Raw genomic sequence first — 144,179 nt, forward strand, 5'->3', positions numbered from 1 at the left:
TTTCCACAGCCCTATGTTCCCTAACCCTAACCCACACCTCAGGCCTACCCCTAACCCTAGAAATGTGGGAACATAGGGCTGACCCCACTGATACAAGGAATTTGTGCTCTGCATTTTACCCATTCGGGGGTAGTGTACAACACACCCACACACACAGTGTACACCCATTCATACACACACACACCCTAGAGCAGTGAGCACACTAGGAGTACACATTCTCACCCGGAGCAGTGGGCAGCCCTTGATCACAAGCGCCCGGGGAGCAGGGCTCAAGGGCACCTCATCCGTGGATATGGATGTGGGAGAGCGCTGTTAAGTCACCCCACCCACATTTTTCCCACCAGTCGGGGATCGAACTGGCCACCCTTCAGTCACAAGTTTGATTCCCTAAGCCTTGGATGCCCAAAGTAATTGACGTAAATGCTATGGCTGCAAAATTAGGAGACAAATGTTATGATTTGGCTGTTCATGTATTGTCTGGTTGTGACAGTGTCATATCCATATGGCAAAGGGAAAACCTCAGCAATCAATTTGATGCTCAAGAGGAATCTTGATATGAAGAATTTTACAGATGTAGAAGCTGATGAGCATGAAGACAGGAATGGATTTCCTTTCTTGTCTCTACTATGGAAAGACTGTTGAAAGCCTCAGTAACTTGAGATACATGCTATTCACCAAGAAAAGAGACCCTCCTAAAATAAAGAGTCCAACAAGAGAATATGCAGCAGAACACATCAAGCATGCATGGCTGCAAGTCTTTTTGTGGAGAGCTTCTGTCAGTCAGATGGACTACTGTACCATGCACCACCTACTGCCATTGCAGTAGTGATGGTGAAGTTGGTGCAAATAAAAATTTGAAGATGGCTACACTTTCAGTGGAGGATACTGATGACAGCGAGGGAGAAAGGTCTGATTGAGTGAATGTTTTTTTGGGGAGACATTTGATGTTTGTGATGTGTACAAGGCCAGCCTGGCAACATGTTCTGTATGCAGAATCTGTGAGAAAGTATTACTTTGTTCCTTGTAACTTTGTCTATTGGATTAATTGTTGAGGGTTGAGACAATTTGTTGCTCAGCCTACCATTTCAGTGGTGTGACCTTACATTACACGGAGAACATTACACATGTCTCATGTCTCATTACCAGAGTGGTAAAACATTCAGAGAGAGCCCATGAGTAACAGGGGCGAGGAAAAACTCCCTAGAATTGGAGATAGGAAGAATATAGGAAGAAACCTCGAGCAGATCCACGACTCAAGGGCTTGACTGAATCTGCCTAGGGTCAGTTACAGGGCAGTAAGGGCTGTATACATGATAAATGAAAAGTTTGCCAGGTGTACAGAATAGAACATGGTGCTTAAAGCCACTTGAGGTATATGTTACAAAGAGGTAGGATGGTTACATATCCAGTATGATGATGCATGAATCCTATTTAGTGTCAGAAAGTTCAAAAAGATTTACACTCTTTAGACAGGTATTATTGCAGCTAGCGTATAGAGCATTGCAATACTCTATCCTTGAAGTGACAAAAGTGTGGATTAATTTTTCAGCCTCTGGTAAGGATAAGCACTTCCTTATATTTGAAATGTTCCTTAAGTGGTAAAATTTAAGTTTTGGTGATCTTCAGGCTACATGAACACTCGTAGTGGGAAAAACAACCCACTCCTACTTCAACTCCCTTTATTACTGTCTCCCTGTGCTTAATTACCCCTTTTATCCTTGCACTACTGCAACTGTGGCATAAGAATTTCGCTGAATTGCAATAGGCTATGCAACAATATGACTTGAAAGTGCAAAGCTCTTTGGAACCAATACTCAAGTATGAAGCTTCCAACCCATCGAGCGAGCAACATACAGTATAGTAGAATCCCTCCATCCTATTCTTGACCTTGTTGGCTTTCTCTTCGGCGGCTACCGAACAGTCTGTTTTAAGACTTACTAAAAACCTTTCCAATGGTGGCGGACTACCACGCACGTACGGTAGATGCCTGCCCCCATGTTCCATAGCCATCCCAGACATGACCTGTGCATAATATGCCTCATGCTAAGGCAGCTCTCTGCTCGCCAGATCACTGCCAACACTGCACAGCGATTGAAACTCGGACTCTGTCCCTTTGCGTTATGGTCTATCGGTCCGCATCCAATTTGCAACAATTTCTGCTGAGACCCTCTCACTCTCCGGCTGGCCTTCCACCCCCTCTTCAATACACGTTCTTGTCTGCCACTGGACGGGTCCCCTTTACAGCCAGCCACACAACCCACAGTGAGTACAATGCTGAGAACTCACCCATGCCAATGTTCAACCCACAGGAGTGAATCCACGCCAGCCCCTCTTCACTCCCAGTCATGACAATGGTTGACAATGGAAGAACAGTGTTGGACAGAGATGTCATTTTGACGCTCCCTAAACTCATTGAGCACTGCTGTGCCCATGGGATAGGTGACCTGCCGGAGAGTGGTTTACACAGACACCTTCCTGCATAAGGGTGGTGCCCAAGTGTACAGCCAGATCTTGCAGCATTGCACAGATCTGGCTGAACATGATGCATGTTTGTATTGTAATCAGGCATTACATTCAGCCAGATCTGTGCATCGCTTCAAAAAATCAAATTATGTTGTTGTGTGTAGCCTGTTCTTTTTTTTTGTTGTGTTAATGAGGGAAAAAGTTCTGTCAAAGTCAAAGTCAGCTTTATTGTCAATTTCTTCACATGCTCCAGACATGCAAAGAGATCGAAATTACGTTTCTCACTATCCCACGGTGAAGACAAGACATATTTTACCAATTTAAGTACACAGACAAACATAACATTCAAGTAAACAAAAAATAAGTAAATAAGAGGGCACATACAATGAAGAAATAAGAGCAGCAAAAAATGGTTGAAATTGTGCATAGACAGTCAATAAAAAAGTAGTGCAAAGTCAGGCCAATAAAAGGCTGAGGTAGTTCTGTTTGACCTAAGTAAGAAAGTGGCATAGTGGTGCAAGTTATGTAAGAGCAGCAGAAGTGTTGTGTTTCCAGGACAACAACAACAAGTTGCAAAGTGTACAAGTGTGCAAGTGGAGTAGTGCGAGGCGGCCATTGTAGGTCCAATGTCCAGGATGTTATGTAGCTGAGGGTGGAGGGGGGAGAGGGGGGAGAGAGTTCAGCATCCTAACAGCTTGGTGTATGAAGCTGTTGGTGAGTCTGGTGGTGCGGGAGCGCAGGCTTCTGTACCTCTTCCCAGAGGGCAGTAGATCAAACAGATTGTGAGCGGGGTGACTTGCATCACTCACAATTTTGGTCGCCTTGCGGGTGAGGTGGGTGGTGTAAATGTCCTTCAGGGAGGGGAGTGAAGCACCAATAATCCTTCCAGCTGTGTTCACTATGCGCTGCAGGGCTTTCCTGTTGTATTCAGTGCAGCTTCCACTCCACACAGCTGGAGAGGATGCTCTCAATGGTGCCTCGGTAGAACGTGGTCATGATGGCTGGTGGAGCACTTGCTCGCCTGAGTTTCCGCAGGAAGTACAGGCGGCGCTGGGCTCTCTTCGCCAGTGATGCAGTGTTGGTGGTCCAGGAGAGGTCTTCACTGATGTGCACCCCCAGGAATTTGGTGCTGCTCGCTCTCTCCACCACAGCACCGTCGATGGTCAGTGGCAGGTGTTGGGTGTGACCTCTCCGGAAGTCAACAACAATCTCTTTGGTCTTGCTGACGTTCAGCAGGAGGTTGTTGTCCCTGCACCACGTGGTCAGATGGTCGACCTCCAACCTGTATTGAGTCTCGTCGCCCTTGGTGATGAGACCCACCAGAGTTGTGTCGTCAGCAAATTTCACTATGTGATTGTTGCTGTAGGTTGCAGTGCAGTCATGCGTCAGCAGGGTGAAGAGCAGAGGACTGAGCACGCAGCCTTGGGGGGCCCCTGTGCTCAGTGTGATGCTGCTTGAGGTATTGTTGCCAACACGTACTACTTGAGGCCTCTGACAGAGGAAGTCCAGTAGCCAGTTGCAGAGGTAGGTACTGAGTCCCAGTTTGTCAAGTTTGCAGATGAGTTGTTGTGGTATTATGGTGTTGAATGCAGAACTGAAGTCTATAAACAGCAATCTCACATATGAGTCTCTTTTTTCCAGGTGGGTGAGGGCTGGGTGGAGGGCTGAGCAGATTGCATCCTCTGTAGACCGTTTGGCTCGGTATGCAAACTGGAAGGGGTCCAGGGTGGGGGGGAGAATGGATTTGATATGTGACATGACAAGCCGCTCAAAGCACTTCATGATGATGGGTGTCAGTGCCACAGGGCGGTAGTCATTGAAGCAGGATGGAGCAGTTTTCTTCGGCACAGGTATGATGGTGGCAGCTTTGAAACATGATGGGACGATGGCTTGCTTCAGGGAAGTGTTAAAGATGTCTGTGAAGACATCCTTAAGCTCCCCTGCGCAGTCTTTCAGCGCACGACCTGGGATGTTGTCTGGACCTGTTGCCTTACGGGTGTTGATAGCAGCAAGTGTCCTCTTCACGCTGTCGGCAGAGAGGCACAGGGGCTGCTCGTGTAGAGGGGGATGGGTCTTCTGTGGGCAGGTGCTGTTTTGTGCTTCAAAGCGAGCGAAGAAGCGGTTCAGTTTGTTGAGCAGAGGGATGTTGCTCTCACAGCTCTGTGGCGCGGGCTTGTAGTCCGTGAGGGCCTGAATACCCTGCCATAGGCTTTGTGCATTCCTGCTGTCTTTGAAGTGGGTGGTTATCTTGTGAGTGTATTCCTTTTTTGCTTCCTTGATGCCACGGGACAGGTTGGCTCTGTGTGAGTCCTGTAGCGATTGTTTGTGTGTAGTTAGTCACTAACTACGAGATATGTCCAAATCAAATATTTCTATAAAATGCTGCCCTCTAAGATACATTTGTTTTGACAAATTTTGAAGGCAGCCTTCAACCAAAGATTCTGTAGAATATGTCTCTGCTACAACTCCCATTGATTAAAGTCAGCTGTTGGTATCCTGGCCACAGCCTGTGTTGCGATCTTGCAAAGCTGTCCAAAACAATGTTCATAGCTGCTACCTAGATGCATGCTACGGCAAGTGACTTGTTAGGGCTCCTGCAGACTGCCTTAATCGCTGAATTTCAATAGTTAATAGTTGCATGTTTTATTACATGATTATTGTTTTGCATTTCACACACACACACACACACACACACACACACACACACACACACACACACACACACACACACACACACACACACACAGAAACTATATATTGTTGTCTAGCATTGTTAAACAATCATTGAGTAACCATGGGGGGGGGGGGGGGTGTAACACTTGAGATTTACAAAGAGTTGCAGGAGTATGGGATGGAGAAGATTTAGGAACTGTGTTTTTATTTTCTTTACCACCATGGTGGTTATAGCATGTACTGCTATATATATATATATATATATATAATATACTCCTCTAGTTGTAATATACCAACCACTATAGCTAACACACACACAGCATTACCATCTGCCAGGAATGGTATTTCCTTTAAATGGTATTTCCTGTAAGGTCTGGATGAGAAACAGAATTTGGTGTGCAGTATCAGGGCCCAAGATATTGGCCTCAGTTCAGAAATGTAATGACTTCAGCATGTCTTCATGCACACACGCACATGCACACGCAAACGCGCACGCACGCACGCACGCACGCACGCACGCACCCACCCACACACACATACTGTTAAACTAAAACATCTATCCAGATACTTTAAGGCAGTGGTTTTCAAAGTGGGGGCCGCGAGGGGGTGCCAGGGGGGCCTCAGCAAGTTGGAAGGAAAAATAAAAGCAACAAATAAATACATTTGAAAAATGTAAAATATACCTATTACTATGAGGGCTGTTATACAATGCCATTATAATAATTTGTTGCATATCTGAACATTATATTTTCCATGATAATGACTGGGAATAATAGTAGCGTGATGGCTCTCATATACTGTAGCAGAAAACCCCAAATGCTATTTTTACACACTGTATGCTCCATCGCGAAGTGCTTGTAGCTAAAATAATCATTAGGATTAGCTTAATGTATTTTTACATTTGCCGTAGTATTGTCGATGGGTTTAATAACACATCAAGGGGGTCCTTGGCCAGAACCTAGTGGTATTTGGGGGGCCTTGCCGTGGAAAAGTTTGGGAACCCCTGCTTTAAGGAACAAGAAACAGTCTCTTCCCTTCTTTGAACTGGGAAAAGAAATAATCAATTTTCAGTGTTTGCACTGAAAAAAAAAACCCTGCTTATCTAACAAAATCTAACCAAGTGTTATTAATCTGATATCAAGATCAAAACATGTAGTTGGTATTATTTTCAAAAGAAAAGTACCTAGCACTTTCTCATAAAATCATTTGACTTAGTTTAATAAGAGTTTGACTTATTTTAAGACATCTCATCATGTAAACATGTTTAGATTAATTTTATTTGCAGTGCTGCAGTTTGTGCACTGCAAAAAGTGATATTTTACTAAGTGTTATCTCATATTAAGATAAAAAATCTAGTTAGGGCCTGAGCACCGAAGGGCGCAAGGCCCTATTGTTTTTGTAAGGATTATTATTATTTGTTCACTTTTTTGCTATTTTTGATGTGGTTCACATGGTCAAAAAGTCTTGGAATATGGCACACACATCTGGAATCACAATGGCTACACAGGCACAAAGGCTTGGCCCCAGGCGTGGCCCAGGGACTCGGTAGCGCCCCCCTTAGGTGATTGATCCAGTGGTTGGCATATACTTTCAGCTAGACACACCAAATTTGGTAGGTGCGTGTATCTCCTTAAGATGAACAACTTTTGTATGTACAATGCATTAGCCAACAGGAAGTGAGGTATTTGGGATTTTGTGCGGACAAAAATGTGATGAATTGTGATGCCAAAAGAGATGATTCCTAGAGGTGCTTCCCTTGGGTGAAAACGCATGAAATTTGGCACACACATCAAGCAGTACTGTGAATACACAGGGGAAGAGCCTTGGCACTGGGCTTGGCCTAGGAAGTCCATAGCGCCCCCTTATGTCACTGTGACTTGTGGTTGCCATATAGTTTTAAATACACACACCAAATTTGGTGGGTGTATGTAACTCCCAAACACAAACAACTTTTGTATTAACCCTTTCGTGCCTGTGCCGAACATTCCATTTTTGGTGCTGAATGACCTCACACAAAAAACCTTATTTCTTGAGTATATACCATCAATGGGATATACATATCATTGTAATCAGAAGGATTAGTTCTATAAAATGATGTTGATATAGTAATTAACAGATATAGTAATGAAATCCTCTCCAAATGTATGTCCAAAATTTGTCAATTTTATTTAATTCACATAAAAATGGATGTTTATCATATTTCTCTACAGGATAGAGAAAAATATAGAGTGTATGACTTGTTCAGCAAGTTGTGGGCTATTTAACAAAACAAACTGAAATGGAATATCCTTAACCTTTCAAAAGTTATGATAAATTTAGTGATCAGTGTAAAAAAACGGCCAACGTCATCTGATTGGACAGCCACGTCAGTGTTAAAGAATAATACAAAAAAAGAACGGCTACATGTATTTCTGAAAATGCAATGGGTTTTTTTTAAATACTACACAAAACTGCAAACAGAAAGTGCAAGTCTTTTTATCTCTTTCCTGTGCTAGCAACCTTATCTTATAAATAAAATAATGATAAAATAAATATTAATACAAATTATAAAAACAAATAAAAAGCATAAAAACAGGTATGTGTGTGTTTCACACCAAATAAAAATATTTTCCTCTCATAACTTATTTAAACCTGTATGGCAAACTTTAGTTAGGGGTTAGGGTTAAGAAAACAACACCATTGGATTTTGACATAAAAATTTCAAAAGGTTTGAAAGTGGTCAGAGATAAAGTCCTGGAAATATAAAAATCTTTGAGTATAAACAAAAGTTTATGAAGGGGGTAAATGTAACCATCTAATTTGCCACTGGATGGTAAGCGCCTCAAATTATGCACCTTTCAGTAAATACTGAAATGTTGAACATATTTGAGCAGCTTTACTTTCTTTTTTGTCATATTACCCATATAACAAATTAACAGGAAAACAGTAGGCCTAAGATGTAAACCAACAATAGTAAACTATTACTAGCCTATAACCACAAACCGTTATTAGGCCTACAATAAAGTAGCCTGGTCAAATCAGTTCCTATCGTGGGTGACTTTGTAGTTCTTCAGAGCCCTATTTTTATTACCCTTGCTATCTGTACCACATCCTTCAGAATCAGAATAGGTGAATAACATACATAGCCTACCCAAGACTTCATCACACGTGAACGTTTTTCCAACATTTGATGTCGGCCTATTTCTGCTTCAATTTGTGCAAAAGTATGGCCTGCATTGCTTCCGCGTTATTACAAACAAATGCACGTCTTCGTGTTTCTCGCCTGTAATACGAGTAGGCTATTTCCTGAAAACTTTGTGCAGCGAATTTGGGCTTGAATCGAAGCTCTGGATGTCTAGCAACTAGTGGAGGAGAGTACAAATTTGTCACTGTACTTGGATCTATTGGTCTATTTTAACCAGTGTTGTTGTTTGTCGCAATTAAAAATACCCTCAAGGGCTGAATTACATTAATATTTTGACATTAGGTCGTGGGCTGGAATTGGGCCGGGTGCGGGCCGAGAGTTTGAGACCCCTGCTCTACACCTTACTAACCAATTAATTTATCATGTATACAGACCTTACTGCCCTGTAACTGACCCTAGGCAGATGGGTCAGGCCCTTGAGTCGTGGATCTGCTCGAGGTTTCTTCCTATATGTATCTCCAATTCTAGGGAGTTTGTTTTTGTAAGGATTATTATTATTTGTTCACTTTTTTGCTATTTTTGATGTGGTTCACATGGTCAAAAAGTCTTGGAATATGGCACACACATCTGGAATCACAATGGCTACACAGGCACAAAGGCTTGGCCCCAGGCGTGGCCCAGGGACTCGGTAGCGCCCCCCTTAGGTGATTGATCCAGTGGTTGGCATATACTTTCAGCTAGACACACCAAATTTGGTAGGTGCGTGTATCTCCTTAAGATGAACAACTTTTGTATGTACAATGCATTAGCCAACAGGAAGTGAGGTATTTGGGATTTTGTGCGGACAAAAATGTGATGAATTGTGATGCCAAAAGAGATGATTCCTAGAGGTGCTTCCCTTGGGTGAAAACGCATGAAATTTGGCACACACATCAAGCAGTACTGTGAATACACAGGGGAAGAGCCTTGGCACTGGGCTTGGCCTAGGAAGTCCATAGTGCCCCCTTATGTCACTGTGACTTGTGGTTGCCATATAGTTTTAAATACACACACCAAATTTGGTGGGTGTATGTAACTCCCAAACACACAGTCTTGGTCGAGCCCTGGTCGAGTAGCGCCGTCAGAAACGAATGACGTTCTGCAGTCATGATGGAACCAACTTTTATCTCGTAAATTACCCCACTAATAATGCCCTGAATGGTACAAAACTTCTGCAGTAGTACAACTACGACATTTAGTCCAATAACGAGGCATTAGAAAGTTTGTAAGTGCACCAGGAGTTTATTTAAATAAGACTTGCCTGATTATCTGCTACATCACGACTGCAGAACGTCATTCGTTTTTGATAGCGCTACTCGACCAGGGTTCGACCAAGGGAAAAAAGGTTCTGGGAGGGTGTTTGGCTCGGGGTCATGGTGCAAAGGACCCTAGGGTGAAATTACTCCGAACCATCGCTTTAAGTTAACCAAAAATATAAGCAAAGCAGGGCTCTCAACTCATACCGTGAAACACATCACATGACGTAAACCACACATGCCTTTTTTATCACGTTAACTTTTAGTCCTTGTTTGCTTCCTCCGATAGCCTATACTGTAATAAGAGTTGAGCTAACGACGGGATCTGTGAATTTTATTCATTTAGGCTATTTTATAAGCTACATGTGCAACCTACAATGCATATGCGTTTCAAGACACAGCCTACTCAAAACGAGTGAACAATAATGAAAATGTAGCCTACACGTCAGTGTTTTTACATATCAACGAATGACTAAACCAGGGGTGTCCAAACTGCGGCCAGCCATGCACTTTAATCCGGACCCGCCGAGCATTTATTAGTTTATCATAGGCCGCTCGCTATTTTTTTTCAGCGATAGACGACGTTGTGGTTAACTTTAGGCTACTGTAAACTGCTTTACACTCTTCTTAGAGAACGTTTACAATGTCAATGTCAAAACAGCTTGTCACATCGAGATACATAGTGTATCTCCATTGCAGCAGATCTAACTAAGTTATGCTAGTCCATTTAATTGGGGACGCATTTGAGCGTGGGAGAGAGGGCGATGGCAACAGTAGTTCCCACTACTGACCATTTATAAACTGAGAGGGCACAGCCATAGGCACAGCACTAGCCATAGGCTATATTTGAGTGGAGCTGGCAAAGAGTCTTAAAGTGACAGTGCACCATTTATAAATGAATTAAACAGCATCAAATTAACAGTATTTCTTAAGAAATTAATTTTCTACAACAAAATTATTTTGTCATTTAAATAATACAAAACATTATTATTATTATTATTATTATTATTATTTGTGTGTGGCCCGCTGGCCAATTTTCAAAACCCAATGTGGCCCTTCAGTCAAAAAGTTTGGACACCCCTGGACTAACAATTACAGTAAACTCATGAACACGAAGCAGAGCTTAAGTGGCTAATGGGGAGCGTTGGGAGGATTCCCGGTGGGCGTTTTCCCAAATATTAACAAAGTAGCACGCACAAAACATTTGTTTGGAAGTTGTTTGGAAGTTTGGAAGTCGCAGTCAAATCTATATTTGCAGTAATTTAGGGGAGTAAATGTGAGGGGAAGAATTTGGGTGAGCCAGATAGCAAGTCCAATATGTTTAGGGAAAAAATATTTTTGCCACTAAAATTAATTCATAATCGTGATCTCAATATTGATCAAAATAATTGTGATTATCATTTTGGTCACAATTGTGCAGCCCTACTCTTAATCTTCTGAGGAATCACACTGAGCCAGTCGTATCAGTTTCTATTGTACCTGTACAATTATGCAACACATAAATCTTGTAAGATTTTAAAGATCGATATAGTCTAATTTATATAAATCTAACTGTTTCCCCAACATAGTTTGTTCAGGTAACTTAGCCACTGTTCTCAAAGGATTCCATTCAAACAAAACTGCCTCTGGTCTCTCTTTGTAGACCCCACAGCTATTATGTGTTTTCAATCGAAGATTGGAATATCCTGTTAGAACATCTCTGGAGGAAAATGTCAAAATCTATCCATGTTTTGACGACGAAATAATACCAAGCAAGACTTTAGCTATGGTGTCAACATTGGTGGGTGGGAGGTCTGGGGTGCATTGGGGGTGTGAATCAAACATGTGAAAAAAAGCTGCCATTCTATGTGTGCGTGTGTATGTGTGTCCTACTCTTGCAAGAATCACAAGCAGACAGGATGGCTGGTTTCACAATGCATGTTAGCACGTATTATTTATAAATAGCCTGGCAATAGACAGCATCAAGTTGTCAGTGCAGTATCTTCTAACTCTTCTGCTCCTGTGTATACTGTAAAACTGATCACTATCTGATTGTCTATCGTGTGATGGCTGTCAAAATTGACTCAACCCTATGGACCCAACGGACGCAGAGTGTGTTCAAATTTACCATTTCTTTGCTGAACTGCTCACAATGTACTTATCACACAAATATCACAGATGCATCATGTGAATGTTCACAATCAGCTTTCAAATGATGCTAGTTGCTGTGATGAACAGTTCGCGAGACAATTAACTTTGAATTTACATGAAATGTAATCATATTTACATTCTGCATACAGCTCTGCACCCAACTCCACACCCATTCTTCTCAGTGGAATATATCACAAACTCTTCACTCATCAAAATAAACAGTAGACCTTACAGAATACAAGGCTATAGGCTAAAGCAGGGGTCTCCAACATGGTGCTCGCCAACACGGTGACCTAAAAATAGCCAACTAGTCGCCTGCAGATCTTACTCCAAAATCAGTAGTAATATATGTTCTTACCTTAACTTTCACGAGTTGAGTCATACCTCTCCTGCGTCGGTATGTGCACTCAAACGCTCTGGCGCGCGGCGCGAATGTGTTAGCATGTTGCTATGCTAGCGGGCTCTGCCATAGCCGTAGAGGGAGTAAGATGGCATTAATCAAACACATCCACGTTTTCCCTACTTAAATACAGTTGCACAAGTAGTAGATAAAAATGTGTAAGGTCACACAACATGAAACGTGACGATTTTCCAAGCGAATAAACAGGAGAACTACAATGTCTGGCGCAATAGCACTTGGGAGTACTTCGACCTAATATTAATTAACACCTAATTGTAGATCCTATCCACCACAAAGTTTAGAATCCATGCTTGATCGACCCCTCAGCCTCCCCCTCCCCTCTGAGCGAGAGAGAGGCGCACACACACTAGAGATGCGCTGATGGGCTATTATTTCAACCATAACTGCATAGCAAAACTTAATCCATCCATCAGCAAAGTTTTTTGACCAATTTTCAAAACCGCACCCGCCCGCCATCCGCTGTGTTTTAATGTATATGGGATGCGGCGCTGCTGACGTGAGGCTAGAAAGCTCTTGCCTGTTCTTTCTAGAAAGACTGATCCAATGCAGCAAATATATTAAAAGGCTAAAGTCCTACATTGGCTATGTTGTAGCCTATCCCCAGAATATCAGCAGCAAACTCAGTCTCTGTCTCGCAAAACAGTCTCCAAATAAAACGCACATCGGCCTGTTGCCTAGCCTATTCTGTGTGCCCGCACGTCAGTCCCTCAACAACGAGAGAAAACTTCCCTTGTGTGTGTGTAATGTGTATCACACCAAATTGGCTCACCATACCTTCCCAACTATGCACAGTATCCCATTAGCTGCATGCCATCAGGCTATTTACAATTTTCTATCGCGTAAAGTTAGTGAACACGTTATAAAAATTAACGAGAACACATTTTGTTTGAGCAGGAGACAGAATACGCACGCAGGCACAACTAGGCTAATTGTTGTTTTCTTTTACTCGGCTATCTATATATGGTTATCAGCACACAATGTTGGGCTAATTCACTAGTTATGGATATCACAAGTTTAAACAACGAAAACAGAAAGGATGGAGGCAGCAAAGCTAGAGGAGTTATTCCAGATGGGCAAGAACAAGGTAGGCAATTGGTGTGCTTGTCAGAACGTTAGATTACAGCTGTTTAAAGCCAGACGTCAGGGTACGCTAGAACAAAACTAAAGGTAACTTTAGCTATAGGGCTGTATCAATTTGTCCAAATGAATAGGTCATCGTAGACGTTGTTGTTGTATTATTGCATGTGGATATTGTTATGCTATGTAGCCTACTTTTTTTGCAATGCACAGACCTAAAACCGGGAAACGGACAAATATTGTACACGCGTGAATTTGTTTTTGCGGGGGTGGGGGTGGGTGGGTGTACGTACCATAGCGCTCTCTCTCTCTCTCACTCACTCACTCACTCACTCACTCACTCACTCACTCACTCACTCACACACACACACAGTACCTTTCTTAGCCACAGTTAATTTTAGTGGTGATATGTGTTATGGACATTGTTATGCACATTATTGACTGCAGTTTATTCTCATCAATGTCAGTCCATGAATGCATATTGATCAGTTGTTAACTAATACTGTAAGCCTAGAAGTTGCATTTGAAAATATTACTGTTGTAGGCTTTTTGTTTTTTATTTCAGACACTGTTTTAAAGTGGTTAGGACCATTATTTCACACCAATTTTGAATAAGCCATACTGCAATACCGATTTCATGGTTGCACCATGCACATGTTCGCCGATTATGTGGCCCTCAGTAACCTATAAATTCAATGATGTGGCCCTCTATGAAAATGAGTTTGACACCCCTGCTCTAAAATATCTGTCCTGGCCTGGTAGCACCGGTTTGTGGCCAACCGACAGAAGCGCGGAGAACCCTCCTTTGTCTACCAAAAAGTGTTACTTTGTGCCCCGCGCTCCCCCACTGCTTGTGAAAGAAGGGGGTGGGGGAGAGGGGGTTAACGTGAAAAAGCTTAATGTCCCAAAACGACAACAAGTCATAATGGTAGGCTATAGGAAGTGGGGGGAGGGTATGGGAGGACCAGAGCCGTCTTCGCTGTGCTATTCAGAAAGCATCTTCTATTGTCTTTCCAGGCGCACACAGCTCGTTATAGCCTATCGAGTGCCTTAACAGATAGGCTCTGCTCTTGGGTTTGGCCTCACAGCGAACTCAACCCTCTTGTTGCTTGCAGTTTGTTAAATAAAGCGATGCAGATTACATTATTTATTTCTGATTAATTGCGTCTTTTGATGTCTTTTGCAACATCTGCTTGTTAGGCTGGGCTACTGTCAATGTCCTGTACAGGTAAATGTTCAACAATTGCTGGTGTAGGCCTACAGGCTATAATCAATTAGGGACTGTTCAGGTGCTACTGGAGGAGTTTTGGGAGCGTTAGTCAAAAAGACCCTCCCTCGCCAGCAAGACATTTTTGACCCTCCAAAGTGATTGAGAAAAAACGCATGACCCTCCCCAGTCCCAACAATTTAGGCTATTGATGCCTTTTGTAGGCTACTGGGTCAATTTGGGAGCTTGCATGCTACGACTCCTTGCTTGAAATGCCTTGAAAAGGCTGTCGTTTGCACAATTTCACAAATAATCACCGGGACCGAAACAAACCTGTCAACTTTTTCCGGGTTTATCGCGTATTTTAACTTTTTCCTCGCTGTCTTAGGAGGAGCTGCAGGGCCGTCGCAAGGGGGTGCGAGGCCCTATGCGAACTTGACAGATGTATGAACTTACGTGCATGAAATCATGCGATAGCTTACTTTACACATAGCCAAGGCTACCGTCGGTGCATTTTAGTAGTAGCCTAGTCTAATAAGCTACACCAGCTTGTCTTTAAGAGGGGAAATTGTATAGCCTATAACATGCTGAGTCACATATTTGGCCATATGGTGTTTATCATAGGCTACATCACGAAACCAAATAGTGTAGGCCTAACAAAGGCGAACACTTTAACAGGGGAAATTAATTGGGCATGAATCATTGTGCTGAACGGTATTTGTCAATGAGCAGAAACACACACGACATTCAAACTGTTGATAAGATGTGCACTATGGAAACTGGTCTGTAGGTCACAGCCAGTCACTGATCGCAATTTCAAATTTCGGGAAGCTTGGAATTTGGAATTATATCTCGAGCCTATTATAAGGTCCAGTGCGTTATGTCCTGGGATTCGGACGTGCTCAAAAAGAAAAGAAAAAACACTTTTTTATAAACGGTTATGAGGAGCAAGAGTCGTGTCATTCAGACTCGACGTTTGAACGAGTCGTTTGAATGTCGGCAAGCAGGCATGTTGCGGTTGCAATTTAAGTGAAATTTCTACAGTAGGCCTACAACATGCAACATGCTTGTTAGGCTGGGCTACTGTCAATGTACTTGTACAGGTAAATGTTCAACAATTGCTGGTGTACAGGCTATAATCAATTAAATCATTTGTCTAGCTGTTTAAAAAAAAATCGTGCTACATTCAAACGCAAAAGGTGCTTTGATATCTTTTTTGTTTGAACGTCGGCAAGCAGGCATGCTGCGGTTGCAATGAATGAGGATAATTGGTTTTATCTGCGGATTTATTTTTTGCATTATTTTGAATATGACTCGCTCCAGTCTCAACAGCACGTCTACTTTTTCAAGTTCTAACACACCCTCTCGCTTTCTCTCTCTCCATCCCTGCGCACGATGCTTTCTTAAAGGAGCTGCACCATATTACAACAATTGCATCTACATTTTCATATTAGAATGTTTTGTCAAGTGTAAGCTTAAACTACCGTGATCAATTTAAGTTCCCGTGCCCCTGAAATTCTCATGTGCTTATCGTTACACTACGAAATCTATCTTTGTCAAGTAACCGTGACAAATAGGGTATAAGATATATAAACTCACGCTATTGTATTATCATATATGTTTGGTAATGGCTCAGCTTTCTCTGATTGTTCTACTGACTTGGAAACTGCATCATGGAAGCAGTAAGTCAAGTCGCATCAAAAATAGTAGTGGCAGAACTCCAAAGTGACACCTTGTGGTTGTTTGTGTCAACTGCAGTTTGTGCCATTTCTGCTGAGAAAATGGGGTGCCAGACATTGTAGTTCTCCTGTTTATTCGCTTGGAAAATCGTCACGTTTCATGTTGTGTGACCTTACACATTTTTATCAACTACTTGTGCAACTGTATTTAAGTAGGGAAAACGTGGATGTGTTTGATTAATGCCATCTTACTCCCTCTACGGCTACGGCAGAGCCTGCTAGCATAGCAACATGCTAACACATTCGTGCCGCGCGCAGGGCGTTTGAGTGCACATACCGACGCGGGAGAGGTATGACTCAACTCGTGAAAGTTAAGGTAAGAACATATATTACTACTGATTTTGGGTGCCGTGTTCCTTTAAACCTCTAAGCGGCAAAGTCGCAAAATTGCGACAAACAAATGCGTCACTGATTAAAACAGACGATAGATCCCTGTACGGTGACAAATCTTATTTGTACTCTCCACCACTAGTTGGCTGACATCCAGAGCTGCGATTTAAGCCCATATTCGATGCACAAAGTTTTCAGGAAATTATTGTATTACACGCGAGAAACACAAAGAAGATGTGCATTTCTTTGTAATGACGCAGAACAATGCGCAGTGGCGCCGCCAGCCGTAATCCTGTACGCACTGTGCATACATTTATTTTTCTTCACCGCTTTGTCTGTCTGTCTGTCCACCACCCCCTGCTGACTCAAACACTGCTCTTGCTTGCCCAACCCACACCTCCCCCCTCACTCTCAGTGCAACACTAACCCCCATCATCACAGGCTATCGCACCCCTCCCCCACATGGTGACAATGGCTTCACCATTGCCATTGTCTCACCCCCGTCCCTAAGAAGCCACACCCAAGTGAGCTTAATGACTACAGGCCTGTCACTCTAACACATACATGGGCAACATACGGCCCGCGGGCCACATCCGGCCCGTGGGCTTTCCCTGACCGGCCCGCGTAAGGTCCGTGAAAGAACAATAGTCAAGAGCCTAGCATAGAGATAATGCATGCAAATCAATATCGTTGTTTTTATTTTGAAAGCGACTGCTATTTGTACGCCCATACATTTGTGCGTGGATGCATACGACGTAAACACCCTCACTGATGTGCTGGTGAATAGAATTTATGCTTCTGCGTCGACACAATGCAGTTGCCTTTACGTCGGCGTAAACCTTTCAAAGTTGTGTGTCTCTTATGTCTGCGTCGCTCACCATCGCAAAGGTTGTTAGAACGAACTCCTACTGCTGCTCGTTGGCGATACGAAGTGTTCATTTGAAAACGTTACTGGCAGATAGACAGTTTACAATCGGATAACCCCGTAATTGTAACCAAAATATGTCTGAGTTTATTTGCAAAGCTTATGTTAGCGAACTAGTATGATGCTACTGCCCACAGTGCTTGAAGCAGCCGACTCAACACACAGAGCGAGTTGACCAATCACAGTTATGTGCATGAAGTTAAAGCAAAAACATAGCCTACATTTTTAAAATAGTTTTCTTTGTGCATGTTGATTAACTAATGACAGCCTACTATTGTCTGCTCCACATTTTCGTAGTCTAATTCTGCATAGAGTTAATTTAATGATGTTAATGATTTAATGATGAAATATTGCTGAGTGTTGATGAAATGGTGGCACAGGCCTATTGGTTGTACTGACTCCTTCACATTTTCATGACCTAGCCTAATTATATAGATATTGTAGTACTTTTTTATATCAGTCTTTGAAAACTGAAAAAAAAAATGTCAATTTTAAAAAAATCATTTTCGAGAATGAGGATTAAATACTGGACATAGATTAAATATTGCCGTTTTTCCTTTGTCTCCCTCACATTTTCATCTGTTCTTACGACTAGTAAACAAAACCATCTGATTTTCTTAATGTTATACAAGAACAGAATAGAATTGAACAGAATTGAGTTCAGACTTGAGTTCGGTATTTTGGGTCCGGCCCTCCTCAACAGTCCCAGTTTGTCATGTGGCCCCTTGGGGAAATTAGTTGCCCACCCCTGCTCTAACATCACATGTGATGAAGACAATGGAGCGACTGGTCTTGTGCATACTCAGACCCCAGGTACGCCATGCCCGCTACCGTTTGCATACCAGGAGAAAGTGGGCGTAGACGATGCCATCACTTATCTCCTACACAGGACACATTCTCACCTAGACAAGGGGAAAAGTGCTGTGAGAATCATGTTGTTTGATTTCTCAAGTGCTTTTCAAGTGCCATCCAACCCCTTAGACTGAGAGACAAGCTCTTGCAGATGGGTGTGGACGCTCACCTGCTATCCTGGATTACAGATTACCTAACCGAGCGGCCACAGTTAGTCAGACTGAAGAACTGTCTCTCTGACACTGTGATCAGCAGCACCGGAGCTCCAGAGTGAACTGTGCTCTCACCAGTCCTGTTCACCCTGTACACATTTGACTTGTGCTACAACACTGAGTCATGCCACATGCAGAAGATCTCTGATGATCCTGCAATTGTGGGGTGTATCAGGGACGAGCAAGAGGAGGAGTACAGGAGCCTGGTGGAGGACTTTGTGTAATGTTACAAACTCAACCACCTTCAACTCAACACTTCAAAGATCAAGGAGATGGTGGTGGATTTCTGCAGGACAAAGCCCACTCTGCTACCAGTCTCCATTGATGGGGTCAATGGGGAGGTCGTAAAAACACCTATCTGGGCTTACACCTGGACAATACAGTGGGTATCAGTTAAGTTTGGACGGGTTCCTGCATGAATTACGCACCCCATTTTTGCGGCAGAAATGGCACAAACTGCAGTTGACCCAAACAACCACCAGGTGGCTCTTGGAAGTTCTGCCACTACTATTTTTGATGCGACTTGACTTACTGCTTCCATGACTCATCCAGTTTCCAAGTCAGTAGAACAATCAGAGACAGCTGAGCCATTACCAAACATATATGATAATACATTAGCATGAGTTTATATATCTTATCAGGGGCGTCGCCTGCCGACTTTGCCAGGGCTTCAGCCCCGAATGTTTCGAGTGTAGCCCCGAATGTATTTTGCAAAGTTCAACAAATATGAAACCATTATTCGGATCATGCATTGGAACTGTGAGAAAGAGATTGACCTATTTATCAAATATAAAAGCAGGACACAGGTTTCCTCTCACTCTCCTTCATGCAGCAGATCTAACTTGAACGTTACCTTAGGCTAACATAATTTGAAACGTAGGCTGCTTAGAGCGCAGGCATGTACGAGAGAGAGAGAGACAGAGAGTCAGTCAGTTCCAGGGTTGGGCATGTCATTGTTTGCATTTCCTATTTAGTATAAGAAAGTTATAAGGAAATCATAAAGGCAACAAGGCATGGGCGCCGGAACGAGTTTCAAAGTGCAGCCCAAAATCGCGTGCGCTGTATTTTCCCTTTCTTGCTCAAACAAAATGTGTGCAAATAGCCTGCGTAATTCTGCTTAATAAAGTTGAACAAACGCATGTGGTAATTTTACAGATAAATAGAAATAGCCTACTGTCATACAGTAGGCTGTTTGTTACCTTACTACTGAGTGGGAAACAGTGCACAACTAACTAGCTAATGACTAGTCTAATGTCAATCACACCACGAATTGATTCCAAAAAAATATGTTAGGCTAGGCTACAAGCTAGGACTGCCACTGTTTTCAGTGTGAAGAAGAGCATATAGTATAATTAATTACAGAAGGAACGCAACTCGCAAGCGCACTCACTCAAAGCAGTTCAATGTTTTGCAAGTTGTGTGCGTGTCACCATTCCACATTATAAAGGAGGGTGCGCAAGCTGGGCAGCAGCGCTTCCATAAAGGTCTCTTTCAAAATGTCCTGTTACAATTGCAGCTGCTTCCGATTGTTGAATATTTAGAAAGTAGCCTACGTGACGGCATTTTTGAGCTAGTGAGAGAGTCAGATTTTTGGCTTCTGGTAGTAACTTGCTAATTAACTAAAGCAAGACTTGAGACTTGATATCACAAATTTGAAAAGAAAAATATGAAGGCAACAAGTGGCAGGCGAGGCTAGAGTTGGAGGGATATTGTGTCTTGTTGCTGTAAAGGACGAGCCCAAACGCCTATTTCTCAGTTGTGTAATAAAAGCTGTATCATCATGCAGTGGTCGAAGTTTGCCAGGGCGGATAAGCACAGTTGTAAAGGGCATGAATAAAAAAGGCAAAAAACGTCCTTTTCTGAACCCAAAATTTTAATAAGAATTTTATCTTAACGAAACAACTCTAACAACTCTCAATATCAGAGTGGGATAGGTTGGGATATTGTAGAAATTTCACTTAAATTGCAACCGCAACATGCCTGCTTGCCGACGTTCAAACGACAACGAAAAGCACTTTTTGCGTTTGAATGTAGCACGAAAAAATGTTTAAACAGCTGGACAAATGATTTAGCTAATTGATTATAGCCTGCACACCAGCAATTGTTGAACATTTACCTGTACAAGGACATTGTAGCCCAGCCTAACAAGCAGATGTTGCAAAAGATGCAATTAATCAGAAATAAATAATGTAATCTGCATAGCTTTATTTAACAAACTGCAAGCAACAAGAGGGTTGAGTTCAGTGCTCGAATTATGTGGGAGCCAGAGGGAGCCGAGCTCCCTTAGAGTGAGGAAAAAATCTGAGGGGGTCTCTCATATCTGAAGGTGTCTGGCATTGTAATTTAATGCCAATCTTAAACAACACTCACTATCCATCCCTGTGCGATCTCTTACCATTAAAGACGTTAAATTAAAATATATGCTACTACTGGACGTAGACCTACCCTACGTCTTGAACGCAGCATGACTGCACTTCACCACCACTAGACTATATGAGCAAACCGCATACGATTTGACAGCACTCGCAAATCCGAAGAAGTCACCTTGCTTTGATGCAAGTGTTTTGTCTATTTACATTGGCATTCATTGGGCTAGCCTACATGGTTTAATATGTGCTGGAAAAAGTCCTATTTGCTGTTGAACTTACGCTTTGCCTCTTCTATGTTTATTGACAAAGCCATAAATTAATGGCCCATAATACAACCTACTTCAATGATTGTATGAATTGATCTGTAGCTATTCTCTGCCATTCAGAGCTCCGGAAAGTTCCCAGATATTTTGAAACACCTGTTAACAATCTCTGATGGTAGAATATTCAATGGCTACATGACAACATCTCATTGCAAATTCCAAAATTGTTCGTCTATTTATTTCCACGATTCAACACACGAGACGACTGGACACCCAGGTGTTAATATCACTATGTGCACATCAGCCTATAATAGAACATAGTTTGGCTGCAATGGCTTTATTAATTTCTGCCAAAATATCACACTATTTTGCCTTCTTTTAAAAAAACTAAATTGCTCCTTTCATTTCATAAACAGACTACAACTAGAAGTCACGTGACTTTGCCCTTCGACGTTAAGTGCCGCTAAAGAACTCTCGTAACTCTCGTACAGTAGGCTACTTAACAGTAGTTGCGCATTACATTAATTAATCTGCACACGAGTTTTATGTTTTTTTATACCGTGTATTCTCCGTGTAAATTCATGCACTGAACCGTGACGCCCGTACCGTTTCGGTTCAATACGAATACATGAACCGTTACACCCCTACTATCTGAGGCGGTGGTGGTCGAAAATTGACTTTATTTACCATACGGAGAAATAACATTATGCATCAATGGAAGCAGAGTCTAGGTCAAACATAGGTAGCAAAACATCACTAAACTAACACGCGCATATTTTTGTAGGCTATTGCAACATCATTGTACAATACATGGATTTTCCGTACGTTCTAACGTCACGGAAACATGCGTGCGCAACTAAGAGGCAAAAGAGGAAAACTGCACCAATTCGAAATCACAATGGTTAGAGAATGTTCAATATGTTCAATATCCCTAACGGAATGCATGTCTTCGCCAAAAATGACAAAATAGCCTACGATCGTTATATTTATAATGCAAATAAACGGCAAACTCTGAAATATAGTCTGAAATGAGATGATATTATCATTGAGACAGCAAAAAAATGTGATTGTAGCTTACAGCAGCCGACTATAAGGTTAAGTTTATAATGTTGTGGACGGCCACCAAGCGTCTTCTGCCCCACATCTGCGCGCACATCTAGTTTTGTTGGTAAACGGTAAAAAAATTGTTGGCAATACTAGTTTTCATACATGAGGTTACACTAAACAACGTCACAAACTGCTGCTGCGCTTATCCTCAAAGTGTTTTTCCCGATGCATATGTTGTAGGCCTATTCTAGCCTACTGTCAGGGACTGATGCGAGAAGCGGGTTCTGTGTTGCATGCATTTTTCCGACACTTGGCTGCAAGCTCCCCTCCCCCACCCCTTCTTTCACAAGCAGTGCAGCCAAAGATCCTTGATTACTAGCAAGATAGAGCAACGTAATTCGTTACTATGGGAGCAAAACGGGACAGTTCCGGTCTGCATAAGTGGGAGTGTCACCTTACATCACTAAATACATAACGTTCTCTCTTAATAAGCAATAAGAACAGATAAACATAATTGTGTTCACAGTATTATTGTCTATAATCATGTATGATATCAATGAATCATTCTTTAGGACATGATGTGAATAATTTAATTAGTCATGTGAACTGAGCTAGCTAGCTAAGGGATATACAAGTGGATGGGAGTAGCTATGGCAATACAGCTATGCGCTAACAAGTGACTAGTAGTTGAAGGACTTAGTTTAAACTTAATATACTTGCAAATTCACATGTTGCAAATTCACTTGAGTATAAACTATCCACTTCAACTAATGTCAGTAATGTTATTCAGCTAGTTGTCATTTCAAAGAAATTACACTTCTCCGTTTAAAATGTTACCTTAGCTCATACCTGTCAACACTCCCGTTTTTCCCGAGTTCTCCCGTATTTCAAAGTCATCTCCCAGCACCCTCCCTTTTTGTTATTTCTCCCGGAAAACTCCCGTAATTTGCATGGCCATCAAACTTCTTTGTTAGTCTGACATCTCCCAGGTTGCCAGATTGTGTATGAACTACACCCTATACATACACGATCACTTACTTTCAATTTCAACCGTTTTGTCATACATACAGTCGGTTTGGAAACGACGTTCGGAAAGGTTACCGCCCCCCACGAGGGGGAAAGCATGCTAACCTCACACAATGGAAGTCAATGGGCGAACTCGCTAACAGTTAGACTTTATACATTCGTTTTACATTCGGGTGGAGTTCTGCTTGTTTCTGAAAACAATAATTTGAAGGAATTGTGTTTACTTAACTGCCCAGTGTATGCTAACAACTTAATTCACCCTCGATTCCCAATGTTGACAACAAATTTCTCTGGAAGCTATATTCAATGGTAGCATCATTAGGTTGCTAACTGGCTAACTTTATATCGTCAGTGTAACATAACCAACTGGTACACATTACTTGTTAAAACTATTCCCACGGCCATTGTAGGGAATGTGCATTCATGTGAGAATAAATTCAGATGCAACTTACGAGTATGTGATGTTAAGGCAAAAGGGTTAGCCTGCTAAACCGAGCTACACAGTCTGGCCATTGAAAGCAGTTCTACAATGAGTACACTCGAGACAGTTCTGGCCGTTTAACTGGAAAATGAAGGAACTTAATGTTACCCTTAACCTCCTTGACACACAGATAACTCTCAGTTGAAACGTGTTTGTGCCGTTTAGTGATGTTTGCTAAAAGATTTAATATTTTTATAGGGGCTTTCTGTACTCAAGCTGGTGCCCCTCCATTAGATTACATGCAATCGAAACAAATGTTTTCACCCTCGGGGGCTTTTTTAGCCACGGTAACCACGGCAACTGGGGGCGGTAACCACAATTATGACTAGTTGCCGACTGTATGTATAGGCTAAAACCTGGCAACCCAAAACCCAAATAAGGAAGCGGGTGCCACTGCCGACTGCACAGCCTGAGTCTCGCAAGCAAGCGGGCTAGTTGAATAGCATAGGCTACTCCAGAACTAGCTGTTGTCAAATTGTTGGGAATTTAATTGATTAGCACATCACATAAACTGTTATTGAGTGTTGTTGATACACAATTGGCAACTTGGTTTTAAATACCTTAGTGTCCACATTACTGAAGACTTAACATGGACTGTTAACACTCAATATGTTCTGAAGGAGTCCAGACAACGACTCTACTTCCTTCATCTAAGGAAATTTAAAGTTTCTACATCCATCATGAAGGCCTTCTACACTTCAGTGGTTGAGAGTGTTCTAACTGGTAGCATCATCACCTGGTATGGGAACTCCACAGTTAGAGATTGTAGTACTCTATAAGAACTCAACTCCCTGCTCTACAAGATATCTATTCCAGTAGAGTACTCCTAAGAGCCCAAAAGATCCTGTAGGACTCTTCTCATCCTAACAATGGATTATTCCTACCGCTGAAATCAAGAAGACGCCTATGTAGTCACAAAGCCAGGACTGAGAGACTCAGGAGAAGTTTTTATCCATAACTCTGAACTCACACTATACTGACTTTGCACACATTCACTCCTCAGCACTCTCAAACATTTCCCAACTCTGAACTCACACTATACTGACTTTGCACTCATTCACTCCTCAGCACTCATGACCACCCCCACCCCCCACACACACACACACCTACATGACTTTTAGGCGGATGGGAAAGCCATACACACAGAAAAAGTTGTCCCAGAGCTTCTTTGCTACCCGCTTAGCCGTCTGGTCTTGACAGGGGAACGTGTGAGCTAGCTTAGTGAAGTGGTCAGTGATGACCAAGACGTCCACGGACTTGTTGTTCCTGTCCTCTGCAGACCAGAAATCAATGCAGACGAGCTCCAGAGGGGCGGATGTTTTGTAAGTAAGTAAAGTAAGTAAATTTAATTTATAGAGCACATTTAAAACAGTTTCCACTAACCAAAGTGCTGCACAGAGGATATGGCTAAAAAATAGAAAATAAAAGCAAATCAGAACAAGCAAAATATAAAAGGCAAGCACAGAGAGAAGCAAGACAAATACAGAAATACAATAGACAAATAGACAGCCCTAAACAAATAAATAGCAACAGTACAGAAGACACTTGAATATGAAGGACAGCTAGGAAGCAGGGAAGGCCAAGGAGTAAAGGTGGGTCTTTAGTCGTGATTTAAAAGTGGTGATGGAGGGAGACAGTCTAACATCTGGGGGCAGACAATTCCACAGACGTGGGGCAAAAGCTCTATCGCCTCTTTGTTTGAGGCGGGTGCGGGCCACAGAGAGAAGACCCTTGTCGGCAGATCTAAGGGACCTGGATGCTGAGAGGGGACGGAGGAGGTCTGAAATATATGAGGGAGCCAACCCATGTAATGCCCTATAAACAATCAGAAGGACTTTGAAGTAGACCCTAAAGCTAATGGGGAGCCAGTGTAAGGAGGCCAGAACAGGGGTGATGTGTTGGTATTTCTTGGTGCCAGTAAGCATCCTAGCAGCTGCATTTTGTACCAATTGCAGACGAGAAAGTTGGGACTGGGGGAGACCAAGATAGAGGGAGTTGCAATAATCTAACCGCGATGTAACAAATGCATGAATTACTGTTTCTAAGTCCATGGGAGACAGAGAGGGTTTGAGATGGGAAATAATTCTCAGCTGTTTTGATGCTCTGCAGGGGAGCTCTGGCTGCTGGCTCAGGGGTTTTGCTGAGGACACATCTCACACAGTTTCTAACATGACTCCTAACATCTTTTTCCATGTCGTACCAGAAAAACCTCTGATGAGCAAGGGAGAGTGTGCGAGGTTGACCTTGGTGACCGGCCAAGTCATGCACGCCAGCCAATGCCTCAGCTTTCAGAGAGTTAGGCACAACATACTGGAACCTCTTGGTGTTGGTGAGGGGGTCTTTGGAAACACGGTAGAGAATGCCATCTCTGACCTGGAACCTTTGCCATTGCCGCAGCATTTTCAAGGCCAGGTGATTCTCTTGAGCACGTTTACGCCTTGACGGTCTCAGTTTCCGGTCAACATAGAAAATCACTCTGGAAATGGACGCACCCTGTAGCTGGCGGGCTCTCAGCTCATCCGTCGACCACGTGTGGAGTGTGTCTGGACCACAATTCCCCAAACTCGTCAGGTGGTCACCGAGGGAAATGGCCCGCTGTTGAGCCCCATGTTCCCAAACATCCAGCGTGTCCAAGGCAGCCGACACGTCATCACCTGGCATAGAAAGGGGTCGCTCCACACTGAGGTAAGAGTCAGTCATGGTCTGAGGATTACAAGTAAGGCAGAACATGTCCTGAACACAGCTGTTGTCCACTTCAGAGGCTCGTTGCAGCAGATCTAAGTAGGACTCGGACAAGAGCTGCTGGCTGACAGGCTTCACAAAGGGGTCACGACTCAGAGCATCAGCCACCACGTTTTTCGTCCCAGGAACATGTTTGATGTCCAAAGTGTACGGCGCCAGCTTTGAGACCCACCGCTGCTCACATGCATCTAACTTTGGCTTTGTCAGAATGTACGTGAGAGGGTTGTTGTCTGTCCAGATGGTGAAGGTGTGACCTTTGAGCCAGTGACTAAGCTTATCACACACGGCCCACTTAAGAGCCAAAAACTCAAGCCGATGTGCTGGATAATTGGCCTGGCTCCGACTGAGAGACTTACTGGCGAATGCTATAGGCCTGGCTTTGTCTTCACCCTCAGGAACCTGAGACAAAACAGCCCCCAAGCCATCAAGGGAAGTATCAGTGCACAGGATGAACGGTTTGCTGAAGTTCGGATGGGCTAGAACAACACTGGTCATTAGTGCCCCCTTGAGGTCCTCAAAAGCTTTAACACAGGCTGGAGTCCAATCACCCGGAGACAGCTCACGGTAGGTGCCAGGCCTCTGGAGCTTCCTGTCATGCCTACCCCTACGCTTCTGTCCAGCGGTCAGCGCAAACAGTGGCTTGGCGATAGAGGAACAGCCAGGGATAAAATGTTGGTAATACATCACCATTCCCAGGAAGGAGCGAACTCTCTTCTGAGAAGGTGTGCACCCGTCCGCCATCATTAGATCCTGTGTGGTGAAGCCTGAGATGACATCAACCTTCTCCTGATCAACAGACACACCAGCCACATTCACAACATGCCCTAAAAACTTAACAGACTTGGCCAAAAAGTGGCATTTCTTCTGGGAAAGCTTCAGGTTGTGTGCCCTTAACCTGGTGAATATAACCTCAAGACGCCACAGGGCTTCAGCCTCAGATGGAGCAAAGACTAGAAGATCATCCAAATAGCATAAAAGGGTGGAAAAGTTGAGGTCACCAAAAATGCTCAACATCATGCGCATGAATGAAGCTGGACTGTTACACAGACCTTGGGGGAGTCTATTATACTCGTAAAGTCCAAACGGTGTTGTGAAGGCTGTGTACTTCTTGTCAGACTCATGGAGGGGAATGTTATAAAACCCAGATGTCAAATCCATGTTGCTGAACAATGCATTTCCACCTAGGGCAGCGAGACAGTCAGACTGGTGTGGCAAGGGATGTGCATCCTTCACAGTTTTTGCATTAAGCCAGCGGAAGTCTGTGCATAACCTGAGATCTCCATTCTTCTTTCAGACCATCACTAAAGGCGAGGCATATTCACTGATGGACTTTCTGATTATTCTCTTCTCCTCCATGTCACTCAGGACTTCTCTCAACTTGTGATAATGAGCAGGGGGAATACGGCGGTAAAATGGGCGATCGTCAGTGAGGTGGATGCGGTGTACAAAATCTTTTGCCTCTCCACAGTCAAGCTTGTCCTTGGAAAAGACGTCATGAAATCGGGAAAGCAGCTCAGCCAGCCTGGACCTCCACTCATTCAAAACCTCACACGCATCAATGTCAACATCTCCAAGGCTGCAGGCATCCAGACACTGCTTTGGAGACTGTAACGGTGTTGGAGTGTTTGTCATCGCGCTGGCCAGATATCACAAAAGTGGGCACCAGGAACTTTGATCCAGATACCTCAATCTCCAGCTCGTATATGCACTTAGGGCGTGTGGAAAGCCCACCACAACCGATGAGAACGATATTGCTGGGAACTGGTTGTGGACAGGGGAGAACACCAGAAGTTCTTAACTGTGTTTCACCCTCCTCACTCAGCGTACATGACATGGATCCTGAATCCAACATGCCTTTCAATGAAACAAGGCCGCTGTCTACAACTGGAGTGTAAAAGAGGTCACTGGCGCCCTCAAGCCGCTGCGAATTGAGGTAAATGGCTGTAGTGTTGGCTGGCAAAAGAGTGCAACTATTTACATAAACAGATTCAAAGTCATTGTCACAGAGGGTTTCAGCAGAAGAGCCCATGATACCCCTCGCACTACATGGGCTATCTAGTTTAACTGTGTGGCTGGGGCATGGCCAGCACCAACCTGATGTTGACGTGCTGTAGGACATCCACTCTTGACGTGCCCAGGCTGCAGACAGTGATGGCAAAGCCGGTCCATTTTGCAGTGGCTGAATGTGGAGTGCTGCAGTGTGCCACATACTCTGCATGGCAGGCGTGTCTCACTGTGACGGACCTGGCTCCGCTGAGTTGGCATGGTGCGTGGGGACACTGAGGCAGTGCACACCGAAAGTACTTTGTCCAAGATGTTCACCACATGAGACAGGCTTGGTTCAGCTGCTGGGGAACTGGGTGGCTGAGCAGACTCAGGCGTGACGGGGCCGCAGGACTGGGGCATCCAAGGGGCCATAGCTAAGGATTGTGGCTCACTATGCTGGACAGTGGACTGAGCTAGTGGACGCACACTGTCTGTGGACACTGGCAAAGGAGGCTGACGACCCACTCCCCCAATCCTCTTCAATTCACTCTGGCGCGCATCTAGCCTTTCCTGGATCTCTGACAGTGTCCACTAGGGCTGAACGATTTATTGCATTTGCGATAATATCGCGATATGATGAAACACGATTTTCAAACCGCAAAGGCTGCGATTACGCTTTGTAATATGTGACGTCACCAAAACGCATTTATTGCGCTTGCCAACGCGCCACCGACTCTTCAGTGTCAAGAAAGGTCTGATCAGTAGAGCTACTTTGGTTAAAAATAAACCTCTTCATTACCTTTTGCTCGAACCTGCCATGTCCCTGGTTCTAGTTCATAATTCCCCTGTGCTGCTACTCTGGCTGGTAACTCCGTTAAGTTGTCCAGCTGACGATTAAAACTCCACGACTGTTTAGGCTGCACAGCAGCCATTAACCTGTGCACTGGGGACTTTGTTTACTGGGGACTTTGAGTACAGTGACAGTGGGGGCATTTGCGATATCCAAGGGGGTTGGCCGCGCAAACATTTCATCTCACAGGTAATGAATTGATGCATAATGTTATCCGCAAGTAGTTGACACAGCTAACCATCAAAAACCCAGCTGTTCTAACATTAGCTTACCAGCTAAGGCTCTAGGCTACATACATGCTGCTAACTGCTGATAACTTTGCCTGTTTAAAAAGTTTTGTCTCCGCGATTGGCTTTGTTGTGATATGAACAAACTAGTTCATTTGCAGTAGATTGTTGCTGTAGATTGTTGCAGTAGTTAACACCGAGCGGAACGGCCATTCGGCCGCATTTATTTGCGCTGCAACAATCTACAGTAGTTTGTTCCGATTCACGTGCAAGTAGCCTACAGAGGAGAGGAGCGGGTCTGTGCGCGCGCGCGTGTGCGTGTATGGAGAGCACAGGACAAGGAGAAGCCGTGTCCGTGCCACTGCATGTAGACCTAACTGTTAACTAACAAAAGAAGATCATATCTACATGAAATAGAAACAAAATAGAAATATAAGAAGTATAAGAATCATTAAATGTTTACAAGGCTGGAAGTTCAACAAATATAGTCAAGTCAAGTCATATTTATTTATATAGCACATATAGGTCTACTAATGTGATTAAAATAGTTACATAAGAAATATTTCATTCATCAATGTTATTCAATGACCTAATGCCATCATAACATAGGCCTGGGCTCCAGGAAAGAACAGTTTATGTTTAACTTATCTAATTTTGTGTTGGTCATACTATAGAATAATATATTGCTTGTCTTTGTTGAATAAGACAGAAGATAAAGAGCTTAAAAATAATCGCATATCGCATCGCAATCGCAATATTGGTGAGAAAAATCACAATTAGATTTTTTTCCAAAATCGTTCACTCCTAGTGTCCACTGCTCTGCTGGCTTGAATGAGAGAGACACAGCAAGTTTGGGGTCCGGACAGTGAGATACAAACATCGCTGCTACCTCTGCTCCAGTATCACCCAAAACTCTCTGCTGCCGACGCAGGCACTCCTCTGCCACACCAATAGCCTTATTAAGACGAATCCAGTACTCCATAGCCGACTCACTGTGGCGTGGAACAGTGTTGTAAAAGTCTCTCATCGGCATGTTGGAATACGTCAGCTCACTAAAGTTCCTCTTTAAGATTTCGAACACGACAGATAAACCGCCACTAGAGGCCAATCCAGAGCTACACCGAAGGGAGACCCTCACCACATCCCTCGCCTTGCCTAGGAGACGACTCATGACAAAGTCAACCTTTTCCTGCTCTGTGCTGTCCAAGTGACGGAGATGGCTCATCACCACATCCTCCCACTCATCAACTGAAAACTTGTCTGTGTGGTCGCCTCTGAAAAAGGGAGGGAGTTTCGCGTCCGACTGGACAGTCACTTTAACTCTTGAGGCATCTGCCGCAGTCAGGGGTGGTGAAGAGTGGCTGGTGTGTGGCTGACTACTGGCCTGATGCAGCCTGTGTATACTGGCAGTGATGTTATCACTTATCTGCTTAGCTGAATCAGACATGATAATGCCCAGCGTATCTGCACTAATCACTTGTGTGTTGGGCACAGGGGCTGCACATGTAAGATGTGTTGATGCAGGGACTGCATGTGCTGCTAGTGTAGACATAGGGGCTGCATGTGCTGCTAGTGTAGACATAGGGGCTGCATGTAGCCACTGGGCCTCTAACCAAGTCCTCTAGTCCCACACTACTAACTGACTTCCCCCCACCAATATTGTGCACTCCCAAAGGGCAAGCTCTCCCAAAACCACCTGGACACAGCCTGTTCCTAAGCATACAGGGATCAATCGCATCTACTGACTCCCTATCAAGGCTATTACTTCGTCCTGCCATCTTACAGTATCAACAGACTTAAAATGCAATGTCCTTGCAAGCCCAGAACCAGAAGCGAAAAACTTTACAATCACTATCCTGGCTCAGTACCCTATAAACAAAACACTGCTGAGCTTTTAGTGTTAAACTTAAAATGTCACTAGAATTAAACTTATATAGATCCAAATTGTAACAGTATTAAAAGTCACATTAATGGCAATAGCATTAAATGAGAAAAAGGCTCTAGTCACTATCCTGCATAACAGAACATATCCTATGCACTTTACTGAGTACCCAGGGTTGCCAGATTGGGCGGTTTCCCGCCCAATTGGGCGGTTTTGCAATCTATTTTGCGGGCAAAAATGGGTTTGGGCGGGTGTATAAAAATTGGGCTGGTTTCGGATCAGTTCGGCGGGTTTTTGTAGCCGAAACACATAGGCACTTCAGACCCTTCTTCCAGCGACCCTCAGCAGGCAGCAGTCTCTCACTCACTCACTCACTCACACACCCTCTGGCTGACGTGCCCCCTAAACTCACAACAGACACTCTCAGCTCACGTCACCTTATGTATCGAAACATGCATTCTAGCTATAAATGGCATAGTGCATGGTATTTCCATAACCGCGAGATATGCGCTTCACAATGACGGCAATAAGTTGTTAGATATTCATAGCAGACAGTAAAGCCCAGCAGTAATTTATCTAAAATAACACATATTAAGTACCATTCATGATGTTGTCAAATATTGAAGTTGTGGGAAGTTTAAGCTGTATGTTTCTTTCGTCCCCCATGTCGTTTCATTTATCCCGGCCAGGAGGGACGAATGAAACAAAACGCACGTTTGATTTCTCCTTAAATAACTACTGAATGGTTTTGTTCAGACCTGAAAATGCAACTGTATTTGACAGAGGACAGATGTAGGTTGCTTGTGACAAAATATTAGCTTTCAGTGTTTTACGATGTCTTTGTAAATTACGTTTAATTAAAAAGTGTTTCAGTCTGGTTCTCCCCTACTGCGGCGCAAACCGCCCTTCAAACACACAGCTCGCGGGGTTTTCAAATTTAGCTAGCTGACTGACAATATCAATATGCCAAAGTGGGCAAAGATCATTTTCTCATTACAGTGAATCTCTTTATGAGGGTGCACACTGCTGAAAGATTACCTACGAGACAGGATGGACTTTCCCCTTCTTTCAGGGTTGATGGATGTGCGCACAGGTCTTGCGCGAATGGCTTGACATAGGACTACGGCCCACGTTCCGTCCAGCCCGACAGTTGTTGAGGAAGTTTGACAAAGCCTACTAGAACTTTTTAATTATTTTTAGGCCTAATAACAATTGCTCAAAGCAATTTTCACGAAGGGCCTAGGCCATAGGCCTATGTTTTTTGTGTAGAGATGGCCCGCCATGCATGAACGTTCTGCTTCTGCAGCGCACTGACACCCCTGTTCGTTCAACTCGACTTTCATGAAAACTCTAGGTTTAACTGCCTGTCAAGTAGGCCTACTAATTGTTCTAAATTACAGGTGTCAAACTCAAGTTTGCCTTTAACCTATATCTGGCGTATGAAAATATTTTTTGCGTGTATAGAGTTGCCATGCATGAACGCACTGCTTCTGCAAAGAGCGCACTGACACTGTCCTAAATAGCCTATGTTCAGCGCGATTTTCATTAAAACTCTAGGCCTAACTGCCTGTCTCAAGGAATAGATAGCGCCTATGTATTAATTAATTGTTCTAAATCACAGGTGTCAGACTCAAGTTTAACTCAAGCCTTTAGCCTACATTTGGCGTAGGCCTATGAAAATATTTTTTGTAGCCTAGAGCTGGCCCACCAGTTATGAACGCACTGCCTCTTCAAAGAGTCGACACCCCTGTTCTATAATCAATGCGATTTCATCTAATACATGAATATGCATGTCATGTTGCTATTATAAATAATTGAAATGTTGTGCGTTAGGCTATTTTGTATGTTCATATCCACTCAATGTTTGTATGTTAGGCTAGCCTACTGAATGCTTTTGTTCCAAGCGTCTATTGACACAAACAGACTCATTGATAGTCTACGTTTATTGCATTATTTTCCGTAACATAAGCTTATAGAAGAATAGTCTGACTGAGGTCCGTGTAGCCTACTTTTGCGTTCATTTGATTGAATATTGTTTCTGAAATTGGATAGGCTAAGTCCAAAAATGGGTAATTTTAAAGCTTGTTAATGATTTCAATGTGTTTAAATGAGAAACAAGCAAAAGCAAATTTGGGCGGTTTTTTGTGCATTCTCGCGGTTTTTGGCGAGGCTTTGGGCTGGAAAACCTTGCTGGCATCTGGCAACACTGTGAGTACCTCTGTCTCACAAGTACACACATACTGTAGAACGGCCCCCTGCGTGAAGCTGCTATCCCGGCGATCAAGCAGGCGTTGATCTAGCTGTCACAGAGTCACGGCACCAAGTGTAACCGGTGGTAATTGGCTCTGCGTTGTGATTGGTTGAAGTGGTGGTATAAAAATGGTGACGCCGACACAGCTGTTCCTTTCGTTCTTTTACTCTCTGGAAACCAACATACAGTACATTGCTGGGTGTTAATATTTCCTTCCCCAACTCCTCTTCCCCAGGGTGACAGAAACAGGGCAGGTAACTCAATTATGATTTAAACATGAAATAAAGTTAAATAAAACCCAACAAATACATTTTAAGCTACCCAGACAAATCGCCAGGGTCTAGGGAGTAATTCAAGGCAACACATTCAAAACCTAGCCTCCCATTCAGACAGTGTAGCTAGTTAGCTCGCTAGCTAGCGGGAGCTAGCATAAAACAGAAATGAGCTAACTTGCTAGGATCACACTAACAGAAACACACAAACCACAAATCAACAAACCAATCGAAATTAATGACACACCTAGAAACCAACATACAGTACACTGCTGGGTGTTCATATTGCCTTCCCCAACTCCTATAAAAAGCAACAAAGAAAACTAGAAATGCAATTCCAAGGAATTACCAGTGCATGACAATGCTAAAGTTGTGATGTAAAATATCATGTATAGTTAAAGGAGACATATTATACCTCTTTTTAAACAAGTTAGAATAGGTCTATGGGCTATACAAAACATGTTCATAAAGTTTTTTGCACAAAATCAATCTCACATAAAGAGATCTCTGCAGCCTAATTCTTGCCAGCTTCAGTCCCTTTCAGAATGAGCCGTTTAAGGACTCTATCACTTTTATGCAAATAAGCTACTGCTGACCACGCCCCACCTGTCAGATGTTTACGCTGTTCGTGAAAACCTCCACTGCTTGGGTGAAAATGACAGAATACAGAGGCGCACTCTAGCCCAACATTTTCGACCCAGAGTCGGACCTAGATCAAGATGAAGAGGAGCCACCTGCAGAAACACCTTCACGAATGCTGCAAGCAGTTTCTAAATGGTTTGTTAACTTTTTAAATCAATGTATTTGCTATCTCTCCTACGTGCCAAATTAGTCTTGGCTATTAGCCTTCACCCTGTTACGAAGTAAACGTAATGTAATTTTTCGTGACAAAGCCAGTCTTTTTACAATATTTAACATTTGCTTGTATTTGAAACTTCACTAGATTCACAGCACTTGATTAGCTTTTATTATTATTATTATTTTAATTATTATATAGGTGTGCTTGTGGAAATTGTTGGGCAGTGCCAACTGAGGCAGAGTATATGCTGCCTGGAAATTACACAGGTAACTTTTCTAAAATACAGAAAGGCCTGCAAATATCTTACCGTGTTACTAACTTATTTATAAATGAGCTAGCGAGTATGCTGCCATATTACTCACTCATTTACGAATAATGCTAGGGACTGTGCTAGCATAGCACTCACCTTACCATACCATTATAGATCACACGACGTCTGCAGCAGACGGGTTTATACCCGGTGTGCCTGAATGTTTATTCTCCTCAGAACGCACTGAACATATACAGAGCTGACCGTGGGGCCTTACGGCTACGGGGAATAGAGCAGTATGTGTTATTTATTAAGCTACTTATTAGTTTTTCCCAGTGTTTATGAGAAGTGACAGGCTACCGTTTTTATCAGCAAAAGCAGATGTTAGTCTTACTAATGTTCATAGGTCACTAATGGCCTTACACACCAACACATGCCCCAATTGTTGTTTTCTTTCTTTTTATGTATGGCTATTGTCTGCAAATTCAGCAGGTATCAAACATACACTCATGACACATTTAAATATAAATAAAATTACAATATATTTATTACACAAAACAGAAATAAAACATGACATATGCAATATGACAATTGCACTTTGCACTTTTGACAGAACTGACAGATTATGTAACCTGCTAACTACTGCAATGTTTTTTGTTTTTTTTAGTCGTTACAGATAGCTTGCCTACAGGAGCTTTGTCAGTTGGTGTTGGGGATTCCTTGGATGCAGAATAAGGGTCGTCATCCCGTCATGTGTGGTCCTGCGTGTTCGTCGGGAGTTTCCTGACAGCCAAGGACAAGACGTGGGCTTCAAACTGCCTCCCCTGGATTGAAGTGAGACACATACTGTAGTTGGCGATCACCTCCTCCTCCTTCTCTGGGTGCTCAAACTCTGAGGACAGGTCCGGAGGAATGCTTATTTTCAGGAGTTCCTCCCTGTATGCTTCTTGGTCCACAAAGACCTCGCCCATGATGAAGCCCATCAAGTGTTCCACATACCCTGTGCAATATTTCACAAACACTTCTGTAACTATGTACATAGTTTGTAAAGTATTTCATTGTACATTTATTTATTGTTTTGTTCATTGTAAAGACACCATAGTGCAATAGCATGCAAAATGAACAGATCTTTTATTGTTGATAAATAAAAAATTATGTAACTTACGGAATGTTGTCTCGGTTTTGATGGGTTTCACCCTGCACTCTCCCTGTACTTTGGGAAATGCATCCTGTAGAGAGGGTCCCCAGAGGATAAGGTGGCCTGGTCTCGTGCAGCATCCTCATTGTAATGCAGAGCAGCCAGGTAGAGTCTTGCGCAGTAAAGAGAAAACCAAACATGAAAATAATGGCATGCACATAATATGCACGTTTACTTTGAGCTAAAAACTGAGGCTACAACTTCTTGCACTGTCAGTACTATATCTCGCTTTATTTACAACAGAAAACATTAGCCTAGACCAAGAGCTTACTGGCCACCTTCATTGTAGATAACATGACCATATCTAACTCCTTATCAGTAAGGACAAAACGACTACAAATTGTGACAAACCCTTGCAGCTTAAATGAAATAGAGCTATAGGGGAAATGTGCAAACACTGGATAATGTTATAAAGTGAGGCTACAAGCTAACATTAGCTTATACTAAGGGCTTTTAGCTGTTGGTCGCCTCAATTGTGGATAACATGACAATATTTAATGGAGGTCTAGCGTCTAGACAACATTTTCAAATCATTACTTTCAGATATTATTGACTGGGATTGTCAAATATGACTCGATCGGCTGTGTGCTGCATTTGCAATTTGGAATGGAGGAAATGCTCACTCCAAGCAGATGCAGGGCTAAAGTTAGCCGTAATGTTTGCGTTAGCTTGTGCTAAATGGCAAAACACGAACAGCCTAACGTTAGTTCATGCTTAACTGCGATAGAAACACAAAAGTCATTATTTGAAAGTACTTACATGTCTCTCATCTTGTGACTTGCCACGAACAGTAGGTACAGATCCCTCTGTCAAACAAAGTTTGATGGCCAATCCTGCAGTGTACTGTCCTAAGTTTTCAAAGCAGTCTGTCTTGAAGTGGTTCGCACACACCACAAAATTTTTGCCGACTGTTGCTGGAACATGGCCATCGACAATGAAGTGGAGCCACTCGGTTTTTCTGTCGTCTTTGGCTGGGAGAAAGTGCAAGGATTTGTGTTGTTCTGTGCAGCCAACAACACAACACTTCATGTGTGACTTGCTCTTGCTTGTAGTCATTGAGCTTGGTGTCCGTGCTCGTTAAACCAGCAAATTAATGGCGATCGATCTTCAACTAATTGGGTGGGTGGGGCTATATGGGGGTTGAGAGGTGAGGGGTGGCGCCAGGGTGGTTCTATGCAAATTCCCTTATTTTGACGTCAGGTTAAGGGAGCCAGAAAATGGCTCATAGAAGCCTATGATTCCTGACACCAATATCGTTCAACTGACTCACAGAAAACGCATGGATGGCTTTTTTGCACGCGTGGAGTGTTGTTAGGAGCAATAGAGACCCAAATGGAGGTACAAAAGGATGCAAAAAGTGACATTTGCATAATATGTCCCCTTTAAAACAGATAATACAGAGATGGTTACTACGGTGATGCTAGGATAGACATGGTGGTTGCATAGCTTAATAAAAGTTAGACTGTTTAAAAGCTGAATGTAGATAGTTTAAAAGTTGTTGATAGACAGCTAGTTTAATAGATAGTTTAATGATAGTTTAAAAGTAGACCGTTTAAAAGTTGAAGGTAAATAGTTTAAAAGCTGTTGACAGACTGGAAGTTGAATGAATGTTGATATTCAAATAGTTTAATGGCTGTGTATAGGTAGATATTTGACGATAACTGAAAGTTGGAATGGCTCTAATGTTTGCTAGCAGTTATGCTAAGATTTTTAACTATGCTAACCATGCTACTTAGCTAATGTTTTATAGCAGTGTTAGCAATGCTAACTTGCTAACCATGCTACTTAGCTAACGTTTTCTATAGGGCTGTCAAAATAACTGATTAATTTCGATTAATTAATTTGAGAAAAAATAACTGATTAAAAAAAATAGTGCAGATTAATCGATTCCATAAGACCTTTGACCCCGAGCCGTTCTAGTCAGTAACCATTAGACTGTAAAATGAAGGAGAGAGAAGAAAATGTGCTGCCTAGATCATTGATTGGAACATTTACTTTTAAAAAATGGCCTGATGGTGTTAAAAATATAAAGTGTTGATTAAAATAAAGTCCTCTGCAATGTCTGCAGCAAGGAATTTGCATATCACTGGAGTTCAATGCAAAGAAATAGTGTTGACATTGAGGGGAGTGTTAATTTATTTTCATTGTGTCCCCTAGGTTATATCTGTGGCCTGAAATGCCTTGTAGTGAAAAAAAACTTCTTCCCTAAGCACTTTTGAATTTATTTTCTCAGCATATTAGGTCATATCATAGATTATTATGGCCATTATTTGAACAGTGAAAATAATAATAAAAGAGTTTTTGAACTTTAATGTCACTAATGATGATTATTCAATGATTCGATTTGAATTTAAATATTTTAAATACTGTCACAGCAAAAATTATATATGCGATTAATTTAGATTAATTAATCACAGAGTGTGTAATTAATTCGATTACATTTTTTAATCAATTGACAGCCCTAGTTTTCTAGCAGTTTAATGGTTGTGTATAGGTAGATATTTGACGATAACTGAAAGTTGGAATGGCTCTAATGTTTGCTAGCAGTTATGCTAAGATTTTTAATTCTGCTAACCATGTTACTTAGCTAATGTTTTATAGTAGTGCTAGCAATGCTAACATGCTAACCATGTTACTTAGCTAACTTAACTAACATTTTCTAGCAGTTTTGTTAAACATGCTAATTATGTTAGCAATGCTAGCATGCCAACTATGTTAACCATGTTACTTAGCTAACTTAGCTAATCATTTTTAGCAGTTATGCTAACTATGTTAACTAGCATGTTAGCATGCTAACTATGTTAACCGTGTTACTTAGCTAGCCTAGCTAATCATTTTTAGCAGTTTTGCTAAAAATGTTAACTAGCATGCTAACATGCTAACTATGCTAACCATGTGACTTAGCTAACCTAGCTAATCATTTTTAACAGTTTTGCTAAAAATGTTAGCAATGTTAACTTTGCTAACCATGCTAACTAGCTACAGTGGGTAGGAGTCATAGTTGATGAAAAGTGTTGACATAGTTGATAAGTTAAAAGTTGTTGATAGACAGCTAGTAATTGTATATAGTTTAAAAGTTTAAAAGTTGAATGAAGATAGTTTAAAAGTTGTTGATAGACAGCTAGTTTAATAGATAGATAGTTGAATGATAGTTTAAAAGTAGACCGTTTAAAAGTTGAATGTAAAAAGTTCAGTAGTTTAATGGGTTACATTGTTTAACAGTGGATTATTGTAGTGAGGACTTTTATTTTGAAACAGTTTTGGGCAGAGGAAACAGTTGAATAGGATGTGTAGTCTTAATTGACCCAGATTGTATACTTAAAGCCTGAGGCTGCAGGTGGCCTGGGGGCGTATTACAGAAACTTCCTAACTCGAAAATCCTATCTTATCTGTTTGGTAACTACGGTAACAAGGGTTAGGATCGGATTTAGGAAAAAAGTAATTACAGAACGGCCGATCCTAAAGTCAGTTTCTTATCTTAACTCCAGATAGGAAATGTGTATTACAGAAATATCCTAAGTTACCAAAATCCTAAATAAACTGTCCTAACTTTAGGATGACCCATCAGCTCTCCTAACTGTCAAATTACTGTTACAAATAAGCGAGATGGCAGCTCTTTTGTTATATGTAGCGCAGGTACTGTCTGTATAAATCGTCTTGTAAATAAACTACCAGTGCTTTTTCAAAGTTCACAATGTCTCGTTTTAAATGTCAAGGCCCTCGGAAGTCTAACAATGAAATATGGAGCTACTTTGAGACTCGTAAATGGTGTAAAACAGTGATTTATTTGCATGGCTAGGCCGATAACTAGCGCCCGATTTCTGAGTGCAGGGGACAAGCCGAGATGAGCTAGACATACGTTCACACTCGGTATCATGTTTCAACACACTTTAGGTCAATATCATACCGGAATTCTCCTTTAACAGAGGTAGCAAAAGCCATTGGTGGATTAGCGTGACGTTACATCAAGTTTCCAACGGGTAATGAACTCCATATTGAATTATTATTATGATCAGTTGTGAAGTGAGGTGATCCAACAACAAGTTTCATCTGTTGCTAAGTAACAGACATAAAAGCTGAACGTCGATGCTAGATCGCCTACTTAGGATATCTTAACCTGAGATAAGATAGGATATGTTTCTGTAATACCAAATTGAGAAAAATCCTATCTTACACTTCTCCTATCTTAACTTAGGACTTAAAGGAACACGCCACCCAAAATCAGTAGTGATATATGTTCTTACCGTAACTTTCACGAGTTGAGTCGTACCTCTCCCGCGTCGGTAGGTGCACTCAAACGCTCTGTCGCGCGGCGCGAATGTGTTAGCATGTTGCTATGCTAGCGGGCTCTGCTGTGGCCGTAGAGAGAGGCACATAGCAGTATTCAAACACCTCCACGTTTTACCTACTTAAATACAGTTGCACGAGTAGTTGATGAAAAATGTTAGGGCACACAACATGAAACGTGACGATTTTCCAAGCGAATAAACATGAGAACTACAATGTGTGGCGCAATAGCACTTGGGAGTACTTCGACCTAACGTGGTAATATTATTAACACCTAATTGTAGATCCTATCCACCACAGAGTTTAGAATCCATGCTGGATCGACCCTCAGCCTCTCCCTCCCCTCTGAGCGAGAGAGAGGCACACACACTAGAGATGCGCTGATGGGCTATTATTTCAACCATAACTGCATAGCAAAACTTATCATCCATCAGCCATCCATCAGCACCAAAGTTTGTTGACCAATTTTCAAAACTGCACCCGCCCACCATCCGCTGGTTGTTTTAATGTAGGCTATATGGGTGATGCAGCGCTGCTGACGTGAGGCTAGAAAGCCCTTGCCTGTTCTAGAAAGACTGATCTAATGCAGCAAATATATTAAAAGGCAAAAGTCGTACATTGGCTAGGCCTATCCCCAGAATATCAGCAGCAAACTCGGTCTCTGTCGCGCAAAACAGTCTCCAAATAAAACGCACATCGGCCTGTTGCCTATTCTGCCAGCTTGTGACAATATATCGTCCAAAATGCTTGATTGCATTGTATTCTCCACATTTTTAGCTACATTTTCATGTACCACATCAGCATTTTTGTTCAGTGAATCTTTTGTAAATTGCTTTACAATTACCGTCGGGCCTATAGGCCTATTGCCTGGCTTGCCTCAGCTTCGGTCACGTCCTTTTAGGCCTACAATTTTATCATTGTAATAAAAAACGCAATTTGCCACATAATTTCAGCATGCTCCTGGCCTACTAATTAATGCCTATTGTACTTTATTTTTTGCAAAAAGAAAGAAATCCTTGATAAAATAACAAATCATTCACATTATAGGCTACTTTACACACTGTTATGTCAGGTTGACTGACAAGCCTGTTCTGAAGACTCCCATTCATTTTGACTGCACGAGCGCGTCTTTTTCAGACAGACATCGCAATTCATTTTATAGCCTAGCAGGCCATCGGACAAATATGATGCCTCGATATTAAAGAAACTCCGACTCCATTCATTCTGAAAGTCCACCGCACAACAATGCAACGTGCATGTTCACATTTTTAGTAACAACCGCCAAACTTGCTTGCTTGCCTTACACATCTAAGTTTTCCGACTATTTTTCTTACCTTCTTTTTCCGCTGTGGATGTTAGTGAGTTTGTAGAAGTTTTAGCTCTTACGTTCTGAACATCTCGCACTGCCATCGCCCGATGTCATTTCTGAGTCATATCACTCTCTGTCTCTCTTTTAAATGCCTATTCCCTGAATGGTAGGCTACAATTATGTGTTTTATATATAGGCTAATATCTAAACAAAATAACCCAGGCAGTCTCATCTAGGATATAACACAGGTTGAAGTTGGTTCTATTTAGGGAGGTGAACATCTGTAGATGACTCAGAAATGACATCGGAAGACAAGGAGTGAATATGGCAAGAGGCAAGCCGAAGTCTGCTGACAAGGGCCCGACGGTAATTGTAAAGCGATTTACAAAAGATTCACTGAACAAAAATGCTGATGTGGTACATGAAAATGTAGCTAAAAATGTGGAGAATGCAATGCAATCAAGCATTTTGGACGATATATTGTCACAAGCTGGCAGAATAGGCAACAGGCCGATGTGCGTTTTATTTGGAGACTGTTTTGCGCGACAGAGACTGAGTTTGCTGCTGATATTCTGGGGATAGGCCTAGCCAATGTACGACTTTTGCCTTTTAACTCTTTCCCGACAGCCCATAGAGAAATCAGTACGTACGTACTGATGACGGAAATTAATAAAAGTATCATTTTTCTTCACTGAAACCCCGTGAAAACGTCTTTGTATGTCAATGAGTGTCTAAGCCAATCAAATAAATAGGTTTTCCTTGGATATGTGTTGTATTTTTGCTATTGGTTAGATTTTATATTTTGTGATTGGTTGTCAAGCGCCAATCGCGATATTTCAACATGGCGAGTAATGACAATCGACCGAGGTTCAGTGGTAGTAATGACATACTGTTCAGCTGTTTTTAAAAGTACATATGCCCATGTTGTCTAGTGATATGAAACTGTGTGGTGTGAGAGGGTAGGGGCCAAATCTGTAGTGTAACTCCGTGTGGGAGGTATCTGAATCTGTTGGGTCATTTTCAGCAACACTGACTCTGTTGGGTCATTTTAACTGTTCATCTGTTTTAACAGTCTAAACTGTTGATGATTATTACACATTGACAAAAAAAAAAACATGATTATTAACCAAAATAATATGTATGAGATGAAATTGTAAGTTATTTTTTTTGATACAAATGTGATATTGCAACTAATTGATAATAAAACTATATAATGGTTATTTAGGCTCGTCTGTATACATAATTTCAAAATTAGTTATTTAGAGTTCCTTTCACCCAATTGCTACCAAACTTGGTATTTATTTAGCCAACAGGTAAATGCAACTTTCTGCTATTTCACTTTTTTTATAACATGCTGTGTTGAAGCTGAGGAGCTTCACAAACTCAAAAAATGTGCCCGAAATATGCAAATGGTATGCTAATTTATGCTAATTAGTATATATAAATAATACATAATTGTCATGTCAAACATATATTTGTGTAGCCTAACTATCTGGCTTCAAGAGAAAATGGATGGTTTCTTTGAGATATGCTTAGGTCACCCACAGCAGAATGAAATATCAAAGGAGTCATTTTTGGCCTGTTTTGGCCCTGTCGGGAAAGAGTTAATATATTTGCTGCATTAGATCAGTCTTTCTAGAACAGGCAAGGGCTTTCTAGCCTCACGTCAGCAGCGCTGCATCACCCATATAGCCTACATTAAAACAACCAGCGGATGGTGGGCAGGTGCAGTTTTGAAAATTGGTCAACAAACTTTGGTGCTGATGGATGGCTGATGGATGATAAGTTTTGCTATGCAGTTATGGTTGAAATAATAGCCCATCAGCGCATCTCTAGTGTGTGTGCCTCTCTCGCTCAGAGGGGAGGGAGAGGCTGAGGGTCGATCCAGCATGGATTCTAAACTCTGTGGTGGATAGGATCTACAATTAGGTGTTAATAATATTACCACGCTAGGTCGAAGTACTCCCAAGTGCTATTGCGCCACACATTGTAGTTCTCATGTTTATTCGCTTGGAAAATCGTCACGTTTCATGTTGTGTGCCCTAACATTTTTCATCAACTACTCGTGCAACTGTATTTAAGTAGGTAAAACGTGGAGGTGTTTGAATACTGCTATGTGCCTCTCTCTACGGCCACGGCAGAGCCCGCTAGCATAGCAACATGCTAACACATTCGCGCCGCGCGACAGATCGTTTGAGTGCACCTACCGACGCGGGAGAGGTACGACTCAACTCGTGAAAGTTACGGTAAGAACATATATCACTACTGATTTTGGGTGGCGTGTTCCTTTAAGATAGGAAGTTTCTATAATACGGCCCCTGAACACCTGCCATAGGATTCTAATTGCTTAACGGCCGTGATGGCACAATCGGCAATGTTAAGTCTATGGGGATTTTTAAAAAGTTTTTCATTAAAAGTTTAAGGGCCAATTCTCAATTCTATCGACCTATTTTACCCCTTCCCCTTCCCCCTTCCCCTTAGTTTTGCGCGTGCACGTGAGACGAAGGGCTATCTCAATTCTCATTTCGATCGAGGGGTAGGGATAAGGGCAAGGGGTAGATACCCCTTAAAACCAAGTAAGATCGGGAGCTTACTTGAAACCGAGGGGTAAGAGAAATACCCAACATACACCGCTCACACCGGAAAAATAAGCACACCCGAGAGATTCATTGACATGAAATGTTGGCATTAATAAGGATTATAAAATTAAAATGGTAATTGTTTTATGTTGCATTCAATCTTGTGACCATATATTGAAGGTCCTGTTCTTAGGAAGTTTTCAAAAATCGCTGTTTTGTGAATGTTAACAGCACATCATTATTTGCGCGAATGTCTCGCATTTTACATATTTCCATGTCTACCCCGCGAATTGGCAGCATACCATGTCAGAAATGTAAAGTCCAACAGCAGCTAAATTCGCTGAACTTTTTTTACCGCTCGTCTGATATGAATGCTGCATAGGCCTACTGCTGCCGACTCCTCGCATAGGCTATTACAGGTAGCGATTGCTTCTGATGTCAAGTAACGACCATTTGGATATTATTGTAAAACATCAAAGGAGTTGTGGGATGTTTACATAGCAAACTGCATGTTTATTTTGTCCCCCATCCCTGTTTCATTCACCCGGACCAGAAGGTAGGCTGCGAACGAACATAGGCACGTTCAGCTGTTGTTGAAATAATTCCTGAACGGTTTTATTCCGAGCTGAAAATAATTATAGCTGAATTATAGCCTATTTGACAGAAGACAGGTTGCTAGTGACAAAATATTACCTTTCAGTGTGGTACGATCTCTGTAAATTACGTTAATTCAAGTGTTTCAAGCATCCAGCTCTCCCTTATGGTTGGCTAGTGGTATCTCATTTCCAAGGGGAATATTCTTCACCCCTATGTCTTGCCACTCGGTTTCGAGGGACAAGGGCTAGGGGTAAGATGAAGGGATAGGGGAAGGGGTAAAACAGAGAATTGAGATTGGCCCTAAAAAGTATAAAAGTTGAAAAGACATAGCAGCTTGGTCCGTTTGAAGACCTACGTTACAAAGTTTGAACGAAGTTTCTAAGTTAAACTGTTCAAGAGAAATAGCGTACGGAAAAAGTGGTAAGCGGAATAATAATAACAAGTTGTTGAAGTTGCCTAGGAAGAACAGTACAGTGCATTTTCATGCACTGTAAAAATGCTAAGTAATAGTCACGATGCTAATCGCTAGCCATTAATTGCTAACCAGAGTACAGTAGCCTACACACTACAGTAATTACAGTAGGCTAACTAGGTAGCTAATTAGTCACTGGCTTATGTTACGCTATGTTACATAACAAAATACATGAAACCAAACAAATTACCACTACAATACATTAAGGGAAATATGCAGAGAGAAATAATATAAAAAATCATAGTTTTAAAAGTGATGGATAGTAATGTAAAGAAGGGATATATATTAGATTTAGAAAAGTGAATTAGACAGAAAGCATACCTCTTCCAGGTGACAGAAACAGGGAAGAGGTGAAGGGGGCAAGGACATAAAAATAAGAAAAAAGGAAATATTAGAGGGGGATAAGAGGAGGGGGGCAGGAAGCTCCATAGACACCCAGAAGAAGAAGACACTGTACATGGTGTATCAAAATAAGAACATCTTTGTGTAATTATAAATACTGGAAAATGTACACTGTTACATTTACACACCGTGACATCAAGACAAACAAACAAATTTACAAAAGACGCACAAGACAAAAGATGCCTGATGGAGAGGCGTAATCGCTAGCGTACCAGAGACACCTAACGGTAGACATACAAGACAGACAGACAAACAAAAATGAACAAGTAATAAAATAAATAAATAAATAAAAGTCTGTGTTAACTTAACGTTAGTCCCACTCAGTCCAATGGCAATGATATGGCGTAGCTACAGCTGTGTCTTCAGACCAACCCGGAGGATTTAACGTTAACAGGCCTTCAATAAGTGATGTTAGTAGGCCCTAGAAGCTACTTGTAACAGTTAGACTGCAGTCTAGCTAGATCACTAGACAGAGACAGTAAAGCAAGCCTGTCTTTACAAAGACAGTAGGCTTACAGAACAAGACCAGACATAAAACAGACTCAGCGCTCATGCAGACAAAGATAAAGACAAACAAAAAACACTCAATAAGTCCACAGGCAGGTGATAGTGCTTCGCCAGCAGTTTAGTCCACAAGTCCCCTTTGGCCCTGGTGAGCAGATCAGCCAGCAGATGAGGGGGTGGTGGCCGTGGCGGTGGGCGGCTCTCTCTTCTCTCCGGCATGGTGATTAAAAAGTTGCTTGCATGATGTTCCCGTACGTTGCTCCTGGACAGTCCAGTGGCGAAACGTAGGCCTGCAGCTAGATGGCAGAGGTGTGAAAGTTGGCAGACGGTGATTTGAGTTCCCTTGGCAGACGATGTAAAAGTTCATACCAGCAACTTCTCAAGGTGAAATGCGATGACGTCTGTTGATGGTTGACGTTAGTGGATAGCAGTGTTGTAGTCAAGTCACTATGCCTCGAGTCCGAGTCCAGGTTCGAGTCCTCAGTGTTCAAGTCCGAGTCAAGTCCAAGTCATTAAAAAGAATTCCAAGTCAAGTCTGAGTCGAGTCCACTACTCATCCGAGTCAAGTCCGAGTCGAGTCACTATTGATCCACGTCGAGTCCGAGTAGAGTCCCTATTGATCAAGTCGAGTCCAAGTCCAGCACTAAAGTAAGCATAGCCTACATGTCGTTCCATTTTTTTCCATTGCAGATGAAATCCTTAAAAGCAAAACGGACAATCTTCTGTCTCCAAACAGGGGTGCCATCACTTGTGTGAAAGTAGTATTGCCAAATTTCTTCCCAAACCCAATGTGTTGTATTTATTATATCGGAGAGAATACCATACCATAACTATACCATAGCCTATAGGCCTACTCATAATAAATGAGCAATTCACATCCCAATCACACAGGCCATTAAGTCACATTATGCTGTTACTGACTGCTGACAATTGTATAGGCAGTGTTGTAGAAGTTCATACTTCACAAGAGCTAGATAAACGTTGGAGTAGGCCTATTTTGTAAGAGGTAGTGTGGATCATAAAAGGGCATTTTTTTTTAATTCTGGCTGTTAAATAGCCTACACAATTTTAGCGCAGTTTGGGAGGGACAGAAACAGAGCAGGGCCCGTCTTGGTAGCTTCTTTCTGACTCCCGTGACGTGAACACTGGCTACTGGCAACTGCATAGTTATGTCACTTCACTGACACTATGGAGACATATTTCACGTCAATTTAACAATAGAGATGAAAACTAGCTTTAGGTTAACGAAGATGTAGATCATCTGCCTAATTAATTTATTTGTGCAACAGGCCATGTTCATTTCAGCGAGATGAGTGAAATAAATGTTTTTTTAAGCTGCCATCGCCATACTATTTGCTACGATATTCACCTGTTAGAAATAGAACACGTTGCTATTTCCTTTTTTTTCGTGCAGTGGATTAGGCTATCAAATCGCTCGTTTGAACAGTAACAGTAGCCTAATCCAGTTCATTCGTGGTTTTAAATATAGTTGTTTCTAGCCTACCCACGAGAGGTTCAGTTTGTCAGTTTCTCGTAGGCCTACATTGACACTACATGGACACTCTACTAGGCAATTTAATGTTATGCTTCTATATTTTATGACACCAAAATTAAGAAGTAGGCTATGCTATATCTTGATCGGGAAAACTTAGTTTATTTTTCTTTCATCCGATAATAGCCTGCTGCAAATTAACAGACAGAAGCACGGCAGGGCACGCCCCGAATGAAAATGAATGAATGGAACCTCGCTTCTCGCGTCAGTCAGGGAAAACACTGTTCACCAAGTCACGATGATCAGCTATCCAGCAGCAGTGTGTGTTGTTTAGCCTAGGCTGAGTGTAATCTTAGGTAATGTTATGTCATGTATGAGAACTAATATTGCCTGGCAATAGCCTACTACATTGAAATAGCGGCGGCCATATCTCCAGGCATTTTGAGTTAACGTTAGTTTGCTTTGCATGTGAACATGATTGCGATGTAGCCTACGACACGAAGCAGTAGCCTAACATTCCCTTGAACTAAAATTAGTATTACGAATAATTTAGATATTAAAATCATATAGCAAATTATAGCCTAATGACATACTACAATTATAGCCTTATGATATATTACAAAAAAAAGTTGAGTCCTCGACGAGTCATCGCGAGTGCGAATGCACGAGTCAGAGTCCAAGTTCGAGTCATCAGTGCTCAAGTCCAAGTCAAGTCACGAGTCTCTAAATTTAGCTAATGACTCGGACTCGAGTTCGAGTCTCGGACTTGAGTACTACAACACTGGTGGATAGCTAGTTAGTTAGCTAGCTAGCATCACTACGTCGACATGCAAACGTCGGATGACAGTTCAGCTCAACTAACGCTCAGTCAGGTCCCACAGATGTTATCGCTCACCAGACACGAGAAGGTATCTCTCGTAGTGCAGTCATCAGGCATATTAGCGACAGGCAGTCGCTAGTCCTCACTAGTGGACGTGGATGTTGTGGTCGGGGTCTCGGACTTAGTGATGCACGATATATCGGCCGCAGATATATTATCGGCCGATATGGTCATTTTTTTACACATCGGTATCGGTCCGATGTCAAAATAGGGCCGATGTGAACAGGCCGATAATCATTCCTGTGTATTTGACGTGTGTGTAGCGATCCAAGCATGTTATCTGTCTACACTGAATCCGTTAAATATGCCCTTCTATTGCATCATATTTCTTATTTAAAATAGCAGGGCAACAAGACTGACAGAAAGAAGACACTGGGCATCTGACAAAAGTTCTTTCAAAACGTTGCCTTGTATCACACTGCTCGCGTTGCTTGCAGTCAAGTTGATGGCTGGCTTGCATGTCATGTCACGCCTTGCACTCTTGCGGTAGGCTAAATATAATGTGTATCAGGCAGAATGTAGTTGGTCGTAATAGGAATTTAATAGGGCTGTAACGATATGCTATTCAAAACTGAAATCGCAACACTCATATCCACAAACCTGTGTCGCGGTGTGAAAAGGCAGAACCGACACCCTTTCTAGTGTCTAGCAGTGCTTTGCAGCTTACGCGGCCGCATAAACAACACACATCTCCCGCTTTACTTGGCGGTAGCCTACATTACTTTCATTGTAGACTTTACCAAACAGTATAAACCCCCTGTTAACCTTTCCTGCTTTGTTTCAGACCGTAGTCAGAAACGCAGGGGAGATTCGTTATTCGAGGGCCGATGTTATAAGATTATAACGATGTTATAAGATTAATGTTATAGAATAACGTCGGGGTCACGGTCCCATTTCTGATGAGCAAAATACACGAGCTGAACTTTATGGAGTTTTATTTCGGACAGTAACACCGCTCACACTGTGTACAGACTCCAACTTGAACTTCCACACTCTCTGCTCCAGTCGCATACATGCACTTCCTCACTCTATCTCCCTCCTTCCCAGCTTCTTCCCACACACACACACACACACACACGGAGCTCTCTTAAAGGAGCCGCAACACCATTTTACAACACCCCTCTCTTTGCCCCGCTCTCTCTCGCTCACTCAATGGACACGCGCGACTCGGCCAACGCAATCCAAATAAAACATTACAATCGTGAAAGCAAGGACTCATAGAAGACGACTAGCTAAATTACTATTAAATCTGCTTAGCAACATTAGCATGCTGCACATATTTGTTTAAAACTCTTGGTTTCAAGTTGACTGATCATCTCAATACCAATGTTTCCCAAAAGTGCCTGTACCAAGGAGAACAAGTATTACCTTTAAACTTAAACACACATGGGGAAACTGAACAGTCCAATCAGTAGACTATGATAAGCTAGCCAACTATGCTACTTTGTTTACAATATTTCCAGGCTTCAACCACACAGCTGAATTAAAGAGGGAGAGTTGTAATATAAATAGTAGGCCTATAGTGTGCCATACCTATAGGCTAATCTGCATAAAGTGCATAAATATCAGACATTCAGTATTCTCTCTTTTTATATCAGGGTATAAAATAATAGATATATTCTATTATATTGTAATCCTCTGGTGTTCTAAGGTAGGCTATTGAAACGTTATTTAAAAAAATGCATTTTGGAAAATAGCTCTTTATTTGATTATCATAAGAATGTGTTTTCTATACAGATATATCGACATCGGTAAATATCGGTATCGGCCATAACAGCAAAATTAATATCGGTTATCGGTATCGGCCACAACCGCGTTGATAAAAGCGCCTACATTGTGATCTAATCCAATTTCAGGATCCTTGTTTCCCTTTGAACAACCCATTTTCAAGATTTGATCCAATCCGATAGCCGAAATCCGGTAACTGAAATCCGATAACCGAAATCGGATCACATTTGTTTTGAACAATTGGGCCCAAACAATCAAAGCATATGTAAACGAAAAAGTTATGCTACCTCATGTTCATTTTGCTCGGACCCCGTTAATCACCACTTCCGCCATTGGAGTCTATGGCAGCCCATAGAACGCCTGGCTAAAAAGTGCCGATGCAGAACATTTCGGGACACTCCACTAACCACTCATTTACGGATCTCTAAACCCAGCCGTCTATCGCCACCAAAAGGTCAAAATCTGGCCGAAAATTTAACCACTGGGTCTAAAGTCCGATTTTAATATATCAGGCACCGTTGGAATCCCTGGACTGACCTAAGTTTAATGACCCCTATTACGTCCCTTTCCGCCATATTGGATCTCCGGCATATTGGATTTAGTCCAAACTCTACAAAAAGTTTCAGCGGTCACAAATTTCATCCGATTTTCACGGAACTTGGCGGAGATAATCTTCTGCCCGAGCCGCACAAACGATACTTGTCAGATTTTTCAATTTAATTTTTGTTTGCCCGTGACGGCCAATCAAATATGGCGATGAAGCCGCCAAAAAGGAAGTGGACTAACATCTCCATGACGCTTTGAGTTAACATAACAAAACTCGATACCATTAGTCAGGACACTGTCCCAATCACTCACAGCAATTTTTATGCATATACATTGAACACTCTAGTGCCATCACCAGTTCAATGCTGGACATGCGTTCATGCGCGTGATCCTTGACTCTTTTGTCTGATTTTCACAATTGAGGAAGCGTCTGAATCCTTGGACCATCCAAGTTCATCGACCCCTATCCCGTCACTTTCCGCTATATTGGACCTCCGCCATATTGGATTTTGTCCAAACTCTACGCAAAGTTTCAGCGGTTACAAATTTCATCCGATTTTCACAGAACTTGGCGGAAATGATCTTCAGACCGAGCCGCACAAACGATACTCGTCAGATTTTTTAATTTCAAGTTTATTTGCCTGTGACAGCCAATCACACATGGCGATGATGCCGTCTAACAGGAAGTGGGCTAACATATCGGCTACGCTTTAATGTATGAAGTCCAAACTTGGTACAGGGACTTGGTATCTGATTGTGAGGACGCACTAGGAAATTGGCATCATTTGGCCTCAATAGGGGGCGCTGCAATACAGGAAGTGAGCTTGTATCTCAGCAACGCTTTGATGTATGAAGTCCGAACTTAATATAGGGACAAAGTAGCTGATTGTGAGTACATGCAAGGAAAGTGGTCTCATTTGGCCTCTAGGGGTGCTGTAATAAAGAAAGTGAGCTCACATCTCAGCAACTCTTTGGTGTATGTCCAAGGACATGGTAGCTGATTGTGAGAACGCACAAGGACATTGGTGTAATTTGGCCTCTAGGGGCACTGTAACAAAGTAAATGAGCTTATTTCTCAGCCGTTCTTTATCCATTTGCAATCAAACTTGCTGTGAGTGCTTGCTCATGCCATGGCAACGCCATTCCTGCTATAGCGCACTGCTAGGCCCCCGCATTGCTGCTTGCAGCTATATTTATATATATGATCATTCAATCATTCAGTATTAGGCCTACAACAATAAAAATAGATTGTGTAATGTCTTTATTGAACATGCTTCGCACACAAACGATAGCCTATGTTTGGGGCAAAAAGAGCGGACTTCTCAGCATAAGGATACATTAGAAGTTGATGATTGGTGTAAACTTTATCATGACATGATGAGCAATTCTGGTGCTTAAAAACGGAAGGCTTGAATTCAGACATATAACTCATTCAAGCCTAGTGATCGACATGAAAAGAAAACACCATCTTAATATTTTTCAGGTGTTTAACAGTAAAAGGCGCACTGTTCTTAGTGATGCTGACAGCAGTGAGATTAGGCATTGCATCCTCTACAAAAATATTTTACATTTTTAAAATTCCGGATTTTACAAAAGGGACAGTGAATACTTTATCACATTTATCTTTGTAAATAAAGATCAGAAACTTACCAAATTTGGAATGTGTGTCCACAGCAAGTTGCTAAAGGTCATGAAATAGTAAAATAACCAATTAATGTGACCATTTCTAAAATACATACCCATAAACATGACCAGAATATAGGCGGAAATTAAATAAATGTTGAAAAACAACATACCAGATCCCTATAAATGTAGTTTTGAAAAGTCAACAGGTATCACAGTACAATTAACAAGTACTAGAAACCTTTGTCATCTCATGAAAATTAATTATTTGACATTTCAGTAAACTCTCTAGTGTCACTAGCCCATAACAGACATCCTGTACCACTAGAATTTTTCAGCAGAATTTTTACAATGGGGCCCTATAGGCATACATGCAAAACATGTTAGAACTTGCATGTACATATGCCTTTAATTCAAGTTTTTTTTTTCCACAAACATTTCCAGTGCCCAGGTATGACACATGATTGTTTTTTTGTGTCAAAGCAAACACATTTGTTTCTAAGTAGGCTAGTATAACATTGTGGAACAACAACTGTGTGTAGGAAAATGCAGGACAGTATGGGTAAAGTAAAAATTCAAACTTGCAAGACAAACCTAACCATTATATTTAAATGTTGTGTTTTCTTGAAGATATATTACAGGCATATATTAACATTAGTGTTAGCAATGAAAAAGAATCAGGAAACAACAATTGTAAAAATTCATATCTGCAATTAACATGTGATAGCAATAAAATTTATGGATAATAATTTAACTTCAAGACTACTTTTAGTTAGCCATGTAACCCTTCATGGTTTTAAACAAAGACCCCATCCCCTCCCCCAATGGAATGCTAATGTGCTGGTTTAAGGCCTATCACTTACACAAGACAAAGGATGCTACCTTGATATAATGTATCCATGTATCATGAAATGTAAATGTATTCATGTCTGGTATCATTTTGATAGTCTCATTACAAGGATTGTAATGATGTGATTGTGAGAATGTTTGGAACATTCTATAAGTGATATTTCTGATATATAAGATATCTCTCCTCATGCTATTCATATAGGTGTGAAGTGGGTGTGAGTAGGTGTGTCTGATACCAAGTGAAGAGCCAACCAAGTGGGATTGTTCTTGGCGCCATTTTTTGTTCTTTGTTTAAAACATTTAAAAGTAACTAAACTGCAATGTTTGTCAGATCAGATTTTGGATTGTCAGACTAAGGATGTAGAGCGGAAGAGAGGAGTTGGCTACAGGCCAACCTAGGCCTTTCAGGCCTGGGATAGGCCTACATAGACCATAGACCTTTTTTGTACCCTCTCAGCTTGTAACAGAATAAACCTGATTCCTGAGTTTTCCTGAAGTTCGCCAGTCTAAGATTAATATTAAGTAATTATTCACTACAATTACTTTCACATGTGCTTGGAATAAACATCCATTTTAAGATGTGCTTCTAGCTAGACGGGAGTTGGGGCATTCTAGAGGGTCACATGCACAGAACTCAATGCATGGCAAACCAGCTGCAATGCAAGGACATTCCTTCCTTTAACAACACTGTTTGTCTTTGCAGTACATATGAGTGAGGTCTCTCACCTCTATACAGTGGGCATCGCTTCCAAATGGCCACTTCATTCGCGCATTACGAGGCATGAAGCTGCGTGAAGCTTTAGTACCACTTTCAGCCACTGTGCTTCGCTCTGCCACTGTACATCGCTCTGTCAGTAGCCTGACTGCCGCCCCCTCTGAAAAAGCAGGAGGCTACCAAACATAATTGTTACCGAGAGGAATCCCAGCCTACGAATTCAATAACAAAATAAATCATGCATAATTAAACATTACCTCGATTAAGGCTACTTGGGTATGGCTTAAGGCTTGACTACACGGTGGTAGCGAAAATCGAAATCTGCTATGTTATTGTCAGTGTTGGGGGCAATGCAACTACGCAAATCAAAACAGTGTCTTAATTTGCCCTACTTCTTGACTGCAATGTAGTCAATTGACTGCTTGACATGTCATTTTTATTTTTCTGTACAATAAACAATTGCAATATTACATTCATATTTGGCTGACTGCAGACGCGCGAAGCGAAGCGCTGTCTCATCTTTTTTTTAAAGCCAAACCATGTTCATATAGGTCATTAAAAAAATAAATAAATAAAGTATTTTACCAATCCATTCAGCCCAGTCCTATGCCCAGCATGCTCTATTCAAACTTAGTCATGTATGTGTACAGTTCTATAGATTATTACATTGAGAAACACACTTTCATACAGATATCATACATATCCACGCAGCATTACTAATCAAGTTACTCATCGTTGCCCAGCAAGAAGTCCTCAATCAATTCAATTGTCTTGCCACAAACTATGGAGCTTAGAGACAACGTTATATTACTATAGGTTCTGTATGCTATTTAAAGCCGACCTAACGCTGAGTCCCTTCTAGACGGTGTGTTGCAATGCATTCTGGGTGCTGTGCTGTGATTCGACGGCTCGTCACCTGACCCACCAAACAACAACTCTCTGGGATGTGGCAAATATCGCGTAAAAACCTTGTTGCCGGTGTTGTGTGCCTTCTGGTTTTTCCCACCTACTGGTTTCCTTGCGCGTGCTCGCGTTGCTCACCACAGCTGCAGGAGTTGTCAAACATTCGCAAACAAGTTGTTTTCGGCGGATTTGAAGTCGCATTTCATATCTATCCCATGATCATTACACTACAATCACTCGTACAAAATACATGTAAAATAAAGGCTATAATTTTGCCCTTTATAGCATTAAAATGGATTCGAACCTGCAATAAATACGCACACCTATGAACCAGACCGACCTAATCAGCGCATTATCTCTTTGAGCCACTCCAATTCGCTGAAAACCGTCATCAATCACCTATTAATTAACCACACAAGCAACATTTTGTCTTGCATTAGGTGACACAAATGGTATTGCCTTTATCTTATAACTCCTTGTCTGAGCGACTATCAGGCCTATGGTTTTGAAAAGTCAAAAGTTCCCTGACAAAGACATTCGTAAGAATGTTTATTGACTTGAAAAATACGCTAATTTTTGCAAACTCCCTTCATTCAACCCTTGAAGACATCGCGGTCTGGTGCACTAAAATGTAGATCGTTTCTTCTGTCGTACCATTTAATTTCTAAGAATTTAGGTCTACTAGACTACTACTACTACTACTACTAGACCTACAATAACGTCATCACCAAATACATATTTTATTTTTATTTGATCAACCACAAAGAGTAGCATACAGTGCACTGACGGCCGTAGCAGCCTAAGGTAACCAGTTGTTTTAGATGAAGGGCAACCACTTGTTTCAGATAGCCTGGACAACATGTTACCTGGGTGTTGCCTACGTTATTAATTGATGGTAGCCTACAATAGTTAATTGTATCGCGTAACAGCCAGGTATTAGTTGGCTCAAGGAGTAGGGAATCAGGCTGGAGAGAGTCGTGCATGTATTGCTTTTGCGGTATCGAATCCAGTTTAATGCTAGTTTTCAAAACATATATTTTTTTACGTCTTTTGTCCGAGTGGCTGTAATGTAGTCGAGCGCTCATGGCGTATATGAAAAGCGACTTCAAACCGCCTAAAAACAACTTGTTTGTAAATGTCTAACAACTGCTGCAGCGCATGCACGCGCAAGGAAACCAGTAGGTGGAGAAACCAGAAGGCACACAACACCGGAACAACAGGGAAAAGGCAACAGGATAGCAGCACGAAAGATACACAGGATACACACGGAATTTTGATGGACGTCCTTATCAGTCTATGGTCTAACTTATAAACGTGTCGGGTCAACGTCAACGATAAGTAAGTTAGGCTAACGTAAACGTTAGCTATTTGCTGTTGTCATATGCTAGTGCTATATGCTTTAGGCTACGTGATGGCCATTTATCACACTAATTTTAGGTACTACTTTTACGAGGTCTGTAGTTCTGTCAAAATGTATCTTATCGTTGAACAGACTACAAGGTTATCTTCCTTAGACTTCGTAGATGTAGTTACTACAATTTGGAAGCGAATTTCGAAGTGTAAATATGGTTTTAGTGTGTAAACAGACCAACCGCGATTTTGCAATGAAGTTAATGGAGCCTTTTATGTAGGGCTTCTAGGCTACTTTCACGAAGTCTGTAGTTCTGTCAAAATGTATCTTATCTATGAACAGACTACATGATTATCTTCCTTAGACTTCGTAGATGTAGTTACTACAATTTGGAAGCGAATTTCGAAGTGTAAATATGGTTTTAGTGTGTAAACAGACCAACCGCGATTTTGCAATGAAGTGAATATGGAGCCTTTTATGTAGGACTACTAGGCTACTTTCACAAAGTCTGTAGTTCTGTCAAAATTGATCTTATCTATGAACAGACTACATGGTTATCTTCTTTAGACTTTGTAGATGTAGTTATTACAGTTTGGAAGCGAAATTCGAAGTGCAAATATGGTTTAAATGTGTAAACAAGACGCCTGATGTTTAATATATGTTAATGAATGGGCACAGTATTATTGTGTACAGTAATGGGCTATCAGTAGTATGTAAACAGTTCATGTGTTATGTGATTTACATAAACTAACAACAGAAATGTTAAAAGCTGGTATTGTGTTTCCTGAATTCTTACATTCAGGCATTCAAATGAAATGTAATTAAATAGCATATCAATCATGCAACAATGCAAAAACAATGAAACTAGTGTAGGCCTAATTATATTTTACATTAGTAAAGCAGTACTCTGATGTGCATGCTTTCACAAACTTTTGTAAACAATCTTAGCACTTTAAACATTGACTGTTTTGAAGTGCATGTAGGCAATATAGTATAAAAATAATAATAATTGTGATATCATTACAATTTGATGGTTCATGTAGGTGGGCCCTATGACCCCAAAGTATGCCTTGACTGGGCCTCAGGTCAAAGAAGTTTGAGAGAGGCTGATGTAGACGACAAAGCAGCAAGGAGGCGTCGTGTGATCATTTAAACAAGTTGTATGACAAGGTCGATGAGGATGGGAAAAATCGTACATTTCTGTGCAAACTTTGCCCGCACTTCAGTCACATTGTCTTTTAAGAAAATGCAGTCCATTTTTCGGTTTCAGCAGTCAACAACCTCAGAACTGACCCTTCAGGCCTCTCAGGAGGCCTGGCCTTCTAACCTAGTGACCACCATAGCAACCAGCATGATTGCCCTAGCAACCAGCATAGAAACCACTATATTTATGCGTTTTAGCTTATTGGATGTTGCGTTAATGCAGATAACTTTTGATCCGTGTGCCCGATTTTCATAAATGAGGTACCGTTGGAATCCTTGGATGAGGCCCAGTTCCATGCCCCTGATCAAACCCACTCTTGCAGTTCCTCTGAACCGCAATTCTAGTTTATTAGTGGGTTTGATCCAGCAAGACCACTATTGTTCTTCTTAAGTTTTCTTATTATATCTTCTTTTTCACCCACTTTTTGGCCGAACTACTGCTCCTAGACCGTTTGAGCTATCGACGCGGTTCGAACTCCAAAAATTCAGGCCCGAACCGGTGTAACTTGCTTGTTAATTTCGTGTCGCTGGCCCTTGTCGTTTTTGCGGTATTCCCGTTTTTCGGCGTTTTTGGGCCCCATTGAAATGAATGGCGGAATGTTCAAGGATTCTAATTCGATTGTGACATCACAGCTCTAATTGCTTAAGCTTGCACCTGGAAGAGTTCTAAGCCACCTGGCAATGTCTAATGGGCTGGGCTGGGCTGTCTGTTTATAATGAAGGTGTGTGCATGTAACTTTTGACCCATATGTCCGATTTTCATAAATGAGGTACCGTTGGAATCCTTGGATGAGGCCGAGTTCCATGCCCCTGATCAAACCCACTCTTGCAGTTCCTCGGAACCGCAATTCTAGTTATTCCTTTTCACCCACTTTTTGGCCGAACTACTGCTCCTAGACCGTTTGAGCTATCGAAGCGGTTCGAACTCCAAAAATTCAGGCCCGAATCGGTGTAACTTGCTTGTTGCTTTCGTGTCGCTGGCCCTTGTCGTTTTCGCGGTATTCCCGTTTTTCTGCGTTTTTGGGCCCCATTGAAATGAATGGCGGAATGCTGGGGCTTTATGACATCACAGCACCTCATTACTTGCACCTGGTAGAGCTCTGCTGCTAGAGTTGATTACTTGCACCTGGCAGAGTTCTAAGCCATCTGGCAATGTCTAATGGGCTGGGCTGGGCTGGGCTGTCTGTGTATATGAAGGTGTGTGCATGTAACTTTTGACCAGTATGTCCGATTTTCATGAATGAGGTACCGTTGGAATCCTCGAATGAAGCCCAGTTCAATGCCTTGCCAGCATTAAGTGTAAAGGTAATGTAAAAAAAGATGAGACAGCGCGAAGCGCTGTCTCATCTTTTTTTTTAAAGCCAAACCATGTTGATACAGGTCATTAAAAAAATATATATATATTTTCCAAATCCATTCAGCCCAGTTCAATGCCTTGCCAGCACCAGTTGTAAAGGTCATGTAAAAAAAGATTGTCTCATCTTTTTTTTAAAGCCAAACCATGTTCATATAGGTCATTAAAAAAATAAATAAATAAAGTATTTTACCAATCCATTCAGCCCAGTCCTATGCCCAGCTAGTTCCATTCAAACTTAGTCATGTGTACAGTTGTATAGATTATTACATTGAGAAACACACTTTCATACAGATATCATGCACATCCACGCAGCATTACTATTCAAGTTACTCATCGTTGCCCAGCAAGAAGTCCACAATCAATTCAATTGTCTTGCCACAATCTGTGGAGCTTACAGACAACGTTATATTACTATTGGTTCTGTATGCTATTTAAAGCCGACCTAACGCTGAGTCCCTTCATGACGGTGTGTTGCAATGCATTCTGGGTGCTGTGCTGTGATTCGACGGCTCGTCACCTGACCCACCAAACAACAACGATGCTTGAACTAAACGTAGTACAAATAAATCGCTACCAAGGCTCCAAATAGCAACACACTTACACCGTAGCATAATGAGGGTATCTACATGTAAACCGAAGCATTGAGAACTGTGTAAGTCTACAGGTAGTTTATTAAAAAGAAAAACAGTACCGTTCACGTCTCGTTCACATATACAGACGGGCGAAAACAGAACTCTCTGGGTAAATCTCGCGTGAAACTCAGAATGAGAACTGAACGCAACAGGATATACACGGAAGAGATGGCGGATGTGTTTCTTGTTAATAAATTGCCTGTACACTTACAACGTTCTCAATGCTTCGATTTACATGTAGAGACCCTCATTATGCTACCGTAAGTGTAAAACTTTTTAATAAATTGCCTGTACACTTACAACATTCTCAATGCTTCGGTTTACATGTAGAGACCCTCATTATGCTACCGTAAGTGTAAAACTTACAGCAAGTAGGCTACGGACGCAGCTCCAGAAAAAACACGAGTTGAGTTCAGTAAAGCTAACTTAGTCCAGCTACACCTAAAAATACCACCCCCTCTAAAAACTTACGACAAGGCCAGTAGCAGTGATATAAATGCTGTAACGAAATTCGAAGTGTAAATATACAAACTTTATGTTGAAAGTGTAAAAACCTTTTCCCATATGAATGATTGGGAAACCGCTTTCATAACAAGACCTCCGAAATTCAGAAAAACATGCATTAAAATGTACATGCATTCGACATGATTCTGGCGATTTATAACATGCCCAAAGACGTAGATGTAATCAATTCAGATGCTACATCACAGATCTGTGGACACAATGGTGCCACATATGATACACTAGCCCACCTCCACCGCTGAAGTGTCAACGTTAAAATATTCACAACTCCACAAGGTACATATTGTGTATAGTAACATCTTACCACTGTGATAAAATCCCTGCACTGTTAATGGTGTGTTTAGCTGTAGACATGTTAGTTTCACAATGTATCTAGTACAACACAGGAAGAAAATAAACATGGTATAATATCACATCATAAGGTTTATTGAAGAGATGGACTCTAGGTAAACATTGTAATGTTCTTCTCCTAGCACCCTTAACTGCAGGCAACACGTGTCAAATGTCCTCAACAAACTGGATGTTTAGATGTCAGTGGATGTAAAGGTTAAGGCTTTATGGTAACTGTGGCATTTCACAACAGCAACAGATGTAGTCAAGTCAGATACATCACTGCAGATGCAATAATCAGCCTTATCAGAAGGCTCTGTCCGTTAATTTGTCTAGATGAGTAGACCTTATGTGCAGATGTCAAATATTGAAATTGATATAAAATACAGTAGGACTTTAGTGACAGGAAGAATGGAACAATTTGGGAGGCAATTCACAAAGTGCATTCAAAGTGCAAATATGGTTTAAATGTGTAAACAAGACGCCTGATGTTTAATATATGTTAATGAATGGGCACATTATTGTGTACAGTAATGGGCTATTAGTAGTATTTAAACAGTTCATGTGTTATGTGATTTACATAAACTAGTAAACAGCAGAAATGTTAAAAGCTGGTATTGTGTTTCCTGAATTCTTACATTCAGGCATTCAAATGAAATGTAATTAAATAGCATATCAATCATGCAACAATGCAAAAACAATGAAACTAGTGTAGGCCTAATTATATTTTACATTAATAAAGCAGTACTCTGATGTGCATGCTTTCACAAACTTTTGTGAACAATCTTAGCACTTTAAACATTGACTGTTTTGAAGTGCATGTAGGCAATATAGTATAAAAATAATAATAATTGTGATATCATTACAATTTGATGGGGGGGTGGGTTCATGTAGGTGGGCCCTATGACCCCAAAGTATGCTTTGACTGGGCCTCAGGTCAAAGAAGTTTGAGAAAGGCTGATGTAGACGACAAAGCAGCAAGGAGGCGTCGTGTGATCATTTAAACAAGTTTTATGACAAGGTCGATCAGGGTGGGAAAAATCGTACATTTCTGTGCAAACTTTGCCCGCACTTCAGTCACATTCAGTCACATTGTCTTTTAAGAAAATGCAGTCCATTTTTCGGTTCCAGCAGCCAACAACCTCAGAAGTGACCCTTCAGGCCTCTCAGGAGGCGCTGGCCTTTAACCGCAGCCAGAAGAGAGTCAGCAGAAATTTGATTGCCTTTAAAAAATCTGACTTCTTAAAAAATCTTAAACTGGCTGCATTACGTGATTATTTCTGAGATTCTGATACGTTTTTAACTATGACCTATACACAGTTCTGGTTTGAAAATGTATCTCTTAAAATAATCACTTTATGCAGTCAGCTTAAGATGGCTTACTAGCAACTAACTAATTACCCTAGCAACAACCTAGAAACCACCCCTGTAATGTCAACCTAGCGACCACCATAGCAACCAGCATAGCAACCACGTTATTTATGCGTTTTAGCTTATTGGATGTTGCGTTAATGCAGATAACTTTTGATCCGTGTGCCCGATTTTCATAAATGAGGTACCGTTGGAATCCTTGAATGAGGCCGAGTTCCATGCCCCTGATCAAACCCACTCTTGCAGTTCCTCGGAACCGCCATTCTAGTTACACTTGTTAGGCTACTGTTAAACGTAGGCCTAACTGGTATCATTACAAACATTATTATGTGTCCTAAAACTGGCATATTTTATGGCAATGTGTCATGTAAATTCGTTGCAAAATCTAGAGAAATGTGTGAGGTGGTCAGCGGGGGACAATTGAGACACACATTGGATTGTGTTATTACTTGAAAATTCCACACATATCCACAGCTGTGGTAGGCCTATCAGGGGCAGGAGGATTACTGTTAGCGCAGGCTTTATATAAAATTCTTCAACAGAAGGCCTCGAATGCAGGCTTGCCCTGGTTTGCGCAGCCTACAGTAAATAACAGACCCGCCACAATGTGCGGTATGATGCTTTTTTACGAGCAAGATGTTTTTGGTGCCCTACGCACACTGCATGTTCTTAAATAACAATGATCATCAGTAATATTCGACCATTAATTTGTGTAAATGGGCAAGCGTGACCACCTTGATTGGCTGATGATTGTAACGCGGGCATGATTCCAAACACCTCCCTTACGATAATGAGTGACAGGTGACAGGTCTCAGAATGCGTGCGCTACACAAGGACGGAAGATGATGAATAACTGGGGCCGTAGGCTATTCAGAAAGGCTTTTATCTTACCACTAGGAGTAGGCTACTCCTAAATCGCACTAAAAGATTTTAGCTTGGAGTTTTCTCTTAAAAGTTATTCACAAAGCCTTTCAGACAACTCCTAAACTAGGAGTGAGTCTTGGTTGCTATAGATGACGTCATTACTCGTGCACGAGCTTGACTGAAGTGACCACCTTGATTGGCTGACGATTGTAACGCGGGAATGATTCCAAACACCTCCCTTCCGATGATGAGTGACAGGTGACAGGTCGGAGAATGCGTGCGCTACACAAGTAGTGAGAAGGACGGAAGATGATTAATAACTGAATAAAAAGGCCTAGCCTAAATGAATAAAGAGTAAGGCAAAACAAATAGCCTAGTAGCCTAATGAAACATAGGCCTATGGATTGATGCAGTACCTTTGCAACATTATTAAATTAATCTGTCACCATATGCCTAGGCTACGTTTGCAAAGAGGAGAACATTTTAATTTGATTCACAATGAAACGTTACATTTCACTTACATGTTAACAATGAGTAGTTTTGGTTGTTGTTGGTGGCGTTATTGCATTCCTTTTATGAATGCAAAATTGTTCCCTCGGGATTGGAAGCTCCTGTTGCCGCATAGCGCATTTCAAAACATCGCAGCCTAAAATGCCACAAAAAGCTGTTTATGAATAGGTCTTAGTGAGTTAGGAGTCCTCTCGAATTCTTTTAAGCTGTCCCAGACTTTTAGGTGCTACTTTTAGGTCTAAAATGCTTCGTGAATTACTTTTTGTGAAAAAAATTAGGAGTCCTAAAGTTAGGAGTGACACGCCCATTATTTTTAGGAGTGGCTATTAAATTCGCCAGTTAGGAGCTACTTTTAGCCTTAAAATTCTTTGTGAATACGGCCCCTGAATAAAAAGGCCTAGCCTAAATGAATCAATAATAAGGCAAAACAAATAGCCTAGTAGCCTAATGAAATATAGAGATTGATGTAGTATCTTTGTAACATTATTAAATTATTCTGCTATGCCTACGTTTGCAAAAGAGAACATTTTAATTTGATGCACAATAACAGGGGTCTCAAACTCAAATGAGCTGGGGGCCAATTCTGCCAACGTCATCTCATTGGAGGGCCGGCTATTTCTGAAAATGCAATGTTCTTTTTTTCAAATACCACACAAAACTGCAAACAGAAAGTAGTGTTTTTATCTAGTTTTAGACACTAGCAACCTTAGCTTCTAAATAAAATAATGATAAAATAAATATTAATACAAATTATAAAACAAATAAAAAAGCATAAAAACAGGTATGTGTGTGTTTCACACCAAATAAAAATATTTTCCTCTCATAACTTTTTTAAACCTGGCAAACTATAGGCGTCAGGGTTAAGAAAGCAACACCATTGGATTTTTATATCAAAATTTCAAAAGGCCATGGCTTGAAAGTGGTGAGAGATAAAGTCCTACTGTAAATGTAAAAATCTTTGAGTAAAACAAAAGTTTATGAAGGGGGTAAATTTACCCATCTAATTTGCCACTGGATGGCAAGCACCTCAAATTATGCACCTTTCAGTAAATACTGGATCAACATATTTGAGCAGGTTTACTTTCCTTTTTTCATATTACCCACATAACAAATTAACAGGAAAACACCTAAGATGTATACCAACCCCTAAGATGTATATGGTTTCTAAACCACAAGGCCTACAATAAAGTATTCTGGTCAAATCAGTTCCTATCGCGGGTAATCTGAGTAGGCTACCCAGAAGTTTGCATCATATTGCGGGTGACTTTGTAGTTTAGAGCCCTATTTCTACTAGCCCTGCTGTCTGTACCACGTCCATTACGGACACTATCATCACGATTACCACTGCAACCTCCAAGCTATGTTGGGCAGAGGGTCGAAATAAGCATGGTATGCTTAGTGGACACCGTCGTACACGCAGACGCACCTCCATTCAATAGACGATCGACCATAATCTCCAAAAGGATCTTCTCCTTCAGATTTAGAATAGGTGAATAACATAGCCTACCTAAGACTTCATCACACGTAAACGTTTTTCAACATTTGGTGTAGGCCTATTTCTGCTTCAATTTATAGGCTGAAGATTTTTCCTGCCATCTAAGGCAGCGGTCCCCAACAGGCCGCGGCCCGTACATTCCTAACCGGGCCGTAGCCTACGACATGAGTTTTAAAAAAATGCATGCAAACTAAACTCAATTTAATTCGCAATAATGCAGTTGTTTGATTGCACGCATGTTTGCATTTTGCAAGGTCAATTTTCTTACGTCTGTCCAGCCTTCAACACTTTACATATTGCCTTCAGCGCTGCGCAGCCTCAGGTCAGCTCACTTCACTTGATCAGTTCTTGGCGAACAGTAGTGTCACACGAAGTTAGCTAAACTGCTAGAATGAGCAACAAAAAACAAGCATCTTTAGCAGACACTGGCCAGGGTGTTTAAGTTGCGAGAGCCGCTGCAGAGATTTCTTACAGAAAAAAAGTCACCGTTAGCTGCACATTTTAGTGATGAGGACTGGGGGTCAAAACTCGCTTACCTATGTGGCATATTCGGGTTGCTTAATGACCTCAACCTGTCACTCCAGGGGAGAATGACGACTGTCTTTAAACTGGCAGATAAAGTCGCTGCATTTAAAGCCAAGCTTGATTTGTGGGGACGAATGGGGATGGGGTGTATTTGATATGTTCCAAACAGTAGTGGGGATTTTGGGAGAGACTGAGGCAGGGCACTTTCTCTTGCAGCTGGTGCGCGATCACCTTGTTGCGCTTTCAAATGAGTTTGAGCGTTAGGCTACTTCCCATCCTCCAAAGATCCACGGCAAACCAATGAGTCGGTCCGATACCCATTTGTCAATATCCCGAATAGTCCTAACCTGTCAGCGCAGGAGGAAGAGCAGTTGATCGAAATTGCAAATGACGGTGGTCTTAAAAGTGTGTATGAGGAAACCTCTCTGGCGGGTTTTTGGATCAAAACCAAAGCAGAATATCCCGAGATAGCCGTAAAAGCGCTGAAAACGTTGCTACCATTTCCCACCACGTATCTATGCTAGGCCGGGTTTTCTGCAATGACTGCAACTAAAACCAAATTGCGCAATCGACTGGACATTTCAAACACACTGAGGGTGTCACTGTCTTGTTGCAGGGAAACAAGCACAGGGCTCCCACTGATTATATTCGTAATGCACGTTTAGTTCCCATGTTTTGTTCCCATATTTTGTTAAGCATGTTCACACTTGATAGATGTAGCTTCAAGTTGTTCAATTTTCATAGTTCATATTGTTCCATTTTCACTTCTTCAAGTTCACGTTTTTCACGTTTTTAAGAGTTCGTTACCTTCACTGTTCATACATAACTGGAGCTAGTTCTTTTCAAGTAATGCATGCACAACACATATGGAACATGGAACTTCCGAACCCCCCCCCCCCCCACGGTCCGTGAAAAAAAAAATGGGAATCAAACCGGTCCATATGGTACGTAAAAGGTTGGGGACCCCTGATCTAAGGCACGAGCGCATCTGTGAGGCCAAGCCTCACCAAGTAGCTTGTTTGTTTACAACTAACATTCCATTTAATTAAACTGCTTTATAGGCTATGCCGAAATAGTTTTCAACATTTTGAATATTAGTGTCGGGTGAATTGAAATGTTCTCAAAGTAGCCTTATGGCTGAAAGCTGCTTGGGATCCCCCCCGTCAAGCAATATTACCATACAAACGCGCTTCCTGCACTCATTGTTTCAAAAGGAGTAATTTGGCTTTGTCAGAACTGAAGAGCTGTGGACGGCACGGCACGGTATGCCCAATGAAAATAAATTAACGCAACGCAATGCAACACAACACAGACATTGCTTCTCTCGCGTCAGTCACTGACATGAACGAAACACAGAACCCGCTTCTCTCACGGCAGTGTACACAACCGCTTGGAGCTCGGAATTTTAATTTCACGACAAGAATTCTCGGTCTAACCGTCCATGTGCCGTTAAGAACCAAACCAGATTTTGTTCAAATCTACACACCTATGGCTACTGAAAAATGTAAGGTTAATTTAGCAAATGTTATTTTGAAGTGTTAAAAAATATCGTTTTTTTAGAATTTCTGAACAAAAGTGGTGATAATTGGGGGTGTTATGATACATCTGTCCTTTGTCAAATGTGTTATGTTCCAAGTAGCCTATGCGTAATTCTGCTGCATGAAGTTGTATGTTTATGACATTCAAGTAAGGAAAACGATGATTTGAAGACATCTGTATCGTTGGAAGGGCAAGGGGTAGCAACAGGGCAACACAGAGACAGGCCCGATGGCAGGGTTGTTATGAGAGTATTAAAATCTGGGATAGCCTATTCTACGGCAAGACAGCGGGGGAAAGTTAAAATACGTGATAAACACGGAAAAAGTTGGCATGCATTGTTTCGGTCCCCATGCACATGGATTATTTGTCATATTATTAATCACATATGATTATTTGTGAAATTGTGCAAACAGGCGCAACACATTTGAAAAGGAAGGACTGGTAGCATGCAAGCTCACGAAAGATTGATTTAAGAACGTTATCACAGTGTGTGGCTGTGGCGCAAAGCCGCGCGGGCGGAAGACATGCGACAATTGGCAATGTCTTTTTTAACAATTCTGTCGGAGGGTCATTAAACAATTTCTAGCAGGCAAGGGAGGGTCATGCAACTTTTGACTGAAGCACTCAAAATTCCTCCGGTGGCCCCTTCAATAAATAACGAACAGTCCCTAGATTGCTGCTGGGCTATATGTCTTGGTTCATGTCCGTTCACAACTCATTGCCGTCCAACGCGTAGCCTATCTCGCAGTTGCATCCATTACAAACAAACATGCAATGTGAATGTCTGGGATTGGGAAGAGCACTAAATGCTCTACTGAATAAGCACGAGGTCAAACCTTTAAATGAAAAACACTCTTTAATAATCAAAAAAATAAACCGCTAATGAAGTAAACTTGTGATCTTAAAAAATCGTTTATCGCCTGTAACTCCGTGATAACAGGACGTAACAGGAAGGCATTTGGCTGAGCAACAGAGGTTAATATGCTCTATATTTTGTCCAAATGATGTCTGTCTATCATCGTTGCACTCGGAGAAAACCAGAATGTTTAATTTGTCCTGCGTTTCTTCTACGGCTGCAAACGGGATTCACTCGCAGTTAACCAAATATTTCTTTATTAGGGCAGGGCAGGCATATTTCTGGCTATTAAATTATTTCTAAACCAGTCTGCTAAAGTCTGTGGTGAAGTCTGTGTAGGGTTTTCCAGGCTCCATTTCTTTTTACGAGACACCCTGCTCACTTGAGCCATCTACCGGTTGTTTGGGTTGTTGCAGCATCTCACTGGGAAAATACAAATTAAAGTCGCGTGATACCGCGTGATCCCACGCGCGGACCGCGAGTGAAGCTGGCCAAGTCGAAGCACTGCCCACTGTAGGTGCTGCTGGCTTTACACACATCACCGGCTCCATAATTCCACCTGTAAATTTCCAGCCTTTCCCAACAGGGTTCCAGAGTATTGATTTTTGGTGATGGTGATGGCTGTGGCACCAAATAGCAGTTTGATACATAGCTCTCAGAATATGCTGCCTAAATGCACCCTCTGTTGGGGGGTAGATGAGAGGCTGGCGTGTCAGAGGTGGAAGCCAGTACCGAAGTTCATCTAGAGTGGCACAATGTTTACCTTGCTCATTTTTCTTTCTTCCATACAAAATTAAAATGAACTCTCTGGCCACAGGTAAAAGAATCCTCCAAGTTCTCACTCAAACCAAAGTGACTCAAGCCAGTCAGCTCTTCCAGATGTTTACGCAGCTTTGTGATGGCAGTTGTTTTGCCAATTCTGAAGAAGCTACTCGTTGTGTCACATCCTGTCAATGCATGACATGCTGTAAGACACTGGCAGAAGGCTTTTCCGAGGTGTTCCTGCATTGCACAGATTGGCACAAACCTTCCTCTGCCAGTGTGACCTTTGTGCATAAAAACCAACGCAGAGCCAAACATGCTGGCATAATGAAGGAGCAACACAAGGACATCAGCGTCATCACATCTGATAATTATTTTTGTATACATTTTGCTTAAATGGATGGCATGTAGCATTATTTGTGTGTCGGCTTCCTCATGGTCGCAGCTGAGCTCGGGAAGGCTCTTCAGTTTTTGGATGAACTTTGTCTCCAGCTTTTGCAAAACCTCCAGCCAAGACAATTGTCTGTTCTTCATTTAGTCTGTCTGGTCCTGAGGCTGTGATGTAATCACAGATACATTTTGAAAGCATGGCTTTGTTACCACCATTAGACAGAAATCTCCTGTAGTTTGGCACCTTTGTGCTTCCGGAGATTAGATGTGTTGGTCCATTCTCAGCTCCACGTCGGTGTCTTTCTTGCTGCTTAATGCAGTTTGGATTGTCATACCTATCAAAAACAACAGTAACACAGCTGACTTTCTTCACACCAGATAACAAAGAAAGGACTATTTTCAGAACTCATTCTCCAAGGTCATTGAAAGATCGAAATCCAGACTCGTTAAGACTTTGGAGCAATGCCATACCATCAAGGACATATGCTGATGGTCCTGTTGTGTCAGGCAATGCACACAAATTCCCTCCCTCAAGTTTTTTGCCTAGCTCAGCTTTGGAAGTTTTTCTCATTTTTCCATCATCATAAAATAAAGCAGGTGGCACAACAGCAAGCTCGTGGGACAGAACATTAACCATAGACACATTTCTTTGGCTAGACACAGCTAAAAGTCTCCTAAAAAGAACCGCATTTTGACATTGGTGTTTTCATGTCAGCACAGGACAGCACAGCACACCTTCTCCTCTCTGGTTCCCAGAAACTCTTAGTTCTTGTGTCCTTGGCAAGTCGCTGTTCAATGAACAATTGGGTTTGGTAATGTGCTTCTTCAAGGAAAGATGACAAACTTTTAGATACCTTTTCTGATGCAACCTGATTGCAAGAACACAAAGGTTTTCCATTTATTTGAATGAAAAGACATCTTTACATTATGTTGTGATGTTAGTACGTGCTTTATTGTATTTTTCTTATTTTGTTTTACCTCAGGTTTCACACTGTCTGAACGTCTACCCCCTCACCCTCCTCACAAATTTGGCGAGCCGCCAGGTGTCACACTCATGTCAAATTGAGATGAAAAGTGGGTCTTACCTTTTCCTTCTCAAAGATGATCCTGTCCTTTTTGATAGTATTGGCAGTCCACTTCAAGTATTTTCACCAGTCAAAACTAGTGATTGCTTATTAAATGTTTGTCAGAGTGTATGAGCTAATTCTTTAGCTTTGTGCACACATGAGATGTTACATTCCCCAAGAATGTAACAATTATAACAATTGCAACAACTCATAGTAGTGTTCTACCTGGGACAGCATGGCACTATAGATAGAAATACTGGAAATGCTTGTGAAAAAAACTTGAATCAAAGGCATATGTATATACATGCAAGTTCTAACATGTCTTGCATCCTTATTTATGCTTATAGGGCCCCATTGTAAAAATTCCGCTAAAAAAATTCTAGTGGTGCAGGATGTCAGTTAGTGACACTAGAGAGTTTACTTAAATGTCAAACAATTCATTTCCATGAGATGACAAAGGTTTCTAGTGCTTGTAAATTGTACTCAGTGATACCTGTTGACTTACTTTTCAAAACTACATGCATTTGTAGGGATCTGGTATGTTGTTTTTCAACTTTTATTTTATTTCCGCCTATATTCTTGTCATGTTTATGGGTATGTATTTTAAGAAATGGTCACATTAATTGGTTATTTTACTATTTCATGACATTTACCAACTTGCTGTGGACACACAGTCCAAATTTGGTGAGTTTCTTTACAAAGATACATGTGATAAAGTATTCAGTCCCTTTTGTAAAATTCGGAATTTTCACAATTTCCGGTTTTGAGCAGGATCTAAGAAACATAAAAAAAAAACATGTTGTGCAGTAAAATATTTTTATACAACAATCCGTTTCATGAAATAGACATAATATGGTTTTGCTTTGTTCTACCTCGGGTGGAGGTATTTCAAAAACTAAGGCCTTTTTGGGGCTTTGTTTCCTGTACTATAAGGTATGTTCACCTAATTGAGCCAGAGCCGCTTGCTCTGTAAAGGTATTTCTGTCCCTCCCAAACTGTGTTAAAATAGTGTGTTTAGCAGCCAGAATTTAAAACAATTCCCGGGGGAGAAATTTCCCTCATCCCAGAATTTTTCAAAAGCTTGCAACACCCTACAGTAGCGCACATAGCCTACAGCCAGTGTTGTAAAAGTTAGACCCTTTGTGTTTGTGCGGTAGGCTATTTCATAAGGGATGACATGGGTAGGTTGATGTGATTAGGTGTGATTAGATGTTGAAAAAAAGTTCATGCGTGATGAAGTCTTGGGTCTGTTATTCACCTATTCCTATTCTGAAGAAGAATATCGGCCTTTTGGAGAATATGATCGATCGTCTATTGACAGTGATAGTCACGGTGCGTCTGTGAATGGAGGTGCGTCTTTGCATGTATGCAGTGTCCACTAAGCATATCATGCTTATTTCGACCCTCTGCCCAACATAGCTGGAGGTGCCAGTGGTAATAGTGATGATTGTATCACGTCCATTACGGACACTGACAGCAGGGGTAGTAAAAATAGGGCCCTGAAGAACTACAAAGGCACTCACGATAGGAACTGATTGACCAGGCTACTTTATTCATATATAATATCATAGGGTTTGTGGTTATAGTAATAGTTTACTATTGTTGGTTTACATGTGACTGTTTTCCTGTTTATATGTTATGTGGGTGAAATGACAAAACAGAAAGTAAGACCCTGTCCACACTAACCCGGGTAAATATGAAAAAGCACATTTGCCATGAAAACGATTTCCGTCCACACTAATGTTTACCGAATGTTTTGCATCCACGTTCCACACTGAAATTATTTTGATAAACAGTTGTTGTCATGGTTACGCCACTCCTGCCACGCCTCTCTGTTTAGATTACTGGCGCGCGATCAGCTGATAGCGTTAGGTAAAAAGTTGCAGAGTTGAACAGCTGGTTAACGTTACAATGGCGCAATCAAAAAGTTCAAAGGCGAGTTTTTTTGTATGGACCGACAAGGAGGTGGAGTTGCTATTGAGGATTACAAGACAAAGAAAGCCGTGGAAAATGTAGATTGGGAGTCGTGTGTCACAAAATATGGAGATATTCTCCAGCGATTTGTGACGGAATATGCAGCTGATGCCAGCGGTAGTAGCCCTGATGAAAAGGACTTTCCTCACAAGGTAGAGGAGATTACGAAAACAGCCGTAACTACCAAACTGAAGGCAGTTAGAGGTAAATATAGGCAGGCGGTGGATTCCGGGAGGAAAAGTGGCCATGGACGAGTTGTCCTGCTATATTTTGATCTCTGCCAGAACATATAGGGCGGATCTCCAGCAACAACCACACTAAGCTCTGGCCTGGAAACAAGCGACCTGGTAGATCCCGACGATACCATGGTAAGTTAAAACTCTGACTATTGTAGTGCTTATGTCTCAAGTTGATGTTTTGCACAGTTGACACTCAAAATATTGTGCCTTAATTTCGGCGAAAAACAAGAGAAAAAACAGATGTCATTACCAAGACAATAACTTAGCAGCTTGTAGCCTAGGCTACTGGTGCTAACTGTAGTCTAGGCTACAAGCATTTAGCGATCTGTGTGACAGCTACATAGTGCTAGGACTACAGTGGCTAACCGATTGATGTTTTGTAGGTAAACAGTTCTTCACCTGCTGAGAGCCGAGATGATCCTCAGGAGGATGGGTATACTGGTCGTCGAGACAGGCTTGCAGCTTATCTATCGACCCACCGTTCCGAGAAGCTAAAGCGAAAACTTCCCTCTGAAGAGCAAGCCAACGCAATTGCAAAGGAGGAATTGCAGCTCAAACGACAGGTGCTTCAGCGAATGGAGGAAACCGAGAAGGAGTTTTCTGACAACATGTCAAGATTAACTGGAAGTGTGGAGAGGCTCACCAATTCTATTGCAGAGGGCTTTGCCATGATGCGCCAGTCGATGTTCCAGCAGCCTCCATCTCAATATCCTCTCTACCACCAGCTGAACAGCCAGCGATATGGACACCCCCCCACACACACACACACCAAACCCAACTCCCAGCCCTTCCACATCAACGCAACAGAACTCTTTCTCTTACTCCCAGTACTTTGAAGAGTGACGCATGTGCGTGTATGGTAGCGGAATTAATCAGTTCCTGTGATGTGTTCGGAATGTAGGCATATATGTTAGCAGTTTTTTAATATTGTTGAATATTTTGAGATCTTTTTTGCTGTTGAATACATTTGATCAAATTACATTGCCTGTCTTTCTGATTTCTTACTTCTAGGATAGGCTACTTAGGTTGATAATGTGATATCAGGGTTTCACACATCTATTAATGCCAGCATCACCGGGATTAAATAGCCGGGACAAAATAGCCTAACACCTACATAACTCAGTGGCAGCATGAGGCAAACATTAAAATTAAACATCCTTTGTGAAAGGCTAAATGATTTAGATTTTAAAGTTTCTAATGTTGCCATAGAATCATTAGGCCTTGCTAGGTCTCACTGTTGCTTCCAACTGCACAGGCCTATCTCAAACTTCTCCATTTAATTCTAGCTATATGAAGGCAACAGTATTAACATCAATTAATTTTAAGTCATTATGCTATAGCCTAGTAATTTATTATTAATAGACATTCAATCATGAGTATTCATCAAGAAATGTTAACAAAGGCTTTTATTAAGATAACAATTAGGCCTTAGCCTCAACAACCTGTCAGCTGGCCTGGCTAAACGAACAAGGCTCACATAACGTCAAGGATCCAGATATCTGGTCAGTATATGTCTGATGCGTCTTCCCTCTGACTCGTTGCACTCTGTGCGGAAGTTGTTGTGCTGAGTTGAAGGCTGAAAGTCTCGCTCGTAACGAATAGTCGCATCAACAGTTGATTGCGCGAGTGCTTCATTGTTGGCTTCGCAGAAATTGTGGAGAACAAAACATGCAATGATAACCAGTGGCAAATCATTAAGGTTCAAGTCCATTGCTCTCCGGAGTGCACCGAAGCGGGCCTTCAAACGCCCGAAGGCGCATTCAATGACCATCCGTGCTTTGCAAAGGGACACTCCAAAATACTGCTCCTGGGGTGTCAGTCCGCCGCTTGTGTATTCCTTCATAAGGTAGGGCATTAAGGGATATGCTGGATCCCCTAACATAAACACGGGCACTGGGCTTTCTCCCTCCACGATTACTTTGGGACATGGAGGAATCGTGCCATCTCGCAGGTGCTTGTTAATTTTGGAGTTTGCAAATACACGGGCATCGTGAACGCTGCCGGGCCATTTTACAACTACATCTATGAAGCTGTATTTGTAATCGCACACAGCTTGGACGTTTAGGGAGTACCTGTTCTTTCTGTTCAGGAAGTCCATTGAATTTGACGAAGGCTGTTTAATTTCTATGTGTGTGCCATCGATAGCTCCTATACATTGATGTATACCATGGGCTTGAAAGAAATGGCAGGTAAGGTCCGCTACGGCAGGCTCAGTCAGTGGCAGGGTGATGTATTCGGAACCCAGGTGATTGGCAATAGCTTTACATACATCTCTGATTATTTTGGAGACAGTTTGACGGGCCAAGCCGAAAGAGTTAGCTGTTTTCCGTAGCCTACCTTCATCACTCGGGTAATACAGAGTACAGGCAACCTTTTTGACCACACTACTGGATCTCTCATGCGAGTCGTCTGGCCTTCTATGTGCGGGCGCAAAATGTCACTTAACTTGTATAGGCTGCCTCTCGACATCCTGAAGTTTTCTTTCCACTCCTCTGGCAGCACAGTCTGGCTAACAAAATTGTCCCACCAGCTAGTTGTTCGGCCGGGTCTTATCCAGAAACGCCGCTCCATGTAAGGTTTGCAGCGTCTTTGCGTTTTTCTCCCATCGCTTAAGCACAACAAGTACAGCGCTCGCCTTCTGCATTGGAGTAACGAATATGTATTAAACAGTATGACGAGTTGTAACTGAAGATACATCAGTAAATTGTACAGAGAGATCATCATTTCCATTTCACCTGCCATATTTAATTAAGAGCGTCTTGTCTCGGGCACAGGCTTGCGGCAGTGTCATGGCAACCGAACGTCATCTTCTCTGAAAACCTTCGTTTACCCTGTACACACTACAGTGCGAACCTGGCACATAGGCATATTATTTAGGAGGATTACCCAGGCTGCAAAAAAGGGTCTGTTTGTTTCAAATCAGTAGCCCTCCGTATAATTTCGGGTCCTTCAGGTAGCCCTCATTCACAAAAAGGTTGGAGACACCTGGACTAGTATTCCTCTGTTCAATTAGCCATAATACATAACCAAAGTAATCCTGTTGTGAAATTGCAGCAAATTTCCACATTGTTTCCAAAATAATGAATTTGCTTTCCATATCAAAGAATCAAAAGGTAGTCACAACATGCACATATCAACTGTGTCTTGGGCTGCAAGTTACAAATGCAGAGGAGTATTCTTCATCCAGTTGTTCAGTGGCAAGACTTAATAAAACAATTCATAATACTGTAAATAACATATTGTAGCGTCGGTGATGTTCATGTCTAACGTTAAATGAGTGTCTCCCAGAATGCAGTGCGAGTGAATGCTAGAATGTGTAATGTCGGTTATAATAGTTGTAGTTACGTTTACCATGTTGTGTATTTGTTAGCGTGTTAGTCTCTTTAGTTGTACCTCATGTGCTTATCCTCGTGTTGATGTGTGTGGTAAACCCTTATTGTGTGTTGCATGTGCGGCTGAGACTACCCCTGTGTTGCCCTATGTAGTTGTCTGATTGTGTCTGAGTCTTCCTGTTCCAATAAATGGCTGTCCTGGCCAGAGGTGAATCTTGTCTGAGGGTGAGATCGCTACAATATGTATGTCAGTGAATATATTTTTGTAAATTGCTAAGCCATAAAATATCCCACCATTATGATCCTTATATTACCAGCTTCCAGACAATCTCACCTACACAAATTATATTTACATTTATTCATTTGGCAGACGTGTTTATCCAAAATGACTTACAACAATTAATACAATTTAATCTACAGAGCTACAGCTACTACCCTGGAAATCCAGAGTTCTCACGAAAACACAATTTGAATTGTCTCTGCGAGACACTCTGGCAATGAATAGTGATACATGTTACTTTTACCCCTTGCATCGCGAGGAACCAATCACATCTGATGAATCTGAGGCGGGCCAGAGGCGAGCTAAACAGATGACGACAGCGCTGCAACAAATCAGTCATTAAACATTGGTAGTAGTGTTATCCAATTGCATCGGAGTCCAGAATCAGTCAGTAAACATTGGTCTTAGTGTTATCCAATTGCGTGCAGTGAGATTTTCAAATGCATGCTTGGTGCCGCCCCTCGTGTTGGGCCATTTTCATTATTCGTGGCCAGACCCTTAATCTTAATCTTGATTACCAGGGTCTGGATTTTCCAGGCTATACAGCTACAGCAATAGAATAACATTTAAGCTACAGTGCAGAGTACGGCTGGTTTTGGCGAACAGTGCCCTGTATCGCCTACGGGGGGAAGGAGGTAGAACAGTTTGTGACCAGGATATGAGGGGTCTGCAGAGATTTTTGCTGCCCTTTTCCTGACCCTGGACTGGTACAGGTCCTGGATGAAGGGAAGGTCAGCTCCAATGATCCTCTCTGCAGCCCTAATTGTCCATTGCAGTCTTCTCCTAAAGTCCGCTGTCATCTCCACTTAGTTTCCAATGCAACCTAGACGCAAATGAAAATCTGTAAACAAACAAATCTAATGGGCGGCAAGTTCTGCTTGAAAACGAGAGAGCAAACCAGTTGCTGCGAGCAAAGTTAAGCCAATGCTTTTACTTCGGCAGGTAGACTGTGAAATAACCTGGAAGAAGAAGAAGGAGGCATGGCAAATTCCGTCATGCTCCTCCTGAACGTCCTTTTGTAAATACCATTATGTGGGCAAAACCAAACGTGAACTGAAAACCAGAATATGTGAGCACACATGTTTCATATACAATCAGGATGAACAATCATTAGTAGCCAGACATTTCATATAGTATAATTTGTATATTAGTATATTTAGTATATTATTTATCTTCTACTGTCCTTATTGCTTAGTTGTGTATTTTATATTATATACTTTTAATTACTTTTTTCTGCTGTTAGTGAATGTGTGTGTGATGTCTGTATGCTACTGAGACCTTGAATTTCCCCTGGGGATCAATAAAGTATCTATCTATCTATCTATTTATTTATCTATTTATCTATCTATTTCAACAGCTTTACTGATAACATTAGGGAATGGCAGTATGTGAGGATTGACATGGTGCAAATACCACGATGAATACACGAAATTGACACAGATGTAGCTGAGGGCATACTGAAATGCCAGGGCATCCAAGGGACCTAGATGGCAGCCAAATCTAATATGGCCGCTGCCTGAAAGGGATTCAGCTATATATAGCTTTTAAAGCAACACCAAAGAACTTTTCCTCTGTCGCACGCACTATTTGTTTATCCAGCACCAGTTTTGCAAATAACAATGTCCACAGACAATGTAGAATATGTTGCATGATTTTATGAAAGTAGGATGTATTGCGACATCAGATGCAAGTCAAATTTGTAGTTTCTCATGTCTCATTCCATCGAACTACAGATCCGCTACCCGATCCGGCAAACTTACATAGTGCGGTTAGCCGATAGGGGCCGCAAAGCGAATGCAGAAAGTGCTGTTCACTCAATTACGAGTTGATGAACCACTGAAACGATTTTGGAAACATTATTTTAAGATACAAAAAAACTCTTTGGTGTTGCTTTAAGCCAGATGAGATACAAATACAAACTTGATGTCTATTTTACCTTTTTTGACCATGAGGAACCCATAGGAATACTTACATTTATGATTGAGTATATCAGGACCCCCCAAATTCCCTAAATTCAATATGGCCTCTGTCCAAAAAAGTGTTTTGGCTACAGATTTTGAACCAAATGCGCTACAAATGAGGATGTGGTGTCTATTTTATGTTTATTGACCACAAGAAGTCCATTGGCATATTTATATTTATGCTTGTCATATTTATATGCTTAAGTCTGGAATCTGTATTCTTTTCAAATATCCGTGGAGCGATTGAACGTTTTTTAAGGAACTGTAGTGCTGTCCTTTTTTCTATACATTTATTACACTACAGAAAGGATCTAGAACCCAGTCGACTTTTTTCAGAGGGGGTTAAGCGAGTTTTTCCATTGATCTACGTCACCATGTGGTTGTCATATTGGCTTTCATATCAGTTTCCTGTCCTGATTTTAGAGATTTTTTAAAAAAGAAAATCAAAGCAGTCTACCCTTTTCTATTATGGTTCTGATTTTAGATACAAAGGGCAACTCCAGAAGATGAGTTTAGCTGTTGCCAATAGTTTTAGTTGAATATTTTATGACCCCCGTATTGGAGCTGGGTAGTAAATCCAGTATCCTCTGGTTCTAATTAATAAAACTACGCTTGACAAGTGGAACATGTTCATAAGATCATCAGTGGCATGTTCATATTTTTACCATATACTCTCTCATGTGTTGCCTTATTTCATTATTGTTTCTTTGCCTTATTGTTACTTACTCATTTGTTTGCTTTCAGGAGTGACTGGGTGACATCTTACAAAGTGCTGGTTAGCAATGACAGCCATACGTGGGTCACCCTAAATAATGGGTCTGAGGACTTGGTGAGTGGCTAAAGGGATAAATTATTTCATTTTATAATGCATCCTTAAAAAGACACAGTGCAAAAACATTTCATTCAGGTTTCAGATTTCATTTATTGGTTTGACATGGCAGAAACATTAGAAAAACGTAGTGTTTTTACAGTCCTGAATTTAGTCAAACAACAAAGTAAAACTCACAATTAAGGGCATATATAAAACAAGCTAAAATTATCAAGAGGACAAGTGCAGTAAGTATACAATTACTTATAGTACAGTTTAAGAGCATGTGGGATAAAAGGGAGTTCATGTTTTTTGGTTTTGCTCCTGGACGTAACCAGCAGGGTTGGGTAGTAACGGATTACATGTAATCTGGATTACGTAATCAGATTACAAAAATTAAGTAACTATAATCAGCCCAGATTACAATAAAAAAATTGTGTAATCAGATTACAGTTACATTGTTGGGGATTACCTGATTACATTTTATCATGCAAACAATACAACTTTTTTATGATAGCCTAGCTATCTTTTAATTTGACAAGCGGTTCATTCGGATGTTCACTGTTTAGACTTTTTAAAGATATAGTTAAGAACAAAATTATTCATACCCCTGGCAAATATTGATTTTTCTCTTGACCAATATGTTTGTTCTTAAAATGACACTTGCACATGCCAAAAGGTTGCAAAACAATGTGGTAAAAACATGGAATCAAAAAAAGTGTTTTTATCTTTTTTAACATTTTTATGAAAAATTGCGTATTCAAAAGTTATTCATACCCTTTTTAAACAATCACTGGAAACATCTTTATTTACCACCACAGCTCTCAAAATGATTCATATAATACCCACCAAGCCTCTTCATGTCTCCACAATGATTGTACACTGCACCTTTTTAGCAGCAATCTGGGTTTTGAGGCAGGAACAATTATTTGCCATCACTATGGCCTTGTGCTAACTTTTTTAACGGATTGAGGTCTGCTCTAAAATGTTGATATTGTTCTCTGTTAACTATTTATTGCCTTGTTTGGCTACAGTATGTTTTGGACCATAATGTTCAAATGCTGCCTTTTGGGGCAGCCATGGCCAACTGGTTAGGGCTTCGGCCTTTGGGCTTGCCGGTTCGACTTCACTAGTTCACTGACTGGGATAAATGCAGAGACCAAATGTCCCTCATGGGATAACAAGATATACTTACTTACTAACTGACATAGGCTACTATTGGGGCAGGTCTCTCGGCACACTGCCTGATCTTTTCCCCCTCATCTTAATGTAGCCTCTTGTTTAAGTGTTACCGTTTACTTTGAGAAAGTCACTAGGTCCCCCTGGTTGAAAAACATCCCAAAATAATAATTCTCACCCCCACAATTGAAACGGACATGGTGTCATTTGGGTTTAATGCTTCCCTTTTTTATGCCAATCTCAGGCCATGTCCCTGGGTCAAAAAAATCCAGAGAAAGCTAAATTATTTGTCCAGGTGTGCCCTTATAAAGGTTAAGCCGAGTTGTGCATGTTTGGAGAAGAGTGGAGAAGAAAAATAGAATGAGAATTCTTTCACCAATTCTGTGATGGTGTCTTTTACTTAATGGGCATATTTATTGAAGTAATCTAAAAGTAATCCTAAAGTAATCAGATTGCGTTACATGTTTTTGGTAATCCAACTGATTACGTTACTGATTACAAAAATTGCCATGTAATTTGTAGTCAGTAATGGATTACATTTCAAAGTAATCTGACCCAACCCTGGTAACCAGTTCCCTACAGTATGTCTTCTCAATGAGTAGGCAGTTGTAGAAGTTCTAGTGAGAAACATGCAGGGGGGAAGAACTGTCCTTAAGTGAGTTGGTAATTGGTATTTAACTCATAATTGCTTTTCAAAGATATCATTGGTTGAAGCATACTTGCCACATAGGTAGGTGGAGACTGTAGAGATGGAGGTAAAGAAGCTGAAGACGTAAGAAGTTAAAATAATAAAGGCACCCCTCCAGGAAAAGCGATATGGGAAATATTTGGAAAGGTTCTTAAAGAAGATGACAGTGGTGCAAGTTATGTTCTATGTACTTCTTGCGAAGCCATTTAAATTTATGACAGCCACAAAACAGGTACGACCAACGTAACTCGTCACAAACGCGGCACTGGTAGACTAAGCCCTCCCAGCGAAACCGAGTAGCCTAAGTGCAATTTCCAGACTTCAAGCAAGCAATAGATAGCTTTATATACTGACCTGGAACAGCTTTTTTAGACTAGGTACAAGACCTAATGACAAATGTCGCTCAGTAAAATAATGCTGATACTTTGTCACCTGCCCACGTTAAACTTTTAGCCTACAGCCGTGAGCAGGCGCCTGCAGGAATAAATGTTATGGTAAACAGACTACACAGCCATATCTACCGGTATTTATAGGCCATATAAAAGTTACCTTATTATACGGCTCTTCACAATGCTAGTAGAACGTTCCATTGACTTGAATGGGATTTCCCAAAGTTCTAGCGGTAAATAAATTCATGTAATTACCGCTGCAAACATATAATTACCGCTGTCAATGGCAACGGGTTTTGTGCTTCTGATACGTCTTTCATATCACTACGCAAGGACTGGAACTTCATTCAAAAGTGAAAGCAGACGGTTGATCAGTTGTGTTCTTCAGGCCGGTTCGCCCTGTCAGGACTTATTTTCCCAGTATTGACCGGCGTTCTATACATTATTCCTTACTTAGTTCGTTGTGTCTGTGACTTTAAACAGTGTATGTATGTGCTTCAGTAAAGCTTTGTGCTTCATTCAGCATTATAAACCAGTTCTTATGCAAACGTTTTGACCAGCAATGTAACTCTCTTGCCTACCTTGCTGCCTTCACCATTTCTGTTTTTGAAAGAAAAATGTATGTCCATGGCCTTGAAATCTCGTGTTTAGCTAATCCTTAGCTGGTTGCAGGCGTGCTTCTACTCTTATTCTCATTCTCTCTCCTGTGCAAACATTATGTCCTGCTAGCTGTGTGAAGTTCTACTGCATGAAGTTTCGCGAATAAATTAATTTGTTTTACACTAATGGCCTACTGTCACACTGCATGGTAGGGTATGACCAAAAGCACACATTTTGTAAATACCGTAAATCCTGAAATTATGGCCGGGATTCTATTTATAGCGGGGCCTCGGATAATAGCTGGGGTCGTGGTCGATTCGGACAAATAAAGGCCGGCCCCAAAATACAAGCCAAGATAATAATTGCCAGTAGGGCTATCAGTCCATTAGTACTAGAAGACATTGTTTCAATTTAACTCAATTAAATAAAAGAGCTTTTATATTGTTGGTTGGTTTAATAGTTGCCAATGAAAAGTCATTGTACATGTACACCATGGGTCTCCCAACACGTTGCTCTCAAGATACCAGTCGTTTGCCATCCCTTCTGAGCTTACCAGAGGCTGAAGCAGTTATTAGGCTACATTATTGGGCTTTTTAAACACAATTGTTGCCACGAGGCATTCCCGCCTACAAATTTAATAAAAAAGTATCATATCATACATCATTATCATATCATATCATACATCATTAAAAAATAACTCGAGTTAGGCTTGGCTATGCAGTACGATTTCCATTAAACATAGCGCATGTTAACAGCTCAATAAGCGGGTGGAAATCCCAACACACTTTCAACTACATGAAACTTAATAGTGAACAATCAAATACCCCCAGATTTCAGTGTCCATCAGTCCCAACATTAAACAATATAATCAAACAGTCCAAAAGTAAATTAAATCCCAAATCACACCGAAAACCTGCCCCCCAAAAATAAAAGATACTACACTCGATCTTAGCTACATTACTACTTAGCTAATTGTTCCACTGTAATAACTATTATATACTGTATATAGCCTAAGGTTTAACCCTATGAGGCCGATGGATGCAATGTGCATCCAAATTCACTCCCATTCTTCTCTGTTGAATTGCTTACAGAATACTTGCCACACAGATATCACATACATATCACGTGAAAGCAACCCTAAGCTAGTGGCTAGTTCCTGTGATAAATGGTGCACAAAAAATGTAAGGCTGAATTTACATGAAATGTTATCATGCTTACATTATCACCACACCCCTTGCCCTTGGTGGAATACATCACAAACTCTTCACTCACACATAGCAAACAATCAAAATGCAGCAAACAAAGATAGCATTCCTCTGTAGAATTAGCCATTCCAGAGTAACCTGGTTTTGAAATTGTAGCAAATTTCTAGATGAAATTCTTATGTTATAATGCCCCAAAATAATGTATTTCCTTTCTATATCAAAGAATCTAAAGTTGGTCAATGCCAGATCAACTGTGCATTGGGCTAAATGGCATGCACATATGCAAGCACAGGTTACTTCAGGTCACAAATGCACATGTATAAGGGTCATTCCACGTCAATTCAACCAGGGCCCACGCACTTAGGTCTCAAAAAATTCTGAAAAAATTACCAGGTGTACCTACTGTATGTTACCCAGGAGACATACTGTAAAATTACTTTTATGTAAGATCAATACTTTCCAAGATACAGCCAGTTTTACAGGGGGAGGGGATGTCGATTTTGTCCGGCCTCTTTTTTTTGTCAAAGTTCACAAGCCCAAAGCACAAGAACTAAACCATGTAGGAGGCTCAGATTTTGCATGCTGGTACATCAATAGGAATACCATGTAGCAAAATTGTCACATTTGGTCTGGATGATCCTGCATGGTCATAGCTGTCCCTCAAAGTTGATCATGTTATGATCAACTTTGTTATAAATGTTATTGGAGTTTTTGGCTGGGCTCTGTTTAGGCCTTCAGAAGACATATTTGTACTCAACATAGGCTCTTGATTTATTTCCCTTACTGAGATAAGTAGAAACACTCTCACAAAAAGCAAAGCAAAAGCAAAGGTGTACTGTGGAGTGGGTAAGACTGTTTTTAGTGGCAGGCTAACACATACTGATGACTTGCGCTAGCCTAGCACCTGCGAACTAAATATCACACTTGCTAACTTGAAAATGAGGTTCTATGTCCAAAATCCTGAACCACCCCTTTAATGAGAAAAAGAAGGCTTTCCTAGAGGGTGACACTGAGAAAGTCAGAGACATAAGGAAGGAGCTTAGGGTGAAGATGCAGAAGGCTAAAATTGATTTTAAAAATAAAGTGGAAGAACAATTCTGCACAAGCAACAAGCTTGGGAAGGGCTTAATAAAATGATGGGCAGAGCCCCCAAAAAACAAATGGATACAACCATGGACCTCCCCTTCTTAAACAAACTTAATAATTTCTATAGAAGGTTTGACTCTTCTGATAGTAAAGACAAATGCAATACTGTCTGCATCAACATACCCCAAACCACCACAATCCAGCTGTCAGGGGAGGCAGTTAAACAATGCCTTTCAAAAATCAACCCACATAAAGCGCCTGGACCTGATGACCTCCATGGAAGGGCACTGAAGGCATGCGCCACTGAACTAGCAACAGTTTTTACTCAATTATTTCAACTACTACTGAACACCTGTACTGTGCCGGATATGTGGAAATGATCAATTATCAAGCCACTCCCAAAGAAACCTGGATCCAAAGAATTGAATGACTTCAGCCCGGTTGCCTTGAACCCTATTTTAGCCAAATGTATGGAGAGGGTTGTAACCAAACACCTTACCACATCCCTGAACTCACATCTTGATCCTCTACAGTTTGCCTATAAGCCTCATAGAGGGACTGAGGATGCCACTCTCACCATGGTTAACATGGTCTCCAAACATTTGCAAAACACCAATACTTATGTATGGATTTTATTTGTTGATTTTACTGCTGCCTTCAACACATGTGTGCCAGGGACATGACCTCTAATGAAATAGTACTTAATACAGGGGCCCCTCAAGGATGTGTTCTTTCTCCTGCCCTGTTTTCTATACAAATGAAATGACACTACATCATAGTACTTTTAAATTATTCAAATATGCAGATGATATGGCACTAGTGGGACTGTTTCACAAGGACGACAGTATATCTGATTATGTTGAACATGTTTTTAAGCTAGAACAGTGGTGTAAGACCAGCTCACTTCTACTCAATGCAGGTAAAACAAAGGAGCTAATTCTTAATCAAACAGGTGCTCCAACACCATTGACAAGGGAGGTGTAGCCAAGCGCACTACAAATGGGCTGGAACTGGTGCTTTTTGCCTTGTATCTGATGTGTATGCATGTGTGTGTGGGCTAGAGGGAGGGGATACATGTGATGTGCTGTGTTAATCCTGTGGATATATGTCTGTGTGTAATGGAATGAATATGTCTACTCTATGTTTCCTATGTGTTTTATACTATTCCTATCAGTGAGACCAAAGATAATTTTCATGCAGGGCATAAAAAAAAAGGTTTGGTTCCTGTTGGTTGTTAGTTGAGGCCATGGGTCGGTAGGGATTTTTTTTTTTTCCCCAGTGGCAGTAAGGGATAGGTAGAAAATCAGTCCCTCCAGGATTCCGCGAGGTTTTTTGAGACTGTTGCGACCTAAAATGCCTGGATGGAAGTTGGGTGTTTTTAGCTGTTTCTCGTGGAGAGATTGCAGGAGGAAATGAAAATTGCAAAAATAGATTTTTTTTTTTTTTTAAATGTAGGACAATTAAGGTTAGTAAGACCAAAATCACACTGATCATCTTTATGCTTATTAAAAAAGGATAATCAAAGGTAAACAGTAAGGATTACAGAAAATCAAAGTAGGCCTACTTTATTTGTGAAAATGCTTTGACTGAGGTAATTCACAAAGCAGTATAACCTTTCGTAGAACTGTCCAAAAAAAACAGTCACCTTAAGAGATGGCATCATTTCATATGTTTCAATACATTCATATATTTTGTAATTCATATTAAGTTCATATCTTTTTAATAATTCATAGTCTGTGGCCTGCATAATTACTAATAGCAAGTACAGTAAGTATCTAGTAATTTCATATTGATTTAAACTATTTGACTACACTTCTGTTTAATGTCATTACATTGGTGGTGTACGTCTAATTGACTGCCTGCCCCTTTAAGGACGTGAGAGTAGCCTATTTACATTCCTGAGTGGATTGGAAGGCTTGCATCTCACTGTGTTCGGCTACGAGTGTAAATCACTTTTTGCATAATGCATTACGATATGTGGATGCAATTGGGAATGTATTCTATGTCATTAGTTAAAATAAATGTTAAAAAAACAACTCGAATGAAATCATTCTTGGATCATAGAAGAGGTAAATGTCTTGCAATTTTATTAATTTCTATGATTTTGGTAGCACTACTCAAACTAAGCCCACAAGCTAGCAAACATGACGCTAAAAGGACATATCCAGGTAAACGTTTGCCAATGGGTTGCATAGCCTACTCAAATGTCAGTAAACCAAGTAGGCTTACTTACTTTCATAGCCTAGGTAGGTTAGTTAGCAACACCAGGTTGAGAGATGCAAGTAAGCAGATTATTAACGTTAGCCTTCTATTTATTGTCATCAAAACTGCAGAGGAACGAACACGTTAGGGCAGTCTTTGGTGTCATATGCATAAGTGTGCCATCTGGCTCAATATTCTGCGCGAGGGACTGTTGTGGTAGGTGAAATTTCACGGTGAAACTACGATGATTGGTCAAATTTGCGAAAAAGTTGCGGTGTTTGGACAAAATTGCGAGTGCCTTGGTGACGAAAACAATCGTCTTCGTGAACAGCTGTGCATAGGCTACTTTGTAAAAGAGAGAATATGCTCATCCCTATACATAACGCAAGGGGTAATTAATGTAATTATAGTTCGCCTTTTATTTGTGGATTTATTGGTAACACTCCATAATAAGGTGCCATAATAAATAGCAAACTAGTAATTACCTAACCCTTTGTTAATTGTTACTAAAATATCTATTTGGCACAAGTTAATAGTTTTTTCATCATTAATTAAATATTAGTTGTTTGCATAAAATCTGTATGTTAATGTTTTAACAAATCTATTAACTAATATTGTATTAATATATGTTAATAGTTAACTAAATATATTTTGGCACTAATTAACAGTTATTTCTTACATCATTTAAATGTTAAATGTTTATTTATTATTATTTACAAACTATATGCTAATATAAAAGTTAATGACATCATTATTTATCTAGCTTTTATGATTAGCTTTGTTGAGAATTTATGGAATTTATGGTTTATGGCTTTATGGTCTTGTGGGGTGCATACGGCACCCTACTGCCAGTGGTTGCTGTCCTGTAATTGGTGACTCTCTGTCTAGTCTTTGAAAGTAGTGTACTCTTTGCCTTTGGAAGTACTATTTGGTTGCTGCTTGGATTTGGTGAAATTCAGGGGAGGGGTGTAACAGAGTTAGAAATGTAGTTTATTGTTTGTATGTGATTTTCGCCGTAATTAAGCAGCTTTATTGATATTGGTGTTTTGGAGCCCCCTTTAGAGAAACGCTATACTGCAGTTCTAGTGCGTTTTGTCCTTGTATTGTTGCCATAGCCGATCAGAAGCGGTATGCTTTGCATTGGGTAGGTTGACTGTATAAAGCACTCCCCACTTTTGTAACTGTGAAATGTTGTTTAAGTTGAAAACTTTGATATACCACCTGTATTATGTTACTTTACATGTATTTTTAAGATTTGGGTGCAATTCTAGCGACTTAGAGAACGTTTATTAATGTTTTTATTATGACCACGAGTTCATACACACTGAGTCTAACGTGACTAGCTGTAAACTCCGCTAGCAACTTTCCATGCATTCAGTGTAGTTCAGTGCAGTGTGCATGGAAAGTGCAATTCAGTCTAGCAGGAAATGAATGTACATTTAGTTTAGCATTATGTTTATGCATTACCTCCGTATGGTCTACGTCTGTGAGTGTAGTGAGTCTCAGAATATTAATAAACTGTCGTTCTGTGCACCTGAACATTCCATGTCTCCCTTGCTAGTATGGCTGACAGTGATGGTATAGGAATGATGCATGTAATATAGCCCATTCAACTACTTGTTGTTTTGTTTTAACTTTTCCTAAAAGAATAAATGTGATAAGCCAGTTTTGATCTCAGTCCCTTCACCGTCTGACTATAGTTATATATTACTAATATATTAATAAAGCTTAACCAACTTTATTATAAGGGTCCCCCATACTGATAGTTATATATTACTAATATATTAATTAAGCTTAACCAACTTTATTATAAGGGGCTCCACACTGATAGCTATATACTACTAATATATTAATTAAGCTTAACCAACTTTATTATAAGGGTCCCCCATACTGATAGTAATATATTACTAATAAATTAATTAAGCTTAACCAACTTTATTATAAGGGACCCCACTTATAGCTATATACCACTAATATATTAATTAAGCTTAGCCAACTTTATTGCAAGCGGTTCCGGCGCTGACAACAGTGGCAACATGTCAAGGTAGCTCCATGTTTTTTTCTTGAATTTCCCCTTGGGGATCAATAAAGTATCTATCTATCTATTGTAAGGGTCTTATGGAGAGTGGTTCATATTGGGATAGGCAGACGCACAGTTTAATAACAATTAGTTAAATAATAATATGTCATTAACTTTTCTATTAACATATACAGTAGTTTGCAAATAAACATTAAACATTTAAATGATGTAAGATATAACTGTTAATTAGTAATCACATATCAATGCAATATTAGTTAATAGATTTGCTAAAGCATTAACATACAGTTTTTATGCAAACAACTAATATTTAATTAATGATGAAAAAACTATTAACTTGCACCAAATAGATAGTTTAAATACTAGTTTGCTATTTATTATGGCACCTTATTATGGAGTGTTACAGATTTATTTAATGTAGCCTAGACTATTTAGTGTTATTTCTTCCAAGCTCATAAAATAAATTTGGGTCGCACATAAATTGACAGGGTCGGTCGGAAACCGGAACCCAAGAATTTTTTTTATGCCCAGGCATGACAATAAAGTACATTTTATTCTAAAGAATAAAGTAAAAAAAAAAAATACAACCCCAAATCAATTCAAGTCAAGTTTATTTATATAGTGCATTTCATACACAGAGGTCATTCAATGTAGCCTGGAAACCAGACTCTCTGACTTCGCAGAGAGTCTGGCCTAGATCCATAGGCGTTCGTTTATTTCCGGGTGGGAGGGCACAGTTTTGAGGTTTAAAATCATTGGAGTTCCTTTGAACCGCTTTGAACCAATCACTAACAACCGGCGTTTCGTCATACACAGAAGTTTCTCTGCAGCACGCCCATAACAAGCACGGGTGCATCTTATCAGCAAACAATCACACGTTTCATCTGCGCAACTCTCGCCAAAATGCATCATATAGTGTTTTGTGAATGTACCCAAGTCAAACTTTCATATAAATGCATAAGTACGTCCAAAGCGCCACTTTTAAGCTTGTATGCGTTGTCGTTTTCGGGTGAAATGACCTTTTGAATGGGATTCCTATAGGGCTACTACTTTTTTGATACAATCGCGTCGAAATCGCTATTAAGCTCCTAATTACCCCTTATTCATAGTTATTAAATATGTTGTTGCATATGAATTATGACAGTTATTCACCCCTAATAATACTTATCAAAGATGGTCTATTCAAAAGGAACTAGACACTAAACCATAAGTGCTAATAGTGTACAAATAACTCATAATTAAGTCTTTGTAATGCAGAATATGTTCCCTATTCTAAAGTTGGGTCTAAAATCGATTTTTGTATTTGTGCTAACTTGGCTGTCTGCTTGTTGTGTAGCTTACTGTGCGCTGTAATACACTTAAAAAGTGTGAATAGGAGGCAACTTTAGTTTAGGGAACACATAAGTGCCAAATTAATTGTGAATTAAGTGTGAACCAAGACCCAACTTTAGAATAAGGAACATATTCTGCATTACAAAGACTTAATTGACCGTTCGCAAAAGCCGCGCCCCTTAGTTATTAAGTGTGCTTGCTGCAAAGCAGCACACTTATTGTTCTTCTTAAGTTTTCTTCTTATTAGGGGTCCGAGCAGCGTAGCTGCAGGAACCCTATTGTTTCTGTACCGTTCATTTTTTTGCCAAAATTCTGTAAAAGTCATACTGCAGCCTAAACCGTAACTCCAAAACTCTTGAAATGTTCAGGTATGGTTACCAGTACCCCCCTCTACCCATAACCCAACATTTGGGGTACTGCACCCAAAGGTGGCGCTATTGAAAAAAAAAGTTAATTATGCTTATTTCTCCTTACCAGATTCACCTAGACTCAAAATTCTTTCAGAATATTAATCTCTAAACTCAGATGCATATTTTTGGCCCTGGTCTTATGGTCTACAAATGTTTACTTTTTCCACAATTTCATGGAAAAGCCAAACATTATAAAAAGTTTCACACTCTTCAAAAATAATCAAATCTTCACCAAAATTCTCACAGACAATGTTTAGACCAAGCCTCACAAAAGTTATCGCTCAGAATTTTGATATTTTGTTCCATTTCAGAGATATAGGCCAATAAAGTTGGACCACTTAGGCCCTTTTTCCTATATCACCTATATTCCTATAAACCGTAAGTCCTAGAAACTTGACATTTTCAAGTATTGTTACCAGTACCCCCAACTACCCATAACCCAAATTTGGGGTACTGCACCCAAAGGTGGCGCTCTTGTCAAAAATGCTTATTTCTCCTTACCAGATTCACCTAGACTCAAAATTCTTTCATCATATTAATCTCTACATTCAGATGCATCTTTTTCACCCTGGTCTTATGCTCTAAAAATGTTTAGTTTTGCCACAATTTCAGAGAAAAGCCAAACATCATAAAAAGTTTCACAGTCTTCAAAAATTATCAAATCTTCACCAAAATTCTCACAGACAATGTTTAGACCAAGCCTCACACAAGTTATCAAAATAATTTTGATATGTTGTTCCATTTCAGAGATATAGGCCAATAAAGTTCGAGCACTCAGCCCATTTTTCCTATATCACCTATATTCCTATATGAGTATTTTTTTTTCTTGGATAACAAACATACAACCATCATTAGGTGGATACCATTAACAGTGCACATTTTCAGATCTTTACTCTTTTTTATAAAGCCCTTAATTCTATTGTCAAATGTATGCTAGGAATTTACTTGATGATGTGTGTTTGCCAACACACATTTTCACCATGTGAATGTGACTGCTTATTATTTAGGATTGTCAGTGGCTCAGTGGTGTAATGCCTAGTGCTGGTGTTTGTTAGGTTGAGAGTTCGAATCCCCGGTAATGCTTTAGGCTCTAGCTCGAATACTATTGGTTATTGAAGATTCACACCATTGAACAGCACCTGAATGACATCAGGCAATCAACATACACAGTCATTAGTTGCCAAGAATCAGAATGCCGAGACACTCTGACATTTAGGGGAACTTCTTTGTTTACTATTTATCATTAAGTCTATCATATTTATATTTCATCCATTAGTGTTCTTCTCTACAAATGTCTAATTGCCCCAGAATTTCAAAAAGATTTCAGGTGTACTCTTTCAGGCAAGCCCTTCATTTTATTGTCAAATGTATACTTTGAGTTTTTCTTGTGTGTACCAGCACACATTTTCACCATTTGAATGTGACTGCTCAATGTGTATGATTGTCAGTGGCTGAGTGGGATAATGCCTAGTGCTGGTGTTTGTTAGGTTGAGAGTTCGAATCCTGCTAGAGGTTGAGGCTCAAGATGCACATGCTATTGGTTATTGAAGATTGACACCATTGAACAGCACCTGAATGACATCAGGCAATCAACATTCACACTCATTAGTTGCCAAGAATCAGAATGCCGAGACACTCTATGACATTCAGGGGAACTTCTTTGTTTACTATTTTTCCTTCATCATTAAGTCTATCATATTTATATTTAATCTATTAGTGTTCATCTCTACAAATGTCTAATCGCCCCTCCATGCTTGGAGTTTTTCTTGTGTGTTTACCAATACACATTTTCACCATGTGAATGTGACTGGCCAACATGTAGGATTGACAGTGGCTCAGTGGGATAATGCCTTGTACTGGTGATCCTTAGGTTGAGAGTTCAAATCCCACTTGAAGCATTAGTGAGTTGTGGATGTTAGCATACTACAATAGAATGCTGTTGGGTTGTGGAGGATAACACACTATAACATTACAGCTACTTGTCAATATGGACTTGTAGTGCAAGGCAAGTATTACTGTATAAGCTGTAGCCTATAATTATTTGTTATTCTTATAATATTTGTCATTTCTTATACATATTTAGTCGGCTCTTCCACTTGACAGAACAACTCTATATCGGTTAAGGATGTCACGCATGAAACAATGCTGCAGAAACATGAAAATACGACTTTGAGTTTAGTAGGCTATAATTTTCAGTTCCTGTTTATCTATTGCACAATGGGTAATAATTTAAAGGAATCATGTTGCAGTCTTGTAAATAGTGACCCTGCAAGATCCCTAGTCATTGCAAAATCATAGTCTGTGACTTAAAACTCTACTACTTGTCTTTAGATGTGAGAGGGTCTGAGACTGTAGTCTTTCAAAAATCTTTTCCAAATCTTTGCAAATCTTTCCAAAGTTTACCCGCTGGGAAACCCTGTAGCTCCGGAGCAGGGGCTCAGACCAGGATAAATTGTTTGCTCGCCCTCAGTTCGCTCTTTTGTTCATCTCAACCCAGCACTCCAGTGTGTCCTGCTCTGTGTGCGTCTTTGAGTTAACGTAAGTCATCACTTTAATCACCCTCACTATGACTTTTGTGATGTTTATCAGTTTGTAGAGTAGCTCTGCCATCATGTGTAAAGTTAAGGTCTTTGTTTGTTGGTTTGGTGTGTTGGAGTCCCATGTGAGAGATGATTAGGTGATGTTGGTTGACTTGGGATGTCAAGTATTGTTTAGTTGTACCTTATATAGCCATATGATTTCAGTTTATTGTTCAAATGTCAATTGGTTTGTTTCTGAGTTGGGATCTGTACTGATTTACCCCATTTCACTGATTACTCCATTTTCTGTTTGTTTCCTCTTTGATGCAGCACACATACAAGTAAAGAACAAAAGAACAGATGAATTGAAACTCAAATAAAGTTAACTTGTGTTGCACCGAAACCTGCCATCTCCGTGTCATCACTCCATACCATTGAGCCTTCTGAGTCACACCATTGAACAGCACCTGAATGACATCAGGCAATTAACATTCACACTCATTACACACTGCTGGTGTTTGTTAGGTTGAGAGTTCGAATCCTGCTAGAGCTTGAAGCTCAAGATGCACATGCTATTGATTATTGAAGATTGACACCATTGAACAGCACCTGAATGACATCAGGCAATTAACATTCACACTCATTAGTTGCCAAGAATCAGAATGCCGACACACTCTATGACATATAGGGGAACTTCTTTGTTTACTATTTTTCCTTCATCATTAAGTCTATCATATTTATATTTCATCCATTACTGTTCTTCTCTACAAATGTCTAATTGTCCCAGAATTTCCAAACGTTTTCAGGTGTTCTCTTTCAGGAAAGCCCTTCATTGTATTGTCAAATGTATACTTGGAGTTTTTCTTGTGTGTTTACCAATACACATTTTCACCATGTGAATGTGACTGGCAAAGATGTAGGATTGACAGTGGCTTAGTGGGATAATGCCTTGTACTGGTCATCCTTATGTTGAGTGTTCAAATCCCACCTGAAGCATTAGTGTTAAAATACTGTTGGGTTGTGGAGGTTAGCATACTAGAATAGAATGCTGTTGGGTTGTGGAGGTTAGCACACTATAACATTACAGCATTACAGCTACTTGTCAATATGGACTTGTAGTGCAAGGCAAGTATAACTGTATAATTATACGCTGTTTATCTTATTGACTCCGACACAGAACCCACCACCACAAATACAATTCAATTCTGTGGGAAACACTGCCTTCCATTATCAAACCCTTCATCTTATCCACAACAAATAAATAGTCCTGTAGAATCAAGTATTGTTAGAATACTGTTGGGTTGTGGAGGTTAGCACACTATAATGTTACAGCACAGGGTAATCCTAATTTTATGCATCAAATTTATTTCAATCCAACTCAAAAGTTTTGAACGACACAAAGTGAAGGTTTTATCCAGATCAAAACCAAGAATAGATTATGTGATCTAATCCAATTTCAGGATCCTTGTTTCCCTTTGAACAACCCATTTTCAAGATTTGATCCAATCCGATAGCTGAAATCCGGTAACTGAAATCCGATAACCGAAATCCGATCACGTTTCTTTTGAACAATTGTGCCCAAACAATCAAAGCATATGTAAAACTAAAAAGCTATGCCATCATGTTCGTTTTGCTCGGACCCCGTAAATCACCGCTTGCGGTTATATTTGGGGGCCAAGCAGCGAAGCTGCGCGGCAACCCATAGTGATTCTACGTATTCTTATTATTGGGGGCCAAGCAGCGAAGCTGCGAAGGCACCCATTGTGTTTCTATTTGTTCTTATTGGGGGCCAAGCAGCGAAGCTGCGAAGGCACCCATTGAGTTACTAGCTTTTCCTATTATTGGGGGCCTAGCAGCGAAGCTGCGAAGGCACCCATTGAGTTAGTAGTTTTTCCTATTATTATTATTATTATAAAACTTCTGCCATTGGAGTCTATGGCAGCCCATAGAACGCCTGGCTAAAAATTTCAGATTTTTTGGCAGAAAGTTTCGGGACACTCCACTGACCATTCACACTCATTTACGGACCTCTAAACCCAGCCATCTAGCGCCACCAACAGGTCAAAATCTGGCCGAAAATTGAACCGCTGGGTCTAAAGTTATGAAATTAGGCACACTGATTCAGCACTGTCCCATGATCACTCTCACCAATTTCCAGAACTCTATGCCCAACACTCTAGCGCCACCAATGGGTCGAACCTGGATTGCATTCATGCATGTGACCATTGAATGGTGCGTCCGATTTTCACATATCAGGCACCGTTGGAATCCCTGGACCGACCTAAGTTCAATGACCCCTATCCCATCACTTTCCGCCATATTGGACCTCCGCCATATTGGATTTAGTCCAAACTCTATGAAAAGTTTCAGCGGTTACAAATTTAAACCGATTTTCACAGAACTTGGAGGGGATGATCTTCAGACCGAGCCGCACAAACGATACTGGTCAGATTTTTTAATTTCATTTTTGTTTGCTCGTGACAGCCAATCCAATATGGCAATCAAGCCACCAAACAGGAAGTGGTAAAACATCTAGGTGACGCTTTGAGTTAACATAACAAGACTTGATACCATTAGTCAGGACACTGTCCCAATCACTCGCACCAATTTTCATGCATATACATTGAACACTCTAGCGCCACCACCAGTTCAAAGCTGGACATGCGTTCATGCTCGTGATCCTTGACTCTTTTGTCTAATTTTCACAATTGAGGTAGCGTCTGAATCCTTGAACAATCTTGAGTTCATCGACCCCTATCCCGTCACTTTCCGCCATATTGGACCTCCGCCATATTGGATTTAGTCCAAACTCTATGAAAAGTTTCAGCGGTTACAAATTTCATCCGATTTTCACAGAACTTGGCGGAGATGATCTTCAGACCGAGCCACACAAACAATACTTGTCAGATTTTTTAATTTCAAGTGCACATGCTATTGGTTATTGAAGATTCACACTATTGAACAGCACCTGAATGACATCAGACAATTAACATTCACACTCATTAGTTGCCAAGAATCAGAATGCCGACACACTCTATGACATATAGGGGAACTTCTTTGTTTACTATTTTTCCTTCATCATTAAGTCTATCATATTTATATTTCATCCATTACTGTTCTTCTCTATAAATGTCTAATTGCCCCAGAATATCCAAAAGTCTTCAGGTGTACTCTTTCAGAAAAGCCCTTCATTTTATTGTCAAATGTATACTTGGAGTTTTTCTTGTGTGTTTACCAACACACATTTTCACCATTTGAATGTGACTGCTGAATGTGTATGATTGTCAGTGGCAGAGTGGGATAATGCCTAGTGCTGGTGTTTGTTAGGTTGAGAGGTCGAATCCTGCTAGAGCTTTAGGCTCAAGATGCACATGCTATTGGTTATTGAAGATTCACACCATTGAACAGCACCTGAATGACATCAGGCAATCAACATTCACACTCATCAGTTGCCAAGAATCAGAATGCCGAGACACACTATGACATTCAGGGGAACTTCTTTGTTTACTATTTTTCCTTCATCATTAAGTCTATCATATTTATATTTAATCTATTAGTGTTCATCTCTACAAATGTCTAATCGCCCCTCCATGCTTGGAGTTTTTCTTGTGTGTTTACCAATACACATTTTCACCATGTGAATGTGACTGGCCAACATGTAGGATTGACAGTGGCTCAGTGGGATAATGCCTTGTACTGGTGATCCTTAGGTTGAGAGTTCAAATCCCACTTGAAGCATTAGTGGGTTGTGGATGTTAGCATACTACAATAGAATGCTGTTGGGTTGTGGAGGATAACACACTATAACATTACAGCTACTTGTCAATATGGACTTGTAGTGCAAGGCAAGTATTACTGTATAATTATAAGCTGTAGCCTATAATTATTTGTTATTCTTATAATATTTGTCATTTCGTATACATATTTAGTCGGCTCTTCCACTTGACAGAACAACTCTATATCGGTTAAGGATGTCACGCATGAAACAATGCTGCAGAAACATGAAAATACGACTTTGAGTTTAGTAGGCTATAATTTTCAGTTCCTGTTTATCTATTGCACAATGGGTAATAATTTGAAGGAATCATGTTGCAGTCTTGTAAATAGTGACCCTGCAAGATCCCTAGTCATTGCAAAATCATAGTCTGTGACTTAAAACTCTACTACTTGTCTTTAGATTTCATTTTCAATTTCAATTTATTGTGCTTATAGAGCGCCAAAACATAACACATGTATCATGGCGCTTTACAGAATGTAGGCAATCAGAGAAAGAAGGAAAGAAAGGAAGAAAAGGAAAGCAAGAGAGAGGCCCATGGGTAACAGGGGCGAGGAAAAACTCCCTAGAATTGGAGATATATATAGGAAGAAACCTCGAGCAGATCCACGACTCAAGGGCCTGACCCATCTGCCTAGGGTCAGTACATGACAGTAAGGTCTGTATACATGACAAATGCATATGATAGTCGGGTGTAGAGAATAAGACATGGTGTTAAGCACTTGAGCTGAAAGTTACAAGAGGTGGGATGATTACGTATCCGTTATGGTAGTTCGTTATTCCTGATTTAGTGACAGAAAGTTCAATAGTCCAGCGTTGGGATTGTCCAGGGGAAGGGAGTTTTCGAGGGGCATGTGGTGGGTTGGTGGATGGGCCAGTAATCCGGGCAGAGTTGTCATAGGCTGGTGGTGGGTCGCTAGGCTGTACGGGCCAGGAGTCCAGATAGGGGGCAGTAATAGGGCAGTCGAGGATGGGACTTCAGGTGAGATGGGTGAGAGGAGGGCCAACACACGGATGGTTGATGACTGGTGATGATATACCTCACAAGTGAGGTACAGTAAGGGGGAAGAAAGAGAGATGTAGAGTGGGTTAGTATTACTGAAAATCAAAATGGTTAATGTCAATAAGTAATCAGTAGTACTATATATTGTTACAGTATACCATGGTGGGAATAGGCAAGAGAGGGAGAGTTGAGAGAGAGAGAGAGAGAAGGGGGGAGAGGAGGGGGGGGGGTTGTACGGCGTGACACATGAAAAGTCCATGACAGCACTATGCTATAGCAGCATAACTAAGGCATGGTGAGGGGTAGTCGACACCAGCGCAGGTATGGTCAGTGACCACCATCGCACGTGCGACTGGGGTGCCAGTCACACGAGGACTCAGCAGGGTGGTCCATTCCAAAAAACCCTGAGGTGGGTGAATTTCCACGCACCATACCTAACTATGGGAGGCAGTAAAGAGGTATGTTTTAAGTCTAGACTTAAAAATAGGGAGGGTGTCTGCTAGTCGAATTGAGGTAGGAAGATTATTCCAGAGGAGGGGTGCGCGATAGCTGAAAGCTCTGCCTCCTACTGTAGTTTTTGAGATTCTTGGAATTACAAGAAGGCCAGTATTCTGTGATCGTAGCGGTCTGGGTGGGTTATGTGGAACTAGGAGATCTTTAATATATTCTGGTGCCTGGCCATTAATGGCTTTGTATGTTAGAAGTAATATTTTGAAGTCAATGCGACTTCTAACAGGCAGCCAGTGTAGAGATGCCAGGATAGGGGAAATATGTTCATATTTTTTAGTTCTAGTGAGTGTGCGAGCAGCTGCATTTTGTATAAGCTGTAAGCTCTTTAGACAGGATTAATTTCTCAGCGTCTGGTAGGGATAAAGACTTCCTTATCTTTGAAATGTTCCTTAAATGATAGAATGAAACTTTGGTAATCTGTTTTATGTGATTACTTAGTGATAGGTCTTGGTCAATTGTGACTCCTAGATTTTTAACACATGTCGATGAGGATAGTCGGAGATGAGTAAATGTAGCCTGTGATGAGGATAGGATATCCCTCATCTTTTTAGGACCTAAAACCATGACTTCTGTTTTATCGGAGTTCAAAAGCAGGAAATTGTTTGTCATCCATGTCTTTATGTCTCGTATACATGTGTCAAGTTTGGCTAACGGAGTCAATTCGTCAGGTCTTATGGAAAGGTATAGTTGTGTATCGTCTGCATAAGAATGAAATTTAATGCCATGTTTCCTAATTTCTGAGCCTAGAGGAAGCATATAGAGAGAAAATAACAGGGGCCCTAGTACTGAGCCTTGAGGCACCCCATATTTTACCATAGTCTGGGTAGATGGTTCATTGTGAACCTGTACAAATTGTCTGCGGTTGGAAAGGTATGATCTAAACCAAGCGAGTGCTGAGTCTTTAATGCCTATCGAATGTTCAAGCCTGTGGAGTAGTATGTTGTGGTCTATGGTGTCAAAGGCAGCACTGAGGTCCAGGAGGACCAATATTGATATATGTCCATTATCGGCAGCGATGAGGAGGTCATTAAAAACTTTAACTAAGGCTGATTCAGTACTGTGGTGAGCTCTGAAACCAGACTGATATAATTCTTGGATTTTATTCATATGCAAGAAGGTACCAATTTGTTTCGACACTATTTTTTCTAGTATTTTTGACAAAAAAGGGAGATTAGATATAGGCCTATAGTTGGCCAGGTTGTTAGGGTCAAGGGTAGGCTTTTTGAGGGATGGCTTAATGACAGATAACTTAAACGACTGTGGTACATGGCCTGATAGCAGTGAGTTATTTATAATCTGGAGCAAAGCATTATCCAACAAAGGAAGAGCAGTCTTCAGAAGATGAGTAGGAATAGGATCTAGTAGACTAGTTGTAGATTTTGATGAAGAGATTGTGGAAGTGAGGTCTAATATGTCAATAGGTGTAAATGAATTCAACGTTGTTCGTCTCATCTGTGATTCAATTATGTTTTCGCTACCGTTCAGCAATGGAGTATAAATATTTGGTGAGACTGACTGGATATTAATCTTATCTCTAATTGTTTCAATTTTGTCATTGAAAAAGTTCATGAAGTCATTACTGTTTAGGCAAATAGGGATAGATTCGGTTACTTCGGTGTAGTTCTTCGTCAGGCGGGAGATTGTGGTAAAGAGAAATTTTGTATTGTTTTTGTTTTCTTCGATCAGCGAGGAGTAGTAAGTTGACTTGGCTTCGTTGAGTGCTTTTTTGTAGGTGATAAGGCTATCTTTCCATGCTTGGCGAAAAACTTCCAATTTAGTGGTACGCCATTTTTGTTCAAGTTTACGCGCTGTTCGTTTGAGTGTTTTTGTCTGTGTGGTATACCATGGAGCACGCCTTACTTGTTTTCTCATTCTCTTTTTGAGTGGTGCTACTGAATCAAGGGTTGAGCGTAATGAGTTCATCACATTATCAGTTAACAAGTCGACCTCGGCTGGATTAAGGAATGGGCCTTCTGATAGGCCTACCACATGAGTCCGGAATGGGGCAAGCGTAAGCGAAATTTTTTCTAGAAAGTCTGCATTAGTTTTTTCAGATAAGCCGCGGCTGTAGTATTCAGCTAAATTGGGTACTGCATGTTGTAGTGTCATTGTAAAAGTAATTAGATGGTGGTCAGTTAAGGTCGGGTGTTGTGGCAAGATTGTTAACTGCTCTATGTTTATGCCGTATGATAAGACTAGATCAATAGTATGGTTATGTCGGTGCGTGGGCGAATTAACATTTTGGCAGAACCCGACATGGTCAATTAGGGATTGAAATGCAATTGTGAGACAATCGTGCACATTATCCATATGAATATTAAAATCACCCAATATAAGTATTTTTTCTGTTTGGATAGTTAAAGTAGAAAGGAAATCAGAAAATTCCTCTAAGAAATCAGTGTAGGGGCCAGGGGGTCTGTACAATGTGACCACAGTTACAGGCTGATCAGTTTTCCAGTCTGGCGGTAAAAAATTGAGGACTAGAACTTCAAAAGATTTAAACTTGTGTGTGAGCTTGGGAGATGTGAGAAGACTAGATAGATAGATTGTAGCTACTCCACCTCCCCTGCCAGTGTGGCGTGGTACATGATAATTCAAATGGGAGGGAGGTGTAGACTCATTTAATGGAAGGTATTCATCTGGTTTAAGCCAGGTTTCAGTAAGACACATAACATCTATATGATTGTCAGTAATAATTTCATTAACCAAGGCAGTTTTACTTGACAGTGATCGAATATTAAGTAAAGCAAGTGTAAGTTGCGTTTTTGGAGGAATTTGCTTCACCGAAGAAGATTTTATCGTAATAAGATTGCTACGAATAATTCCCCTAGTGGGTCGAGTAAGAGTTGACAGTCTTGGTACAGACACGCTCTCTATTTGGCCTTGTGTGTCCTGTATACCTGGGTGACTGTTAGGACGGCAGAGATCTGTGTAAGACCTTATCTCTGCTTCCTGGATCTCTGGTTCGTCAGGAACTAGCCTCGGTTAAGTGACGGTCTATGTTCCTTGAAAGGAGGGCAGTACCCTCCCATGTGGGATGGATACCGTCTCTTTTCAACAGTCCAGGTTTCCCCCAGAAGGAGCTAAAGTTATCTATGAAGCCCACATTGTTATTGGCACACCACTTTGACAGCCATCGGTTGAGGTCCGAAATTCTGCTGAGCATTTCATCACCTCTTTTAATGGGTATGGGTCCAGAGAAAGTTACAGAGTCAGACATCTGTTGCGCGAACCTGCACACGGAGATAAAGTTTTGTATGGTGATCTCCGATTGACGCAATCGGACGTCATTAGTGCCAGTGTGGATAACTATTTTCGAGTATTTACGATTAGCTTTAGCCAGCACTTTCAAATTTGATTCGATGTCGTTAGCTCTGGCCCCAGATATCGATTTTACTATGGCCGATGGAGTCGCTAGCATCACGTTTCGTATAGTAGAAGAGCCAATGACCAGAGTAGCAGGTTTCTCGGTTTCTCTAGCTAAGGGGGAGAATCTATTAGAAACATGAATAGGTTGGTGGTTAGCAGTGGGCTTCCTTCGTTTGGATTTAGATCCAGGCGAAACAGGCCCAACGGGCTGCTTTCGCTTGGGTCTGGCTCCCCTAACAGTCACCCAAGAACTATCCCCTTGCTGCGAGGGGGCTGTCATGGTTGCGCTAACTGTGCAGTCGGCTGGTGCATCCACACAATTTACCAAAGGTTCTGCCACTAGCTGTTTGCTAATCTGATCCAGTGTGTGGATACGATTCTCTAGTTCACCTATCCTCGCCTCCAAGTTAGCTATTAGTCTGCATTTTTTACAAGTAGCATGTCCACTAAAGGAGGCTGAAGAGTTAGCTAGCATGTGACACGCCGGGCAACGGAGAGAATCGGAAATAGGAGAGGCAGGGGCAGCAGAGGATGTGAGAGGGTCTGAGACTGTAGTCTTTCAAAAATCTTTTCCAAATCTTTGCAAATCTTTCCAAAGTTTACCCGCTGGGAAACCCTGTAGCTCCGGAGCAGGGGCTCAGACCAGGATAAATTGTTTGCTCGCCCTCAGTTCGCTCTTTTGTTCATCTCAACCCAGCACTCCAGTGTGTCCTGCTCTGTGTGCGTCTTTGAGTTAACGTAAGTCATCACTTTAATCACCCTCACTATGACTTTTGTGATGTTTATCAGTTTGTAGAGTAGCTCTGCCATCATGTGTAAAGTTAAGGTCTTTGTTTGTTGGTTTGGTGTGTTGGAGTCCCATGTGAGAGATGATTAGGTGATGTTGGTTGACTTGGGATGTCAAGTATTGTTTAGTTGTACCTTATATAGCCATATGATTTCAGTTTATTGTTCAAATGTCAATTGGTTTGTTTCTGAGTTGGGATCTGTACTGATTTACCCCATTTCACTGATTACTCCATTTTCTGTTTGTTTCCTCTTTGATGCAGCACACATACAAGTAAAGAACAAAAGAACAGATGAATTGAAACTCAAATAAAGTTAACTTGTGTTGCACCGAAACCTGCCATCTCCGTGTCATCACTCCATACCATTGAGCCTTCTGAGTCACACCATTGAACAGCACCTGAATGACATCAGGCAATTAACATTCACACTCATTACACACTGCTGGTGTTTGTTAGGTTGAGAGTTCGAATCCTGCTAGAGCTTGAAGCTCAAGATGCACATGCTATTGGTTATTAACCCTTAAGAACGTACCGTCACACTGGTGTGACGGCCGTTAACTATCCGTAAAAGCGTACCGTCACACTTTTGTGTTTGGAATGTTGCTACATAAGTATTCTAATTGCTGCTTAACAATGGGCTACCACTTGTTGGCTAACATGGGCTGACATTGTACATTCTCAAAGTCAAAGATATCTCGCAAATCACTTTGCCACTACCATTTTGTTATGTCCACATTTTGCAGATCTAGTTTATATTATGATTGTGTGGTCGGGCTATACATGACAAAATCCACGGAAGTGGCAAGTATTGGGAAGACGTTTATTTACAGGAGGCTAGAAATGTTGCTAGCTTCACTGCCATTTATTGCCATATTTCTGAATGTCAGTCATTACACCAAGCACAATAAAACAAGCAAAATTAGTGCTTTTTTAAAAAATAAATGATGATGTTATTCAGTGTTTAGTCAAATCTCATGGCCACTGATAAGATGAAAATCAAAATGACCGCGAAATGTACGGAATGCTGGAAACAAACATCTTCATTCACAAGCTATGTAGCTTTGAGTAACGCACGCGGCTCAGGAAACATAGTTTGCTACATTCATGACATTAAAACTCGCACAAGAAATGCGCATACATCTTTATCTTGTCCCATTATAATCACAGCTTTATTTGCGCAATAGCAGTGCATCCATCAAGTCCGTCAATGCAATTACATTACATCTCGAAGTTCATTCATTCAGAAAACAATCGTAGTATTTACAGACGCTATACAATTTCATCGATAATATTAGTCATGGCACATTTGAAAAGGCGTCAGTTTACTGATGAAGAGATCAGGGTTATTTTTACATCTAATGACGACTCTGATGTGGACATTGAACATCCGTCTGAGGTAAGAGCAGAGATATTCGCGTGTCCTGTTATCCTCGTGACAATTGTAACACGTTATCAGCGCGACTTCATTTGCGTAATCAGGTGCATGCATGCAACACATGTGATCCATAGCTGTCAACACTGAGCTTTGAAAGCAAGGGAGATTTCCCGGGTTTCTCACGCAGAATACGGGAAAATGTCAACATTCGTCCCCCTATATTAATTTGGTCAACTTTATACAGCCCTAGCAAGGCTAAAGTTCTGTAGCCTAATCGATGGCCCTGTGAGCTGTCATTCTCTCTCCTGCGCAAACAAAATGTGTGCGTTCCAAGTAGCCTATAGTGCGTAATTCTTCTTCATAAAGTTGAACAAATGCATTTGGTTATTTTAGAGAGAAAATATAAATAGTCTGTCATGCAGTTTATGGGCTTTAGTGCAGAGTTGGGAAGTTATGGTAGGCCAACTTGGAGTGAATATACAAACAGGGGAATTCTTTCCCTACTCGTAGCTGAGTGGTAGGCCGATACACACAGCGTTCGGCCGTAGCCTACACTATGCAGATGCCACTGAATCGTGCTCTCGTGCATCTTAAATGGTCTCACTGTCGCCTTCAAGCAAGCAAAACGATGCTTTGAAAACATCTGTTTCGTTGGAAGGGCAAGGGTGTAGCAACAGGACAACAGTACAGAGACTGACAAGTCCGATAGTAGAGATTGTTAAAATACGGGATATTTACGGGAAAATATTAAAACGGGAAGACAGCGGGAAAAAAGTTAAAATACGTGAGAAACCCGGAAAAAACGGGAGGGTTGACAGCTATGATGTGATCACATGATGAACGCATGTGTGTGTGTGGTACTTTGCAATATTCATGTGAAATAAAACAGATCAGGCCATGCTGCACTGCATAGATTGTAGGCCACCTAATAATGACTATAGAATGTCAGTGTAGAACGCTAGTGACGCAGCTCAAAAAACTCACCCAGTGGAGTACGTTGGTTTAAATAAAACCTACGTTCTTAAGGGTTAAAGATTGACACCATTGAACAGCACCTGAATGACATCAGGCAATTAACATTCACACTCATTAGTTGCCAAGAATCAGAATGCCGACACACTCTATGACATATAGGGGAACTTCTTTGTTTACTATTTTTCCTTCATCATTAAGTCTATCATATTTATATTTCATCCATTACTGTTCTTCTCTATAAATGTCTAATTGCCCCAGAATATCCAAAAGTTTTCAGGTGTACTCTTTCAGGAAAGCCCTTCATTTTATTGTCAAATGTATACTTGGAGTTTTTCTTGGCGGAGATGATCTTCAGACCGAGCCGCACAAACGATACTTGTCAGATTTTTCAATTTAATTTTTGTTTGCCCGTGACAGCCAATCAAATATGGCTATGAAGCCGCAAAACAGGAAGTGGGCTAACATCTCGGACACACGTTAATGTATGAAGTCCAAACTTGGTACAGGGACTTGGAACCTGATTGTGAGGACACAGTAGGAAATTGGCATCATTTGGCCTCTATAGGAGGCGCTGTAATACAGGAAGTGAGCTCGTATCTCAGCAACACTTTGGTGTATGAAGTCCAAACTTGGTACAGGGACATATTAGCTGATTGTGAGGACATGAAGGAAAGTGGTCTCATTTGGCCTCTAGGGGTGCTGTAATAAAGAAAGTGAGCTCACATCTCAGCAACACTTTGGTGTATGAAGTCCAAACTTGGTAGAGGGACATGGTAGCTGATTGTGAGAACGCACAAGGACATTGGTGTAATTTGGCCTCTTGCTGTGAGTGCTTGCTCATGCCGTGGCAACGCCATTCCTGCTATAGCGCTCTGCTAGGCCCCCGCATTGCTGCTTGCAGCTATATTTGGGGGCCAAGCAGCGAAGCTGCGAAGGCACCCATTGAGTTACTAGCTTTTCCTATTATTAGGGGTCCGAGCAGCGTAGCTGCAGGAACCCTATTGTTTCTGTACCGTTCATTTTTTTGCCAAAATTCTGTAAAAGTCATACTGCAGCCTAAACCGTAACTCCAAAACTCTTGAAATTTTCAGGTATGGTTACCAGTACCCCCCTCTACCCATAACCCAAAATTTGGGGTACTGCACCCAAAGGTGGCGCTATTGAAAAAAAAAGTTAATTATGCTTATTTCTCCTTACCAGATTCACCTAGACTCAAAATTCTTTCAGAATATTAATCTCTAAACTCAGATGCATATTTTTGGCCCTGGTCTTATGGTCTACAAATGTTTACTTTTTCCACAATTTCATGGAAAAGCCAAACATTATAAAAAGTTTCACACTCTTCAAAAATAATCAAATCTTCACCAAAATTATCACGGACAATGTTTAGACCAAGCCTCACAAAAGTTATCGCTCAGAATTTTGATATTTTGTTCCATTTCAGAGATATAGGCCAATAAAGTTAGACCACTTAGGCCTTTTTTCCTAGATCACCTATATTCCTATAAACCGTAAGTCCTAGAAACTTGACATTTTCAAGTATTGTTACCAGTACCCCCAACTACCCATAACCCAAATTTGGGGTACTGCACCCAAAGGTGGCGCTCTTGTCAAAAACGCTTATTTCTCCTTACCAGATTCACCTAGACTCAAAATTCTTTCATCATATTAATCTCTACATTCAGATGCATCTTTTTCACCCTGGTCTTATGCTCTAAAAATGTTTAGTTTTGCCACAATTTCAGAGAAAAGCCAAACATCATAAAAAGTTTCACAGTCTTCAAAAATTATCAAATCTTCACCAAAATTCTCACAGACAATGTTTAGACAAAGCCTCACACAAGTAATCAAAATAATTTTGATATGTTGTTCCATTTCAGAGATATAGGCCAATAAAGTTCGAGCACTCAGCCCATTTTTCCTATATCACTTATATTCCTATATGAGTATTTTTTTTTCTTGGATAACAAACATACAACCATCATTAGGTGGATACCATTAACAGTGCACATTTTCAGATCTTTACTCTTTTTTATAAAGCCCTTAATTCTATTGTCAAATGTATGCTAGGAATTTACTTGATGATGTGTGTTTGCCAACACACATTTTCACCATGTGAATGTGACTACCCATTTTTTATGATTGGCAGTGGCTCAGTGGGATAATGCCTAGTGCTGATGTTTGTTAGGTTGAGAGTTCGAATCCCTGGTAGTGCTTTAGGCTCTAGCTCGAATACTATTGGTTATTGAAGAGTCACACCATTGAACAGCACCTGAATGACATCAGGCAATCAACATACACAGTCATTAGTTGCCAAGAATCAGAATGCTAAGACACTCTGACATTTAGGGGAACTTCTTTGTTTGCGATTTTTCCTTCATCATTAAGTCTATCATATTTATATGTCATCCATTAGTGTTCTTCTTTACAAATGTCTAATTGCCCCAGAATTTCAAAAAGTTTTCAGGTGTACTTTCAAGAAAGCCCTTCATTTTATTGTCAAATGTATGCTTGGAGTTTTTCTTGTGTGTTTACCAACACACATTTTCACCATGTGAATGTGACTGCTTATTATTTAGGATTGTCAGTGGCTCAGTGGTGTAATGCCTAGTGCTGGTGTTTGTTAGGTTGAGAGTTCAAATCCCCGGTAGTGCTTTAGGCTCTAGCTCGAATACTATTGGTTATTGAAGATTCACACCATTGAACAGCACCTGAATGACATCAGGCAATCAACATACACAGTCATTAGTTGCCAAGAATCAGAATGCCGAGACACTCTGACATTTAGGGGAATTTCTTTGTTTACTATTTTTCCTTCATCATTAAGTCTATCATATTTATATTTCATCCATTAGTGTTCTTCTCTACAAATGTCTAATTGCCCCAGAATTTCAAAAAGATTTCAGGTGTACTCTTTCAGGAAAGCCCTTCATTTTATTGTCAAATGTATGCTTGGAGTTTTTCTTGTGTGTTTACCAACACACATTTTCACCATGTGAATGTGACTGTCGAATGTGTATGATTGTTAGTGGCTCAGTGGTATAATGCTTTGTACTGGTGTTTCTTAGGTTGAGTGTTCGAATCCCCGTTAGAACTTTAGGATCAAGCTGCACATGCTATTGGTCATTTAAGATTCACACCGTTGAACAGCACCTGAATGACATCAGCCAATCAACATTCACACTCATCAGTTGCCAAGAATCAGAATGCCGAGACACTCTATGACATTCAGGGGAACTTCTTTGTTTACTATTTTCCCTTCATCATTAAGTCTATCATATGTATATTTCATCTATTAGTGTTCATCTCTACAAATGTCTAATTGCCCCTCCATGCTTGGAGTTTTTCTTGTGTGTTTACCAATACACATTTTCACCATGTGAATGTGACTGGCCAAAATGTAGGATTGACAGTGGCTCAGTGGGATAATGCCTTGTACTGGTGATCCTTAGGTTGAGAGTTCAAATCCCACTTGAAGCATTAGTGGGTTGTGGATGTTGGCATACTACAATAGAATGCTGTTGGGTTGTGGAGGTTAACACACTATAACATTACAGCTACTTGTCAATATGGACTTGTAGTGCAAGGCAAGTATTACTGTATAATTATAAGCTGTAGCCTATAATTATTTGTTATTCTTATAATATTTGTCATTTCTTATACATATTTAGTCGGCTCTTCCACTTGACAGAACAACTCTATATCGGTTAAGGATGTCACGCATGAAACAATGCTGCAGAAACACGAAAATACGACTTTGAGTTTAGTAGGCTATAATTTTCAGTTCCTGTTTATCTATTGCACAATGGGTAATAATTTAAAGGAATCGTGTTGCAGTCTTGTAAATAGTGACCCTGCAAGATCCCTAGTCATTGCAAAATCATAGTCTGTGACTTAAAACTCTACTACTTGTCTTTAGATGTGAGAGGGTCTGAGACTGTAGTCTTTCAAAAATCTTTTCCAAATCTTTGCAAATCTTTCCAAAGTTTACCTGCTGGGAAACCCTGTAGCTCCGGAGCAGGGGCTCAGACCAGGATAAATTGTTTGCTCGCCCTCAGTTCACTCTTTTGTTCATCTCAACCCAGCACTCCAGAGTATCCTGCTCTGTGTGCGTCTTTGAGTTAACGTAAGACATCACTTTAATCACCCTCACTATGACTTTTGTGATGTAGAGTAGCTCTGCCATCATGTGTAAAGTTAAGGTCTTTGTTTGTTGGTTTGGTGTGTTGGAGTCCCATGTGAGAGATGATTAGGTGATGTTGGTTGACTTGGGATGTCAAGTATTGTTTAGTTGTACCTTATATAGCCATATGATTTCAGTTTATTGTTCAAATGTCAATTGGTTTGTTTGTGAGTTGGGATCTGTACTGATTTACGCCATTTCACTTATTACTCCATTTTCTGTTTGTTTCCTCTTTGATGCAGCACACATACAAGTAAAGAACAAAAGAACAGATGAATTGAAACTCAAAGTTAACTTGTGTTGCACCGAAACCTGCCATCTCCGTGTCATCACTCCATACCATTGAGCCTTCTGACCGAGGCTCTGCCTGCTCGCCACACACTCACTCTACCTCGACCCACATCGCCCCCAACAGTTCCTTCAGTTGGGTTGTGGAGGTTAGCATACTAGAATAGAATACTGTTAAGAATACTGTTGGGTTGTGGAGGTTGGCACACTATAACGTTACAGCTACCAGTCAGGACTTGTCGTGCAAGGCAAGTATAACTGTATAATTAAGTGTGCTTGCAAGCACACTTATTGTTCTTAAGTTTTATTAGGGGTCCGAGCAGCGTAGCTGCAGGACCCCTATTGTTTCTGTACCGTTCATTTTTGGCCAAAATTCTGTAAAAGTCATACTGCAGCCTAAACCGTAACTTCAAAACTCTTGCAATTTTCAGGTATGGTTACCAGTCCCCCCTCTACCCATAACCCAACATTTGGGGTACTGCACCCAAAAGTGGCGCTATTGGAAAAAAAAGTAATTATGCTAATTTCTCCTTACCAGATTGACCTAAACTCAAAATTCTTTCATAATATTAATCTCTAAACTCAGATGCATCTTTTTGGCCCTGGTCTTATGGTCTAAAAATGTTTACTTTTGCCACAATTTCAGAGAAAAGCCAAACATCATAAGTTTCACAGGCTTCAAAAATTATCAAATCTTCACCAAAATTCTCACAGACAATGTTTAGACAAAGCCTCACAAAAGTTATCAAAAGAATTTGGATACGTTGTTCCATTTCAGAGATATAGGCCAATAAAGTTCGACCACTCAGCCCATTTCTCCTATATCACCTATATTCCTATATGAGTATTTTTTTTTTCTTGAATAACAACCATACAACCATCATTAGGTGGATACCATTAACAGTGCACATTTTCAGATCTGTACTCTTTTTTATAAAGCCCTTAAGTCTATTGTCAAATGTATGCTAGGAATTTTCTTGATGATGTGTGTTTGCCAACACACATTTTCACCATGTGAATGTGACTGCCTAATATGTCGGATTGTTAGTGGCTCAGAGGGATAATGCCTAGTGCTGGTGTTTGTTAGGTTGAGAGTTCGAATCCTGCTAGAGCTTTAGGCTCAAGATGCACATGCTATTGGTTATTGAAGAGTCACACCATTGAACAGCACCTGAATGACATCAGGCAATCAACATTCACACTCATTAGTTGCCAAGAATCAGAATGCCGACACACTCGAAGACATATAGGGGAACTTCTTTGTTTACTATTTTTCCTTCATCATTAAGTCTATCATATTTATATTTCATCCATTACTGTTCTTCTCTACAAATGTCTAATTGTCCCAGAATTTCCAAACGTTTTCAGGTGTTCTCTTTCAGGAAAGCCCTTCATTTTATTGTCAAATGTATACTTGGAGTTTTTCTTGTGTGTTTACCAATACACATTTTCACCATGTGAATGTGACTGGCAAAGATGTAGGATTGACAGTGGCTTAGTGGGATAATGCCTTGTACTGGTCATCCTTATGTTGAGAGTTCAAATCCCACCTGAAGCATTAGTGTTAAAATACTGTTGGGTTGTGGAGGTTAGCATACTAGAATAGAATGCTGTTGGGTTGTGGAGGTTAGCACACTATAACATTACAGCATTACAGCTACTTGTCAATATGGACTTGTAGTGCAAGGCAAGTATAACTGTATAATTATACGCTGTTTATCTTATTGACTCCGACACAGAACCCACCACCACAAATACAATTCAATTCTGTGGGAAACACTGCCTTCCATTATCAAACCCTTCATCTTATCCACAACAAATAAATAGTCCTGTAGAATCAAGTATTGTTAGAATACTGTTGGGTTGTGGAGGTTAGCACACTATAATGTTACAGCACAGGGTAATCCTAATTTTATGCATCAAATGTATTCCAATCCAACTCAAAAGTTTTGAACGACACAAAGTGAAGGTTTTATCCAGATCAAAACCAAGAATAGATTATGTGATCTAATCCAATTTCAGGATCCTTGTTTCCCTTTGAACAACCCATTTTCAAGATTTGATCCAATCCGATAGCTGAAATCCGGTAACTGAAATCCGATAACCGAAATCCGATTACGTTTCTTTTGAACAATTGTGCCCAAACAATGAAAGCATATGTAAAACTAAAAAGCTATGCTATCATGTTCGTTTTGCTCGGACCCCGTAAATCACCGCTTGCGGTTATATTTATTATTAGGGGTCCGAGCAGCGTAGCTGCAGGAACCCTATTGTTTCTGTACCGTTCATTTTTTGGCCAAAATTCTGTAAAAGTCATACTGCAGCCTAAACCGTAACTCCAAAACTCTTGAAATGTTCAGGTATGGTTACCAGTACCCCCCTCTACCCATAACCCAAAATTTGGGGTACTGCACCCAAAGGTGGCGCTATTGAAAAAAAAAGTTAATTATGCTTATTTCTCCTTACCAGATTCACCTAGACTCAAAATTCTTTCAGAATATTAATCTCTAAACTCAGATGCATCGTTTTGGCCCTGGTCTTATGGTCTACAAATGTTTACTTTTTCCACAATTTCATGGAAAAGCCAAACATTATAAAAAGTTTCACACTCTTCAAAAATAATCGAATCTTCACCAAAATTCTCACAGACAATGTTTAGACCAAGCCTCACAAAAGTTATCGCTCAGAATTTTGATATTTTGTTCCATTTCAGAGATATAGGCCAATAAAGTTAGACCACTTAGGCCTTTTTTCCTAGATCACCTATATTCCTATAAACCGTAAGTCCTAGAAACTTGACATTTTCAAGTATTGTTACCAGTACCCCCACTACCCATAACCCAAATTTGGGGTACTGCACCCAAAGGTGGCGCTCTTGTCAAAAACGCTTATTTCTCCTTACCAGATTCACCTAGACTCAAAATTCTTTCATCATATTAATCTCTACATTCAGATGCATCTTTTTCACCCTGGTCTTATGCTCTAAAAATGTTTACTTTTGCCACAATTTCAGAGAAAAGCCAAACATCATAAAAAGTTTCACAGGCTTCAAAAATTATCAAATCTTCACCAAAATTCTCACAGACAATGTTTAGACAAAGCCTCACAAAAGTTATCAAAAGAATTTGGATACGTTGTTCCATTTCAGAGATATAGGCCAATAAAGTTCGACCACTCAGCCCATTTCTCCTATATCACCTATATTCCTATATGAGTAATTTTTTTTTCTTGGATAACAACCATACAACCATCATTAGGTGGATACCATTAACAGTGCACATTTTCAGATATGTACTCTTTTTTTATAAAGCCCTTAATTCTATTGTCAAATGTATGCTAGGAATTTTCTTGATGTTGTGTGTTTGCCAACACACATTTTCACCATTTGAATGTGACTGCTGAATGTGTATGATTGTCAGTGGCAGAGTGGGATAATGTCTAGTGCTGGTGTTTGTTAGGTTGAGAGTTCGAATCCTGCTAGAGCTTTAGGCTCAAGATGCACATGCTATTGGTTATTGAAGATTCACACTATTGAACAGAACCTGAATGACATCAGACAATTAACATTCACACTCATTAGTTGCCAAGAATCAGAATGCCGACACACTCTATGACATATAGGGGAACTTCTTTGTTTACTATTTTTCCTTCATCATTAAGTCTATCATATTTATATTTCATCCATTACTGTTCTTCTCTATAAATGTCTAATTGCCCCAGAATATCCAAAAGTTTTCAGGTGTATTTTTTCAGGAAAGCCCTTCTTTTATTGTCAAATATATACTTAGAGTTTTTCTTGTGTCTTTACCAACACACATTTTCACCATGTGAATGTGACTACCCAATATGTAGGATTGTCAGTGGCTCAGTGGGATAATGCCTAGTGCTGGTGTTTTTTAGGTTGAGGGTTCGAATCCCCGGTAGTGCTTTAGGCTCTAGCTCGAATACTATTGGTTATTGAAGATTCACACCATTGAACAGCACCTGAATGACATCAGGCAATCAACATTCACACTCATCAGTTGCCAAGAATCAGAATGCCGAGACACTCTATGACATTCAGGGGAACTTCTTTGTTTACTATTTTTCCTTCATCATTAAGTCTATCATATTTATATTTAATCTATTAGTGTTCATCTCTACAAATGTCTAATCGCCCCTCCATGCTTGGATTTTTTCTTGTGTGTTTACCAATACACATTTTCACCATGTGAATGTGACTGGCCAACATGTAGGATTGACAGTGGCTCAGTGGGATAATGCCTTGTACTGGTGATCCTTAGGTTGAGAGTTCAAATCCCACTTGAAGCATTAGTGGGTTGTGGATGTTAGCATACTACAATAGAATGCAGTTGGGTTGTGGAGGATAACACACTATAACATTACAGCTACATGTCAATATGGACTTGTAGTGCAAGGCAAGTATTACTGTATAATTATAAGCTGTAGCCTATAATTATTTGTTATTCTTATAATATTTGTCATTTCTTATACATATTTAGTCGGCTCTTCCACTTGACAGAACAACTCTATATCGGTTAAGGATGTCACGCATGAAACAATGCTGCAGAAACATGAAAATACAACTTTGAGTTTAGTAGGCTATAATTTTCAGTTCCTGTTTATCTATTGCACAATGGGTAATAATTTAAAGGAATCATGTTGCAGTCTTGTAAATAGTGACCCTGCAAGATCCCTAGTCATTGCAAAATCATAGTCTGTGACTTAAAACTCTACTACTTGTCTTTAGATGTGAGAGGGTCTGAGACTGTAGTCTTTCAAAAATCTTTTCCAAATCTTTGCAAATCTTTCCAAAGTTTACCTGCTGGGAAACCCTGTAGCTCCGGAGCAGGGGCTCAGACCAGGATAAATTGTTTGCTCGCCCTCAGTTCGCTCTTTTGTTCATCTCAACCCAGCACTCCAGTGTGTCCTGCTCTGTGTGCATCTTTGAGTTAACGTAAGTCATCACTTTAATCACCCTCACTATGACTTTTGTGATGTTTATCAGTTTGTAGAGTAGCTCTGCCATCATGTGTAAAGTTAAGGTGTTTGTTTGTTGGTTTGGTGTGTTGGAGTCCCATGTGAGAGATGATTAGGTGATGTTGGTTGACTTGGGATGTCAAGTATTGTTTAGTTGTACCTTATATAGCCATATGATTTCAGTTTATTGTTCAAATGTCAATTGGTTTGTTTGTGAGTTGGGATCTGTACTGATTTACCCCATTTCACTGATTACTCCATTTTCTGTTTGTTTCCTCTTTGATGCAGCACACATACAAGTAAAGAACAAAAGAACAGATGAATTGAAACTCAAAGTTAACTTGTGTTGCACCGAAACCTGCAATCTCCGTGTCATCACTCCATACCATTGAGCCTTCTGACCGAGACTCTGCCTGCTCGCCACACACTCACTCTACCTCGACCCACATCGCCCCCTACAGTTCCTTCAGTTGGGTTGTGGAGGTTAGCATACTAGAATAGAATACTGTTAAGAATACTGTTGGGTTGTGGAGGTTGGCACACTATAACGTTACAGCTACTAGTCAGGACTTGTCGTGCAAGGCAAGTATAACTGTATAATTAAGTGTGCTTGCAAGCACACCTATTGTTCTTAAGTTTTATTAGGGGTCCGAGCAGCGTAGCTCAGAATTTTGATATTTTGTTCCATTTCAGAGATATAGGCCAATAAAGTTAGACCACTTAGGCCTTTTTTCCTAGATCACCTATATTCCTATATGAGCATTTTTTTTTTCTTGAATAACAACCATACAACCATCATTAGGTGGATACCATTAACAGTGCATATTTTCAGATCTGTACTCTTTTTTTATAAAGCCCTTAATTCTATTGTCAAATGTATGCTAGGAATTTTCTTGATGTGTGTTTGCCAACACACATTTTCACCATGTGAATGTGACTGCCTAATATGTAGGATTGTCAGTGGCTCAGTGGGATAATGCCTAGTGCTGGTGTTTGTTAGGTTGAGAGTTCGAATCCTGCTAGAGCTTGAGGCTCAAGATGCACATGCTATTGGTTATTGAAGATTGACACCATTGAACAGCACCTGAATGACATCAGGCAATTAACATTCACACTCATTAGTTGCCAAGAATCAGAATGCCGACACACTCTGACATATAGGGGAACTTCTTTGTTTACTATTTTTCCTTCATCATTAAGTCTATCATATTTATATTTCATCCATTACTGTTCTTCTCTATAAATGTCTAATTGCCCCAGAATATCCAAAAGTTTTCAGGTGTACTCTTTCAGGAAAGCCCTTCATTTTATTGTCAAATGTATACTTGGAGTTTTTCTTGTGTGTTTACCAATACACATTTTCACCATGTGACTGGCAAAGTTGTAGGATTGACAGTGGCTTAGTGGGATAATGCCTTGTACTGGTCATCCTTAGGTTGAGAGTTCAAATCCCACCTGAAGCATTAGTGTTCAAATACTGTTGGGTTGTGGAGGTTAGCATACTAGAATAGAATGTTGTGGAGGTTAGCACACTATAACATTACAGCATTACAGCTACTTGTCAATATGGACTTGTAGTGCAAGGCAAGTATAACTGTATAATTATAGGCTGTTTATCTTATTGACTCCAACACAGAACCCACCACCACAAATGCAATTCAATTCTGTGGGAAACACTGCCTTCCATTATCAAACCCTTCATCTTATCCACAACAAATAAATAGTCCTGTAGAATCAAGTATTGTTAGAATACTGTTGGGTTGTTGAGGTTAGCACACTATAACGTTACAGCACAGGGTAATCCTAATTTTATGGATCAAATTTATTCCAATCTAACTCAAAAGTTTTGAACAACACAAAGGTTTTATCCAGATCAAAACCAAGAATAGATTATGTGATCTAATCCAATTTCAGGATCCTTGTTTCCTTTTGAACAACCCATTTTCAAGATTTGATCCAATCCGATAGCCGAAATCCGATAACCGAAATCCGATCACATTTCTTTTGAACAATTGTGCCCAAACAATCAAAGCATATGTAAAACTAAAAAGCTATGCTACCTCATGTTCGTTTTGCTCGGACCCCGTAAATCACCGCTTGCGGTTATATTTATTATTATTCCTGTAAGCCCGATTTTGGGCCAGCTCCTGCTCCTAGACCTTTTGAGATATCACCACCGATCCAACTCTGGAACGTCCGGCCGGAACCGGTGTAGTGCGGAAATTGAAAATGACGTCACTGACCCTTGTCATTCTTCCGCCATATTGGATTGAATAGAAAGCGAAACTAAAGTTTCACAGGTCACAAATTTGGTCCGAACGCCACGAATCTTGACGTACATTATCCTTGGACCCAAGCCTCACAAAAGTTACCGGAAGGATTTTTGATTTTCGAAAGCGTTTGCCCGTCACAGCCAAACGAAATCGGCGGCGAAGCTCCGAAACAGGAAGTCGTCCATATCTCAGGAACACTGTCACATATCGATACCAAATTTTGTATATGAACTGGGGACTCCAGTGTGAGGGTGCATAAGCTTTAAAAAAAAAGAAATAATCCAAAAGTTTCCATCATTTGGCAAACCAACCACAGGTATTTGGTAACTCACACCATTCACTTTTCACCATTCACCTTCTATCACAATGCCTTCCATGTATGCACAATGTCTCCAGGCAACCTTGCCCAATCATGAAATCCTTGCTCTGCCATGGGATAGTATGGACTTACAAACTGAAATAGCAAGGAGAACAGTAGCTATATATAGCTTACATAATAGAGTTGTTTTCACATTGACGGTATTCAAATTACATTTTTCATTATTGTTACATATCATGATGGGAGAGTATTATTAAAAATGTTACAAGTATGCAAATGCATATGTTTACGGGCATTTAGGTTTTACTGTGTTGTTTTGTTGTAAAGACATGCAAGGCATTCTGGGCCATGTAATAGACAAAGCAGTGGTCAGCAGCGTTAACTTGATTTCCTGTATTAATATGAATAGGTGTTTCTGAAAACCTAGGGACAATAAACAGCTATCTCTGTTACAAAAACGAGCTAGTAATCGCCATTGAAGAGGGAACTATGATAAAAAGATTGTTTTTCTAAAAGCATGGAGTTGACGAAAGAATAAACAAGCGTCACGTTAATGTTAAATAGCCTACCTATCTGAACGCTAGGTGGCAGCGTTGTATTACATTTCACTAGTGTAGCCTACTTGAAATACGGTGTGAGATTCACAAGTAAGGAAGGTGCAAATATTATGTAATTTATCATGGGAAATTATTGGAAATGTTATTTCTTGTTTATCCTAATTGCAAACCACACAGATCCATTCGGAATCACACGTTTCACACATTTAATACTGAAAGACTATCATTTCGTTTATTTGATGTCGCCTAGCAACAGCCTTCAGAGCAAAGATTCTAGAACAGGGCTTCAGAGAGACACGTTTTGAGTTTGTGGCCAAGAACCTAAAATATCGGTTTCCATGTGCTGGATGGTGTGCGTCCTTTATGAAAGTAAGTGTTTTATACAGTTAACGTTACAGACATAATGAGTCATGTTGTAGTGGTCAACATAAATGTGCCCCTTCTGTTATTAGAATGCTAAGCGGAGAAGCATGCTAAGCAGAGATTTAGTATCATTCATTTCTTGTGTGGCTAGCTATAGGGAGGAGATGTATGTTGCTAATTGGGATTTATGTTGTTTAGGTAATGCCATGGTCATTTGATATGAGATGCTTGCACTCGTAACTTTGTCACGTGTAACTTTAGGACTGCTATTTTTTTTTACGAACAGTAATTCACGAAGCACTTTAGCCCTAAAAGTAGCACCTACGTCTGTGACAGCTTAAAAGAAGTGGCAAGGACTCCTAACGCGATGTTTTGAAATGCGTCTACTATTGTCTACAGGAGCTTCCAATCGCGAGGGAACTTGCATTGTAGGCATAACTAAGGGATGCAATAACACCACCAACAACCAAAACTAGCCTACTCATTGTCAACATGTACATGAAATGTAACGTTTCATGTGAATCAAATTAAAATGTTTTCTTTGCAAACGTAGGCATAGGCGTATGGTGACAGATTAATTTAATAATGCTGCTGTGTGAATCACGGTAATCACGGTGAATGAAGTGGCCACTTCTTAATGGGACCCACTGTATGGAAGTGGGCTAAGTAAAATAGAGATGTTTTCAATAAGATAAGGTTAATCAGAATTCTACGATATGCCCGCTTGACAACGGCTTGACAACAGCAGAGATAGAACTGGCCTTTGGCCATAGCAACCATCCATTTAGAACAACTGGCCTTCATAGCAACCAAAGATCTGAGCTGTGTTGCAATGTGAGGCAAAGTATAGAAAGGTGATGAAACATACAGAGACAGGTCAAGAAATATAGTGCAGTGTAGACAGTAGTATACAGTTGATTTACAGAACGTGGTTTAGAGTAATATGAATTAAATATAAATATGTACAGTGTATTAGCAGTTATCTCATACAATAAGTAGAATAATGTAGGCTATGTAGATGTAGCAGTAACATTATAATAGTAGAAATAATAATATAGATATATGCAGTGTATTAACAGAATATAATAAAACAGAATAAATATGGATATTCAATATGACAAATATATAACAGATATGTACATAACATACAGCTATGTGCAGTGTGGAAACAGTGTCATTGTAGTGCAGAAACAACATTATCAGAGTAGTAAGAATAAGTCTATGTGCAGGATGAATAGTATAAAGATCAGTAGAATAACTATGTATAAATGTAATTACAGTAGGCCTATGTACATTTGTAAATAAATAAAAAATTATGGGTGAGAGGGATAAATTAATTTTATTTCATCGTAAAAGTAAATTGCATTCAATTAAATTGCAATTAAAAATCTTTCCAGTAGGCTTTAATGTCACGCAAAAAGTACAACCAAAGCTGAGCTTGATCAACTAGAACGTCTAAAGAACCAGAACTTGAGTGTAGTTTTTTGCTGGGTCCCAGGCCATGTTGGTCTGAGGGGAAATGAGAAAGCGGACAGTGCTGCTAAGCAAGCCCTCAATGAAGAAGTCACAGAATGTCAAATCCCTGCCCCAGACCTTAAACCTATACTGAACTCTTACATCTCAGATAAGTGGCAATCTGAATGGGATTAATGTACCAACAACAAGCAAGGAATGTGAATTTTGGCACATTTTCATGATCTACTGGGTCGTTATGGGCCACACAAAATACGGTGTTGCTAAAATTACTCCTATTGTGGCTATTAGAGACATGCGTTCATGAGTGTCCAGCTACATTCAATGAGTTAAGTAAAATACATTCACACACACAAAAAAAACATCACTAATGTTGTGGACATTCCTTTATTCTGAGATACATCAATAGGCTCTCAAAACAATCCCAAACAGACATAAGGTCTTTATAGAGCAAATCCATATAGATTATTTGTCAAATAAACCAGTAAAACAGAATTAGGGGATGGAATATATAACATTCACACTCATAGCTCATATTTTTAAAATAAATCAGTGAAAAAGTATCCTGACAAACAAGCAGCATTTTAATGCCTTAGTCATATTTCATAATTTCAAATATAATAATATTTTTCTCTAGGTTACCTGATAGCCCAGTTTGAGAGGTGCAAGACGCGTGACATAATTTATTTTTGCAGCCAATCACTGCTGTTGTTTTATTTTATTGATTTGATTTTAGTCATAGAAGCTAAATTCGAAGGCAGGCCACAGGTAAATTCCAACGAACCGCATTCCGCAACCGCAAGGCAATAGTTGAATAGAGCTTTTGAGGTATTGCCACTGCTCCAACACTTGAAAGGCACTGTTAGAATGCTTGGATCAAGCCAGGTTCAGCGTAGCGTATGTCACTGTCTACTCACATTGGTGACCGGACCAGGGCAAGCACACTTTCGCAGTTCCCGCCGGAAATGCAGTCTAGTTATTATTATTCCTGTAAGCCCGATTTTGGGCCAGCTCCTGCTCCTAGACCTTTTGAGATATCACCACCGATCCAACTCTGGGACGTCCGGCCGGAACCGGTGTAGTGCGGAAATTGAAAATGATGTCACTGACCCTTGTCATTCTTCCGCCATATTGGATTGAATAGAAAGCGAAACTAAAGTTTCACAGGTCACAAATTTGGTCCGAACTTCATGAAACTTGACGTACATGATCCTTGGACCAAGCCTCACAAAAGTTACAGAAATAATTTTTGATTTTCAGAAGCGTTTGCCCGTCACAGCCAAACGAAATCGGCGGCGTAGCTGCAAAACAGGAAGTTAGGTATTATTTCAGGAATGCTGTCACATATTGAAACCAAACTTTGTACATGAACTGGGGACTCCAATGTGAGGATGCACAAGATCTGAAAAAAAAAAAAGATTAAATAAAATGGTATGCCAACTGACAAACCCTTTTATCTATGCCATGACATTCAAGCCCACTTGTGCCTGCTTCACCTTCATTTACATATTGCTGGACTATGCACAGATTCATCTTAACCTTGCCACGCACTTCAATTTAATATCATGCCATGGGATAGTATGGACTTACAGATATTTATAGAGAGGAACCATGTGATATATATACCAGCAGTACTCTGTAGTACACTATTATGGTTTTCAAATCTAATTTGCTTAATTGTCATGATATGAGAGTATTATTCTAAATTTTACAAGTACAAAAGTTGATGGGAGAGTATTATTCTAATTTTTACATGTACAAAAGTATGCAAATTAATATATTTACGGAAGATTATGTATTATTAAGAAGTTTTGTGGTGTTTAAAGACTTGCAATGCATTCTGGGTAGGCAGCGGCCATTTCACACTTTTAATGTTAATGCAAGACACTAGGTGGCACTGTTGTATTACATTTCACAGAGGACCAACGTGAGAAGGCACGTTGTTTTATTTCTGGGGTAATGAGTTTGCATTGTGGCTGTTCATGACTGCAATATCAGTAGCCTACGACGGGAATACAGTTTGTGAAGGTGTGCGTTGATGAACCAAGTAAGTTAGACGTGAACCTTTTAATTACGTAGCCTACCAGTTGTAGGCTACTTGAATGAAGAGTTTTATGAATGCCAACGAGGGACTGAATGTTAGCATATGTTTACTTTGTTTTTAGACTGCTAGCTAAGTCTGCCAACGAACTTTTGTCTTTATTTTCCACTATGTATTTGATATCTAGTATGATAGTCAGTATAGCGGTGAAAATGGACATCACGGTTATGATTTATTTAGTAGCCTACGTTTCTATGCATGTTAATTAGTTAACTATCTCCTGAGTGGGCATTGCTTTTTGTGGCATTTCACCAGAGAGGGTTAAAGCGGAGCTAGTAATCAAGCAAGGATATTTGATTTCACGTCGCGGTGTTTTGAAATTAGCCTGGACAATCCAGACCCTGATAATCTATTTTGGAATGCGTCTACAGGAGCTTCCAATCAAAGATTCTAGAACAGAGCTCTAGAATCTTTGCTTCCAATTGCGAGGGAACAATTTTGCATGGTAGGCATAACTAAGGGATGCAGTAGCCTAACACCACCAACAACAACCAAAACTAGCCTACTCATTGTCAACATGTACATTAAATGTAACATTTCATTGTGAATCAAATTAAAATGTTCTCCTCTTTGCAAACGTAGGCATAGACATATGGTGACAGATTAATTTAATAATGTTGCTGCGTGAATCATCACGGTAAGCGCGAATGAGGTGGCCACTTCTTAAAGGGGTGGTTCAGGATTTTGGACATAGGACCTCATTTCCAAGTAAGCAAGTGTGATATCAGTGGAAACACGTTTCATCCAGTCCTTCTAATTGCAGAGTTCGCAGGTGCTAGGCTAGCGCAAGTCAACGGTATGTGCTAGCCTGCCACTAAAAACAGTCTTACCCACTCCAAAGTACACCCGAGGCAAATAAATTATAACGCCAGACTATCGATGTAAATGTCTGTTTTGATAGTTTTATTTCTAACGTTATTCTATCCTTGCATTTCAACGATCGCATTACATTTTGAGGGAATAGTTTCTTAGCAGCGGCGGAATTATACTTGCTCCGGTTAGTAGTACTGCGCCGAAAAGTAAACAGTAAAGCGCACTCCAATGGGGATACCTAGTAGCCATGGTAATATCAGTCCGCCGCTGAGATGCAAAATGACTACTACCAACTTCAGGGACCAAAGTATAACTATTGCAACGCGATGCGAGGGTTGTATTTCTCACACTATTCTATCAACACAGACATTTACATCGATTGTCTGGAATTTGCCTCGGGTGTACTTTGGAGTGGGTAAGACTGTCATTAGTGGCAGGCTAGCACATACCGTTGACTTGCGCTAGCCTAGCACCTGCGAACTCTGCAATTAGAAGGACTGGATGAAACGTGTTGAAAACGGTCTCCACTGATAAATATCACACTTGCTTACTTGGAAATGAGGTCTTATGTCCAAAATCCTGAACCACCCCTTTAATGGGACCCACTGTATGGAAGTAGGCGAGATGTTTCAAATAAGATAAGGTTAATCAGAATTCTAGGATATGCCCGCTTGACAACGGCAGAGATAGAACTGGCCTTTGGCCATAGCAACCATCCATTTAGAACGACTGGCCTTCATAGCAACCAAAGATCTTAGCTGTGATTCATGTAGCCTAAGTATGCATGCAATGTGATGCAAAGTATAGAAAGGTGATGAAATATACAGAGACAGGTCAATAACTATAGTGTAATGTAGACAGTAGTATAGAGTTGATTTAGAGTAATATGAATTAAATATGTGCAGTAAGTAGCAGTTACCTCATACAATAAGTAGAATAATGTATGTAGATGTAACAGTAACATTATAATAGTAGAAATAATAATATATATGCAGTGTATTAACAGAATATAATAAAACAGAATAAATATGGATATTCAATATGACAAATATATAACAGATATGTACATAACATACAGCTATGTGCAGTGTGGTAACAGTGTCATTGTAGTGCAGAAACAACATTATAAGAGTAGTAAGAGTAAGTCTATGTGCAGGATGAATAGTATGAAGATCAGTAGAATAACTATGTATAAATGTAATTACAGTAGGCCTATGTACATTTGTAAATAAATAGAAAACTATGGGTGAGAGGAATAAATTAATTTTATTTAATCATAAAAGTAAATTGCATTAAATTCAATTGCAATAATGCTATAATGGCTATAATGTCACGCAAAAAGTATACAGTGGGCATCGCTTTCAAATGGCCACTTCAGTCGCGCATTACGAGGCGTGAAGCTGCGTGAAGCTTTAGTACCACTTTCAGCCACTGTGCGTCGCTCTGCCACTGTACATCGCTCTGTCAGTAGCCTGACTGCCGCCCCTTCTGAAAAAGCAGGAGGCTACCAAACATAATTGTTACCGAGAGGAATCCCAGCCTACGAATTCAATAACAAAATAAATCATGCATAATTAAACATTACCTCGATTAAGGCTACTTGGGTATGGCTTAAGGCTTGACTACACGGTGGTAGCGAAAATCAAAATCTGCTATGTTATTGTCAGTGTTGGGGGCAATGCAACTACGCAAATCAAAACAGTGTCTTAATTTACCCTACTTCTTGACTGCAATGTAGTCAGTTGACTGCTTGACATGTCATTTTTATTTTTCTGTTTCTGTACAATAAACAAATACATCTGCTTTATGCCGCAGAATTACATTCATATTTGGCTGACTGCAGACGCGCCACTTCCCTCCCGATATTCCAAGATTAAGATAATAGCCTATACAAAAAGCATAGGCTACTATCATAAAAATTCGTTAAAACGAATAGCTATTTGCAATTTGACAAAACACTGGTCCTCATTTTGCGAATGCGAGGAAGATATGAGCCTGTTGCATTTAGTTAGATGTCCGAGTCACGCATGTTTGAAAACCACTGGCTCGTAATCACAATAATTTAACACACGACAGTTGGATAGCCTACTTCATCATGTCCCCATGCCTACATTTTTTTTCTGAGTAGCATAGAGATCGTTAAAAACAATAAAGTAGCCTATGTCTCTCCGTTTGGGACATCGAAAACGTATAGCCTATTTTTAATAGGGTAGACTACCGTCGGAGATGCTGACTGGCAAAGGCCTCGGGATAACACGTTATCTCCACTATCATCAGTAATGCCCCTTGATCAAAGTGGGGAAGTAAATAAAAGTTTGAGAACCACTGGGTTAATAAGTTACCTGCAGTCCAGAGCAATATTCTAATGATCGGCGATGATATCGGCAAATGTTTGTTTTCCAAAGTAAGAATTTCACTTGACCATGCACCTTCGACAATGAATAGCTCATTACACTTGTTACTGTTAAACGTAGGCCTAACTGGTATCATTACAAACATTATTCTGTGTCCTAAAACTGGCATATTTTATGGCATTGTGTCATGTAAATTCGTTGCAAAATCTAGAGAAATGTGTGAGGTGGTCTGGTCAGCGGGGGACAATTGAGACACACATTGGATTGTGTTATTACTTGAACATTCCACACATATCCACAGCTGTGGTAGGCCTATCAGGGGCAGGAGGATTACTGTTAGCGCAGGCTTTATATAAAAGTCTTCAACAGAAGGCCTCGAATGCAGGCTTGCCCTGTGGTTTGCGCAGCCTACAGTAAATAACAGACCCGCCACAATGTGCGGTATGATGCTTTTTTACGAGCAAGATGTTTTTGGTGCCCTACGCACACTGCATGTTCTTAAATAACAATGATCATCAGTAATATTCGACCATTCATTTGTGTAAATGGGCAAGCGTGACCACCTTGATTGGCTGATGATTGTAACGCGGGCATGATTCCAAACACCTCCCTTACGATAATGAGTGACAGGTGATAGGTCTCAGAATGCGTGCGCTACACAAGGACGGAAGATGATGAATAACTGGGGCCGTAGGCTATTCACAAAGGCTTTTATCTTACCACTAGGAGTAGGCTACTCCTAAATCGCACTAAAAGATTTTAGCTTGGAGTTTTCTCTTAAAAGTTATTCACAAAGCCTTTCAGACAACTCCTAAACTAGGAGTGAGTCTTCGTTGCTATAGATGACGTCATTACTCATGCACGAGCTTGACTGAAGTGACCACCTTGATTGGCTGACGATTGTAACGCGGGAATGATTCCAAACACCTCCCTTCCGATGATGAGTGACAGGTGACAGGTCGGAGAATGCGTGCGCTACACAAGTAGTGAGAAGGAAGATGATTAATAACTGAATAAAAAGGCCTAGCCTAAATTAATAATGAGTAAGGCAAAACAAATAGCCTAGTAGCCTAATGAAACATACGGATTGATTAAATTATTCTGTTACTATGCCTACGTTTGCAAAAGAGAACATTTTAATTTGATGCACAATAATGTTACATTTAATTTACATTTTGACAATGATTAGCCTAGTTTTGGTTGTTGTTGGTGGCGTTATTGCATGTTAGTTATGCCTACAATGCAAAATTGCTTCCTCACTATTGAAAGCTGCATAGGATTTCAAAACACGGCAAAATGCCGCAGGTTTGTGAATAGGTGTGAGTTCTTTTAAGCTGTCAGAGGTGGGAAGGTGTGATTTGTTGGGGGCAGGGCCGAATTAACTGGTCACAAATGTCTGATGGCCCCCCTTCCCCCCCAGCCAACGTGAATCGGGTGGTCAGTTAATAGGCTGAAGATTTTTCCTGCCATCTAAGGCAGCGGTCCCCAAACACCGGGCCGCGGCCGGTACATTCCTAACCGGGCCGTAGCCTACGACATGAGTTTAAAAAAAATGCATGCAAACTAAACTCAATTTAATTCGCAATAATGTCACGTTTTTACATGGCATAGGCCTATATGCAGTTGTTTGATTGCACACATGTTTGCATTTTGCCAGGTCTATTTTCTTACGTCTGTCCCGCCTTCAACACTTTACATATTGCCTTCAGCGCTGCGCAGCCTCAGGTCAGCTCACTTCACTTGATCAGTTCTTGGCGAACGGTAGTGTCACACAAAGTTAGCTAAACTGCTAGAATGAGCATCAAAAAACAAGCATCTTTAGCAGACACTGGCCAGGGTGTTTAAGTTGCGAGAGCCGCTGCAGAGATTTCTTACAGAAAAAAAGTCACCGTTAGCTGCACATTTTAGTGATGAGGACTGGGTGTCAAAACTCGCTTACCTATGTGGCATATTTGGGTTGCTTAATGACCTCAACCTGTCACTCCAGGGGAGAATGACGACTGTATTTAAACTGGCAGATAAAGTCGCTGCATTTAAAGCCAAGCTTGATTTGTGGGGACGAATGGGGACGGGGTGTATTTGATATGTTCCAAACAGTAGTGGGGGTTTTGGGAGAGACTGAGGCAGGGCCCTTTCTCTTGCAGCTGGTGCGCGATTACCTTGTTGCGCTTTCAAATGAGTTTGAGCGTTAGGCTACTTCCCATCCTCCAAAGATCCACGGCAAACCAATGAGTGGGTCCGCAACCCATTTGTCAATATCCCGAATAGTCCTAACATGTCAGCGCAGGAGGAAGAGCAGTTGATCGAAATTGCAAATGACGGTGGTCTTAAGAGTGTGTATGAGGAAACCTCTCTGGCGGGTTTTTGGATCAAAACCAAAGCAGAATATCCCGAGATAGCCGTAAAAGCGCTGAAAACGTTGCTACCATTTCCCACCACGTATCTATGCGAGGCCGGGTTTTCTGCAATGACTGCAACTAAAACCAAATTGCGCAATCGACTGGACATTTCAAACACACTGAGGATGTCACTGTCTTGTTGCAGGGAACAAGCACAGGGCTCCCACTGATTATATTCATAATGCATGTTTAGTTCCCATGTTTTGTTCCCATATTTTGTTAAGCATGTTCACACTTGATAGATGTAGCTTCAAGTTGTTCAATTTTCATAGTTCATATTGTTACATTTTCACTTCTTCAAGTTCACGTTTTTCACGTTTTTAAGAGTTCGTTACCTTCACTGTTCATACATAACTGGAGCTAGTTCTTTTCAAGTAATGCATGCACAACACATATGGAACATGGAACCCCCGAACCCCCAATACCCCCCCCCCCCCCACGGTCCGTGAAAAAAAAATGGGAATCAAACCGGTCGTCGAATCAAAGTTGTCAACATTTTGAATATTAGTGTCGGGTGAATTGAAATGTTCTCAAAGTAGCCTTATGGCTGAAAGCTGCTTGGGATCCCCCCGTCAAGCAATATAACCATACAAACGCGCTTCCTGCACTCATTGTTTCAAAAAACTGAACTGAAGAGCTGTGAACGGCACGGCACGGTATGCCCAATGAAAATAAATTAACGCAACGCAATGCAACACAACACAGACACCGCTTCTCTCGCGTCAGTCACTGACATGAACAAAACACAGAACCCGCTTCTCTCACGGCAGTCACTGCAGTAGCCTAGAATAAAAGCATGGGGAAAAACACTTCCCCATGACAAAGACATCGTAAAACACTGAAAGTTAATATTTTGTCACTAGCAACATATCGGAACTCCCCCTATTACCGTCGGTCCCGTATTTCCACCGTCTTGCGTGTATGTGTCACTTATATCCATTCTATACAAACCAAGACAGCGGACTCCTAAAGAGACGCAACCACCCACACCATAGGTGTATCTAAATTAGCTATGTACCAAAAATGACATTTTACCGTGACTCAAAGAGCTGTAAACAGTGTTGTAAGGCTGCGTGTACACAACCGCTTGGAGCTCCAGTGGAATTTTAATTTCACGACAAGAATTCTCGGTCTAACCGTCCATGTGCCGTTAAGAACCAAACCAGATTTTGTTCAAATCTACACACCTACGGCTACTGAAAAATGTAAGGTTAATTTAGCAAATGTTATTTTGAAGTGTTAAAAAACATCGTTGTTTTAGAATTTCTGAACAAAAGTGGTGATAATTGGGGGTGTTACGATACATCTGTCCTTTGTCAATGTGTTATGTTCCAAGTAGCCTATGCGTAATTCTGCTGTCTAAAGTTGTATGTTTATGACATTCAAGCAAGGAAAACGATGATTTGAACACATCTGTTTCGTTGGAATGGCAAGGGGTAGCAACAGGGCAACACAGAGACAGGCCCGATGGCAGGGTTGTTATGAGAGTATTAAAATCTGGGATAGCCTATTCTACGGCAAGACAGCGGGGGAAAGTTAAAATACGTGATAAACACGGAAAAAGTTGGCATGCATTGTTTCGGTCCCCATGCACAGGGATTATTTGTCATATCATTAATCACATATGATTATTTGTGAAATTGTGCAAACAGGCGCAACACATTTGAAAAGGAAGGACTGGTAGCATGCAAGCTCACGAAAGATTGATTTAAGAACGTTATCACAGTGTGTGGCTGTGGCGCAAAGCAGCGCGGGCGGAAGACGGCAAGGGGAGGGTCATGTCTTTTTTAACAATTCTGTCGGAGGGTCATTGAACAATTTCTAGCAGGCAAGGGAGGGTCATGCAACTTTTGACTGAAGCACTCAAAATTCATCCGGTGGCCCCTTCAATAAATAACGAGCAGTCCCTAGATTGCTGCTGGGCTAGGCTATATGTCTTGGTTCATGTCCGTTCACAACTCATTGCCGTCAAACGCGTAGCCTATCTCGCGGTTGCATCCATTACAAACAAACATGCAATGTGAACGTCTGGGATTGGGAAGAGCACTAAATGCTCTACTGAATAAGCACGAAGTCAAACCTTTAAATGAAAAACACTCTTTAATAATCAAAAAAATAAACCGCTAATGAAGTAAACTTGTGACCTTAAAAAATCGTTTATGCCTGTAACTCCGTGATAACAGGACGTAACAGGAAGGCATTTGGCTGAGCAACGGAGGTTAATATGCTCTATATTTTGTCCAAATGATGTCTGTCTATCATCGTTGCACTCGGAGAAAACCAGAATGTTTAATTTGTCCTGCGTTTCTTCTACGGCTGCAAACGGGATTCATTCGCAGTTAACCAAATATTTCTTTATTAGGGCAGGGCAGGCATATTTCTGGCTATTAAATTATTTCTAAACCAGTCTGCTAAAGTCTGTAGTGAAGTCTGTGTAGGGTTTTCCAGGCTCCATTTCTTTTTACGAGACACCCTACTCACTTGAGCCATCTACCGGTTGTTTGGGTTGTTGCAGCGTCTCACTGGGAAAATACAAATTAAAGTCGCGTGATACCGCGTGATCCCACGCGCGGACCGCGAGTGAAGCTGGCCAAGTCGAAGCACTGCCCACTGTATAACGCGAGAGAACATGGATGTGTTTTCCATTTGAGGAACGTTATAATCGATTGCGGACGTGAACAGACAGCTACAGACACGGAGCGCATAGGCCTACTTTCACTTTCTGTGCGTATTCACGTGAAAGATAATTAGTAGCAAAACAGCGATCAAATATAACATGGTAGTGAGTTTTGTTTTCAAATGTTTTCATGCATGTCCAGATAACGGGTGAGGAATGTTTAGGGGACAGACTATCGTGAATCCTGAATTTATGGCTGGGCACAGCACCTTTATTTGGACCATGGCTTGTAGCCTTCGAGTCAGCTATAGGCCTTCATTTCTTGCGTTTAACTGTGAGACATAGGCCTATACTTTTCGTTTGGAGCAGCATACCGGTAGGCTATCAATGGCATTGGGTCACTATTAAGTTTCATGTATGAAAGAGTGTCGGGATGTCCATCCGCTTATTGTGAGATAAGGCATCCGCTTTCATTCATTCATTCATTCATGGAACGTGTGCTGTGCTGCAAGGGAAACCTTATTCCGTATAGCCAAAGAGGTCTAAGATAGCCTAAATTTAGTTATTTTTTAAATTATGCATGATTTACTTTTTATAAAATTCGTAGGCTGATGCCTGGCAGCAACAATTGTGTTTAAATGTAGGTTAACCTGGGGCTGCGTGCTACTGGTAGCTTGAGAGCAATGTGTTGGAGACTCATGGTGTAGGACAATGACTTTGTTGGCAACAATATTAAACCAACCAACAATATAAATTATTAAGAAGAGCTATTTTATGAGTTAAATTGAAACAAAATTATACTGGCTTTTATTTGTCTGAATCTGATGCCCAGCTATAAATAGAATCCCGGCAGTAATTTGAGGATTTAAGTATGCACGTGTGTTTCACGACTTGTGCCTTTGAGAGCGCTCTCTCAAGGCTGTAGACGATAATGTTTCATGTAGGGTTCATGTCAGTTAATATAAATTAACATTTAAAAACATGTTCAATTATATAATATTTTTCATATATAAGTCGCACCTGACTATAAGTCGCAGGACCAGCCAAACTATGAAAAAAAGTGCGACTTATAGTCCGGAAAACACGGTACTTTGATTTTCTGTAATCCTTACTGTTTACCTTTGATTGTCCTTTTTTAATAAGCATCAAGATTATCAGTGTGATTTTGGTCTTACTAACCTTAATTGCCCTAAATTAAAAAAAAAAAAAGTCGCAACTATTTTTGCAATTTTCTACGGAGCCCCTAAGGGGACATGAGCAAAAAAAAATCTAAAGTTTAGTTTCATGTGCTCACATGAAACTTTCATGTGCTCACGTGAAACTTTCATGTACGCACATGAAACTTTCACTTGAGCACATGAAAGTTTGACGTGAGCACATGAAACTAAACTTTAGATTTTTTTTTTTCATGTCCCCTTGGGGGCTCTGTAATTTTCACTTCCTCCCGCAATTTCTCCACAACAAACAGCTAAAAACACCGCAACTTCCATCCAGGCATTTTAGGTCGCAACAGTCTCAAAAAACCTTGTGAAATCCTGGAGGGACTGATTTTCTACCTATCCCTTACTGCCACTGGGGAAAAAAAAAAAATCCCTACCGACCCATGGCCTCAACTGACAACCAACAGGAACCAAACCTTTTTTTTTATGCCTAGAGTAATTCAGTTACTAACTCACTTACTTTTTGGAACAAGTAGTGAGTAACTATAACTAATTACTTTTTTAAAGTAACTTTCCCAACACTGGGTGGGATGGTACGGTAACTGCATTACTACCGCAGTCACATGACGCCTACACAGCTCGTCACAGTAATCACCGCAAAAAAAAATAAAAAAATCTGTGAAACATTTGTTGCCGCCTGCAAATATTGCCACCTGCAGAGGTCTTAAGACGGGTGGGCAAACTGCGGCCCGCGGGTCGGATCCGGCCCACCAAGCACTTTCATCCGGCCCGCCGAGCATTTAATTTGGTTATCAGGTTGCTTGCTATTTTTTTCCTGCGATAGAAACGACGTTGGTTAGCTTTACTGCAAATTGCTTTTCACTCTCCTTAGAGAACGTTTACAATGTCAATGTCAAAACATAATGTTAAAATATAGCTGCAAGCAGCAATGTGGGGGCCAAGCAGGCAGTTCAGCAGGCCAGATTTGCCATGCAACTCAATGCCGTGGCATCAGGCATATAGCATTAAGCAGTCACAGCAAGTTCCATGTCAAACAACCCAAGATTGGCTGAGTTACAAGGTCAAGTTTCACATGAAAACATAACTGATTTTGTGTCGCTGAACCAGGGTGAGTGTCGCCGCCCCCTCACCCAGCCAACCCACCGCCGCTATCGCCCCTGCCCGTCCCACCCCGCCCCACTCTTGCACGCACGCTTTAGAATTAACTGGATGGAACTCGCTGTCATCAGTTTCACATAAAAAATAAAAGATTGATTGAAATATTATCATGCTTGCTGTGATTTCAATGACCCCATAGAGGTCAAAGGTCACCAAATTATTTGTGCATCATCAGGATGAACCAGACGGTTCTATGGGCTACCATTGACCTCCATTGCAGAATAATGCAGCAACTACAGGCCAAAATACATTTTTGCCAATTACAGAGCCCCCTAGAGGTCAAAGGTCACCAAATTTATTGAGCGTCCTCCTGGTGGGTCCTGGGGACCATGTACTAAGTTTGGTTTTGATACATGAAAGCATTGCTGAGATATGAGCTCACTTCCTGTTTGGCGGCTTCGCCGCAAAATTCGATTGGCTGTTACAGGCGAACACTTCTGTCAATTGTTCCACAAAAAAATACAGTGATAAGGCATGGTCTGAAGATGGTCTCTGCCAATTTTTGTGAGGATCAGCTGAAATTTGTGACATGCGAATACTTATTCATGTTTGTGATTAAATCCGATATGGCGGCCGAATCAATTACGATGACATCACAAGTTGGCTTCAGTCGGCCTAAGGACTTCCAACAGTATTACCAGACACCACTAGTGTGTTTTAATTCTAAGCACAACAGCAGCTACAGGCCAAAAGGCATGTTTCTTAATTACAGCGCCCCCTACAGGTCAAAGGTCACCAGATTTCTTGAGTGTCCCTTTGATTGGGTCCTAAGTCCAGGTATTTAGTTTGGTTATGATAGATGAATGGGTTGCTGAGATATGAGCTCACTTCCTGTTTGGCGGCTTCGCCGCAAATTTCGATTGGATATTATGGATGAACGGTTTTAGTTCCGGAGACAAAACACCACAACTTTTGTGAGGCTTGGTCTGAAGATCATGTATGTCAAGTTTGGTGTCGATCAGACAAAATTTGTGACCTGTGAAGTTTTAGTTTCACTTTCACTAAAATCCAATATGGCGGAAAATCCATCATGGCGGAAAAAGACGTCATAGGGTGCGTTGAACTCGGCTTGGTCCAAGGATTCCAACGATACCTCATTTTTTAAAATTGGCCTTACGGGTCAAAAGTTACGTACGTGAATGCACGTCCAACTTTGGCCTGTTGGTGGCGCTAGAGTGCTCGAGGTGCCGGCATAAAACTTGGTGAAATTAATTTTTGGACTGTCCCCAATCGGTGTGCCAAATTTCACAACTTTTTACGAGACGGTTCTATGGGCTGCCATAGACTCCAATGGCGGAAGAAAGATGTTAAATAATAATAATAAATATAGCTGCAAGCAGCAATGTGGGGGCCAAGCAGACAGCTCAGCAGTCCAGATTTGCCATGCAACTCAATGCCGTGGCATCAGGCATATAGCATTAAGCAGTCACAGCAAGTTCCATGTCAAACAACCCAAGATTGGCTGAGTTACAAGGTCAAGTTTCACATCAAAACATAACTGATTTTGTGCGGCTGAACCAGGGCTGAGTGTCGCCGCCCCCTCAGCCAGGCAACCCACCGCCGCAATCGCCCGTGCCCGTCCCACCCTGCCCCAACCTTGCACGCACGCTTTAGAATTAACTGGATTGAACTCGCCGTCATCAGTTTCACATCAAAAATAAAAGATTGATTGAGATATGATCATGCTTGCTATGATTTCAATGCCCATAGAGGTCAAAGGTCACCAAATTATTTGTGCATCATCAGGATGAACCATACGGTTCTATGGGCTGCCATTGACCTCCATTGCAGAATAATGCAGCAACTACAGGCCAAAATACATTTTTGCCAATTTATTAGCCCCCTAGAGGTCAAAGGTCACCAAATTTCTTGAGCGTCCTCCTGGTGGGTCCTGAGGACCATGTACTAAGTTTGGTTTTGATACATGAAAGCGTTGCTGAGATATGAGCTCACTTCCTGTTTGGCGGCTTCGCCGCAAATTTCGATTGGCTGTTACAGGCGAACGCTTCTATCAATTGTTCCAGAAAAAAATACACTGATAAGGCATGGTCTGAAGATGGTCTCTGCCAATTTTGGTGAGGATCAGCTGAAATTTGTGACTTGCGAATACTTATTCGTGTTTTTGATTAAATCCAATATGGCGGCCAAATCAATTATGTTGATGTCACAAGTTGTCCTCTGTTGACCAAAGGACCTTCCACAGTATTGTCAGACACCACTAGTGCGTTTTAATTCTAAACACAACAGCAGCTACAGGCCAAAAGGCATATTTCTTAATTACAGCGCCCCCTAGAGGCCAAAGGTCACCAAAATGTTTGAGCGTCCTCCTGATGGGGTCAGTAGTCTATATACTACGTTTGGTTATGATACAAGAAAGGGTTGTTGAGATATGAGTTCACTTCCTGTTTGGCGGCTTCGCCACAAATTTTGATTGGCTGTTACGGGCGAACGGTTGGATTTCCGAAGACAAAAAGTAATTCCTGAAAGTAGCGTGTTCTGTAGATGATGTGTGTGAAGTTTGGTGTCGATTGGACAAAATTTGTGACCAGAGAAGACATTTTAGTGTTTTTGATAAAATCCAAAATGGCGGAAAATCCATCATGGCGGAAAATGACGTCATAGGGTGCGTTGAACTCGGCTTGGCCCAAGGATTCCAACGATACCACATTTTTGACAATCGGCCATACGGGTCAGAAGTTACGTGCGTGAACGCAAGTCCAACTTTGGCCTGTTGGTGGCGCTAGAGCGCTGGAGGTGCCGACATGAAACTTGATGAAATGAATCATTGGACTGTCTCCAATCAGTGTGCCAAATTTCAGAACTTTTTGCCAGACGGTTCTATAGGCTGCCATTGACTTCAATGGCGGAATAATAATAATAAATATAGCTGCAAGCAGCAATGTGGGGGCCAAGCAGGCAGTTCAGCAGGCCAGATTTGCCATGTAAGTCAATGCCGTTGCATCAGACATATAGCCTTAAGCAGTCACAGCAAGTTCCATGCCATACAACCCAAGATTGGCTGAGTTACAAGGTCAAGTTTCACATCAAAACATAACTGATTTTGTGGAGCTGAACCAGAGCGGAGTGTCGCCACCCCCTCCCCCAGCCAGCCCACCGCCGCAACCGCAACCACCCCTGCCCCTGCCCCCGCCCCACCCTTGCACGCACCCTTTAGAATGAACTGGATGGAACTTGCTGTCATCAGTTTCACATCAAAAATAAAAGATTGACTGAGATATGATCACACTTGCTGTGATTTAAACATAGAGGTCAAAAATTGACGTCATAGGGTGTGTTGAACTCGGCTTGGCCCAAGGATTCCAATGATACCTCATTTTGCCATTCGGGTCAACAGGTCAAAAGTTACGTCTGTGAACACAAATCCAACTTTGGCCTGTTGGTGCCGCTAGAGCGTTTGAGGTGCCGGCATGAAACTTGGTGAAATGAATTATTGGACTGTCCCCAATTAGTGTGCAAAATTGTATAACTTTTTACCAGACGGTTCTATGGGCTGCCATTGACTTCCATTGCAAAATAATGCGCATCAGCAACTATTGGCCAAAATGCATTTTTGTCAATTACGGAGCCCCCTAGAGGTCAAATGTCACCAAATTTCTTGACCGTCCTCCCAATGGGGTCGTAGGTACATGTACTAAGTTTGGTTTTGATACATGAAAGCGTTGCTGAGATATGAAATCACTTCCTGTTTGGCGGCTTCGCCGCAAATTTCGATTGGCTGGTACAGGCCAATGCTTCTTTCAATTGTTCCAGAAATCAATGCACTCATCAGGCATGGTCTGAAGATGGTCTCTGCCAATTTTGGTGAGGATCTGCTGAAATGTGTGACCTGCGAAAACTTGTACGTGTTTTTGATTAAATCCAATATGGCGGCCGAATCAATTACGATGACATCACAAGTTGGCTTGGGTCGGCCTAAGGACCCCCAACAGTATTACCAGACACCACTAGTGCGTTTTAATTCTAAGCAAAACTGCTGCTACAGGCCAAAAGGCATGTTTATTAATTACAGCGCCCCCTAGAGGTCAAAGGTCACCAGATTTCTTGAGCGTCTCCCTGATTGGGTCCTGAGTCCATGTACAAAGGTTGGTTATGATAGATTAATGGGTTGCCGAGATATGAGCTCACTTCCTGTTTGGCGGCTTCACCGCAAATTTTGATTGGCTGTTACGGGCAAACGGTTTTAGTTCCGAAGACGAAAAGGAGTATCTTTTGTGAGGCCTGGTCTGAAGATCATGTGTGTCAGGTTTGGTGTCGATTGGACAGAATTTGTGACCTGTGAAAACCTTTTAGTGTTTTTGATTAAATCCAATATGGCGGCCGAATCAATTACGATGACATCACAAGTTTGCTTGGGTCGGCCTAAGGACCTCCAACAGTATTACCAGACACCACTAGTACATTTTAATTCTAACCACAACTGCTGCTACAGGCCAAAAGGCATGTTTATTAATTACAGCGCCCCCTAGAGGTCAAAGGTCACCAGATTTCTTGAGCGTCCCCCTGATTGTGTCCTGAGTCCATGGACTAAGTTTGGTTATGATAGATGAATGGGTTGCTGAGATATGAGCTCACTTCCTGTTTTGCGGCTTTGCCGCAAATTTCGATTGGCTGTTACGCGCGAACGGGTTTAGTTCCGAAGATGAAAAGGAGTATCTTTTGTGAGGCTTAGTCTGAAGATCATGTGTGTCAGGTTTGGTGTTGATTGGAAAAAATTTGTGACCTGTGAAAACTTTTTAGTGTTTTTGATTAAATCCAATATGGCGGCCGAATCAATTACGATGACATCACAAGTTTGCTTGGGTCGGCCTAAGGACCTCCAACAGTATTACCAGACACCACTAGTACATTTTAATTCTAACCACAACTGCAGCTACAGGCCAAAAGGCATGTTTCTTAATTACAGCGCCCCCTAGAGGTCAAAGGTCACCAGATTTCGTGAGCGTCCCTCTGATTGAGTCCTGAGTCCATGTACTAAGTTTGGTTATGATAGATGAATGGGTTGCTGAGATATGAGCTTACTTCCTGTTTGGCGGCTTCGCCGCAAACTTCGATTGGCTGTTACGCGCGAACGGTTTTAGTTCCGAAGACAAAAAGCAATGCATTAATGAGGCATGGTCTGAAGATCATGTGTGTCAAGTTTGGTGACGATCGGACAAAATTTGTGACCTGTGAAAAGTTAGTTTCACTTTCACTAAAATCCAAAATGGCGGAAAATCCATCATGGCGGAAAATGACGTCATAGGGTGCGTTGAACTCCGCTTGGTCCAAGGATTCCAAGGATAGCTCATTTTTCAAAATCGAGCCAACGGGTCAGAAGTTACGTGCGTGAAAGCATGTCCAACTTTGGCCTGTTGGTGGCGCTAGAGCGCTTGGGTTGCGGACTTGAAACTTGGTGAAATTAATCATGGGGTACTGCCTAATTAGTGTGCCAAATTTCACAACTTTTCACCAGACGGTTCTATGGGCTGCCATAGACTTCAATGGCAGAGGATTTATAATAATAAGAAAACTAAGAAACACAATGGGTGCCTTCGCAGCTTCGCTGCTTGGCCCCCAATAAGAAATCATAGAAACACAATGGGGCTTCGCAGCTTCGCTGCTTGGCCCCCAATAAGAAAACTAACAAACACAATGGGTGCCTTCGCAGCTTCGCTGCTTGGCCCCCAAATATAGCTGCAAGCAGCAATGTGGGGGCCAAGCAGGCAGTTCAGCAGGCCAGATTTGCCATGTAAGTCAATGCCGTTGCATCAGGCATATAGCTTTAAGCAGTCACAGCAAGTTCCATGCCATACAACCCAAGATTGGCTGAGTTACAAGGTCAAGTTTCACATCAAAACATAACTGATTTTGTGGAGCTGAACCAGGGCTGAGTGTCGCCACCCCCTCCCCCAGCCAGCCCACCGCCGCAACCGCCCCTGCCCGTCCCACCCTGCCCCACTCTTGCACGCACACTTTAGAATTAACTGGATGGAACTCGCTGTCATCAGTTTGACATCAAAAATAAAAGATTGATTGATTGATGTGATTTCAATGCCCCCATAGAGGTCAAAGGTCACCAAATTATTTGTGCATCATCAGGATGAACCAGACGGTTCTATGGGCTACCATTGACCTCCATTGCAGAATAATGCAGCAACTACAGGCCAAAATACATTTTTGCAAATTCCAGAGCCCCCTAGAGGTCAAAGGTCACCAAATTTCTTGAGCGTCCTCCTGGTGGGTCCTGGGGACCATGTACTAAGTTTGGTTTTGATACATGAAAGTATTGCTGAGATATGAGCTCACTTCCTGTTTGGCGGCTTCGCCGCAAAATTCGATTGGCTGTTACAGGCGAACGCTTCTGTCAATTGTTCCACAAAAAAATACAGTGATAAGGCATAGTCTGAAGATGGTCTCTGCCAATTTTTGTGAGGATCAGCTGAAATTTGTGACATGCGAATACTTATTCATGTTTGTGATTTAATCCGATATGGCGGCCGAATCAATTACGATGACATCACAAGTTGGCTTCAGTCGGCCTAAGGACTTCCAACAGTATTACCAGACACCACTAGTGTGTTTTAATTCTAAGCACAACAGCAGCTACAGGCCAAAAGGCATGTTTCTTAATTACAGCGCCCCCTACAGGTCAAAGGTCACCAGATTTCTTGAGCGTCCCTTTGATTGGGTCCTTAGTCCAGGTATTTAGTTTGGTTATGATAGATGAATGGGTTGCTGAGATATGAGCTCACTTCCTGTTTGGCGGCTTCGCCGCAAATTTCGATTGGATATTATGGATGAACGGTTTTAGTTCCGGAGACAAAACACCACAACTTTTGTGAGGCTTGGTCTGAAGATCATGTATGTCAAGTTTGGTGTCGATCAGACAAAATTTGTGACCTGTGAAGTTTTAGTTTCACTTTCACTAAAATCCAATATGGCGGAAAATCCATCATGGCGGAAAATGACGTCATAGGGTGCGTTGAACTCGGCTTGGTCCAAGGATTCCAACGATACCTCATTTTTGACAATTGGCCTTACGGGTCAAAAGTTACGTACGTGAATGCACGTCCAACTTTGGCCTGTTGGTGGCGCTAGAGTGCTCGAGGTGCCGGCATAAAACTTGGTGAAATTAATTTTTGGACTGTCCCCAATCGGTGTGCCAAATTTCACAACTTTTTACGAGACGGTTCTATGGGCTGCCATAGACTCCAATGGCGGAAGAAAGATGTTAAATAATAATAATAAGAAGAAATCATAGAAACACAATGGGGCTTCGCAGCTTCGCTGCTTGGCCCCCAATCATAGAAACACAATGGGGCTTCGCAGCTTCGCTGCTTGGCCCCCAAATATAGCTGCAAGCAGCAATGTGGGGGCCAAGCAGGCAGTTCAGCAGGCCAGATTTGCCATGCAACTCAATGCCGTGGCATCAGGCATATAGCATTAAGCAGTCACAGCAAGTTCCATGTCAAACAACCCAAGATTGGCTGAGTTACAAGGTCAAGTTTCACATGAAAACATAACTGATTTTGTGTCGCTGAACCAGGGTGAGTGTCGCCGCCCCCTCACCCAGCCAACCCACCGCCGCTATCGCCCCTGCCCGTCCCACCCCGCCCCACTCTTGCACGCACGCTTTAGAATTAACTGGATTGAACTCGCCGTCATCAGTTTCACATCAAAAATAAAAGATTGATTGAGATATGATCATGCTTGCTATGATTTCAATGCCCATAGAGGTCAAAGGTCACCAAATTATTTGTGCATCATCAGGATGAACCATACGGTTCTATGGGCTGCCATTGACCTCCATTGCAGAATAATGCAGCAACTACAGGCCAAAATACATTTTTGCCAATTACAGAGCCCCCTAGAGGTCAAAGGTCACCAAATTTCTTGAGCGTCCTCCTGGTGGGTCCTGAGGACCATGTACTAAGTTTGGTTTTGATACATGAAAGCGTTGCTGAGATATGAGCTCACTTCCTGTTTGGCGGCTTCGCCGCAAATTTCGATTGGCTGTTACAGGCGAACGCTTCTATCAATTGTTCCAGAAAAAAATACACTGATAAGGCATGGTCTGAAGATGGTCTCTGCCAATTTTGGTGAGGATCAGCTGAAATTTGTGACTTGCGAATACTTATTCGTGTTTTTGATTAAATCCAATATGGCGGCCAAATCAATTATGTTGATGTCACAAGTTGTCCTCTGTTGACCAAAGGACCTTCCACAGTATTGTGAGACACCACTAGTGCGTTTTAATTCTAAACACAACAGCAGCTACAGGCCAAAAGGCATATTTCTTAATTACAGCGCCCCCTAGAGGCCAAAGGTCACCAAAATGTTTGAGCATCCTCCTGATGGGGTCAGTAGTCTATATACTACGTTTGGTTATGATACAAGAAAGGGTTGCTGAGATATGAGTTCACTTCCTGTTTGGCGGCTTCGCCACAAATTTTGATTGGCTGTTACGGGCGAACGGTTGTATTTCCGAAGACAAAAAGTAATTCCTGAAAGTAGCGTGTTCTGTAGATGATGTGTGTGAAGTTTGGTGTCGATTGGACAAAATTTGTGACCAAAGAAGACATTTTAGTGTTTTTGATAAAATCCAAAATGGCGGAAAATCCATCATGGCGGAAAATGACGTCATAGGGTGCGTTGAACTCAGCTTGGCCCAAGGAATCCAACGATACCTCATTTTTGACAATCGGCCATACGGGTCAGAAGTTACGTGCGTGAACGCAAGTCCAACTTTGGCCTGTTGGTGGCGCTAGAGCGCTGGAGGTGCCGACATGAAACTTGATGAAATGAATCATTGGACTGTCTCCAATCAGTGTGCCAAATTTCAGAACTTTTTGCCAGACGGTTCTATAGGCTGCCATTGACTTTAATGGCGGAATAATAATAATAATAATAAATATAGCTGCAAGCAGCAATGAGGGGGCCAAGCAGAATAGGCCGGAGTAGCCACGGCGACAAGATAGAACTCAGCAGACACCCGCAATCCACACTTTCAACAAGTGTCACATCAAAACATAGCTGATTTTGTAGGGCTGAAACAGGGCTGAGTATTGCCACCGCCTCCGCCAGCCAGCCCCCCTCACCTAATCACCCCTGCCCGTCCCACCCCGTCCTGCCCCGCCCTTGCATGCACGCACGCATTAGAATGAACTGGATGGAACATGTTGTCATCAGTTTCACATCAAAAAGTAAAACATCAATAAAACACATCAGCAACTACACATCAAAATGCAATATTGCTAATTGCAGCACCCCCTACAGGTCAAAGGTCACCAATTTTTTTGAGCGTCCTCCTAATGGGGTCATGAATATATGTAGTAAGTTTGGATATAATACATGGCAGGGTTGCTGAGATATGAGCTCACTTCCTGTTTGGCGGCTTCGCCACCAATTTCGATTGGCTGTTACGGGCGAATGCTTTTGTCAATTGTTCCAGAAAGCAATATATTGATAGGTTATGGTCTGAAGATAGTCTCTGCCCATTTTGGTGAGGATCCGCTGAAATTTGTGACCTGCGAAAACTTGTACGTGCTTTTGATTAAATCCAATATGGCGGCCGGATCAATTACGATGACATCACAAGTCGACATGGGTCGGCCTAAGGACCTCCAACAGTATTACCAGACACCACTAGTGCGTTTTAATTCTAAGCACAACTGCAGCTACAGGCCAAAAGGCATGTTTCTTAATTACAGCGCCCCCTAGAGGTCAAAGGTCACCAGATTCCCTGAGCGTCCCCCTGATTGGGTCCTGAGTCCATGCACCAAGTTTGGCTTTGATACATGCAATGGTTGCTGAAATATGAGCTCACTTCCTGTTTGGCGGCTTCGCCGCAAGTTTCGGTTGGCTGTTACAGCCACATGCTACTGTCAATTGTTCCAGAAAGCAAGGCACTTATAAGGCATGGTCTGAAGATGGTCTTTGCCAATTTTGGTGAGGATCCGCTGAAATTTGTGACCTGCGAAAACTTGTACGTGCTTTTGATTAAATCCAATATGGCGGCCGAATCAATTACGATGACATCACAAGTCGACATGGGTCGGCCTAAGGACCTCCAACAGTATTACCAGAGACCACTAGTGCGTTTCAATTCTAAGCACAACTGCAGCTACAGGCCAAAAGGCATGTTTCTTAATTACAGCGCCCCCTAGAGGTCAAAGGTCACCAGATTTCTTGAGCGTCCCCCTGATTGGGTCCTGAGTCCATGTACTAAGTTTGGTTATGATAGGTGAATGGGTTGCTGAGATATGTGCTCACTTCCTGTTTGGCGGCTTCGCCGCAAACTTCGATTGGCTGTTACGGGCGAACGGTTTGAGTTCCGAAGACGAAAAGGAATAACTTTTGTGAGGCTTGGTCTGAAGATCAAGTGTGTCAGGTTTGGTGTCGATCGGACAAAATTTGTGACCTGTGAAGACTTTTTAGTGTTTCTGATGAAATCCAAAATGGCGGAAAATCCATCATGGCGGAAATTGACGTCATAGGGTGCGTTGAACTCAGCTTGGTCAAAGGATTCCAGCGATACCTCATTTTTGACAATCGGCCATACGGGTCAAAGGTTACGTGCGTGAACGCACGTCCAACTTTGGCCTGTTGGTGGCGCTAGAGTGCTTGAGGTGCCATCATGAAACTTGGTGACATTAATCATGGGACTGTCCCTAATCAGTGTGCCAAATTTCACAACTTTTCACCAGACGGTTCTATGGGCTGCCATTGACTTCAATGGCGGAATAATAATAATAATAATAATAAATATAGCTGCAAGCAGCAATGTGGGGGCCAAGCAGTTGAGCAGGAGTTGTCATGGCAACCCAATGTTGCTACATTATACACACACCCAATTAACCACCCGTCCCACACACACACATATACAAAGATAAACTTCCTCTCCCACACACCCCAATAACCCCCCATACATATGCATACCTCAAACATCACCAAATGTATTGTGCATAGTCAGGTTGTAGTCACAAGTCCACATACCAAGTTTGGTGTCGATACGAGAAAGTGTTGATAATTATAGCACCCCTAGTGGTCAAAAGTCACCACATTTATTGTGCGTCCTCAGGTTGTAGTCACGAGTCCATATACCAAGTTTGGTGTTGATACGAGAAAGTGTTGCAAATTATAGCACCCCTAGTGGTCAAAGGTCGCTAAAATTATTGTATGTCCTCAGGATGTGGTCCCGAGTCAATGAGCCAAGTTTGGTTTCGATACGTGAAAGCATTGCAGAAATATGAGCCCACTTCCTGTGATTATAGCGCCACATAGTGGTCAAAATTTACCACATTTCTTGAGTGTCCTCCTGATTGAGTCCTGAACCTATATACCTAGTTTGGTTTTGATATGTGAAAGCTTTGCTGAGATATCACTTCACTTCCTGTTTGGCGGCTTCGCCGCCAAACTTGATTGGTTGTCACGGGCAACAGGTTTTGAATATGGTTCCAGAAAGCAATGCATTTATGAGTCATGGTATGAAGATCATCTACGTCAAGTTTCGTGAAAATCAGACAAACTTTGTAACCTTTGATGCCTTTTAAGTGTTTTTGATGACGTCCAATATGGCGGTTGGATCATTTATGTTGACGTCACATGTTGGCATGTGGCGGCCTAAGGACCTCTCAAGGTATTAACAGATATCACTAATATGCTTTAATTCCAAACACATGACCCGTTACAGGCTAAAACGTAATTTTGGTAATTATAGCGCCACCTATAGGTCAAAAGTCACCAAATTTATTGAGCCTCCTCCTAATTGGGTCCTGAGACCCTATACTGAGTTTGGTGTTGATACGCGAAAGCCTTGCTGAGATTACTTCACTTCCTGTTTGGCGGCTTCGCCGCCAAACTTGATTGGTCACGACGGGCGATGGGTTTTGAATATGGCTCCGAAAAGCAATAACATTTGTGAGTCATAGTCTGAAGATCATCTGCGTCAAGTTTCGTGAAAATCGGACAAACTTTGCGAACTTTGATGCCTTTTAGGTGTTTTTGATTAAATCCAATATGGCAGCCTGATCAATTACGTTTACCCCATAAATTCACATCTGCGTTGAGTTCGGTCTCATCCAAGGATTCCAAATATACCTTAATGTTCAAAATGTGGTGTACCATTCAAACGTTATGTGCATAGATGTAATAAAAAATTTGAAATGTTGGTGGCGCTAGAGCACTCAAAGTGCAGACTTGAAACTTTGATAAATTAAAGATATGACTGAACCGAATCAATGTGCCGAATATCCCAACTTTTTACTGTATGGTTTAATGGCAAATTAGCGTTTCGTTATAATAATAATAATAATAAGAATACGTAGAATCACTATGGGTTGCCTCGCAGCTTCGCTGCTTGGCCCCCAAATATAGCTGCAAGCAGCAATGAGGGGGCCAAGCAGAATAGGCCGGAGTAGCCACGGTGACAAGATAGAACTCAGCAGACACCCGGGATCAACAGGGCTGAAACAGGGATGAGTATTGCCACCGCCTCCGCCAGCCAGCCCCCCCCACCTAATCACCCCAGCCCGTCCCACCCCATCCTGCCCTGCCCTGCTCTTGCACGCACGCATTAGAATTAACTGGATGGAACATGTTGTCATCAGTTTCACATCAAAAAATAAAAGATTGATAAAACACATCAGCAACTACACATCAAAATGCAATATTGCTAATTGCAGCACCCCCTACAGGTCAAAGGTCACCGAATTTTTTGAGCGTCCTCCTAATGGGGTCACAAATATATGTAGTAAGTTTGGTTATGATACATGGCAGGGTTGCTGAGATATGAGCTCACTTCCTGTTTGGCGGCTTCGCCACCAATTTCGATTGGCTGTTACGGGCGAATGCTTTTGTCAATTGTTCCAGAGAGCAATATATTGAAAGGTTATGGTCTGAAGATGGTCTCTGCCAATTTTGGTGAGGATCCGCTGAAATTTGTGACCTGCGAACACTTATATGTTTTTTTGATTGAATCCAATATGGCGGCCGAATCAATTACGATGACATCACAAGTTGGCTTGGGTGAGCCTAAGGACCTCCAACAGTATTACCAGACACCACTAGTGCGTTTTAATTCTAAGCACAACTTCAGCTACAGGCCAAAAGGCATGTTTCTTAATTACAGCGCCCCCTAGAGGTCAAAGGTCACCAGATTTCTTGAGCGTCCCCCTGATTGGGTCCTGAGTCCATGTACCAAGTTTGGCTTTGATACATGCAAGGGTTGTTGAGATATGAGCTCACTTCCTGTTTGGCGGCTTCGCCGCAAACTTTGATTGGCTGTTACGGGAGAACGGGTTTAGTTCCGAAGACAAAAAGGAATAACTTTTG

At 41.1% G+C, this 144,179-nt stretch overlaps 1 protein-coding gene and 3 long non-coding RNA genes across 5 annotated transcripts; 2 read left to right on the top strand and 2 right to left on the bottom strand.

The window, feature by feature from the left end:
• Window positions 1–35,171: 35,171 nt before the first annotated feature.
• Window positions 35,172–36,057, top strand: LOC143099474 (uncharacterized). The gene is made up of 2 exons (XR_012981620.1): window positions 35,172–35,385; window positions 35,561–36,057. It is a non-coding gene; the product is annotated as an uncharacterized LOC143099474 (long non-coding RNA).
• LOC143099473 (uncharacterized) lies at window positions 35,417–37,170 on the bottom strand. Of its 2 annotated transcripts, XR_012981619.1 has the most exons (3): window positions 36,851–37,170; window positions 36,059–36,203; window positions 35,417–35,893 (listed from the first exon to the last, which is right to left on the bottom strand). It is a non-coding gene; the product is annotated as an uncharacterized LOC143099473 (long non-coding RNA). The 2 variants fall into 2 exon arrangements; XR_012981618.1 differs by lacking the exon at window positions 36,851–37,170 and having other exon boundaries at window positions 36,059–36,489.
• Window positions 37,171–56,155: 18,985 nt separating this feature from the next.
• LOC143099460 (uncharacterized) lies at window positions 56,156–91,951 on the top strand. The gene is made up of 3 exons (XR_012981596.1): window positions 56,156–56,315; window positions 78,282–78,366; window positions 91,873–91,951. It is a non-coding gene; the product is annotated as an uncharacterized LOC143099460 (long non-coding RNA).
• Window positions 91,952–99,701: 7,750 nt separating this feature from the next.
• Window positions 99,702–101,125, bottom strand: LOC143099452 (uncharacterized). The gene has a single exon (XM_076262443.1). It carries the CDS (start codon window positions 101,123–101,125, stop codon window positions 100,250–100,252), a length of 876 nt encoding a protein of 291 aa, XP_076118558.1. The 3' UTR covers window positions 99,702–100,249.
• Window positions 101,126–144,179: the final 43,054 nt, after the last annotated feature.

This window comes from Alosa pseudoharengus, unplaced genomic scaffold (assembly GCF_046254945.1).
Source record: "Alosa pseudoharengus isolate Yale_2024_CS ecotype anadromous, Long Island Sound unplaced genomic scaffold, YU_APseudo_1.1 YU_APseudo_1.1_scf_29, whole genome shotgun sequence".
NCBI classification, from domain to species: Eukaryota; Metazoa; Chordata; class Actinopteri; order Clupeiformes; family Clupeidae; genus Alosa; species Alosa pseudoharengus.

Excerpts from the sequence above, each read along its gene's own strand:
- LOC143099452 (XM_076262443.1), bottom strand. The coding sequence starts at position 101,125 with ATGCTAGCTAACTCTTCAGCCTCCTTTAGTGGACATGCTACTTGTAAA.